Consider the following 138225-nt stretch of genomic DNA (forward strand, 5'->3'; position numbering starts at 1 on the left):
GGGCGTCGGGAAGCATACCAGAAATGATTGCAATGCAAACACGAGCTTGGAAGCTCTATCGTTAAGTGTTCGTGTCTAATTACTAAAAGTATTCCCCTCCAAACAAAGCGTATGGAGATCTCGACCCTCACACCTTTTCAGAGATGAGGACGTTTATAGTATGGACGAAACGAGTTTTTTCTACAATAATGTTTCCAGAGGCTCTCTCTGCGCCGTCACTAAATCAAGACGAATCCCGGCTGACCCTAGCCGTCTGTACTAACGCTACTGGGTCAGACAAGATGCCATTGGTCTTTATTGGCAAGTCGAACAAGCCTCGGTGGCTGGAAGCCCTCTCACGCACTTCTTTATACATCTACAAACAGAGCCTGGATGACATCTAAAATATGAAGAAGCTTAGGGCTACGTACCCTGTTACATCTCGGCCTCAGAGGGAACGCTCTGCGACTTAGAAGAGTAGATGTAAGACTGATGCATTTGTGAGTAAGCTTAGTTTGGGTTTAACAGAGACTAAAGGTCACCTTTAGTGGAGCTATGTAGTTATGCCCTGACTGGCTCCTAGAGTATCTGGTGCTTTGTACCCGGTGTCCACAAGAGTGACGGGTCACTCTTTATGTAGCCTGGGGTTGTACCCGAGCTTAAACGTAAGAAAAACATAATTATTCATGGTATGGCTAATTAGAGTGAGCAGTGTAATCTCCATTTTATCCGATTTAAGAGAAAAATCTTTTCCCAAGAATTTTCCATACGAATTGGCAGAAATTCATCCGTTGTTATTTTACTCATACCCGATGGACCGCATCCAGGATTTAATTATCTTTTATTTAAAAGGCGACAATTGTGCGGAATCCGCAAAAAAGGTGCCAAATAGCCTTAGAGTTTTTTAAATTCGAAACACCTAAGTCCCAGCAGTGAACGGTCTAATCTTGAAAAAGTAAAGGGCCGACTGAACAAGCCAAAAAAAGCAAGTGGGCACACGTCAAGATGGAGAAGATACGTAAGGTTCTCAGTGAAAGCCACAGTGTATTAAGAAGGATGAAACTGGAAGTCTGGGATCTACAAATTACCACTGCTGAATGCAGAAAATAGAGAAGGTGTGTCTAAGAAGCTCTCGTGCACTTTACGGGGTCTTACCGATGGACCCTGGTGCCTTCATCTTCGTGGACTCACTCTGCGAAGCTGGAGGCCATGTACAGTGCCCACGAACGAGACAGACCGTCGTCCATTTTGGCTTTCTGCAGTACACCCAACGCGCGCTGCTTATCCACCATAGCGAAGTTGGCGTACAGCAGTGACAGCCACGCGTTGCCTGTATCCTCACGCGTAACGATCGTCTCCTTGCCCAGCACCTGCTCCCACTCCTCCTTGACGAACTGCTTGGTGCGCACGAACTCGGTCACAGCCGACACGGGGATCATCTGGATACCGTGGATGCAGTACTTCTCTGCGCTGAACCACGTGGCGTAGTCCACTTTGTTGTCGAAGAAGATGCCTGTGACTTTATTGGGACGGAAGTTGGCGGGGTGGATCTGGTTGGCGTCCTCAATGAGGAAGTAGGTCTTGATGGCGTGTGTGTTGACGCGAGTCATGAGCTTCCCGACGGCCTCCATGGCGGCGTTGTTGGTGGCCTTACCGTACATGTACATGCCAAAGGCGAAGTTGACATCCTCCGACGTGCTCTCCTGGTCTTTACCGTCCGCGAATGGAGTGACGCCGTGCGAGTACGAGTGTCCGCGGTACCAGTCGAAGGAGCGGAATCGCGCGAAGAACTTGTCGTCCGGGTCAAAGTTGGCGACGTCACGGACCAGCAGGTTGACCATGGTGTTGAGCTTGGGGAGGTCGCTCCAGCTCGGGTCCAGGCGGTTGATGATGGCTGCCGTGTGGATCCAGTAGCCGTAGTGGAAGTGGTGGTCGTTGTACATAGTGTTGCCGAAGTCAGCGTTGAGGTCTTTGGTCTTGAACCCCTGCGAGCTCACGATACCGCCGTAGATTTGGTCGTACTGGAGCTTGTTGGCCCAGGAATTGGCCACGAACGGAGCCATCACACCACGAAGCTTATTGAGACACGAGTTGAGGAGACTCTTGTCGCCTCCGACGATGGCCGGGTCGTTCGCGATCAGACAGAGCGAGGCGTACTTCTGTGCAGCTTTGCCGTTAAAGTAGTAGCTGCCATCAAGAGGAATGGACCACCCGGCATTGATGTCTTCACGCAGGTGGTCGAGGATACGTTGTTGCTGAGCCATGTTGGACGCGATCTTGCGGGACGGGTAGAAGTCTTCTGGTACTTGTTGAGCTTCCTTGATCTCCCACACGGGGTCGGCTGAGCCTTCAGGCGTCGTGAAAGCCTGATACGCTCCTCGAGTAGTTGAGTACGCCACCATCCCGTCCACCTGACGGACACCACTGCTCGTGTCGATGGTTTCAGTGTGGTGCTTCATGGCGTAGTGCAGCAAACCGCAAGAACAGTCGCCCGTCGTCTTCCACTTGAACGCGTAGGAGCTGTCGTCATGCAGGTCGATGGTTGCAGCCTGAACGATGCAGGATTTGTGTTGGTCCAGCGTAGTCAGCCACGAGTCTTCAAGCACCAGAGCAACCCGCAAAATACCGTCGAACACGCCTGTGCTCTTAAGAGCTGAAGTGCCGTCAGCTGTGAGAGTGATCTCCTTGTCACTGCGACCATCACTCGACAGCGCGTAGACGACCCACTTCTGACCAGAGTTGTAGACGATCTCGAACTTAGAACCGCGGACTTGACCACCCAATGGCTGACCGTTGATGGTGGAGACTACTGCACTCGACACCAGTCGAGGGGTGAGACCCGAGTACTTCATCGACGAGTAGACCATACCAGACACCAAGTCCGACACCATGGTGCCACTGGACGATCCGGCGGTAAACTTGACGGTCACTCCCTGGTCGGCCCAGTCGACGACTTGGAAGTTGGGCTTTTGCCACACGATCTCCTCGGCCGAAAACAGGACTTCACGGACCATGCCGTGTGCGTAGAACTTGACAGCTCCGTTGTTGCCAGAGCTGCCACCGCTGAAGCGACAGCGATACGGATAGCTGACTGACATACCGAAAGGAGCTTTGTCGACGACCATCTGCAGGGAGTATGGGTTGGACCAAATGGGCTGGATGGCAGCGTTGGCGTCGTGCGCGATGATGTTGCCCCACCAATTGTTGGTGGGTATGGCTCGGGTCTTGATCACGGACGAGTCGAGAAAGCGAGGCGGACACAAACCCATCATGGCGTCGGTGTGCTCGACGAGGTAGCCGGGTGGTTTCAGAGCTCGAAATCCAGAGGAGTCTTCATCACCAACGTCGGGGTCTGCAGCTGACGAGTTGGTGAAGTCAACATCTCCAGCTTCTGGGGCGGTGACGTTTACAGGTGCAAACGTGGGTGCAATGACGGGTGAGTCATCGCTGAAGCTGGCAACGACAGGAAGATGCAGGTGCTGGAGAACTGCACCAAGACCAAGGAATGCTGACGCAGAAACCTTCATTCTCGCACAAGTAGTAGCCGGTTGCTGGTGATCTTGGTTGCGGATGAGGTGTCGAAATGACAAGTGAGGTTGGAGGAGGCTTGAATCGATGGCACGCATTGGTAAGGACAACTATCCATGACCAAGAGCTCTAACACTAGCGATCGTAGATCAACTTGCGCCACTGGTTGACGATCGCCCGGAGCCTTGCGACTAGCGTTTCTGATTCTAATTACTAGTTTACTTCGAAGTAGCTGTAAAACAAATTGATTTCATCTCTGAAACAAAAGCCACAAGTGAATTTGATCATGAATGTCTTTTCGGATTTGAGCTATAGTAAAGTGACTGTCACTTTACAATTGGTTTTGGCTGATCGCACCTTGCGCAGCTCTGGGAGATAAGGTGTATTTGAATTTAAACCCAAGCATAATTCTCGTTGCAGAACCTGTGAGGCAGTGCTTTCGATGTACTCTCTTGCGTGTTCCAACGGCGAAACACCATGGCACTCGACAGAGAAAGCTTGCGCTCAGCAACCTCAATCTCGAAGAGACGGCGTACTTCGTCGCGCACCATACGGCGGGTCCCAGATCACGACCTTCTTCAGCTTGAACTTGCGTACTTCTTGCAGCGCAGTGTCCAGCAACACAATTGTTACCGAAATCTGGGAATCGAGCACGACTACGTACAGCGTCGACCTTCAAGCTGTGCCACCAGAGCACGAAAGCGTTGTCGTTAAGCTTTACACCGCAACATGATGGCAGCTCCTGGATTCGAGGCTCGAGCACCTGCCATTGTATTATGTCAATGAACCGCCAAACGTTTCAGTTGCACGTCGGTAGGGTCAAGAGCGTCTCCATAGTCGGCCTCCAGCAGCTCGACCAGCTCACAATCGTAAATCGTGAAACGTCCGCGCTGGTGGAGCTGAGATATGCGGTGGCTTAGAATTTCGTCACCGAAGGAGGATATCACCTGTCCAGCTTTCATTTGTAGATCTCCCCCAACGACAATACAGAACCGCGAGTGGGCAGAATTTCAGAACTCTTTATACAGATCAATTGACGCCATCCACAAGTTGACATTGAACGTGTCGCCATCAATTGCGATGTTGAGAAGGAGGAGGCGTAAGTCGCTTTGCTCGACGGATGCAGCCTTCAATAAACTATGAGGGAACGATAGCTCAGCTGCCTGAAAACTTGGCGAGCTGCTGATATTCTTGCGTAGTCTGGTAAGGGTTGTTGGATGGTATGCATTTTTGACTGCTGGGCCCGAAGAACCACTTGCTGGTCTCGGTGGTTTGCAGGTGTTGTAACTTCGATTTTTTTTAGGAGATCGAAGCACTTTATTATGTCTATTTCCCTACATGATGAAAAGCTAAACTTTTTTTAAATCTAGGAATTAAAGGGAAGTGGATATTTTAATGGTGCTTCGCGTTTTATACATGTATAAAGGCTAAAACTAGAAAATGGCTTAAAAGCTAGCTATAATGTGGAATTAAGTACCCTTTTCGCCTTAGAAATCTTAAATGCACTTGCGATTTTAGTTCCGGCCTTTTTTTTTTAAGTTATGTACCACCAATAAGGAAAATAAGGACTGATAGAATTTAGTACAAGCCTCTATCTTGCTGTAGGCTTACCACACTCACGGGCTCCATCCCGTGTTCATACATGACCTGTTCCCAAAAGCTTCTCAGTACTCTTCTCATCCGAAAGTCTCGTTTACAAATTCCAACACGTCTTTCTCGAAGTCGAGACCTTCATCTTGACTATCAACCTTTGATTTGCCAGAAACGTCTTCTGCAGCTACCGCACCCCGCCAGTGGCTTCTACTAGCAATTCGGTGGTATGCCCAGATGCAGCACAGACGTATATTAGTAACATTGTGGTATGCGTAGAAGCAGCACATGCTTAAACTATTAACCGGCGCGAGATTTTGTCGATACCAGCCATTTGCGGTAGCGCATAAAGCAGCTTCTTGTCCAATGCCTTGGTAAACAAGTCAGCGGGGTTGGCCCACCCGTTACTAGTGCAGCTCAAGTTCTGCACTTGTTCACGCACGTAGTTTTGTGGTATCTACTCAAAATTTCCGTGCGCGGTTCTTCGACTCAACCAGCAAGCAAACGCGCAAACTGCGTAATAGAATAATATATTTGAGGCAGAAGGTCAGAGCTAGCGGCTCACCAACTTGACGGCGGCGACACCATGATGGAGGACGTTGACGGCAGCTTCGTTGCAGCAACATCAGAAAAGGAGAGCACCCCAGAGCCCCGTGTGTCTCCCTCGATACATCAACGACCTGCACGCAGAATGTTGTGCCGCAATATCATTCAGTTTGTATGCAGAGAAATGAAGTAAAATGATAGGTCAATAATGGTGTAGCTCTCTGCTATTGGTTGCGATGGCAGCAACTCGTCCTAGCCATTCAAGAAGAAAGAGGCCGCGTGCCCCATCACTAAGATAGGTGAAGCCGAGGGATGTAATGGAGAGATGGCCGATGCCATCTCACTTCCAAAACTGACGGCCTAGATCAACAACTACCTACAGCTGTATGCAACATTCCAAGTCCTCCGATGTCCACCGATGCTAAGTCTGGCGGTGGACTCGAGAAGTTTAAGGGCAAGTCGTACACAATGTGGAAAGACAAGCTTTTGACGCACGTCAATCAGCTCGACCATCAGTACCAACGCAAGCAGCTGGAAAAGGGCCAGCCTGAAGCGAAGGTGCTCATGGCGGACTTCCTGCGGGGATGTCCGGACAAGCCACCATCACCGACCAATACTATGGATGAGCAAGAGGCGCTCTCTATCAGATGGGACATGATGCACTGGATGAGAGGAAGAGGAGACCTTCAGAACCTCCTCAACCAAGTCCTCCCAGACTTCTTCCTAAACACGTTGCCGGACGTGGTGTCCTCAATGGACCCCAGCGAAGTGATTCGGCTCCTGGAAAAGGATTTCGGTCAGGGTGACGCGGCTGGCCTAATCGACTTGATGAGAGCCTGGGCTAAGTTGACACGCGGCCCATGGCGCGACTTAAGGTCGCTGTTCGCGCAACTGAAGAAGGCTAAGAACGAAATCAATAGAAAGACAAAGAAGCTGTTCGATGAGGAAATGGTGACAGAGTCCTGGGTGTGTGTCGAGGTCCTCTCACAGCTGCCTAGCGAGTTCTGGGCCTCTTCGATCTCGCTGAAGAAGGGCGATTTCAATATCGATCAGGTCGAGAGCGCACTGCGCAAGATATTTGGAGACAAGTCCAAGAAAGAAGTGGGTCTTATGGATAAGTCCCACCCGATCACCATCAACAACGTGCGGGTGAATGGTGGGCAAAAGCGAAAAAATGGGTGGCAATGAGGGTGGCAAGTGCTTCTACTGCCTACAGACGGGACACTTCAAGGCGAATTGCCCGACTATGGCTGCCGACAGGGACCCCAACCGTTCAGGTGGACCCCTCTTCCGCACCGACGTTAACACGGCACCAGGTGCAAAGAAGGCCAAAAAAGGCAGGACGACCGCTATCAACACGATCACAGCGGTTGTGAAGGACGGCAAGACGCACGTCAACAAGGACGGAAAGACGCTGTTGGAGGAGTGCATGGAGGATGAGGCTATGGACGACATTGAGAGTTTAAACCCAGCCCTCCATGAGGATTTTGAGAACATGGGTAACTCAACCCAGACCCCAAATGAGGCTCTCCAAGATATGGACCAACTCGAAGATGAGGTACGTAAACAAAATGCATCGTACTTAAAAACGTTAAAGCGGTTAACCGTAACCGATGATATGTGGGTGGTCGACACTGGTGCAGGCCGAGCTATAACATCAGACAGAAGCTGGTTTACTGGGAAGCTCCGACCTGGCCAGAATACCGTGTTCACTTACGGTAATGGAACTGTTTCACACAGCTCTCTTAAAGGATCAATAAAACTTAGCGTTTTGACTCCAAAAGGAAGATTAAGTGATATATCATTGACAGATATTTCGTTTGACCGACAGTGTGATAGCAACTTACTCAGTTCATATTACCTTGCTCGGCACGGTTATAGACACCTACAGTCTAAATCAGGTGATTTTCTGTTCTTTTTAGGAAAGAACTTTAAATTGCTGTTTGCAGCTGTGGCAATAGGCGAAGTCTACTACTTACCGAGCGCGAAACCAGCTAGAAAGAGTGCTTTTAATGCTCAACTAAGCAAAGTTGGAGACATACTAAAGGAATGGCATCTGAGATTAGGCCATGTGGGCAAAGAACGCCTAATTAGAAGCATGAGCAATCAGAAACTAAAGGGGTTACCTAACCTCTCTTACTCAGAACTCAAGAAAGTTTCATTCTTTTGTAGTACATGCGCCTCAATGAAGGATCGCAGAATGTCCTACAGGAATTTGATAGGAAACAAATCAACAGAGCCATTGCACACTCTGCACATGGACTCTACTGGAAGGTTGAGGGTTAATGGACTGTATGGTTCCTTCGGTTATCGGTATGCCCTTGCAGTGGTAGATGATGCCACTGCCTATAAGTGGTATTTTGCAGTAAAATCCTTGAAAGAGGTTCGAGGCAAAATCCGGACCCTCTTAAAACAGTTGGAAGTACAGTTTCCCTTATTTAAGGTTCGCAGAATTAGGACAGACGGTGGGACTGAGTTCCTAAACAGTGAGGTTTCTAAACTGTGTTCTAAACTCGGTCTAGATTTCCAAAGCTCTAACGTCGAATCCCAAGAAGAAAATGGGAGTGCTGAAAGAGAACATCAAACCATGATGGCTGGTGTGCGCTGTGCACTTCGAGGGGCCAATATGCCAGCAAAGTGGTGGCCCGAAGCTCTACTCTATATTGTCGATATTACAAACCGACTACCTATGGCGAGGCTCGGGATGAAAATCCCGTATGAGCTGTTACATCGGAAACAACCCAGTGGTTTAGCATTTAGGATCTGGGGCTCAAAGTGTTTTGCACATGTTCCTAAAACAAAAAGGAAGGACTCAAAGCTGGGTGATAGGGCAATTGAGTGCAAGCTTTTGGGACTTTCACCAAAATACAAAGGGTACCGTCTTCTTGATGTGAAGGCGAACAAGTATCTTATAGCGAGAGATGTGAAGTTTAGTTTGACTTGCTATGATCAGACGCACGTTTCCCAATGAGGACTCCAGCATTGATCACGAAGAGGTACATGCTATCGGTCAGCTAGGCAAACAACCAAGAGGCACAGTTGCAGGTGAAGTGCCGGCTGACGAAAGCTCAGAACCGGTCACTGACCCACCGACATCCCGACTAGTAGGAGATAAGCGACAGGCTACCAGTGACGTCCGTCGATCAAAACGGCAGCGAACACGCAACGTAAGGCTTAGTGACTACGTGACCCAGCTAAATCTTGTAGCGTCAGATAAGCCGGACAGAATCCCTGTTCCGAAATCGATTAAGGAAGCGCGACTAAGTCCTTACGCTAAACAGTGGGAGTCTGCAATCAAAGCAGAATATGATGCCCTTTTGAGTAATAATACATGGGAACTTGTACCATTACCTAATGGACGCAGAGCCCTTGGGTGCTACTGGCTGTTTGATGTCAAGTACCATGCAGATGGGTCTGTTGACCGCTTTAAGGCTAGGCTGGTTGTTCAGGGTAACACACAGCTATATGGCATCGACTACAAGGAGGTATTCGCTCCCGTGGCCCGCTATGAGTCTTTGCGGGTGCTGTTGGCATTGGCCACAATTCTAGGACTGGAGCTACACCAAATGGATGTATCTACAGCCTTTCTAAATGGTATCCTACATGAAAGTATCTATATGAGGCAGCCATTGGGATTTCGTCATGGCACTGGGCACCTTGTATGTAGGTTGAAGAAAAGCCTGTATGGGTTAAAACAGGCACCCAGAATCTGGTATGCCGTTCTAAATGAGTTTCTTACCAGCTTAGGATTTTTTAGATGCAAGAAAGAACATTGCTTGTATCTAAAACGGTGGGATATCAAAGGGATTGAACACATTCTGATCATATGCGTCTATGTTGACGACCTGACAATTGCGGGCTCACATCTGAGCTCGATCAGCGATCTGAAGGCTAAACTGTCTGCAAAGTTTACAATGAAAGACTTGGGCGAGTTGCATTACCTGCTAAAAATGGAGATCAAAAGAGATTCACAGAAGAAAACACTCAGAATCTCACAGCAGAAGTACATCAACGATCTTCTGGTAAAGTATCAAATGCGAGACTGTAGTACAGAACCCACACCACAAGCGAAAAGTGTTATATTAGAAAAGGAAAAGGATATGAACCCAGAACAGATAGCGGCCCAACCATTCGATTACAGAGGTTTAGTGGGTTCACTGATGTATCTTGTCCGAGGTACTAGACCTGATATTGCTAATGCTGTAAGAGAGCTTAGTAAATATCTATCTTGCTATAATAAGACCCATTGGAGGGCGGCTCAGCGAGTACTAAAGTACTTGAAAGGAACGTCGAAGTATGGCATTGAGTACAATGGAAATAGTACCACTAAGCTAGAGCTATACACAGACGCGAGCTTCGCGAATGCATCTGAAGGAAGGAAGTCAATCACAGGATATGTATCAATACTTGCTGGTGCATGCATCTCTTGGAAAAGTATTAAGCAAGATTGTATTAGTATTCATACAGCAGAATCTGAAATAGTAGCCGCCAGTGAAGGTGTTCGAGAGGCGATGTATTTGAGGCTACTATTGAAAGAATTAGGCTACGGCGAAGTACTACCCACCCAATGCTGGTGTGATAATACTGCCGCAATAAGTATCATTAAGGATCCTTGCAGTCCCTCATCTACCAAGCACATTGATATCAGGCATCTGTATGCCCGTGACAAACATGAGGACAAAAGTATCATTGTGAATTACTGTAGCACCAACGACATGGTGGCTGATGCCCTTACGAAGCCATTAAGCCAAACACAGTTTGAAAAACTCAGATCTATGATGGGGATAAAAGAGTTGGGTTAATCATCAGCCTCAAATTTAGTTTTACGCCTCAAATAAGGTTAGGTCCCTCAAATAAAAGATTGACGGTCATTTGGTGTAAACACAAGTTCTTGTCAATTTAAGGGAATTATTAAGAAGTTTAGGAAAGGGATTACAGTAAAGGAAGGCCTTAAGGAAAGGGTTCTGGTTACAGACTAGTTTTAAAGTTAAAACCTTAAGTTTAATGGTCACCTAGCCCTAAGTTTGGAAATTGAACAGGTCCAGGCTATTAGCCACTTGCTCTTGAGTACATTTTACTCAAACTTTCGGTTAATTTCACTCCTGACTCTCTCAATTCCCGCCGCTGAAAGGGCACAACTGGTCTAAGACTAGACACCCACGAGTAGCCGAATGATCACACTTTCTACTTGCAGAGCTCACATCATGGGCGCTTGGCTGACCGTTTGAGGTGCCAAAAGGCCGGGACCTGAATGGCCGCTGTGGCTTAGGCCGGTCTGCTGTCGCCGAAAAAGGATATAAGCAGCTTGTGGATGCCCCCCCGAAGGGCTTTCGTCGGGACCCGCACCTGTGCAGTTCGGAAGAAAAAGAGAGAGTGAAGAGCTCAGTCCAATATCGGCAACAAACAATACAAAGAGTAAGTCTCTTTAGAATATAAGATAAAGTATTGGATCAGATTTTGGGCTCTGCGACAAGGCAAATCTGGGACCAAGGTGGTAACAAACCATCCCTCGAGAAGGATCTTGAGTGACAATGAGAAGACGTTAAGTGACGAAGAAATGATGGAGAACGTGAGCATCTTTAGTGGGAGTGTTGTGCCGCAATGTCATTCAGTTTGTATGCAGAGAAATGAAGTAAAATGATAGGTCAATAATGGTGTAGCTCTCTGCTATTGGTTGCGATGGCAGCAACTCGTCCTAGCCATTCAAGAAGAAAGAGGCCGCGTGCCCCATCACTAAGATAGGTGAAGCTGAGGGATGTAATGGAGAGATGGCCGATGCCATCTCACTTCCAAAACTGACGGCCTAGATCAACAACTACCTACAGCTGTATGCAACACAGAACACCACCCTCGACCTCATCGTCAACAGCTCGTGTTTCTCAATATCATTTGCGTGAGAGGACCCCGCCGCAACAATTTCCAACTCCAGGAACTTCAAGAAGTGCGCGAGTGCGTGTATCGCTAGATATTTCGCCTGAGAGCACCGACCAGCATCGTCTGCAGCTGGTAGTCCACGGAACTGTCAAAAACACTGTCGGACAGCGCGATTCTTCAGGCAAGCAACTGAACATTTTTGCGATCAATGATTCCTCCTTTAGTGATATCATGCACAACTTGTGGGAGAGGTTTAGCAGCCACGTCAAGGGGCATGCTACAAAGACTGCTGATGCGTGGTCAGTTAAAAGACCTGCAAAATCAGCGTGGAGCGGTGTGATGCAGTTCAAGGCCAACGGCCGGCTGGTCCCAGCTGCCAAGTCTCCTGAACTATGGGACCACTGGACGGGATCTCAACGCGGGAATACGGTGACGTTAATTATTTACGAGTACGGTTTAAGTATTCCGAATTCACGAATCCTGGACGAGTTCATGCAGGCCTGCATTCGCCCACAGCAAACTGACCGTTCAGGTGCTACAGCATAAGTTTTAATTCGTGAAATGGTGACTCGTTTGCTAGACGTCTGGGGCAATACATACCAAGGTAGTTATTCGACATGGAGAACGTGGGCCAACGAAATCCCGCGCAACTTGGATCGTTCCACATGGGATGCTTCTGTCCTAGACCCCCCACCCTTGAGACTGGACCGTTATCTCAGCCCATCAGACGGGCAAGTCCACGAACACCTTGTGCACTTGACTAGGTCCACGCGTGTGGCACTTGATACCGTTAAAGCTGCTCTGGTGGACGACCAAAAGCTCAAGGACGCTTGGGAGGCCTACGGGCGCCGATTAGCATCCCAAAATCGCGTGTTGGAAGCGCACAAGGTGACTCTCGAGGGGTATTTAGCGGATATCCCGCTTCCTGCTGTTGACGATGTGCATGGCCCGATTCAATGATTGGAGAACATTGAAGACATCGAGCACCAAGAGTAATTTTGCAGTAACTGTTTGTTTGCGCTTAGCATTCCGACTCATCTAGTTCCCTCGTCGTAAAATCTAATGGTTCATCTTCCTCGCGCGCACAAACTCTGCTGCTCCCACGATTTTTAGTTTGCCGCGTCACCTTTGGCATTGGCCCAGAGGGGTCAAAATAACCCTGCCGCCTCCAACCAGAATGGTAAAAAACGCTAGACATGTAAAACCCTACATATCGCTCGAACGTTTCAACTACAAAAGGCAAGAGGTCGTTGCCGCTCAACGCATTGTAATACCGCTTGAGCGCCTGCTTGATGTACCCAAACATGAGCTCAATTGGGTTGAAGAATCGGCAGTAAGCCGGCAGAAAAATTTGGGACAATGCCAATGCTCCGAAGAAAATGAATGATCTCGAGACCACGATGAATCGACGCACCGTCCATGATCCAAACAGAATTTGAACCAGGGTACTGGCGTACATGTCCGCGAGCTGAGTACGCAAAATCACGACAGCATGTGAAGAACTGGACACGATCAAAGGTTCCTTCAGTGTTGTAGTAATCGATGATGCCGGTGACCCCATAAATGCCAGCACCGAGACTCGTGGCTTACGCTAGAAATCACCACGGATTGCGATGGACTGCCCTCTGTGAATACCACCGTTTTCGTATCATGCCACGGTTGTCAAATGATACTTCGTCGAGGAGGACAACGCTGCTGTAGAACCAGTTGACGTGACTGAGCTCTTCAGCAAACCGGAACACGTCCAGCTCTTTGATATGCATGGCTTGCCGCTCGAGAACTTTCCTCGTGAGGCCTTCGTCGTGAATAATCTGCCACACAGATGATGTTGAGATGCGGGTTTGATGCGCGTGCACGAATGCATCACGGGCTTCATCCAAGTAAGCCAATGGGTAGTCCGCGTAGTAGTTGCACAGCCACCGCCGATGATCCGCCGTGAATTTCTTTGTAGCGCTAGCGTTTGCCCGCTGGTACTCCCTGTTCGCTCGTACACGTTTACTTAATTCCCGATGGTCCTCAATGTCTTGTGATATATGTGAGCAAGCTTCTCACGCGAATATCCAAGGCAGTAAAATCGGTAGAGGCAGTGGAAAACTGTGTTGGGGTGAGCGTGCTGTCGCGTGACAGCTTCTTCCATCTTCGAGGAGGCCAGTGTTCTACGAGGTATTCCAATTGGTAAATCGGTTGCAAATACACGTAAAACTCTAATAACTAGCGCACCGAAACAACGGGAGGAGAGTACTGCCTTCGTACGAACCTGTCGGAAACCCAGCAAGAAGCGATAAAAAACTTCTTTTGACCAATCCAAGCAGCGTGCGGATTCGATGTGGTATTCAACCTTCCGCCCGAAAAAGGCAAATTTTGGCCGAAAGCACAATACCACTACCGCTCAGTGTGTCGCTGTAATGGTCCCCTCCATTACATAAGTAGGTAGATTTCTTTACATAAGTAGGTGCATCAGCACACGCTAGTCGTGTGCTGAAATGCTGCCATGCCTTTGGCTTATATGTGGGGAGCCAGACCCATTATCAGCCAATTGGACTATGACGTGTATTTGAGTGGCCAGGGCTGTGGCCTTGGCCCTAAAATAAAGTCAGAGTTGATTTTTCCTTAAACCTAAGACTCATTCGTCCTGTTGCGAGCTTCCTTAACACTTTAGTGTAAGCAAGTAACGGAGTAAATACCTGGCCCGTTACATCTGGTAGCACTTTGTACTCCTTCCAACGAACAAGTTCGACATGCCAAGATCTCGACCACGCTGCTTTCCCCCATCTCACTCGGATCGAGTAGGAAGCTCTCCACCGCCCGGCGGCGGTGTCCGGAGAAACCGTCGTCACGTCGCTGCTGCGCTCAGCGACGCCCGACGAGCAGCGCGTTGCGGCAAAAGAATTCATGGAGCGCGAGCTCGACGATGCGAATCGGCGAGTATCAACTCCATCGCGTATCTCCACGAATGAGGTCATGAAGCTGGAGACGTACACCTACTCCGGTGCCGAAGAAGACCGACTTCCGCTGAATTTCTGGTTTCGAGAAATCGACATCGACATCGCCTCGAGATTGATCGAGGAGCCTTCCGGGAAGGTCCACTTCCTCCTCTCGCGGCTGTCTGACAAAGCCAAGGAATGGGCCCTCGGCAAGTTGGTCGTCGACCCCAACGCCTTCTCACTCTGGATACCCTCCAGAGTGACCTTGGGCTCGCGTTCGAGCCGCCGCAAGATGAATCCCGATTTCGGGCTTACTTCTTCGCCCTTCGACAAAGCTCAATGGCTATGCGCGACTACGTCCAGAAGACACGACACCTAGCGTCGTGTATCGTGTCGAAGCCCATCGATATGGCCTCTCAGGTCCATGTGTTCATGTTCGGTATGCGCGAAGGCATGACGCGCTACTGCCTTACAAGATCGGACCCTTTACACTCGAAGAGGCATTTGCCCTCGCATTACGCGAGGACTACGTGGTTGCGGCGTCATACGCTCACGCGCTGCCTGCTTCAGCCCGGGAATCTGCGCCCGAGCCCATGGACATCGACGCTTTCGATGCGACGAGTAATCGTCAGCGTCATGTAGCGCGTTGGAACGGTGCTCGGAACAGTCGTTCTCTCACCTGCTTCCGTTGCCGGAAGGTCGGTCTTCGCGCGGCGGAGTGCCGCGTGCCAGCTCCAGTGCTTGCGAATGTCGATGTCGAATTCGTAAGTTCTAACCAGCCAAAAAACGGTCAGGGTCAGTAGGTGCGGGGCGCCCTATTGACTGAAATGGGGGTCCGGGTCCCCCGGTGGCAACCCAACCTCCTAGCCCTCCTGTGCTGCATGCACACTTTCATGCCATCACCACGCCGAGCGATTCAATTGATCATTGTCAGTCTTCATGTCGCCGGTGCCCGGCGACCACTGCGAGCGCTCCTTGATTCAGGAGTGACCAACAACTTCTTCCGCGCGTCGTGCTTGTCGGTATCCTGTCGGACATCACTGTCCGCAAAGATAGAGGGGGGGTCGCTGGTAAGTTGGCCGATGGGAAATCACGCCGCGTTGCGCGGCGCGAGATTACACTTCCGTACACGTTCGACGGTTTCCGAAGCAACGACGGCTTCTTCGTCATTGAGATGAATTACGCGTTTGACAGCATCCTGGGTATGCCGTGGCTGTCGCACTATCAACCAGAGATTGGCTGGTTGGCCCGGTCGGTCAAATGCCTCACTGATGATGATGTGAGTGAGGTGTTCACGCACCTCCTGGTTGCCCATAAGGATTGGCCTCACGTCACCGTCGTGGACCGGTCATCCACGATGAACGTTGTGCACAGAGTGAGCGATGGCCCTCTCTGCATGGCTTGCACAGTGCTGTTAACTGACGATTCTACGCGGCGACGCGAGGATAAAGACCAACTGGCGGTCGAGCAGGTGTCGCTCTCGCTGAACACTACCGCGGTCGACCAGGGGCTCCCGCTAGAGGGGGGTGACATCTCGTCCAGCGAGAGCGACTCATCATCCTTCAATTCGCACTCGAGGCGGCGAAAGAGGAAGTCGAAGCGGCGCCAGCTGAAACCTCGCCGAGAGCCCGTACCAAGTGACAGCTCACTGACGGAGTCGGTCTGCGTGGTTGAGTATGTGGAAGGTACCTCCGGTCGCCGACGAACACTCGATCTTGCGAAGCCACCTCGAGAGGCGGGGTCGATCACTCGACTTCCAGGTCTCTCCTCGAAGAACTTCCTTCGCGGCCTCAAGGACGATGAAATCGAACACGTCTGCCTGACCACCGACGCCGACTCGGCGTCGCTCGAAGTGAATGCAGTAGTGACGACGACGCTCCCTCGCGCCCAAAGAGCGCTGAACCGAAGTCGGCCCGCGAGGAGCGCTTCGCAGCGCAATCTTGGGAAGCGCTACGCAGATCCGGCAATCCAGTCTACGAGTCATAATAGCCGGATAAGATCCCAGCTGAGCTACCAGCTGACCGAGGAATTCACCACGAGATCGATCTCGTGCCCGGCTCGAAGTATTGTGTGACGCGGCAGTGGCCGCCCCCGCGGGATCAGGTCCAAGCTAACGATGACTTCTTCGAGAGCCGCCGCAAGGCGGGTCATGTGCGTGAGAGCACATCGCCGTACTCCAGTTCGACCTTCTCTGTGAAGAAAGCCACGGGTGGGTGGCGCATCGTTCATGCCTTCAGCAACCTGAACGACGCTACCATCCCTACCCAGACGCCGATTCCTCGGAAGGACATGGTGCTCGACGCAATGTCGGGTAGTGAGGTCTTCAGTGCCATCGACTTGACCGATGGGTTCTACCGAATCCTCATGAGGCCGAGCGACATACCGCTCACAGCGGTAAGCACTCCCAGTGGTATGCTCTGGGAGTGGCTTGTTATGCCACAAGGCTTGAAGAATGCTCCCGCCACGTTCAATCGCATGGTATCCCATGTGCTTCGCCCGCTCCACGATTTTGCACCGAGTTACGTCGACGACATCTTCGTACACAGTCGCACATAGGGAGGCCTCAGCGCGCTTGAAGTCCACTTGAAGCATCTGAGGCAAGTCTTCCTAGTGATGCGCGAAAACAAGCTGTATGCCAACTTGAAGAAGTGCATATTCTGCGCGCCGGAGATTCCGGGGCTTGGCTGCTTTGTGAGCAAGAACGGCGTCCGCACCGATACCGAGAAAGTGGCGTCGATATGTGCGTGGCCTACGCCACAGAATCCCACTGAATTGCGTCAGTGGCTGGGTCTCGCAAATTATCTCCACAAGTACACGAAGCATTACGCCGGATTGATCCAGCCGCTCTCTTCGTTGTGAAAGAAACATGACTTCCGCACATCAAGCCGCCTTCGACTCGGTGAAGAAGAGTCTCGCCGAGTCCCCAATCCTCGCGCTCCCGGATGACTCGAAGCCTTTTCACGTCGTCTGCGACGCGAGCGATTTCGCCATCGGCTGGGCGCTGATGCAATTCGACGACGAAGATCGAGCGCGTGTCGTAAGCAACCAGTTTAGACAGTTGAAGCCGGCGGAGCGCAATTACCCTGTTCACGACAAGGAGCTCCTTGCGATGCGCTACGCTCTGATCAAGTTCAGAGTGTACTTGTTGGGTGAGTATACCTTCGCGGTGTACACCGACCATGCATCGCTGAGGACAGCGATGAAGAGTCCTCATCTCTCCCAGCGGATGGCCCGCTGGCTTTCATTCTTCTCTGAGTACAACTTCGTGGTCCATTACAAGCCCGGCAAGAACAACATTCTCGTCGACGCTTTGTCTCGGCGTCCCGACTACGACCCACGCGGTGCATTGGGTCGACAAGCTTCGTTCGATGAGGACGATGTAGACGAGTGTGCCACGTGCGAGGCGTCAGGAGTCAACCTGACGAGCGTCTCCCCGGTAATGCCACTCCGAGACGAAATCCGAGCTGCTTACGAGCATGACTCGACGTACTCCAGTCTCCTGGAGCATCTCCGCTCTCCCAGCACCGACACACTGGGAGCCCTTTCCCGCTCTGTATCAAAAACAAAATTACCGATATCGTCTCGAGGACGAGCTGCTGACGTACAGCATCGACAACTTCGATGCATCACGTGTCGTTGTCCCTAACGACCCCGATCTGCGCTCACGGATTATCCATGCGTTTCATGATGCCCCGCTGGGCGCTCATCTCGGTCGCGAGAAGACGTTTGCTGATGTGTCACGCGACTTTTATTGACCCCACCTATCTAAATGGGTGCGTTAGTGGGTGCGCACCTGCGAGATCTGCCAGCGCGTGAAACCTGCCTCGTCTTCGCAGGCTCTCCTGCGTCCTCTAATAGTGGTCACCGAGGCCTGGCGCTCGGTGTCGATGAACTTCATCTTCGGACTCTCACCCGATGCTAAAGGACGTCCAGGTGTCTTGGTGTTCGTAGACCGCTTCAGCAAGATGGTCCACCTGATTCCGGTGTCGGATTCGATCACCGCGGCAGATACCGCGGTGCACTTCATCAATGCGGTCTTCCACCATCATGGCTTTCCTGAATCCATCGTCTCCGACCGCGACCCGCGCTTCACGTCGGCCTTCTGGCCAAAGATCTTCGAGCTACTGGGTTTGAAGCTATTGATGTCCACAGCACCCCATCCGGAAACGGACGGCCAGACGGAGCGCGTAAATCGCGTCCTCGAAGACGTCCTTCGAAGCTACGCGACGTCGTTCTCCAGCTGGAGCTCGTTTCTGCCTCTGGTTGAGTTCGCGCTGAACAACGCGGTACACGCGTCGACTGGGCTGACGCCCTTCTTCATTAGCAACGCGAGACACCCGCGTGTCCCTGCCCTCCTCGCCGTGGGCCATCCCACAGCGCCGTGTGTTTCCACTCTGGGTGGGAAAGAAGCTACCGACAAGCCGTCTACTCCAGCTCCGATGTCTCCGGCGGCAACACCGGTACTGGGTCAACCGGTACATTCACCGGTTGCTAATAATATCTCGAGTGTATCCCTAGTTCCCACGTCGGCCAACGCAGTGACACGTTCCGCATCGAGCCCACGTGCGCCGGCTAACTACGCGCCGAAGCATGCGGCGCGACCAATCGACTTAGCAGTCGTCTCCGATTTTGTACTACAGCGCCAAGCGGTCACCTGCTATGTTCGAGACTCACTGCAGGACGCAGTGGCCAAGCAGAAGGAGAACGCTGATAAGACTGGCCGCAAGAACATGGCCACGTTTACGACAGGCGAACGAGTGCTCCTGTCGACTGAATGATTCAGAAACGCTGCGGCTACCAACCTCGGCGCGATCAAATTCGCGCCGCGCTTTAGTGGGCCGCTTACGGTAATCAAGACCATTGGTGACGCTTACACGCTGGGCATTCCTTCGACACTATGGCTATATCCGACGTTCTACGTCGGACGTTTAAGGAAGTACCATCCGTCCGAGATCCCGGACGCTGATTTGTCCTCGAGTGACGCGGCAACGTTCCAGCGAGATGGTCCTCCTCCTTTGATTGATTCTTCGGGCGCTCAGCGTTGGATCGCTGAACGAAACGTCGACCACGACCATCGCCAGTGTCAGGCTACCCGCGACGGTCACACTGAAACGTTTCCATGAGCCCTGCGGGACAAAGAGCAACACTATCGCGTGCGTTGGCTGGGACCCTCCCCAGGTGAAGATACTTGGGAGCCGCGCAGTCGCTTGCTGGAAGACGTTCCCGGCGTCGTGAGCGAATACGAGAAGTCACTCACGATCCGAAGCGTGAGTGAGCCGGGTGTTGATACCCGCGGTGAAGAAGGCGATTAGCCTCCGCGGGTACACGGAGGCGCTCGCCGTGATGATTAAGAAGAGAACTGGAGTCAACACCGGGATCGAGCCGGTGACCAGCTACACGAGAACTTGGCACTGTACCGATGAGCCACGCGGTGAGTAAGCCGAGTGAACAAGTGAGTGAGAGTGAGCGAGTGAGTGAGTGCGTGTGTGAGTGACGCGAGGTTCCACGACGACGAGTGAAACGCAAGCTCGCAGGTCACCTATAATTTGACGCCGCAGTCGCCTGGGTCTACAGGATACTTCTCCGTATGCGGTGCAGTCGTACATTGTCGCTCAGTCAACTGAGTGAAGTCGTTGTCGTCCCCGTATTCGCGGTCTCAAGTACCTCGTGCGCTGTCTTCGTCACCCTCGTGTCTGCTGGACGTCTCACGATGAGTGTAGTCTTCAGTCGGCGCTCAGTCCTTGCGTCTTTGGTGATCATCGTGCCAGCGTTTCCTTGTAAAAACATTGCACGTGCACTTGTCGCGGAGTTTGATCTCCGTGAGAATCGAACTCACGTGTACTGCGCGTGGGCATGCTTCGTTACCCGCTCAAACACGATGTCGCAAAGCCTCAGGACAATTCCAAAGGTCCAAGCTCCACTCCACCAGAGCCTCGCCTGATTCCTCGAAGCCCACATGTGTCGACACAAGCGCCAGCGCCGGTGGCCTCCAACCAGCTGTCTGAGATGGCTTCTCGCTCAGCACACTCGCTGCCGAGCGTGCTATCTCTTGTTTACACGTCAGTGGCTTGATGTCACGAGTGTCGCCGCTGCCGTCTCCGCCGTTCCAGCAGTCTTCTCCATTGTTCTTCATCAGCGCTTATGTTGCGTAAGTGCAACTTTAAGAGGGGTAATGTAATGGGCCCCTCCATTACATAAGTAGGTAGATTTCTTTACATAAGTAGGTACATCAGCACACGACTAGCGTGTGCTGAAATGCTGTCATGCCATTGGCTGATATATGGGGAGCCAGACCCATTATTAGCCAATTGGACTATGACGTGTATTTGAGTGGCCAGGGCTGTGGCCTTGGTCCTAAAATAAAGTCAGAGTTGATTTTTCCTTAAACCTAAGACTCAGTCGTCCTATTGCGAGCTTCCTCAACACTATAGTGTAAGCAAGTAACGGAGTAAATACCTGGCCCGTTACAGTCGCGTTCGTCTGCAGTAGGTAGATTTTGTGTCCATCACGTGAGCAGCCTGATTGTCGATACCATTTCGTGATTTGATAGCATAATTAGGCAGAATCGCTTGGATAATGTTGCCCTCCGATAGAACCTCCCTGCACGTCTCACTGGAAGCAACGCAGTCTACTGCGACAACGCGATTATCAACTGACGTCTCGACATGCAAGCCACAGCGCCACCTGCCAATGTGATATGAAACTAGTTGTGTTTTTTTCTCTGTTCAGGATCGTTGGCCCAGTCGCTATCGCCAAGCCCTTCCAGAGATGTTTATTTAGCTGAACAATGTCGTCTCGAGTGTGTGATCCCGTAGTCCAGTGTACCGACCAAGTAGCGTAACAATCGCTTGATAGCATTAACATGCTTTGCGGAAGGCTTCGCAACAAAGCGACTCAACTGTCCAAATACAAAAGCCAAATCCGATCTTGTATGGGCTGCCAGGTACATCAGCATTCCAGCCACTTCTCGGTAGGGAAAGCTGTTCTCCTGCTTTCACCACCCTCTTCCACTGAAATCAGTCAAACGCTCACTTTCATTGTGTTGTCAGCTGCGTGCGCTTCCTCGCATTCAAACTTCTCCAAAATTACGCGCGCATACTTGCCTTGTCTGATAGCGACGTTATCAGCGGTTTGCTCCACATCTACGTCCGAGTACTTTGTCAAACATCCCAGATCTTTGAACTGCGACGAACCTTAACCTGTCTCGCCCGAATGCGTCTACCGCTCTTATCGAGAATGCATGATCTGTTCATCGTAACGTTCACCACCTAGTCATTACTATAACGAGGTATGCGTCGCTCATTGTACTCTCGCAGCCTAGTGCGAGTTGTCTTCGCGTCTGGTTTTGCCGCTTCTCGCTCACCCCGCCACGCTTCTGACTGTGTCTCGTCACGATGACTTCTCTTTCCAGCTTGCCTGCTTTGAGCTGAGTCAAATAGTGCACTAGCATCAAGTACTTCACAGTGCTTTCTGCCGACCTCCACTTTCTTTTTTCCGTCTCCAAAGAATTTATTACAAATACGATTGCGCACTTCTCAACCGCACCTGAAGCAATGACACAGTAATATTACCGTCATCGACAGCACTGGCGTCGATTTCGTAGTCTGTATCCGCAGCCGGGACCGATTTGCATGTGCTTGCCACTGACTTTATATCGTCGTTCTCTGCGGCGGCCAGCGCATTTACGCTTGTGCCATCATCCTGAAAGTGTTCATACCCGACGTCGCATCGCTCAGTGTCATGTTTGTCAGGTTCGTGGCTGTCATAAATCGCCTACACCACTGGCAGCATCGCCCTTGCTTCTACCAAGGTCATCCACACTGTCATCATGCTCTTCCTCCTCAGCGTCCTCGGCAATGTCGCCGTCGCCACCCTTATCCAGTGTAGCCTCCTCATCGTACTCGAGAACACCCATGTCAGCATCCGTGGTTCATCTTGTACCCAGTACAGCGCTCAAACTATTGTTCTCCCCCACACTCGCCGTCCTCGAGGTCAATAGATTGAATCCAAGTGGCCTCGGCTTCTGTAGTCGCCATCAACGCTGTGTTTGCATTTCTGGTGGGCATGTCCATATCCATACCGTAAAAATTACAACTGTCCGACCGTGGGCTCCAAATGTACCAATACGAACGCTTTTCAGTTTTATGACATACATGTGACACTTGTGACAAACAGTGACACAAGGAAACTGTGGTTCACATCCAACAGACTACATACTCAACAGCACGCGGCGGTGGACTTCGTAAGGCGGCGGACTTGGTGGCTAAACTGGCGGTGGCGGGGGACTCGGTGCCGGCGGTGGCGGCGGATACGGTGCTGGCGGTGGCGGCGGACTCGGTGCGACGAAGACGGCGGACTTGTTAGCAGCGCTGGTGACGGAGACAGGGGACTCGGTGCTGGTGCTGACGTCAGCCGCGGTGGTGCTGTTGGCGACGGAGACGGGGGACTTGGGGATGGCGCTAAAGTTGGTTGTGATGATGGTGTTGGCGGAGGAAGAGGGGTATTGTTGCTGGCGTAGACGGCGGGCTTGGTGGTGGCGTCGACGGCGGCAACGTGGTGCTAGTGGTGGAGGCGGATGTGGCACAGCTATCCGGCGACGGCAGCTAGCCATCATAAGGCGTTGGTTTGACAAAGTGTGGACATGCAATGTGGTGATGTTTCCTGTGGCGGTCCTTCCGGAAGAAGGCAGCAGCTTTTGCTGCTGGCTGGTTCAACTCCAGCATTCGTCTAAGCATTAACTATATCGCGTTGTATTGTTTCCTTTTTCTATGTTTCTTGTAGGCTACTTCGAAGGTCGAAAACGAATGAAGGTAGGAAGAGCGGCTGATGGCGTTGGGTCAATAACGAATCCATTTTCCACGCGCTCGTGGAACGCTGCGATTTGCGTCTCAAGCTTCCCAGCTTTATGAAACTTACGGAAGGCTTTTAGAGCCGTGCCTGCTGCAGCGTTGGACTTCAAGAAGGCAAGTGCGTTCGCTTGGGCCTTCTCGCCCAAGGCTAACACCTCGCTTTTGAATGCTGGGGGAGCAACATCCAGGGCAAATCCAGAAGGTAAGAACAGCATCATGTACCCTGTGGCGTGTCGTAACTCATACAACGTTGTCTTTTTCATAGAGGGCGAAGCATATACGCGTGGCTCCGCCGTGAGCCACTCGTACCAGACGTCTGAAAGCGCCTGAGACCCCTTCTTCTTGGGACGTACGGTTCGAGTTAGCTGTTGTGACGCCCCCATGCCTTCAGGCTGGTCAGCAGCAGGTGCTTGTGCTGGTGCACCAGGTACGGCTTTGGTTACGGAGAAGTGCAAATGTGAATCAACAGCTAACAGACGTTTCTCTAGCTGCCTATTTTGCAGGATGAGAACATTGAACTGCTCTGACTGGTGCTTCACGAGATCCAGGAGCTCCATTAAATTTGAGTCACGGTTAGTGGGCGTGTCCGTCTTAAGCGCCGGAGGGGTGAAGGCACTCCGAATCGTGTTGCTCCACGCAAGCACCTCAGCTTCTCCAATAGACCGTTCAGACATGACCTCCCGCATTCGGGCAATTAATGCATTCTCGTTTGGTAGCAAGAGCATCTCGGGGTTATGCATTACGAGGGTGGCTGTCCAAAATTCTACTACGTCCTCGTCGAGGTTGAGAGCGATGTCCGAAAAAATCAAGGTGTTCGAAAACAGCAGTGCCTGAAACTTCAGAGTACGGGCAAGCATTGGTTGTTCACGTGTGCGCCCCGAAGGCAACCGGGCGCCTTCCTTGGGCTTCCACCCACTCAAAACTCGTGCTACATTCTGGTCCGCCTGGGTCGTACCCAGCATATAGCCAAAAGCTTTATTTACGCGGTCGAGCTGCCAGCCACCTCGCTCAATAATCCAGTTTTCAGCCACGCTCCCGTCGTTGGCGTGCATGGCGGCACCGCGTCGGAATGAGTGCGATGTATGTCCGGTGGTGAGTCTAATTTGTTTCGCATCGCCCAGCTTTTGCACTCTAACCAACAACCTGTTCACGTAAGCTTGTGCACCAGGGACTGTCCGCTTGGATGCTGACTGTGAATCTTCCAAGAGAGCAGGAATGTTGTCAGTTTCTAGGAGCTCTACGAGGCTCAGCTCCTCAACGTCGACTGCGCATGTGGTGCTACGCCTTGTAGAAAGGAACTGAGGGATTATGCGCTTACTTGGGGTAGTTTGCATTGACAGCGCTGACGCCAACGTGAATAGAGGACACGTAAGAAAGTTTGAGGGGTCTTTGAAAAGGGAAATGCCTGATAACAAAGCCGTTTTCACCCTCTTGAAGCGCAAAAAGAGCACACCACATAACCTAACAATATTAACACAACAGCTTTTTCAAAAGTAAAATAAAAACCTACCAGGTAGTATAGAAAGCTGTTGCTTCTCAAGTTGCTCTGCGTCGGAGCTGCGACCGTACATATACCACATCATGACGACCAGTGAGGCATCGAGATAAATACTTTCGGCGGCAGACGTATACAGGAGGCGAACGATATTTTCTAGATCTTGCTTGGAACAAGGGGGTGCTTTCTTTTCAAACGCGCCATCTTCTCGATTGTTGCAGTACTTACCAAGACCAGACAGAATTCTTTGTAGCTGCGGCTTCACTATTCCACCTTGCTGCGGATACTTATCCAGCAGCCAGTTCTCTACATTTCCAAAATATGCCAGACACGTATTTGTAGATCGAGATTTGTCTGTTGATCTCGGTAGGGAATATGCATACTTATCTAAAATGACTCGAAGCACTTAACCAGTTTTGTCGGCGTCAATAAGTTGATGGACAGCATCGAGTGCTATGCTCTCCGACGCAAGGAACGTGGTGAACGAGTTGATGACAGTCGTCCTCGCCTTCTTGCTGTTTGCTGGAACTAACGACGCGATGGACATGGCTTCAGCTCAGCAAACTGCTTAGGCTTGTGAATTCCCAACTAACGTCAGATTGGTAGGAAACTTCTGCATATTTTTAGTACATGCATTACTATGAAAGTTTGTATTGAATACAAAATATTTTGAGAATATTCCAACTGAATATGGTTAAAAAAATGGATATTCTTATAAACTCCCTCATTGGCTATGATTCTGTCGTTGTCTAATTTCATTGGCTTATACAAGCTACAGGAGCTACCGTCAATTGGATTATAGTCGATATTATACCATACCATCGTTCCTTATGTCCGCATCCTCGCCACAATTGTCCGCTCCATCCTTCTGTGTTAAGTGCTACGAGGACCAATCTTCTGAATCAACTTCAATGGTATGTCAATCGGGGTACACCACATCCTCCACCACGCGTAAGTCAGACACAAGCTTTGCCGTGTGTTGATAATAGATAAAAATAATAATAATAGATCGCGCTCCGCATAGCCCAGCACAAAGCGAATCTTGGCATTGTAACGGGCCAGGTATTTACTCCGTTATTTGCTTACACTATAGTGTTGAGGAAGCTCTCAATAGGACGACTGAGTCTTAGGTTTAAGAAAAAATCAACTCTGACTTTATTTTAGGACCAAGGCCACAGCCCTGGCCACTCATATACACATCATAGTCCAATTGGCTAGTAATGGGTCTGGCTCCTCATATATCAGCCCATGGCATGACAGCATTTCAGCACACGCTAGTCGTGTGCCGATGCGCCTACTTATGTAAATAAATCCATCTACTTATGTAATAGAGGGGCCCATTACACCCACCTTCCCCCTTCTTCAACTTGCACTTACGCAACATAAGCAGTGGGCGAAGAACAAAGCAATCTGCGTGAGGATGGCGAACGGGAACTTGGCTAACGGGCGGAGCGAAACAGAGACGGAGACATCTCGTGCGAAGCGCAGGTGCGACACAGCTCAACTTGCGGAGAACTTGACAAGCAACACGATGGATCAGCAGCGGACGGGAACACCGACGACGGCGACGTCGTCGACAGCAGCGGCACGCGCGTGATGGACGACCAGCTCCGGGCATGGGCTCTCTACGATATATCCGGAGCGCGGGCTCCGGACACACTGGACACGATGAAGGATCACTTCCGGCGCTTCCGCTGACTACGGCAGAAGCCTGTCGAGGGTGTCGCATATGGCACATTGCCGGAGTCGTGGTGCACTTTCATTCGGCGCTGGAACCGGACGCAGGAAGAAGGGAAGAGTTTCGTCGGCTGGCTGGTGTACCGCGAGGAGATTGTCAAGGAGCATTCTCTCACGGAACTCCGTGACCGCGTCTGCACCAGCGCATGGGAGGATATGCACCGCATCTGCTACGTGGGGGTCGCTGACGGCGGCAGTACGTGTACTGAGTCGCGTCCGACTGTCGAGGAGTAAAGAAGTCACATCGCCGAGTATCCGCTCAGTGAACAAGAACACGTGTGGATCGATAAGTATCGTCGCTCGTTGGCCGAGAACGTGCGCGCCTCTAGTCGCGCCGGCTCACGCCGACGCTCTGCACGCGAAGATGCTTGGCATCGGACTCGGTCTCGCTCGCGCGGCCGCTCAAGCCGCCGTCTCGATCACGTTCGCGTGATCGCTCGAGTCGTGCTCCTCGTGCGAGCTGCCATGCGGTACATGGTGGCTTGCAGCAAGATTGGACTCATACGCCTGGACCACATTCGGGACGTCACGAAGGAGATTGGCACGAGGCTCCCACGTATCCTCGTCGGGAGGAAACCCGAGCCATCGTACTCGATAGCGACGGTCGGCCTGAACATTGTGGGTGAGCCCACGATGACGCCTGGGAGGGAGAAGTGGATCTTCGTGGGCAACGATGTGCTCAACCATCCACCGGGTATCTCCGGCAGCGTCAACAACAGGAGGCGGGCCGTCGCGTCGATAACACTCGCGCTCTGGCTGCCCAGAACGAGAACGTCTTGTTGAATCGCTACTGGGATGCCCAGCAGGCGTTAAATGAGGCTCTCGATCAGACTGCCCGGGCCACCGAGGAGAGTGTGCAGCTGCGTCAGCCGAACCGAGAGATCCTTGCTCGGTTGCAGATGCTGGCGAGGTCGGCTCACGGGCGTTTGCAAACGTGGACACAGCCTCGAGATCCGACTCCTGGTGCGGATGGATCGCCGCGGCCGTCAAGAAGGTCGCTCGACGCATGCTCCGGCTCAGTAGACTGAGACGACTCTGGAATCGTAGCGGGGTGATATTATTTGGGTCGTCCGACGTAAAACGTCGGATGAAGACGTAGTGACGTAAGATTGTCAAGAGTGTAAGCATCACCAGTGGTATTGATTACCGTAAACGGCCCAATAAAGCGTGGCGTGAGTTTGATCGCGCCGAGATTGGTAACCGCAGCGTTTCTGAATCATTCAGTCGACAGGAGCACTCGTTCGCCTGTCGTAAACGTGGCCATGTTCTTGCGGCCAGTCTTATCAGCGTTCTCCTTCTGCTTGGCCACTGCGTCCTGCAGTGAGTCTCGAACATAGCAGGTGACCGCTTGGCGCTGTAGTACAAAGTCGGAGACGACTGCTAAGTCGATTGGTCGCGCCGCATGCTTCGGCGCGTAGTTAGCCGGCGCACGAGGGCTCGATGCGGAACGTGTCACTGCGTTGGCCGACGTGGGAACTAGGGATACACTCGAGATATTATTAGCAACCGGTGAATGTACCGGTTGACCCAGTACCGGTGTTGCCGCCGGAGACATCGGAGCTGGAGTAGACGGCTTGTCGGCAGCTTCTTTCCCACCCAGAGTGGAAACACACGGCGCTGTGGGATGGCCCACGGCGAGGAGGGCAGGGACACGCGGGTGTCTCGCGTTGCTAATGAAGAAGGGCGTCAGCCCAGTCGACGCGTGTACCGCGTTGTTCAGCGCGAACTCAACCAGAGGCAGAAACGAGCTCCAGCTGGAGAACGACGTCGCGTAGCTTCGAAAAACGTCTTCGAGGACGCGATTTACGCGCTCCGTCTGGCCGTCCGTTTCCGGATGGGGTGCTGTGGACATCAATAGCTTCAAACCCAGTAGCTCGAAGATCTTTGGCCAGAAGGCCGACGTGAAGCGCGGGTCGCGGTCGGAGACGATGGATTCAGGAAAGCCATGATGGTGGAAGACCGCATTGATGAAGTGCACCGCGGTATCTGCCGCGGTGATCGAATCCGACACCGGAATCAGGTGGACCATCTTGCTGAAGCGGTCTACGAACACCAAGACACCTGGACGTCCTTTAGCATCGGGTGAGAGTCCGAAGATGAAGTTCATCGACACCGAGCGCCAGGCCTCGGTGACCACTATTAGAGGACGCAGGAGAGCCTGCGAAGACGAGGCAGGTTTCACGCGCTGGCAGATCTCGCAGGTGCGCACCCACTAACGCACCCATTTAGATAGGTGGGGTCAATAAAAGTCGCGTGACACATCAGCAAACGTCTTCTCGCGACCGAGATGAGCGCCCAGCGGGGCATCATGAAACGCATGGATAATCCGTGAGCGCAGATCGGGGTCGTTAGGGACAACGACACGTGATGCATCGAAGTTGTCGATGCTGTACGTCAGCAGCTCGTCCTCGAGACGATATCGGTAATTTTGTTTTTGATACAGAGCGGGAAAGGGCTCCCAGTGTGTCGGTGCTGGGAGAGCGGAGATGCTCCAGGAGACTGGAGTACGTCGAGTCATGCTCGTAAGCAGCTCGGATTTCGTCTCGGAGTGGCATTACCGGGGAGACGCTCGTCAGGTTGACTCCTGACGCCTCGCACGTGGCACACTCGTCTACATCGTCCTCATCGAACGAAGCTTGTCGACCCAATGCACCGCGTGGGTCGTAGTCGGGACGCCGAGACAAAGCGTCGACGAGAATGTTGTTCTTGCCGGGCTTGTAATGGACCACAAAGTTGTACTCAGAGAAGAATGAAAGCCAGCGGGCCATCCGCTGGGAGAGATGAGGACTCTTCATCGCTGTCCTCAGCGATGCATGGTCGGTGTACACCGCGAAGGTATACTCACCCAACAAGTACACTCTGAGCTTGATCAGAGCGTAGCGCATCGCAAGGAGCTCCTTGTCGTGAACAGGGTAATTGCGCTCCGCCGGCTTCAACTGTCTAAACTGGTTGCTTACGACACGCGCTCGATCTTCGTCGTCGAATTGCATCAGCGCCCAGCCGATGGCGAAATCGCTCGCGTCGCAGACGACGTGAAAAGGCTTCGAGTCATCCGGGAGCGCGAGGATTGGGGACTCGGCGAGACTCTTCTTCACCGAGTCGAAGGCGGCTTGATGTGCGGAAGTCATGTTTCTTTCACAACGAAGAGAGCGGCTGGATCAATCCGGCGTAATGCTTCGTGTACTTGTGGAGATAATTTGCGAGACCCAGCCACTGACGCAATTCAGTGGGATTCTGTGGCGTAGGCCACGCACATATCGACGCCACTTTCTCGGTATCGGTGCGGACGCCGTTCTTGCTCACAAAGCAGCCAAGCCCCGGAATCTCCGGCGCGCAGAATATGCACTTCTTCAAGTTGGCATACAGCTTGTTTTCGCGCATCACTAGGAAGACTTGCCTCAGATGCTTCAAGTGGACTTCAAGCGCGCTGAGGCCTCCCTATGTGCGACTGTGTACGAAGATGTCGTCGACGTAACTCGGTGCAAAATCGTGGAGCGGGCGAAGCACATGGGATACCATGCGATTGAACGTGGCGGGAGCATTCTTCAAGCCTTGTGGCATAACAAGCCACTCCCAGAGCATACCACTGGGAGTGCTTACCGCTGTGAGCGGTATGTCGCTCGGCCTCATGAGGATTCGGTAGAACCCATCGGTCAAGTCGATGGCACTGAAGACCTCACTACCCGACATTGCGTCGAGCACCATGTCCTTCCGAGGAATCGGCGTCTGGGTAGGGATGGTAGCGTCGTTCAGGTTGCTGAAGGCATGAACGATGCGCCACCCACCCGTGGCTTTCTTCACAGAGAAGGTCGAACTGGAGTGCGGCGATGTGCTCTCACGCACATGACCCGCCTTGCGGCGGCTCTCGAAGAAGTCATCGTTAGCTTGGACCTGATCCCGCGGGGGCGGCCACTGCCGCGTCACACAATACTTCGAGCCGGGCACGAGATCGATCTCGTGGTGAATTCCTCGGTCAGCTGGTAGCTCAGCTGGGATCTTATCCGGCTATTATGACTCGTAGACTGGATTGCCGGATCTGCGTAGCGCTTCCCAAGATTGCGCTGCGAAGCGCTCCTCGCGGGCCGACTTCGGTTCAGCGCTCTTTGGGCGCGAGGGAGCGTCGTCGTCACTACTGCATTCACTTCGAGCGACGCCGAGTCGGCGTCGGTGGTCAGGTAGACGTGTTCGATTTCATCGTCCTTGAGGCCGCGAAGGAAGTTCTTCGAGGAGAGACCTGGAAGTCGAGTGATCGACCCCGCCTCTCGAGGTGGCTTCGCAAGATCGAGTGTTCGTCGGCGACCGGAGGTACCTTCCACATACTCAACCACGCAGACCGACTCCGTCAGTGAGCTGTCACTTGGTACGGGCTCTCGGCGAGGTTTCAGCTGGCGCCGCTTCGACTTCCTCTTTCGCCGCCTCGAGTGCGAATTGAAGGATGATGAGTCGCTCTCGCTGGACGAGATGTCACCCCCCTCTAGCGGGAGCCCCTGGTCGACCGCGGTAGTGTTCAGCGAGAGCGACACCTGCTCGACCGCCAGTTGGTCTTTATCCTCGCGTCGCCGCGTAGAATCGTCAGTTAACAGCACTGTGCAAGCCATGCAGAGAGGGCCATCGCTCACTCTGTGCACAACGTTCATCGTGGATGACCGGTCCACGACGGTGACGTGAGGCCAATCCTTATGGGCAACCAGGAGGTGCGTGAACACCTCACTCACATCATCATCAGTGAGGCATTTGACCGACCGGGCCAACCAGCCAATCTCTGGTTGATAGTGCGACAGCCACGGCATACCCAGGATGCTGTCAAACGCGTAATTCATCTCAATGACGAAGAAGCCGTCGTTGCTTCGGAAACCGTCGAACGTGTACGGAAGTGTAATCTCGCGCCGCGCAACGCGGCGTGATTTCCCATCGGCCAACTTACCAGCGACCCCCCCCCCCTCTATCTTTGCGGACAGTGATGTCCGACAGGATACCGACAAGCACGACGCGCGGAAGAAGTTGTTGGTCGCTCCTGAATCAAGGAGCGCTCGCAGTGGTCGCCGGGCACCGGCGACATGAAGACTGACAATGATCAATTGAATCGCTCGGCGTGGTGATGGCATGAAAGTGTGCATGCAGCACAGGAGGGCTAGGAGGTTGGGTTGCCACCGGGGGACCCGGACCCCATTTCAGTCAGTAGGGCGCCCCGCACCTACTGACCCTGACCGTTTTTTGGCTGGTTAGAACTCACGAATTCGGCATCGACATTCGCAAGCACTGGAGCTGGCACGCGGCACTCCGCCGCGCGAGGACCGACCTTCCGGCAACGGAAGCAGGTGAGAGAACGACTGTTCCGAGCACCGTTCCAACGCGCTACATGACGCTGACGATTACTCGTCGCATCGAAAGCGTCGATGTCCATGGGCTCGGGCGCAGATTCCCGGGCTGAAGCAGGCAGCGCGTGAGCGTATGACGCCGCAACCACGTAGTCCTCGCGTAATGCGAGGGCAAATGCCTCTTCGAGTGTAAAGGGTCCGATCTTGTAAGGCAGTAGCGCGTCATGCCTTCGCGCATACCGAACATGAACACATGAACCTGAGAGGCCATATCGATGGGCTTCGACACGATACACGACGCTAGGTGTCGTGTCTTCTGGACGTAGTCGCGCATAGCCATTGAGCTTTGTCGAAGGGCGAAGAAGTAAGCCCGAAATCGGGATTCATCTTGCGGCGGCTCGAACGCGAGCCAAAGGTCACTCTGGAGGGTATCCAGCGTGGAAAGGCGTTGGGGTCAACGACCAACTTGCCGAGGGTCCATTTCTTGGCTTTGCCAGACAGCCGCGAGAGAAGGAAGTGGACCTTCCCGGAAGGCTCCTCGATCAATCTCGAGGCGATGGCGATGTCGATCTCTCGAAACCAGCGATTCAGCGGAAGTCGGTCTTCTCCGGCACCGGAGTAGGTGTACGTCTCCAGCTTCACGGCGTCATTCGTGGAGAACTAGCGAATTTTATGCACATTCAGCTTAACACCGAACAGCATTTCGTAAGGGGTGTCCTGTGCTCCCTTGTTATATACGCGGCTTCGCACGTACACTGCATTCGTCATTTCTTCTGGCAAAAGACTACGAAGGAATCATGCGTGCTATATCGTTGCCTTCGTCATTGGCACAAAGGTTTGATGAGTCCTCTCACAGATATTAAGCTGCAAGCTCTTGGGTCCGGCTTGTATGTGCTCAATGCCCCGCAATGCATACCAAGCTTGAATTGTACTATTGACGTACTCGCCGTCCTTGTCTGTCTACACCTGACGTACTGAGAACTTACTGCTGCCCTGACCTCTGTCAGTTTGCCGCTCGGCCCAGAGCACATACTTTTTTAGGTGCTTGTTTACCACGTCACTAGATTTGCTTGCCAGTATTGATACAGTGACGTAACGGGAGTACCCATCAGTAATTACTCGGATGGCCTCATAACGAGCTCCATTTGACTTATCCGGGATAAGCAGGTCCGCGTACGCTACTTGGTTGGGCTCCGTCGTGGTCTGATCAAGCTTTTCTAGGTGCTTTTTGCGCTTCTTCTTTCTTAAATGCAATGCGTCGCATGTCTTTTGCTGACGATGGGCTAGCATCATTCCAGTCACTAGCTCTCTGTCCACCATGGTCTTCAAATATTGTGGGCAGATATGACACAGTCATTTGCACCACACTTTCAATAAGCCAACACCCTCCGCCACTGTATGATAGCATCAAGGACGGTCTCCTGGTCTAACAGCTCCTCCTTGAGAATGGTGCGATACTTAAAAGCCCCAGGTCGCATCCTGGGGCGTCGCCGCCACCACAGACCTCCCTTCCATAGATATAGTAGTTTCGAGTTTCCTGGTCACAGGCAAACCCCAATCCTTGCTCCAGAGCCAAGCCTAGGGAGAACAACCAGTATGCAGCACCCGGTATGCAGAAGACATCATAAAAATACATTACAGTCTGCTCGTCATCCATCTCCGTGACTAGAGCCACCGTTTTAACGCCAGCTATACGTAAAGCGATCCTCGATGTCACTCCACGGATCCTACGCGTGTCCGTTATGTCTTCGGTGAAAGCCACATTGTACGAGCGATTTTCCGTCACATGGGGGTTTGACGCAGTGTCGAAATACCACAAGCTGCTACTTGGGTGCATATCGACCTGGCCATATACCTGCGGAGACGCATCCGCATCATCCGCGCCATGGTCAGCCGCTACAGCCGCTGTAGTCTCCTGACCCCTAATCTCCAGCGATGTCTCTGCAACCGCTGCATCATAGTCATATAGCGGCAACACGTGCATCTTTGTGCTGCACCGCCATTACACCAGTCTCGTCCTTGTGCTCCGTTTTCAACGGCATACGCTGCTGTTGACGAAGCCTACCGTTTCCCCGTGGCTTGCGCTTTTGAGAAGCTCCCGTTAAATCTTCTTGCTCGGTCGCCTTCTCCGGACAGTTTACTCTGAGGTGCTCTGTACGCTTGCAGATGAAACACACTCGTTGTGTTTTTCTGCGTCCTCAGCCTGGTACATCAAGTCGTTGACAACCGGTTTAGCTCGTTCGGCACATCGATCTTCTTTTCTCGTGCCATTCGACATGATCTGCTGACTGTCACCTTTCTTCTGACTACGACCTCTGGCGCCTCCGTCCTTGCGACTTCCTCGCTTCCTGCTTCGATTGCCATTAAACACCTTCGGTCGGGCAGCTGCTGCGAGTATCAGCTTGCGAGCTCGTTTCGGTGTATACACACTCGGGCTCGCGCCGTATCGGATAGATAGCTTCTTGACTTCGTTTGGCCAGGCAAGCTCTTTGATAGTGTCAGCCATAATCGCGCCCGCAATCGGATGCTGCAAGTCCACCAACTCTGTCTTTAGGCTGAGCATCTTGCACAGGTGTAGATTTGCATCTCCACCAGGTGTCCAATAGCTTGCTCTCCGAGCGATGAACAGCTTAGGTCTTGTTCACTCCATGTTGCATAGGTCTGTCCACATGTCTGATCCGGTCTCCTTGTCGATTGTATGCTAAAGAACATCGGGAGGCACCGACGTACCAATCATGTGCATGCGCATAATCTTATTCTACTTCTTCTCGAACTCCTCCTTGGTCTCGGCACTTGCCGTCTCCAGCATCGCCAATGTCATATCCTAGACGGCGATGTCTTTTTGAGATTGATCTCCTTAAACACATCCATCATGACCCACTTGTACGTTTGTCTGTCCTCGCCTTTCCAGTTCTTCGGCACTCCTTCGTCGGCGGACTTTATCGGCTTTGTCATCTTATCTCCGAGGAATTTTCGCCAGTTAAGCTCAGAGCCCTATTGTAATGTTCCACCAAGAAGTAAAAATGAAGACTGATAGAATTTTAGTGCTAGCCTCTACCTTGCTGAAGCCTGGCCCACACTCACGGGCTTCATCCCGTTCTCATATATGACCTGTATCCAAAAGCTTTTCAGTATTCTTCTCGTCCGCAGGTCTGATTCTAAGAAGGAGGGCATCAGGCATTTTCAAAAGTCGTCTGTCACCAATTTCCGCTTAATAAAAAAGAAAAAAACTTTTTTTTCAATTTTGAAGCTAATTTTTCTTATTTCTAGGTTTTATCAAGTCATTTCCTCGAGATGAAAAATGGTGCACCAGCGCCAGCGACGTTTGTGTGTGATGGGAACTACGTTGGTGATGGTGGTATATTACTACAGCATTTATGGTAGGTGCAAGCACACTGAACGCCGGTAGCACCGATTAGGAGCTAACTCGTGGTGATGACAGGGAGTTTGCAACGTGGAAAATGATCCGAAACTGTCCTGGTCGATACATTATCCAGCACAAGAAGAAGAATCCTTTCTTGATCGACAAAGTGCCAGTGACTTCGATCGAAACGGGAGACTTCGTTTGGAACGCACTTGCAACAGTGGAAGGTGATGTGCCATCTATCGTTGTGCACGACTTGGAGAGTCCACGGTGCGTCGACCGTGTCAAGGTTGTGGTTTTTGGCGCAGAAGGTTGTGGTGGAGGGGTTATCACTTACTGTAAGCAAGACCACGATGGAGCTTTTATCTACGTACACACACTCAACACTGCATCAGGCTTACGCAGGAAGCTAGGTGGCCTACAGATAGACCACGTCCTCAAACTTTAAGATAAAAACCAAATAGTTTCAGAAATTTCTTTCCTCTACGTTCTATTTTGATACCCGTTCTATCGGTTCTCGCGCACTTCTGCTAAGGCTTGCTGGAAAGTCTGCATTGACTGCTGGGCCCGAAGAACCGTCTGCTGGTCGCGGTAGCTTGCTAACTGGGCAATTTTACGAGATCGATCCGTTGTCCACTTTTCATACAGAGCACTTTGAGCCGGTCGATGGTAGTGACTAAGTTGCTGGTTGTCAATTCTAGGGAATGCACTCTGTACGTCTCGAGCGGAATAAAACCCACCATCGTACTGCGTGGACTTTTCTTCTGGGTTTTTCTCTGCTCGAGCGATCAACTCGTTTACTAACGCAGTCGAATCAAAGATCGTCGGTTCTTGGTTAGATGTTTTCTCTTCAGAGCCTACTCGACCACCGTGGAAGGAAGAAGCAGCGACAGGATCGAGTAAATCGTTTAATTTGGATCGAGATTCGCTCATCGCTGTGTCCATTTCGGCCGCCCTTGCTGCTACCTGTTGCTGCAGCTGTCGCAGTTCTTCTTCTTCTTCCTGCAACGTTTTGCCACTTGAGCTGCATATTTCCATTTCTCTCAAAGCAGCCCTGACGGGATAAGAAACATAATTAACAAGAGTAAAAAAATAATTCAACAACAGAGTAATATACCTCGTGGCGGCTAGTTGTTCTTGAATCTCGTGTGTCATTTGCTGCTTCATCGCTTCTAACGCTGCAACGTTTGACGATCGCGATGCGTTCGTAAAAGTGTCAAGCTTAACTTCAGCTTGCAGGCCCGGTTGCTCCTCTACAACCTTGTCAATAGATTGATTTAGTAGCTTGGAGAAGAGCTTTGACGTGTGTGGAAGGTCTTCAGTTGCCCGAGTGCTTGTGACTTTCTTACTGGCTTCTGGGTATAAAGTATTATGGCAGTCTGTGTCGCCCTGTTTAAGCTTCTCCACTCGCATTTGGGCTTCAGTAGCGACTCGGTGCATGCTGTCGTATTCTACTTGGAGTTTCACTAGCGCAACTTCTTTGGCGTGAAGCTTATCTTCGCTGCTGGCAAGTTTTTCTTCCAGTACACTCTTCTGTCTGTACAGCGATAAATATTAGAAGAAAAATAAAAAATATCTGCAGCACGACGTCATTTCTTACCGCTGAATATCCGTTGCATTTGCAACATGACACGCCAATTCACTTCGACATTTCCGGAGATCCGTGCGGAGCTCGGCACACCGTCGCTCGGCCTCCGTACGACCAACACGCAGTGCTGTGATTTCTTCATCCAGCTACAGAAAAGAGTACTTTAGGACTTGTAAGAAGCTCAACACAAAAAGGCAGTAACTCACTTCAGCACGTTCTTTTTCGTATTGAGTCTTGTGCAGCCGAAGTAGCTCCTGACCAGCACGTACTTCGACCTCTAGAATTTTAACTTGAGTCTTAGACTGCGCTTCCAGGAAATCCAGAAACTCTGCGGTTGTTGTCCCCATCGACTTGGCAGAAACGTCACCGTGTCTTAACCCCGCAAATACCAGACACTCAGCCACCATATCGAGAATCTGTTTGTGAAGCTGGAGCACTGCGCGTTCAAATTCGTTCGTCAGCTTCGTCGAGGACAAGGCCGAAGTGGATGTACAAAGAATCTACAAAAAAAAAGAAATTTGGAACACGAGTTTTAGTAAGTCGCAACGTTTTCGGATCAGTGACATCTAAAAAAGTACCTTTTCCATGTCAAGAAGCCTGCTTTGCAACTCCCCAATTGAGACAGCATTTTTTGTTGGAGCTGTCGACAGGTTAAAATCGTCTTGCCCAGAAGTTGGAGTCGCGTTCTTTGCAGCTAGTTCCGATGTAAGCGCTGAGGATTCAACCTGCTCTGCTGCTTCGGGAAGAAACGTTTTGTCCTTTTGTGCCGTTATTTCATCAATTGTTTCCTGCTCGTTTTCGACTGGTAGGGATTCCCGCACCGCGGAATTTTCAACTGACATTCCATGCTTTTCATGTGCCAGCTCGTCGTCAAGCGAAGTTGCTCGTGGAGGCAGTGCCGTGTCATCGCCTAATTCTTTTTGGTGACCTATTTCAGTAGCAGCAACAGCTTCACTTGCGTCCAGCTCCGTTGTGATTCTAACTGGCTCGGCTACTTCTTGTCCCTCGGGCACAATTAGCTGAGTCATTTGCCTGTTGTTTACTAAGTTTTGCTGCAAACTCTCGTCGTTGACAGTTCTTTTCGCCTCTTGCTCCTTGCGTTGGTCATTTATATTCGTGAGTGAGGTATTTTCATTTGGTTGTAGATGACGAGTAGTCTTCGCTTGATCAGGAACGTCGTCGTACTGGTCGTCCTCAATATCTTCAACTACAATCGTCTCATCGATCGGATTATCTTCTGTATCTTGACTCTGTTCAGCAGCGTCCGTCTCCATAATAGGACCTAATTTGCTTTCTGGTTCCGATAGATCCCGAGAGGGTACACTGTCATTTTCTAAAACAATTGTGGAGCTTTCGTCATGCACGCTGAGGTTGCTTAGAGGCTTCGAGTGATCCGAGCTGCGTGGGGAATATTCACGTCGCGTTTCATCTCGCCTCGGTTTGCGACGACGAATGCGGAGAGCAGGCGTTGAAGCCTGTTCAGCTGCTTCAGCTCCGTCAGTATTAGTGTAGGCTATGATCGCTCTGTCCAGACAATAAAATAATTTGCTGTCAGTGTGATATTAACCACTAGGCCTAGATAGTTGTCGTACCTGTTGCCTAGAGCATTTACTCCAAGACTCTCAATCTGGCCAAATTTGCTAAATATTTGCTGAGGGAAATGTAAAAATATATATAATCTTACATTAACCGGGTAAAGATGTGAAGTTCTCACCTCCAGCTGCTCAATAGCAAAAGATGTCTTGTAAGCATCCCAAGTAGCTTGAATAAAGTGCAGTTGCTTCGTCGACGCAGGGTCGGTTGTATCAACCATAGACGCAGTTATCTCTTCAGGGATAGCAGGGATATTCATTTCAGTCGCGCAGTCGTAGGGTAATGACGGAGCTTGTCGGATGAGGAACTCAGCGATGCATTTTCGACGGCGCATCATAAGCTCTGAAACACAGAGTAAGTAAAAAATAATTTAAGTAACCTTTTGAAGAACAATATAACGCTGTTCATACTCGAGTTCACAGTTGTCTTGTCCTCCGGTGGTCGAACCAATGCGATGCCAACATTCAAAGCAAGATTCGCCACACTCAAACGACTTGATCCACTTGCTGCAACCTTAACGCATAGTGAGTGAACGCTGTCATTTTCCACGCGAAATTGTTCATACGAGACGTACAGTATGTAAATGATTCAGAAAGACTTGTAAAAACTCGCGCGTGGAGAAAGGAATTTGTTTAAAAATCTCCGTGACATCATTTTCTGCTTTATCGTCCATTTGGCCAGCAGAAACAGCTTCCAGTAGTTGCTGACTGATATCAGCAGGAATGAGCGGCTCATACCGTTCGCCGAGTATCTGAGGCAAATACTTGTTAGCGTTAGAAAAAGATTTTTTTTAGCCGATTTAACTTTCCCACCTCTTTGACGACAGTAGCGATAGAGTGAGGACTGTACACGGACAAATCCGGCAGTTGATTGCATCTACAGAGACGAAGTACTTCTTGGCGCTCCAGTCCAACTCCAGGTTTACTGTAGAGGTCTTCTTCTTCGAGGTAGCTTTTATCTAGGAACTGCACCACACGAGCCAGTGTCGCCAGCATTGAAAGCGGGATCGGAGGGGCTGGGGATGCAGCTGCATCGGACGCCGTAGGATTGCTCTTAGTCTTTCGGAACGCTGTTCTCGGAGACAGCGCGGCTATCACCTTAATCCACGACCGATGTTTCATTTTTAAGTTTAAAAAGTTAACAGCCGACGCTTTGCAGTGCAGTAGAATAAGTTTTTGCGCCGTTATCTAGCACTAGAAATGCCTAGCATTCTTAAAGCTGTTTGTCGAAAAGCCTTCATAGTTGATATCCGGCCGAACACTCGTCGAACTCGCAGTTGATCTCCGCAGAGCGATAGACCCACGTGCCATCAGCACACATCTTGATGTCCCATTTGCATGCCTGATAACAATCAACAAGAGGTAAGTAAAAAACAATATTATAAATAATCTGATCGTACCTGCGGGTTGTCCTCTGACATCGCCGCTGGAGCAGCAGCAAACAGGAAGTAGCTCACTCCCAAGGCGACAAGAAGTGTGGCACTTGACACCGTCATGTTTTCTTCGCCAGCTCAGTAGAAAAGGCGACAGGAAAAAAAAAAGACTTCATACATATCCACTCTTTGTCTATTTTCCTCTTCAGTTTTCTATCCCACTGCAAGCAGCTCCAGGTCACCGCGTACTTGTCGAACTAGCTGCGCAACTTCCTCTTCGCCGGCGTGTTGCTGCTCCACCGCACGCACCAGTTTCTCAACTTCGCTGTGATGACGTTTGAAAGCTCCTGCCAGACTCGCTGTCCGCACAAGCTCTTGAAGCACACGCAACCTCCTTGTCAACGCAGCCACCTGTTGAGCCACCAGAAGTTCCTCCAAGAACGACGCAAAGATGTTCATCTCGCCAAGAGCCAAGGTCGATCCACAAGCCTCCAGTAACAATCGCTCCTGTTCGCGCGTATCAATCTCCTCTGGCGTCGTCGCCTGCTCCGATGCTGTAGCAGAGAAAGAGGTCATGACCTTGACACACAAACTCGTCAGCTCCTTCTCCATCTGCACGGGGATCTCCGAGCGCTGAGTCGGAGTCGCAGCCGACGACACACACGTGCGGTAAAGCAGCAGCAACGTGTGCAGCTCCGTCGCGTTCATCTCCTCACGAGCTTGAGCCTTGGCCAGCGTCGGCGTCAGAATCTTTGGCAAGGAACTGCCCAAGTTCATCGCAACAAACGTGTGGCACACGTGATCAACAAGTTGAAGCTGCTGACGCTGCTGGACAGCGTTCGATGCCACCGGAGCGAGCGCTGTGCTGACCAGGAAACTCACAATGTGCGCGAGATCCACAGCCTCACGTCGCTGGAACAGAATATCAACCAGGAAGCTCTTCGCTTCACAGTTTATACGCGAACTCTTGCAACAACTCGCCAGCGCACGCAGCAGCGACACAGGATACCGAGGAAGGTGATAGACGAGCGCCACGAAGGCGAGCTGGTCTGCTGCGCCCAACGCATCGAACCGGGTACGAGCCAACATTCTCTGCTTCTCGTCTTCACTCATGGACGCAGACGGCACCGCCGCGAGGTCGAAGAACGCTGACAAGTTCGCTAACACTCCGTCCATCTGGTCGCCAGTTGCGAACTCAGCAGGAAGCTGCTTGAGGATGGAGATCAAGGCCAGTAAGCTGCGTCGGCCGAGCTCCATGTGCTGCGGATCGAGTTGGCCAAGCAGATCTGCAAGACACACCACCCACTGCATCACCATGGGCCACGCCAGTTTGTAGCTCTGTCGTTGCTGGCCACGGAGCGCAATCTCGAGCTGCTCGACGGCGAATGTTGTGCAGCTACGGAAACTGACCGACTTGGGCGTACACAGCACGTAGAACTGCGTCACAGCGTCCAGTAAGAGCGTTCGTTCAGCGGCCGTCTTGTCGATATCTTCACTACGTTGCGAAGCCGACGCCAAGATGAGTGTCACCACTTGTAGAAGAGGCTGGAGCACGTTCTGCATGCTGGCCACAGCACGCAGCTCGGCCGTCTCCTTGTACTTGGCCAGCGTGGTAACGACATAGGAGCACACACGCGCGTCCAACGCCTCCTCCTTGTCGGAGCCACGCGTCAACGCGGGAAGACCAAGATACTCACAGGCCAACTTAGCGAGCGCTGCGTTCATCCCATGCCATCTCGAAAGCCCCTGACCATCAGCAGCAGCGAGCGTTGCACTGGCACTCGGTAGCATGGGGAAACTCTCCGGAGCCAGAAGTTCCTCGCGTAACCTTAACGCGGCCTGGAAGAAGTCGCTCTTCTTCGTGTCGTCCTCGGTACTATTCAGTCTATCGGTATTAGCGCCAACCACAGCAGTTGTGCACTCCACAATGTACTTCATGTGCTCCACATGGACGTCCGAAAGTGCGTCGGTGCTTCCTTCCAGACACTCCAGCCACAGATCCAGTAGAGCTGGTAGCAACGCCCGTACTTTGTCCTGCCATGAAGCACTCGCCTTCTCTCCAGAGCTGGTAGTCACGGACGCGGCCGCAAACATACTGAGCGTAAGAAGCTGCGGGGTGGGGAACAGCAGTAGCGTCTTGGTCGTCGGGACCGGAGCCGACCGGGTCGTGTCCATCTTCCCATTCTGGTGGCCAACGCTTAGAGATAATATCAATTTATGCAGCACCTTGAGCGCCGAGAATCTCAGTGTCAGAGCTCCTGACGGCGTCTTTGGCTTCTTATTTTTCTGCTTGGCCTTGCTGCTTTTCCGGCCATTGGCTCCTTTCTTAATGGCCGCACTCGACGAGTCCGTGCCCAGTAAATAAGTCGTATGTGTTCATCATCCGGATACCTTGTGTCTGTGCGGCACAAATCAAATCCCTGAAGTTCTCTAGTAGTCTGGCCAAGGCCTCACGTCCTGCATCCTCGCGTAGCAGCTCGGGCGCGTCGTCCACCAGCTCGTCAATAGCTTTGAGTGCGTCCTGCCGCACACCTATTTGCAAATGGGTCAGGCCACTGCATAGATAAGTGGCCACGAGGGTGGCGAAGGGGGCTAGCGCACTGCGAAGAACTGGTAGTATGGCCTTCCATGCCTGCACCGCGGCCTCGCGCACCACGGCCTCCTCGTCCAGCAGTGTAGGCAAAAAGCGCTCCAGCAGCACCGAAGCGTTGGCCCGAAGGTTGGCTGCTGTGGCCTGCGCGGCCAGCTCCTTAATACCCTGTAGCGCGCGCTGCCGTACATGCGCGTTGTAGTGGCCCGCCTGTTGCAGCAGTTCTGGTAGTGCCTGACGCCGGTGGGTTAGTTGCGCCGCGCCGGCCTTATCCTGTAGTAGTGACTGTTCCAGCAGGTTAATGCGTCGCGAGGTGATGCCCACGGATGTCACATTCGCTGCTGGCGTAGCCCGCCGGCCGACCTTGCGCTTGGGCCGCTTGAAGTCCGCCGGCTTCTTCTTCGACTTGGTGGCGATTGCAGCACGGACCATCGAGACGATTGGGTAATGTGTTTTTGGCTGGTCACTATCTCCAGAGGGATGAGTGGCTAAAATTGGGTGTAATTGGGAAAGGGGATTGGAGGAAACTCAAAACTCAGCTAGGAAATGTCAAAAAATGTTGGATGAGAAGCGATCAAGTACACGTAAACTGAAACAAGTTAATTGTACATGAGCAAAATATCGCTGGATTACGATGTTATCGATTGTACTTCGCTATCATAGAGCTAAAAGTTCGTTGGCATAGTTGCTGCAGTCTAAGCGCAGACCTCACCATCAGCATTGGCCATGTCCATGACCCAGTAGTGCTTGTACAGCTTGGTCTTGTCGTAGGCGTAACCAGGGCCGATGAACTTTAAGTCGCTGAAGAGGTACGCGCTTGAAGATTTGATCCAAGTGGCCACCACAGCGTCCGCGCTGGCCTGACCGGCAGCGGCGAGCTCTGCAGACTGTTCGGGGTAAATGTCCTGAGCTTTGTACCGCGACGTAGGAGTGGAGCCGTCCGATCCACGAGTGCTGACCTTGTTATTCTTGGCGTTGTCGTCCGCAAGAATCTGCGCCGCCTTGGCAAGCTTTGAGTTGATGCAGACGGGCTTTAGACCCTTCTCCGCCCGCTTAGCGTTCACGACGTTAAGGAGCTTGGTGCTGAAATCGGCCACTTGCAGCTCGCGGGCAACGTGGCTCTCCGTATTGGCATTGGTCGCCCCGACGAGATAAACTAGTGCTAGCGCGAACAGCCCTTTAATGTTCATAGTGTTGCTTGCTTCTTGTCGTCTTGTAGGTTCTTGATTTCCGTTGCAAATTGGAAAGTAAGAAGGGCGCTCGTTTCCTGTGACCAAGTTACCTGCAGTTTGTTGTTCAACAAGAGGGATGCAGATTTCATTTTGGCAAAGCCCGTGATTTCCTGCAATATTTTGTGGCAAGATGGGAAACTCTCTATGGGTGATCCCTATGGCGGCCCAGTACATGTACAGTACTGTTATTATACAAGTTGCGTTATGTCAAGATAGTACAGTAAGTTATGGAGCATAACACACCGAAACCAACGTTGAAGTGAAGACGATGTGCAAAGCGCAAGCTGCGCTTTTAATAGTATTAGTAATTTTAGAGCGGACGAAAAAATACTATGCGCTGTACTCTAAATTAATACTCGCGGATACTAATATAATCCACTAATAGTGGTTCTGAAGGTACGAAGGTTTCGTAAGCCAATCAAATCAAACCTTCATTGTTCAACTGTGAGCAGCGTGTGCAGGGGCTACTGACAGTCACAGCCAGTGACTTCATTGGTAAGTGAGCGCTGAAGGTGAGAATGGGGCGATCTCTACGAGCAGCGCTGCTGCTGCACCTACAGCACTCAGCTCTAAGCTATCTACTTTTGTTGGGAATCGCACTCACTCCAAGACCACACGCTCTCAGCAAACAACAAAGAAAAAGATTGATTGATTTTACACCTTGGCGATTTCTCGCCCTGTCCTTCTGATTCTCGCCGCCTCGCATACAACGGTCTGATACCTGCTCCATTGTTCAACTACAAGAGCCGCAGACTTACACTTCAACATGCCTCCCTCGAAGCATGGCTTTGACAATGCTCCGCATCATTAACACCGGTACCAACACCTGTCAATCTCAGTAGCTGGTGGAGCCGAGTTTTATCTAGCGGCTTGGTGAGCGTATCTGCTGGGTTGTCTGTCCCCTTCACTTTGTAAAACTCAACCGCCTCCTTGTCGATTTGTTCACGCACATAGTGCCACCTCAGTTCAATGTGTCTGGTACGCCGACTGTAGCTAGAATTCACGGCCATGATCAGTGCAGCTTGGCTATCAATACCAATACGTAGCTTAATCATTTGTTTTAAAATGATCTCTTGCAGTATGTTGCTTTCAGCTGCTGCTTCCATTGTGGCCTCATAAGAGGCAACATATTCAGCCTCAGCAGTAGAAAGAGCAACAATGCTCTGTCGTCTCGACATCCACGAAACCGCGCCTCCAGCTAGCGTAAAGATAAATCCAGTAGTGCTCTTCCGGGTTTCAGGGTCGTTAGCCCAGTCACTATCACAGAAGCCCTCGAGCACAACAGAATCGCTTTCATCGTTCTGTCGATTGTACGTGATTCCGTAATTTGTAGTGCCAACCAAGTAGCGTAGAACTCGCTTCATAGCACCCACGTGTTTGCTAGATGGATTGGATACGAACCGACTTAGCTGTCCCAATGCATACGCCAGGTCCGGTCGAGTGCTGGTAGCCAAATACATGAGCATTCCAACTGCCTTGCGATATGGAAAACTTGTATCACTATCGTGATTTTCAGCCAGGGGAGCAAATCTAGCATTTACTTCCATCGGATTTCCCACCGCGTGAGCTCCACCATACCCAAACTCAGCCAAAATCTCATTAGCATACTTGTTCTGACAAATAGTGATATGATCCGAAGTTTGCACTACTTCAACACCCAAGTATTGAGTCATTAAACCTTGGTCTTTAATCCCGTACGCATCATCCAACTCTTTGAACAGTGAACCTTTGCTTGCTTCATCATTTGTGGCAACGAGGATATCATCCACGTAGATGAGTAATAGCATGACAGTCCCTCCTTTAAACCGAAAGTACAGGCATGGTTCTGTCATCGAGCGCTGGTACTCATGGTTCAATAGCCACGTGTTTAGCTCCGAATTCCACTCTCGACCAGACTGTCTTAATCCGTACAGAGCCTTCACAACGGCGTATATGTGTCCACTTATCTGGCATGGATAGCCATCAATAGACTTCAGGTACTGTCGAATACTTAGTGTCGCGTTTAGATATGCTGTGTTGATATCACCCCCATAGACCTGTAGATGCAGCACTGCAGCCAATGCTAGCAGCAGTCGAAACGATGACATCCTAGCCACGGGCGCAAAGTTCTCGCGAAAATCGATCCCAGGTCTCTGATAGTTTCCGAGCGCTACTATCCGAGCCTTAAAACGAATCACGTAGCCCTCATGATCAGATTTCAAAGCATACACCCACTGCGTGCTAATTGGCTTAGCATCTTCCGGGACTTCCTCTTCAGGAATCTCCACAATAACGCCTTTCGCTTTGAGTGCAGCCATTTCTTCCATTTCGGACAATAACCAGAAATCTGCACACTTCGATCGTCTGGCTTCGCGCCGGCTCCTAGGTATTTTCACGTCACTTGCCCTAATAGGCTTGCCGCTCTTGTCTTGCACTCGCGAGATTTTCTGGGTCATGTTTACCACATAATCGTCCAGATACCGTGGACGACGACGCTCATAAACTCACGAATTCCAGTACGCGTACGCTTAGGCTCCGCCTTTTCAGCACCGCGTTCGACCCTCAGTTCCTCCGAAGTCGTCTCATCGCGCTGTGCTCGCTTTCTGTCCCGCATTCGATTGATCAAGCTACTGGCGTCCACCGTTTCTGTCATCATCTCCACGTTTTCGTTTTGCTCACCAGCACTGCTTGTAGTGAAGACACTTGCTATCGTCACTTCATCTTTCCCATCCATCGCATCCAGCACTACCTCACTATCGATCTCTGAGTTCACCTCTTCCACACTAGCTTCCGATTCGCACAGTACAGTGGTAGATTCATTTCCATCACAAACACCAGTATCCTGTGTATCACATACTCCAGTCCGACTTGGGTTTTGCTCATCAAGTCCACTCTTTTTCTCGGTGTAACATTGTTCACAAGTCTTAGCTGTCTTACTTGTCATCTCATCGGCAATAGTTACTCCGACTTCAGTACCGTTTACTGCAGCACTTGGTTCATTGAGTGTTTGTTGACTGCGCTCACGCTCACAAACATCATGACCAGCCGTGGTGTTTTCGCCCTGAGCTTCACTTTCATATTGAGTATATAGACTATTTGCACCAACAGCATCAGCCTCGAGGACATCTTCTGCAACGTATTTGCCTCCCTCGAGATCCAATGTGTCCAACATTATGGTCTCGTCTACTTGTAACTCACTTGCAGAATGTGTATCAGCATCTAGAATCATTGTAGTCATTTCTTCATCACTACCATCCATTTTGCTGGTCTCATCAGCTTGCGAAATCTGCATCCTCAAGATCGACCTCGTGTCGATCACGATACAGTACATCTTCAGCCACTCGCAAGTCCGGGACAAACTTGACTGTCCTTTCTTCCGGAAAGAATACTTTGCATCCGACCACATCCTCTGTGTAGCCTAGAACGAATCCTATTCTTGCGTTGTCGTGAGGCTTACGTCGCCCAGGTGTCACTGGCACGTGGACATACGCCAATGATCCAAATGTGCGAATGTGGTGTAGATCAGGTTTGAGGCTAAACATCTTCTCATAAGGAATTCCCTGCGTACCCATGTTGTACACTCGATTCTTGATGTATACCGCATTGCGCATAGCCTCAGGCCACATATTGCGTGGAAATCCAGCGTGGGTCATCATAGACTTAGTCATTCCGACCAAGGACTGATGAGTTCTCTCGCAAAGATTCAATTGGGAGCATCGTGGACCAACCTTGATATGTTCAATACCATACGCTTTGTACCAGTTCTCGATTTCACCATTTACAAACTCCCCGCCCTTATCAGTCAGTACTTGCTAAACTCTGCACACGCACTGTCCTTCGCCACTAATTTCTCGACCTGCTTGGCGTTCTGCCCATAGAATGTACTCTTTAATGTGCTTGTTCACAACTTGATTCGACTTATTTATCAGCATGTGAGCAGTCACAAAGCGTGAGTATCCATCCATGAGAATTAGGGGAACTTGAAGAACAACATGAACATGATTACGCGGTGGAGACTGCTTCGTAGTTAGTACCATTTCCCTTGCTTGGGATTAGCAAGTCAGCGTAGACAATTTGATTTGGCTTCTTGAGCCCACGTTCAAGCTTCTTGCGATGCGCTTTCTGCTTTTGCTTGCCAATATGACAGGCGTCACAAGTGTCTTGCTGGCGCTGAGTCAGCATCATGCCACGCACAAGACCTTTATCTACCATCGTCTTCAAATACTTGGGGCACGTATGAGCAAGCCGTTCATGCCAGAGTGTCAACGATGCGACTCCCTCAGCTATCGTGAAATTGCAAGACGGTTGGTCTTGTGGTATAACAACTCCACTGTCAGTAGGATGAGTCACGTGGAACCCCCACGTCGCTTCAAATGGAACGGCTACAGCAACAGTCTGACCCTCATCTTGGATCATGAAACTTCTTGTCTCACGATCATAGTCAAACTCTAATCCCTGTTCGGCCGCCAAACCGGGCGAGAGCAATCCATGCTCCGCTCCAGGTAGGTAGAAAACATCATTCAGGAACAACACTCTTTGGACCCCGTTCACTATTGTTATAAGCTGAACTGTGCCCACCCCAGCAAGTCGAGAAACAATCTCCGACGATACCCCATGCACACTCTGGGCCTGAGACGCATCTTCAGTGAAAGAGATGTAGAAGGATCGATTCCCGGTGATATGTGTGTTTGCGGCGGTATCGAAATACCATCACGCACCACCAGTATCCGTCTCCCCATCTTCCTTATCTTCCTTCTGAAGTTCGTCATCTTTATGATTATCAGAAGTATCTTCCACCTCGAAATCATCATGATGTCCCAGTGTTCCGGGTGCCGTAGTGACCATACTGATCTCTTCACCATCGATATCACCATTATACGATCGTGTGGTAGTCCTACGTATCGTCACATTTGTTCTCGGTTTCCTCTTTTGTTCAGTTTCTCCAGGATTTGTACCACTTTGTTTCTTTCCTCACTGTGGGCAATCCACCTTGAGATGCTCAGTACTACCACATATAAAGCACTTCTTGGGATACTTAATACTGTGCTTATATTGCTGCTGCTGATTATCCGTCTTGCCCTTCTCTTCTGTTTTGTTCGCAATGCCTTTATGTCCTCCGCGCTTTCCTCCACCGTTCTTACCATGAAATTCAACCTGTCTCGCCGAGGCTGCTCGAATCATCTTATGGAGTTTTGTAGGTGTGAATGCATCTGGATCTGCGCTGTAGCGAACTGCCGACTTCAAACTATCGAACTCTGCTTGAGAAGGAAGGCTTTCCAGCATCATCTCAACCATATCGATATCACTAACCTCGTACTGTAACATTTCCAGCTCAGTTCGAGTGTTAAACATCTTACACAAATGGAGATTGGCATCACCGCCAGGTGCCAGTTTTGAGTCCCACATTTCATTCATCAACCGGCGAATTCTGTGCACTTTGACTGTCTTATTTGTTTTGTTCTCAAACAAATCCACCAAGGCCTGCCAAATCTCCGTTCCTGACTTCTTGTCCCGTATTTGTTGTAGGATGTCGGATGAAACCGATGTACCTACCATACGCTTAATCTGAAGCTGTTTCCGGTCAAACTCAGCTTCACCTTCTGCCGTGGTGAGAGTTGAGCGCTCCAAACTACCGTCTGCAATGTTGATCATTTCCTTCTCACAGAATACTGTTTCCATTGCCCACTTGTAGGTTCTCCAATCCTTCCCGTCCAAGTTCTTGGGCACACCATCATTGTTGTACTTGAGAGGCTTCGACATCTTGTTTTCCGAGCGAGCGAGGAAGTCAATCGCGTTGGGCTCAGAACCCTGTTGGGAATCGCACTCACTCCAAGACCACACGCTCTCAGCAAACAACAAAGAAAAAGATGGATTGATTTTTAACCTTGGCGATTTCTCGCCCTGTCCTTCTGATTCTCGCCGCCTCGCATACAACGGTCTGATACCTGCTCCATTGCTCAACTACAAGAGCCGCAGACTTACACTTCAACAGCTTTGTGACCAGGGAAGCGAGAACGACGAAAACGAAGACGATATGTTCTACTGCGCGATAGTCTCCCACCGCTACCTGGGTCGTCCAGACGTCGTCAAAACTGGGAAATGGAGCCTGATTCAGGGCTCAGGGCATTTCTGCTTGAATCAACCAATCAAATTAAACCTTCTCCTAGTCGTTTGCACCAATAACACTATACCTTCACTTCTTTGCCAAACCTACCGAGTTTTCCGAGTAGGTTTTAGTTGAAAAAAAACAGGACAGGAAGGTTTGATGTGATTGGCTGTTCAAACCTACCTGCCAGCCGTGAGAACCACTAATATTGAAGTTAAGGGAGCATTACAGTCCATGTACAGAACAGCTTTCAAAATAGCTCAAAACTTTGGGGATCAACAACTGTCAGAAAAAGGGCTAAATCCGATGTCGGAACGAAGTATTCAGGGGTTAATGGTAACTCCAATATCGGTAAAGTTAATATTCTGAAAATATCACCTGTAGACCACTTAATATAAAAAATATTACCTAATATTTTCCTCTGAGACAATATAATATTATTAAATATTAGCTTAATATTAGTTAATACGATATTATGTTTTTTAAAGATTGCGTAATCGGGTTTAGTCCACCAATAATATGTCGTTAACTATCGACTAGCGGAAATATTACTAATCATAGTGAGGGGATCGAGTCCGGAACAATTGTGACGATGAGCTTTCTTCATGGCGTCACAACGATGCAGCGATCACCTTTTCACCCCGTCGTCTCCTCGACACTGCTGGGTTCACCATTTCGAAATTCCCCGAGCTGCAAAGATGAAGGTTACCTTCATCCTGTCCGTGCTACAGTAGTCGTCATCATGGTCATTGCCCTTGCAAGCGCCGAGCTTCCACATAATAACCCTCTCCTCGTAGACGAGAAATGTGACGGTGTCCGACAGCAACAAAGTGAAAACGTCAAGAAAGTTAATGAACTCGCCACCTCCGTGTTGAACAAGCTGACACCCGCGGCGCCTACGGTCGACTCGCCTCTACCCGACTCAGTATCTGATAAAATAGCACTCCGACGTCGTCGCCGATCTACGTAGAGGAATTAGGGTGTTGGGGTTTCAACACACTGCTTCCTCCTCAGGGTGGTTCTTAGCCACTGCCACGTGTGCCATGCCATGGCACTAGAAATTGAGCCATGGCATGGTGTGGAGTGACGGCAAGGCTGGCGTGCAGTGCTGGATGCATCAAGCAAACGTCGCAGCTTGCAGGCTTGTGAGACGCACCACGTGAGCGGGGCTAGTAGAGAATATGAACAAGTATCTTGATTCTACTCTATCCACTTTAAACAACTGCGGTTTTCGCCTGTGTTACAGTGAAATACCACAGATTTGGGTGCATTTTGAGAATTTCGTCACTGAATTTGCTTGTATGCGTTATGGTTGAAGGTATCAGAGGCTTTCTCAGCAAATTTAGACCCAATTAATGCTTCCCAAACGAAAGTGACGGCTGCATAGCGAACATGATATATTTGAAAGTCTTAAAAGCAAAACTGAACGCTTGATTATACCGGTGATGCTAAAATACACTCATATGCTCTCCCCATCTTTTCAATATCGGTGCTGTTGTGTTTCAACAGCAGTTGTTTCTCGGCTCGAGTGCTCTTTGTCTGCGCCCTTAAGTCGTTCATAACTTGAGAGCCTGTGGAAAATACACGTTCCTGAAAAGCTGTTGATGCCACTTTCCCAAGCCGAAGGCGCGCCATCGTTGCAATTACCGGATACTCTACCGCACCTATTTCTCGAAACCACTGGAGTAAGTCGATGTGCTTATGAAGCACGATGAGGCTCCAGCATATTTTTGCTGTCACCCAGCGAGAAGCTCATCCGTTTCAGTAACTCGCGGATTCCAAAGTGATTGATGCTGGCCATTGAAATTTGAACCAATTTCGAGAATATGATATTATTTATGTAAGGTTTTGAAGGACACTCTCGGACATGTGGTCCTTCTAAAATCGTACTTAATTGAGAAAATATCATAAAATATCATCTAGTATCTAGTATTTTTTGAATCGCCGAGTTAATATCAGAATATCATATTAGCTTTTGAAAATTTGAGCTACTATTAATATTTGATATTGAAAATTGTACTACTACTATAAAAAATATCATATCATATTTGGCTACCATTAGCCCCTGGAAGTATTGCATTATCCATCGGTAATCTATCCGTCATTTATTCAGAAAATCGATCTAAAGGACGACCTGTAGTTTTACAGTAAAAAAAGGTCTAAACCATTGTACTACTGCTCCTTTTACAGTATTTAAAAAAAAAAGACGAGATATTGGACAGCTTCTTTGATAGGCGAAAAGATGTTCCTACAGTACCGATATTGGTGTTGCATCCTCAACGCGATCTTACATGATAGCATTTAAGCAATTTATGCACAGGCCTCACCATTGGCGTTAGCGAGGTCGAGCACCCAGTAGTGTTTATATGTCTTGGTCTTGTCGTAGGCGTAGCCAGGGCCGATGAACTTGAGGTCACTGTATAAGTAAGCACTTGAAGACTTGATCCAAGTCGCCACGACCGCGTCTACGCTCGCTTGACCAGCGGCCACAAGCTCGGCCGACTGTGTTGTCTTGATTTTCTGAGCGCTGTAGCGCGACGACGGAGTCGAACCATCAGAGCCCTTGGTGGTGACCTTGTTGTTCTTGGCGTTATCACTCGCCAAGACTTGCGCAGCCTTTGCCAGCTTCGTGTTGATGCAAACCGACTTGAGTCCCTTCGCAGCACGCTTGGCGTTTACCGCATCAAGGAGCTTCTTGCTGAAGTCGGCGAACTGAAGCTCGCGATCTCCGTGCGCAGCAGTCTCAGCGCTAGTCATACCGACGAGTGCCACAAGAGCAAACGCTACAGTTCCTTGATGTTCATGGTGGTAGCTGGGTGTTTATTGTCGGTGGAAAAGGCGGTGTTGCAATTGCTGTGCAAATTGAAAAGTGAGCGATGGTTGGACTCCAACCTGGAAGGAGCCAACATTGCACAGCTTGTGATTTCTGTATAGGCCATCGAGATGAACTCTTTCGTAGAGTCTCTATGTCACTCCGGAATAATGCACCCACGAACAGTTGCAGCTGATCAATCATTCGACCTCGAACAGCACAAAAGATGACGCTCGAAGCTGGTACGTGTCCAGCTGGGTAGGTGATCCATAGAGTGTTGGCCCTCAGCATAAATTCAGGTACCTACAGTATCATGGTGGTCTTGAAGTTTTTTTTTATATTTACACATGTTAGCAACAGATCTCTGTCAATAATTTAAAATGAAATGAGTTGTCGAAGCGAAAGTCGCAAATTCAAATGTGAATTGAAGAATATTATGGATAACTTTGTGAAACTGGGAGCTGTGACCGACGTTGGAGGGAGGGTGAACAAGTATGGCATATTGTGATGTCTCTCAATATAAACTACTGGCATGAAAGGCATACAACTTAGAAAACCCATTAGCCATTCTTGGCTTTACTTGTATAAGGTTTTCAGTTGTGCTTTTCAGTACCCAGTAATGCTTGTACAACTTATTTCTGTCGTACTTGTAGCCCAGTCCGATGTACTTGAGGTCGCTGTACAAGTACGCACCGGCCGACTTGATTCGCGTGGCCACTGCTACGTCCTTGGCCCGCAGACACCATTTTTGGCTGACTTGGTGACCAAGTTGGTCGTCCTGATGATTTGCGTTGTAGCGCACTGTGGGCATCGATCCGTCCGACTTGGACTCCGAGCCGCGCGTGCTGATGGGGCTGTTCGGGGCCACGTCGTTTTCCAGAGCTTGCGACGCTGAGCTTGCTGCTGATGCAGACGACTTTAAATCTCTTCTCGGCACGCTTCGCGTTGACCGCGGTCACCAGTTTCCTGCAGCTTGCGCTCTACAATGTAAGCTTCCTGGACGGCTCCACCGTTGACGACACTAAAGATCAGGACAAGAGCGCGTGAAGAGAACATGTCATGTTTCGTCTATTTCATTTTACTGTAAACAGAACCTACAAGTATATCCGGTTATCCGAACGGCTCCGTACGGTAGGCCGAGGTCATCCGAAAAACACTGCTCTCCTGCTGATGCAACAGGAAAGCAGCTCAGGACAAGCCTAGCGTACGACCGCACCGTTCTGTAAATTACAGAAAAAAATATTCTTTGCTGGTTTTGATGCAGATCATAGAATTTATTTACAGTTTTAGTGCTGTAAATTACTTACAGTTCTGACCGTCCGTTTATACTTTACATTTCTCAGAAGAGAACACAAGGGGATTACTTGGGATGTGAAAGTCGACGATTTTCCCCATAAAGTACGAAATAAGAAGAAGGAGATGAAAGCCACTCGCTCGGCAACACGAATCCATGCCTGCGGTTTAAGATCCGTGTACGAAGCACGCGGGCGTAGACCCAGGAATAAACCTCGCTCGGTCCTACAGCCTATAGGACCGAGCGAGGTATATTATAGGGTTAATACCAGGAAGGTCTGGGTTCGGGTTTAGGAGGGTGATAGAATTCACGCCAAGTCCTCCACTTTTGGAAATTTGCAGGAAGGCGCGTGCGAGAAGACTCCGATGACATCCATAATGGATGTCCTTCCTCAGGAATGGATCCTCCCCTTGTGTCAATAGTCGAGGAATTAACTTTAGCAAGTAAATTGGGTCCAAAATGGAAAAAAAAAGTAAGGTTGACCAACCTACTTGTAAGTAGGTATAATAAGGAATAAGAAGTTGAGGGTTAGATCAGATATTAATACGTATTACAAGACGATGAAGCAACACAACAAAAAGTCATCGATGTAAGTAGGTTTATTAATCTATCTACGATGTCCGAGCGAGTCGCTTGCCCTGTTTGCGGTCGAGTTCTGTCAGCACATAGCCTCAGAAAGCATGTCGGTCGCCAAGTCTGCCTGGAGCAGCATGACCCGACTCTCAAGGCCCGCCGACTTCAGGAAGCTCGAGCAGCCAAGCTTGCTTACGATGGTCGATTTTCAAGAGCTCGTCGTGGGGCTCTCGAGCAGCTTGCGCTGCGGTTGGTCCAGCATCAAGATTCTCCACCCATCCAGGGCTCTACGAGCTCAGTTCCAGAAGCAGTACCATATCCTGTCGCGGAATTAAGAGAGTCGACACCAACAGAGCCCCCCTCTCCACCGCTTGAAGAACCTCCAGCAACAAGAAGATCGCGGCGTGTGCAGCCTGCGGCTCCTGTCATCATCGTAATATCTGATGACGATGATGACATGCCCCGCAGAGACGAGGATACTGCCACCTCCAACAACTGCCCCATTTGCTTGGGTGTCCTTGAGAATCCGGTAACCCCGCCAAATTGCCTACACGCTGCATGCAGAGATTGTATGTCAGCACTTGTCGCCCATGCACTCAGCGAGCAGAACACACCTCTGTGCCCGCAATGCCGTGGGGTTATTCAGATGTAAATTTCCTTGCCTTTTTTTATATAGCAGATCTCAATTTTAATTTTATAAGAAATTATATAAGTACCATTTTGAAATTAAATCTGAAAGCACCAAATATATTAACTGAATAGACATACAATACATAGATTATGAAAATTAATCAATCAGGTTTATATTTTTGGGTTTCTAAAAAAATCTAGGTCGTACGATCTTGCTCAGTTATTAATCGTACGATTTCGACCAAAAGTCTCAGCCGTACGAGTCGCACAGTTTAGCCTTTAGTATCTCTTTGGGTACAGCGCTCGAGACCTACTGTGTCATTGTAACTGTAGGTGTTACTGCGGATCCCGGTCTGTGTGATTTGCGTTTGTGCTTCGACGGAGGCCCCGGTTTTCGTCCTCGCTTGCCCAGTTCCTCTGGTGGCACATTAACCGCTGGAACGAAGAGATGATCGTCTCGTACAATTCTGCTTGAACTCACGCCCGGAACGAATTGGTGAAAATACGTTGAGCGATAGGTCACAGATGTGTGGTTGTCCCAGTCAAACAATTCAGTAATGTGCATGCCATGATACACGGCCGCTTTTAAGGCGTGAATGCATGGGAATTTTGTGTCTTGCCACCGTCTACATGTGCACTCCTTCTCAACCAAGTTTACCGTTCGCCACAAGTGAACGTGATCCAATCTCTGGCTGACGTCCGTAAAGCGCACCATATATTGGCCGCTCAAACAGGGAAGAATCTTAAGACTTTTTGAAACGGCAAGCATCTTTTTCAGGTTGTCCTTGTGGAATGGTGCCAGCTGGTCGTAAGATATTGAAGAGCTAGCATCGGTCTCATCCTCCTTTGCACAAGCCCCATCGGTATTTGAGTGTTGAAGCTCACCGACATTCTTGATTAAACGAGTAGTTTCTTTGCGGCGAGATGCGAAGAGTTCTACGACTTTCACGAAGTATTGCTCGAACGCGTTCATTGGGTATGCAGACCGACAAGCATTTCCAAGCCACTGGTTAGCCGATTCCGATAAATTGGAGGTAACCTCGTCATACGTCGGTTGCTCGTATATTTCGCTGAATGCATACGTGACCCAGTGTTCTTTCATAATCTTCCTCAGATACTCGGCTGCTTGAGGGCGTGTATCAGCCAGCTTTGAGCTGTAGAAGTCGTAATCTTTCTCGCATTCACTGCGTGCCATCTGAAAAATCAAGGCTCTCTCGCCAGGCGCCAGCGAGGAGGTTTTCTTTTCCACGTTCGTAATGACATGACGAACGCATACGCGATGACCACAACCAGGATACAATTCGGAAACTGCGGACAACAGACCCTTCTGTCGGTCCGATAGAAATGCAGGTTTCCAGGGCTCTCCACCAGATCCACCGATGGCTTCTTTCATGTGCTGTACAAACCAGCGCCAGTTCAGACCATCCTCTTGGTCGACCAATCCCAGCCCGAAAACAATTAAGTGGCCATTTAAGTCTTTAGCCGTAGCTAGGAGAAACACACCTCGCTTGTTCATTTCCTTTTTAAGGTGAGTTCCATCCAGACCAATGATACGACGACATGTCTGCAATGCCTTCAAACAGGAACTCGAAAAAAAACACGCTCGTTTGAAAACGCCGTTTGAATGTTTTTCAAAGCCATAGTGTGAACCAGGATTCTCTGTCGCCACAACAGACAGATATGACTCCAATTTCTGATAACTTTCTTCCATGTTTCCTTGTAATACATCCGTCAGCTGACGCTTGATCCGGGAAGCGGTCTGACGATTCGATTCAATGTTTTTGCTGAGAAGGAATTCGAGAATAGCTTTACCCTTCACGGATGCCCAGTCGTCGCTGTAGGCCGGAAGCATTTCGCGCTCAGCAATTCCGCGGATTGTCGCGAAAGACATATCACGGTTGTGCTGACGCAGACCTGATGTTGCTAGATCACCTTCCACGAATGAATCCCCTTGAAAACCAACGTGGCGGTAGTGGTCGTGAGCTATACACATCTTGGTAACTTTCCATTCGTCTCGAATTCCATACACCGTGATGAAAAATGGACAAGAGGGAGTTGTGCCAGGCGTCAGTTGCTGCTGACCGTTTAACACTTTGCACTCATATCTGGCATTACCCTCTTTCTTCATCTTGCGAAAGCTATTTGTCGCGACACGAATGAATAACCCAGCTCTACTAGCAAACTCTCGACATCGTTGTAGCAGTTCCGCTTTCGTTCCAAATGACTCTGGTGCAAGGTTATTCCCTCGATCGACAACGGATCCATACGTCTCAAGGTCGTTTCGTTCCAGACCCACGTTCAAGTCACTTCGTAGTAACCCCAGGTTTCGGAGAATTGAAACATCCTCCAGCTCAACACAACTAACGCGCAGCGATTCGTGACGATCAGGTGTTCTGCTCTTCGACTTTGATGCATTCGATTTCTCGGAAGTAGTGGTGCTAGGTACAGCCACATTCAACGGTGCAGGTGTATCGTCTCGACTCCTTGTGTTACATGACGTTAGCTGGTCTCTTGCAGATAATGGTGACACGTTTGCAGTCTCCGACATTTTGGCTTGGCTAACAGTGCACGTAATCAGTCTTTGCGAGAGCTCAAAAAATGATTAATGAAGGGTCGTGAGCACCTCGTCCTGGCAAGGCGATGGGGTTTAAAAACTGATTGGCCAGGAGAAGTTGCGAAACGGACTGGCTGTAGAACGGTCATGTCTTCTTTTAGCTCGATCAAGTGGACAATGTTTCCTGGGTGTGAGCTCCACTGGAAATACTAGGTAGTACCAACAGTAGCAATAATAAGTATGATCGTACGATTGGGCCTGTGTGGCCTTGTGCGAATCGTACGATATTACTTTTAAGACTTTGATATATGTTCTTAAATTTTAAACGGTCATTCTAAATTTGATTATTTGGTTTTAGCAATGATGCATTATATTTTTGGTGTCAATCTACTTATTTTTGAAAAACGCACCTACTTATTTTTCCATTTTGGACCCAATCTACTTGCTAAAGTTAATTCCTCGTCAATAGTCTCTGCCTTTCTCAGAAAAGGAATTGATAGCTCAGTAGAAGTAGAAGTTTCGAATGTTTAATAATAAAATCTGGTTCTCGTGTACAATACAGTACAGTACCATTAAACTTTCGCTGAGGCGTGGGTTCAGGCTGCAATACCGGTACTTTCCCAAAAGTTCCAAAAAATGGGTATCCTCGATAATACACTGTACCGTTTTCGCTTATGCTGCTTTGATACTGTTGGAGGGATATTTGCGCAGAGTTGTTAGGGCAGTACAGTACGGAGTGAGGACAAAAGTAGAGTGGTTTAGGCGGCCATAGTGGAGAGGAAGTCTTGAGTGTAGAAGGAGAAGACGCTTGTGGTGGACTTGGTAAAAGAAGAAGTGATGAATTATAGAGTCTGGTGTTCTGGTGGGGGAGTTACTCTCCACCAACCAGTCCAGTTATGTACGATTTCTCTATATGAAATAGTACAGTTATATTCCACTAGATAGTCATCATCACATCGGAGATGCTTACTTCGACAGATACCGGTTCATGTACAATACCGAAAATAGTTTTTAAACGACAGAACATGCCAAACACATGTATTTACTGTTTCAGCACACAGCAAATCATTTGACTTGACTTCTGTATAATTTTGACCTTCTGAGTGTCGCAATAAGACATAATCGACGATTAGAGGTCACAGCAGAAAAGGGACCAGCCGCGCTTCGCTTGGCTGGGCGCCCCCCGCGGTTCGCTGCGCTCGCAATATGGAGATAGAATGTTCTGGAAAGTGTAGTGCTCGGCTCGCTGGTGAGCTCAGCGCTGGGCCCGCCTCCGCAAATACCGCGCGGCCCTGCTTCGCGGGCTCTCCGCGCGGGTTTGCTGCGGCTACGCGCCTCGCACCCGCTCACCTTAGTTGGCGCCGCGGCTATGGCACCCACGTCGCCCAGCCCCGTGTGTGTTATCCCAGCGATGGACGTGTGTTTCTCCTATTTTCTCTTTTTAAACTTGCTGCTGCACTGAGTTTTTTTTTCGCCGAGGAATCAACGTTGCTTGAAGTTTTATTGGGATTTGCCGTTGACGTGGAGCTTCCACTCAGAAACTCTCAATGTACAGCATGATGATGTGATGAAAGGATTTATTGAGGGTTTTTTTTAGCTTCATGTCGGCAAGTCATGTGCACTAGGGGCAACCGTGAAAAATGATGCATTCACCAAATGGCCGCACTACATGTACATGTACCAACCTGTAAGCAGGAATCGTGGGCCAGGATATTAGTACAGTACAAGTACATGTATGCTTCCCATCAGTATTACGGCGCAGGTCCAATTTTGCACAAAAAATCATGAAATCATGGGCTTTGCAGGCCTGCGCAGTATCCACGACAGACCCGTGCCCCAGTGGGGGGAAGGGCTCTCTCGCCACGCTATGGATCCACTCATTTTTAATTTTGCGCTGCGCTTCACATCTCTCCTTCAAGAACAAGAATCCAAGAGCCTCTCACACGATGAACATCAAGGGGGTTTTCACGCTTGCGGTTGTCGCGCTTGTCGGTATGGCGAACGCCGAGACCGAGGACCATGTTGTTCGTGAGCTCCAGGTTGCTGACTTTAGTACCAAGCTCCTTAACGCTGTGAACGCCAAGCGCGCGGAGAAGGGCCTTGCTGCCGTGTGTATTAACACGAAGTTGGCTAAGGCGGCGCAAACTCTTGCGGACGACAACGCCAAAAACAACAAGGTCAGCACCAAGGGCTCGGACGGTTCTACTCCGACGACGCGTTACGACGCCCAGGGTATTGAAACAGCTCAATCGGCTGAGCTTGTTGCTGCCGGTCAGGCTAGCGCCGACGCTGTTGTCGCCACCTGGACCAAGTCGTCTGGCGCGTATGTGTACAGCGACTTCAAGTTCATCGGCCCTGGCTACGCCTACGACAAGACCAAGACGTACAAGCACTACTGGGTGCTCGACTTCGCCAACGCTGAGGGTGAGTCTTGCCAGTAAATCGGTACCCGAGCGATGCCTACCGAAACTATTCAGTCTGTAGAAAAGAAACTCAACGCGTGATGAAGGAGGCTGCTTTTGTTACTTTACAATAAGAAAAGATTTTGCACATGTACTTATCCGAGCCCCCCCCCCCCCTACCACGAAAAACGAAGCCTTGTTTGTCACTTCGGTGATTCCTGATTCAGGAAATTCTGATGATTGCAATCTGCTCGTAATCTTTTGATGTCTCCTCAATAAGCGTAGGAGTCGTCTGATAAATTTGTATAGGTAATCTGATGTTTTGTCTTTTATTTCTCCCATCCCTGTGATTCCGATATCAATATCAAGGGGTATATGAAGTCCAAGTAACGCTCATAGGGGGACACTGTACAGTACATGTATCTACAGTCGTGTTCTCGAACGGCCACCGATTGTTACACACGCTTCAACAACGGCAACTTCAGATTTGCCTCGTCACTGGGGCACTTGACAATGGATAGGCTTGCTACGTTGGTCTAATGTACTTCGACGCTGGCAGCGTAGCACAACCGACCACATCAATGTAGCATTTTGACTGCACCAAGGCCTCCTTCGGATGCTTGCATGAACGCAATGCCGGGGTACTTAAAGCACTGTCGTAACGCCGGAATCCTACGCCATTGCGTCTCTATCCATCTTCATCCAAGAAACGCATGCTTAGCTTTTTCAGAAGCGTACTTCCCCATCTGAAATTCGTTCTAGTGATCCTGAGCTTTGCATGTTGTGGAGTGCGTTTCTTTTCAGTGCAGCTATAATGTATAAGTCCTCACGGTTCCGCTCCTTGCATGCCGCTCTGAAAGCCCCTCCGACTTCTCTATTCATTCTCCAAATTGCAGCACAATACCAACTCTCCTCCACCACTCCAAGACAAGTACAAGAATCGTCATGAAGGCTTTCCTCGCACTCGCTCTCGTGGCTCTCGTCAGCTCGGCCGATGCTCAAGTCGCTGACTACAGCTCCAAGATGCTGAGCGCCGTCAACGCCAAGCGCGCCGAGAAGGGCCTTGCCGCTGTGTGCATCAACACCAAGTTGGCTGCTGCCGCTCAGGTCCACGCCGAGGACATGGCCACGAACAATTTCATCGGTACGTCCAGCACGGACGGATCCGGCCAGCTGGAGCGCCTTGAGGCGCAGAATTTGACTGTGACCGCCGCTGCCGAGCTCGTTGGTGCCGGCTACACGTCTGTGAATAGCGTGGTGGCTGCTTGGCTCAAGGCCTCGAGCGACTACATCTACGCCGACTACCCGTTCATCGGGCCCGGCTACAAGTACGACAAGACCAAACAGTATAAGCACTACTATGTGCTCGGTCTCTCGGACGGTGAGGGCGAGTCCTGCGCCTAGATCGTTTAGTAGGGCAAGCTATAGCCCCGAAATAACGCACTGACAAATAGATTTGACCAACATTATGGCTAACGTCGTTCATAGTTGATGAACCGCAACGCCAGTAGACCCAGAAGTCGCAGAACCACGATGATAAGCACGACAACGCCCATGTTACGCGCCAACTGGTCGTTCCTAGCACCGAACGTATACTCCACGTACTCTTTGACGTTTGAGAACGTGAGGGTGACAGGTGCGTTTGTCAAATCTTGGCAACCGATGTCCGAGTCGCCTGTAACCGGACAATCTGCGAACACAAGAGCAGCAAGAGCACTGAAGGAATATCGTAGAGGTACGATCTGATAGAGCCACTTGTATCCGGCTGGAATGGAGTTCACCGGAGGGTTGAAGCCCATGAACAAGAAACTGGCAGTGTTAACCACCACCCCGACAACCATCGCAAGTTCTGCAGTTGGCAGTGCGTAGGCCAGTAGCTGACCCATGTACACTTGTAGTACGACAAGGAGTGCCGTATTGAGCCAGAAAAGCAGCCACGACACGAAGCCACCCGTAAAGCCAACCATGGGGTAGAAGATCGCGGAGAATAGCAGTGTACTGGCCAGCACGTACGGAATCTCAACAACCGACCCGGCAATGAAGTACCAAAACGCGCTGTAAGTTTGACTGGCACGTTCTCGATAGAAAGAAGCGCGATCGCTCACTGCAACAGGGAGGACACCGAAGAAGGACACAATTCCATTGAACCCCGTTGCAATGAAGAGCATACCAACACCCGCATTGGCTCCAGCGTAGGACCCGTAGTCGGCTCCAAGGAACGCAACTCCAAAGATCAGTGCGAGTATAACCGAGATACCGGCACGTGTGACGTTGTAGGACGCCGTTCGCCAGTACGACCGGAAACTGCGCTGCAGTAAGAAGTGAAGCTGGACGAGAGCCCCTGCAGCTCGCTTGCTTGTAAACGTCGGCTCTGAGTGATCGTCCGAAGGAGATGCCACACCAGGCTCCTTCATCGTTGCATCCAGTTGCTCTTGAAGTTTGCTCGTCTCGAAAAGATCCGCAAAATCGACTGACGTGTTTACAGAAGATTTATCGCCAGTGTTGACCCCCGCACCAATACATTCCAACATCCAGGTAGCTGGATTAGCTTCGGGCCGGAGAATAGCGACACCGGGAAGCTGTTCAAAGTACTGTACCAGATCACGACATTGCGGTCCGACATCACCGAAGAACACGGTTCGACCACCACGTTGTAGCAGTAGTACACTGTCGAAGAGTCCAAAGACTTCAGCGGACGGCTGGTGGATTGTGGTGAGCACTGTTCGTCCGGATCGTGCCACCTTCTGTACGCCCTCCATAATGGCTTTAGCAGCAGCGGCGTCTAGTCCACTGGTGGGTTCGTCAAGGAATAAGACGCTGGGTTGGGCAGCGAGCTCCACACCGACAGTGAGACGTTTGAGCTGCTCCATCGACGCTCCGCGGACGATACGATCGGCAATGGGGTGCAGGTCCAGCAATTCTAGACACTCGCGGACTGTGTCTCGCTTGACGCTGTCGGGAACGTCTGCAGGCTGACGAAGGAAGGCACTAAACGTTAGGGCCTCGCGGAATGTAGCCCCTTCGCAATGCACGTCTGTTTGCTCGCAGTAACCCGTGCAACGACGCATTGCCAAGTCACTAGCTTCGTGGCCGTTAAGTAGAATGCGTCCACGTACTGAACCTCCCGGTTTGCGGTGTGCTATGACATCCATCAAGGTGGTTTTACCGGCGCCAGAAGATCCCATGAGCGCGGTCATGAATCCAGGGCGTGCAAACCCAGACACACCCTTAAGAATTTGTAGCATATCATCTTGCGTTTTTTCTTGACCCATAACTTCTTCATCTCCTTGGACAATATCCTCCTTATCAGGAGCTGCTTTCTTGAGGTGATGAGGCATAGGCACAGAGTACCAGATATCCTCGAACGCCAATGTTACTGGAACAAAGTTGCGTTTGTAGTCACCAGTGGCAAGTTGCACCGTGATATCCACCGCTTCTGTCCCTCGAGGAGTTTTCACCAGTCCGTACGAACTCTCATTGACTTGTTTTACGATTTGGGGCTCCGAGCTTTGGTCTCCATTGTCAATTTCACGATCAGATAATCCCACACCTCCATCCTCAGGTCCTTTGAAGCGACGATGCTCCAGAGCCCATACCGCAAGACCCAAGAAGAGGAGATAACAACCAACAACGAAGACCATACTGAGATCTACGTACTTCTTGTCTGCTGGGACGTCAAACAATGACAGATAGTACTCCCCCATGGTTCCTCCCGAAAGAGTACAGTAGTCAACCCCCTCGTAGACACAGACATCGAAGCGTGGAGCTCGAAACTGATTCACAGCCAGTCCACGAATCCCCCACGCGACGGGGCTAACCCAGTAAAGCCAAATGAGATAATCCGGAATCTGGTCCTTCGGAATGGCAAAACCCGAGAACATGACGAAGAAGAGCACAGATAACATCGCCATTGGCATCGCCACGTTCATATTGGGAGTCAATGCAACCAGTAGGAAATACCAAGCACCGAATGCCAAACTGGAGAGAAACACGATCGCTTCGTACCGTACAAAGAGCTCGACGTCGGGAACAAACCCGCACAGCCAGTAAATGAGTGACCCGAAGACTAGTGTCTCGAATAACGCCACTGGGATGTGACTCAGTGTGCTAGCAAGCACGAAAGAGGACGATCGATAGAAATTGGCGCGACGTTGACGGTAGAAAATGTCGCGTGCCTCAAAGAGCGTTGGGATCTGCGCTGCCTGACCCAGCGACACGAAGAAGATCACCGAAAAGATCACGCCCATGATCACTTGCACATCGGTAGCCTCGAAGTCGTAGAACGTGCTGGCATACAGAAGTCCCATGACCACAGTCATCACAGCTCGACCGACTACAAACGCAGCATTGCGACTCAGAACCAGCATCTCGCGACGCACAAGGGTGCACGTACTAGCCATAAAACCTTGCTGGAATTCAGGAATCGAGTCCATGTACTTGTGTGTACTTTCAGCCATACTAGGATCCACTGGAGTCTCCAATTGTTGCAGCTCCTGTTGGTAGATTGACGAAGACGTAAACACTGCAGCGTATTGCTCCGCCGTACGCGGAGGGGTTTGAGCTGAACCGGTTTGGTACCGAAGCTGTTCATCTGTGCCCAGATCCATCAAGAAGTCTGCAAAGTCACGTCCGGGTGGACAGTAGAAGCCAAGGCTTTCAAAGTATCCTCGAACTTCTTGCACGGGGCCATGGTAGGCTACCCGTCCGCGCATCAGTAGCAGAACATCGTCAAACAATTCGAAGATCTCGGGGGCAGGCTGCAACAGAGCAGCTACAACCGTTTGACCAAAGGAGCGAGCTCGACCTCGTAGCGTTGAAATGATGTCGAAGGCTGCAGCGCTGTCGAGACCCGTGGTAATATTATCCAAGAACAAGGCAAGCTTGAACCCGACCAGCATTTCTCCGGTAGTGACGCGCTTCTTCTCGCCTCCAGAAACCCCACGCTGCAGATGCCCACCAATGTTCGTGTCAGCGCAGTGTTGCAAGCCAAGAAGCTCCAGTGTGATCTGTGGCAGACAACGCAGTAAAGAGCGTGCCGTAGCTTGGGCTTCGGCGTTGTCTTCCTTACGTGCACCCCCACTCAAGAGCTCCTCGACGTGATTCTCAAAGTACGCGGTGTTGCAAGTATGAGCGAGCTCGTGTGTCTCTCGAACCGTAAGAGTCGACAAGTGTAGATCTTGCTGAGGAACGTAAGCAGCGAACTGCGGTAAGCGAGTGGCCAGAGACCCACGAGACTCATCGTTGTACATGACGTCGCCCTCCACAGTGATATCTCCGCTCTCAAGGGGAAACCGGCCACTTAGCAACTGCAGAAGTGATGATTTCCCCGATCCTGGTTGCCCAAGAACGAGTGTCGTGGTTCCTGGCTTAAAGACACCCGAAATATCTCGAAGAATAAAGCGATTGTCTTGCTCTTGGTTCTTCACGCACCATCCACCGAGAGTCTTGGCCACAGCTCGACGTAATACTGTAGGCAACGTCGGGAGCCCCGATGTCGTGTCATACACAGCGCGGGTCTGCACTGCCAGCGAGAGGTTCTTTACTCGAATCTCAAGTCGAGGCAGCGGTCCCGCAGCAACACTCAACTTGTTCGCCACATAGCGGTGAAAGGCGTCGGGACCCGCAGCCATGAACTCACTTGCTGAGGTGTTCGACACGAATTCCGGTTGCTTGTCGCTTTCTTCAACCTCCATTGGCTATCGTAGAAATTCTTGAAAAATGCGTTGGAGTCTGTCGAGGTGAAGGCGAATTCGGAAGTGATCGACGTGTAGGAGTATCGAGACGACTGCAAGGTGCAGTAAAGTACCCCAGATTTTCACGCCAGAGTCTCCGATAAACATCGGATCCAATGTTTTGTCAGCGTTCATTTGGCATAATACAGTAAAGAAAGGGGCGTTTGAAACAGGAATCAGCAAAAAAAAAAATGTAGAAAAGTCAATTCATTGGAAATGACTGGCGGCTTCTGGGTTGAAAAAACTCTACGGGGCCTTTTCGCTCGCCTTGTCCTTTGTGCTCTTGTCCGATGTCGCTTCTTTCTTCTCCTCCTTCTTGTCCGTAAAGCTTACTTCCTCCGACTCTTTGTACTTAATCTTGTTGTTCACGAGGTTGTGCAACGCGATCGTGCAGCGAATCAGCGATGACAAGTAGATGACCTGTAACAGCAAGTAAAAAAAACACGTTAATAAAACCCGCTTATTTTCGCGTCGAAACGGGGTTTTATACGTACGAAATGCATGTCGTTTGTCTTCATGAACATGGAGCGCACGAGCTCGTCGATGTTGAGATTGGGCAGCAGATTGAAGATGGTCTGCATGTTGTAGATGATCTGGTGGTTCGGTGGCAAGCGGCCCGCCACTACGTTCTCCAAGTACGTTTTCATCTCCTCTAGTCGCTCCTTCAGTCCGTTAAGTGCCGTCATTTTGTGCTTCACCTGTCCGGCCAATGAACTCACCGACGGGTCGTTAATATCGCGCAATAAGTGCTCGACACCGACCTCCTCGGCCTCGTAAGCGCCGACAGTGGACTTAATGTGCTTAAAGACGCGCTTGATGGCCTTGCCGTCCTCCTCCACTTCCTCAATGGAGCCATAGGCTGTGGTGGGCAGACCTTCCACATTGGTACGCACGTCACAGATAACCAGCACCGGGTTTGGACAATAGCGACGGAACAAATCGTCAATGTCCAGATCGGCTTTGCGGATCTTTGGGCCCGAGCTGTAAAAGCCCACAATGCGCTCCTTCGCGTTAATCTTCTTGAACATTTGGTACATGCTCTCCAGGAAATCGTGGTCCAGGTACCAGATCCCTGGGTTCCGCAGGTCCTCGTCGAAAGGCACAGCGAACGAGTTGGTGATGTCGCACTTGCCATGGAACGTCGATCCCAACAACACGCCGACTACGCGCTTGCTCGTGTCACGTGCCACACGGTTGTAGTGATCCACGATGCTGAGCAGCACCAGAGGGTGCGTCACCACCTCCTCGGGCAGTCCCCGCGTCGTCGTCGTCTCCGCCATTACGCTGTATATGACGAGAAGCTACAGATCTATTCAAAAGCTATAAAATCTTCCCCCTGGAAGTAACGTTATGTTGTTGCTTTAGTGTGGCAGACATACATTTAAGTATTTTTTCGTGTAGAGACATCAGCATTGATGATGCCTTCGGCGGCGACAGTGCGCGCTATCTACCGATGTCTGCTGCGTGACGCACGTGGGCTGCAGCGCACGCCGCACTTCAATATTCGTCGTGAGCTGAAGCTGGAGCAGTGGGGAGTTGGGGGCTTCGTGGAGCCGCTACCAGTGCAGGAGGAGACACGGGGCACGAACGATCCGAGGGTTCTCACGTCGCTCGAGGAGTTCCGGAGGCTGCGGGACGATGCATTTCGCATGGGTTCGCCCGGTGTCGACGTCGTTAAGAGCATACAGACGGCATTTCGGCAGAATATGCATATAAATGACCAAAAGGTAGCAAAGTGCAGGTGTTGACCGACTTATTGACGGTCAAGCTGATATTTTTTCGTGTGGCAGGATGCGAGTGCGAAGCTGGACGAAGCAATTGAGTACGCGGCAATGTGTTCAATGCTTCGGCTCGACTGTAGATAACTTAGCAGGGATATATTGAATGTTGCAGGACATTGAGCGAATTGTCTGACCAACTTTTGTTGGCACAATGCTCCAGTGGTACGTTTTGGTCAGGATTGGTGATGAAATGGTGGTGGTCCTCACGTTGCCGTTGCATATTTGCAGTGACTGTGACCGACGGCGTCCGTATCGAGGCATCCAGCAAGTATGTGCAGAGCCACAGCAACCCAGCCTCGAACACCTACCGCTTCACGTACCGGGTTACCATCACCAACCAAAGTAAGAACGCTTTGGATCGTCGTGTCTTTTGCCGCACCGTGCGACTGCATAAGCTTACGTATCGTTTGTGTGTTCCAGACGAGGAGTGCTCGATTCAGATTCTGGGACGCCAATACACGTTCGAAAGCGAGAAGGGGCAACGGGTTGCACTGCCCCGCAACTCACCTGGAATCGTAGGCGCTACACCTTTGCTGGCACCAGGTCAGACATTCGAATACGGCAGTGGAGTAGACATCGACGCCCCACGCGGATCCGTGACCGGCTGTCTCCATGCAGTGAGGAAGACAGAGGACGACGACGACGGAGAGCTCTTCGACGTGCTAGTATCGAAGTTTGCCCTGGTAGCCCCACACACACCTGGCAATAGGTGAACTAGAGGTGCATTGGAGTTGCTGGTTGGTGCCGCATGACAACGCAGTATGACTAACAACGAAGCACAAAAACACGATTAGATGCCACTTGTCGACAAGGAGTTCATCATCCCAGCACTGTGATGAAGATCTGGAGTCTGCATCTTTGCTGAGGCGTTACCTGCAGCATTAGAGCGGAGAATAATTCAACGGCTTTCGCGCAGCTCCTACTGTAATGGAGCGGGGCCCTAGTGACCCATTGGGAAGATGTTTGTACATGTACTTCTGTAACTTCTCTCCTGGCTTCAGAGAGCATGCATACGTGGACGTCGAGCTGTTGCATTCAAGCACTACGAAAAACTCGCATCTCCATCCACCAAGCATGCGCATCGCCAACTCTTTCTAGGTCGCTTACTCGACCAGCGCGTGGTACGTCGGGTAGTACATCTTCGAAGCGACAAAGTCCTCCAGGGTTCCGCCGCGACGGATCGTCGGCCGGAAACCGGCCACGTCTTCCTCGATAGCAGTCTCACAGACCGCAGTAGCCACCTTGAGCGACACATCACGAATGTTCTCCACAGACGGGAACACCTGGCCGTTCGCAATCTCCTCCGGAGTCATACACTGCGACAGCGCCTTAGCAGCAGCGTAGAGCATGCCGTCCGTCACGCGGTTAGCCTGGATCACCGACGCTGCAAGACCCACACCCGGGAAGATGAACATGTTGTTGCACTGGCTGATGTTGTACTGCGCGCCGTTGTAAACGACAGGGTCGAACGGACTGCCACTAGCGAACACGCACTTGCCCTTAGTCCATTCGTAGGCCTGTTCGGCCGTACACTCGGCCACAGACGTGGGGTTCGATAGCGGGAATACAATCGGGTGTTCCGTGTGCTTAGCCATCTCTTCCACAGCTTCCTTTGTAAAGGCACCAGCGGCAGCACTTAGACCCATGAGCATCGTGGGCTTGACCTGCTTGATTACGTCCACAAGACTCGTCTTGTCCGCTATATATTTGCGAGAGAAGAACTGCTGGCCGGCGTTCAAAGACTCGCGAGTTTCGCCCAGTAGACCATGCTGGTCGAGGATGTAGAAGCGCTCACGAGCCTCCTCGGTCGTCATACCCTCACGTAGCATACCCTGGAGCAACGTGGTGGCCACACCCAGACCAGCACTACCAGCACCAAGAATCACAATGCGCTGGTCCTTGAGCGGGATCTTGACACGCTTGCAAGCACTCAGGGCGCCAGCCAGCACTGTAGCACCCGTGCCTTGGATGTCATCGTTAAAGCAGAGTTGCTTCAGACGGTACGCGTTCAAAACGTCTGCTGCGTGTTCGCTAGAAAAATCCTCGAACTGTACGAGCACCTTGGGCCAGCGATGACGCACAGCGCGCATGAACTCGTCCACCATGGACCAGAACGCTTCACCGGTGAGGCGTGGCTGCTGCACACCGAGGTAGTACGGGTCCTCGAGGAGCTTCTTGTTGTTGGTTCCCGTGTCCAGCATCACCGGGAGGACCTTACGCGGGTCAATACCTCCAGCAGCAGTGTAAAGTGCCAGCTTTCCGATAGGGATACCCATGCCGTTGGCGCCAAGGTCGCCGAGACCAAGGATACGGCTACCGTCTGTGACCACGATCACTTCCACGTCGTCGCACGGCCAGTTGTGCACCATGGCGCCGAACTGACTACGGTCGCGTGTGCTGAAGAACATACCACGCGGACGACGGAAGAGGTGACCAAACTTCTGACACACAACGCCGACAGTGGGCGTGTACACGATGGGAGCTGAAGTTTAAGTCAGAGATGCACTAGTGTTAATTGGATGGACAGTAACCGTGGGTTGTTACAAGTACGCACCCATTTCCTTCATGTGCTTGATCAGAAGACGGAAGAACAACGTCTCGTTACGGTCGTGCAAGTCTGTGAGGAAGCGGCTCTTGCCAAGCGGGTCCTTCTCCTGACAAAAAGTGTCGTACAGCTTGGTAAGCTGCGCTTCCACCTTCAGGCGACGCGGTGGCACCAGGCCACGCAGACCTGTAGCGTAGAAGCAGTTGCAGAGAAAGAAAATGTTAGGCGTGGCTGCAACATTGCAGCAGATCGACCACTAGCCTTATCCTACCGAGGCGGTCGCGCTCGACGTGAGGGAAGCCTGTGCCCTTGTTGTAAAGAGGGTCGTGGATGATGTTGAGGCCCTTGAGACCCGTCTTGATGGGCGGGTTGTACTTCTTGAGCGTCGTCAAATACGTGTCGAGCGTGTCGTTCTCAGAGCCCGTAGGCTCGCCGCTACTCATTGCCTCCTCGTCGTCCTCATGGTCCTCGGTGGAGACCGGAGCCGACAGGAAGCGCGTATGAAGCATCGAAGACGCGCGTGGCACGGCGGCCGCCGCATGCTGCAGCGAGCGCTTCTGGGAGCGTACTTGGCGCGCCAGCATTGTGAGGCGAAGACGAAAGCTTTGCTGTTGGGAGCAGATTGTCGAATGACCAAGCACCACTTGCATCCTTTTTTATGTGGGGCACACGAATTGTTTCCCTTGAAGTGAAGTGTTCGGTGGAGGCAGTCACGCTAGACTTAAGAATTGTAAGGCGTCCATTTTCGCAATTGCTTGTGCAATTGCTCAAACCCAAGTCGCACAAATCATGTCCCCGTCGGAAAAGGCTAAGAGGATTGGTTAAATAAATTATCAAAACATCATTGGTTAAAATAAATGACTTGATAAACAGCCGGGATGGGTACTGTACATGTTATCATTTTTGACTGCATGAGTCGTTGGGCTGTTGTTGCGCGCAACAACACGTTTGCAGAACACAGATCCCTGTGCTTGATTCTAGCGTGTAGCCCTGTCTCAATCGGCGGAGGAGAGCTTCACCTCTGACAGCTTGATCGCCAAGTTTGGCGCTGGGGCAGTATACCGAATTGAACCAGGACTGATGAGCGGCACGCGCACCGATTGGTTCTTTTTCAATAGGAACATACGAAGGTACACGCGGTGTAAACAGCAAGCAAAGCACCGGTGGCACTTAAAAGATACCGATGCTTAAAAAGTACAGTACGAGGCAATTCTTAAATATCAACCTCGAATACGTTTTGCTAACAGTTTAACAGGTCGTTTTATTATATTTTTGAATTTCGTTTGTAAAGTTTTTGGTAGGTGCCAAGCCGGATATTTCATTAGGTGCCCAGCCGGATATTTCATTTTGATGGGGGGGGGCTGTCTGTAAAAACAAGTGCTGGCTTAAACGAATATTGTACATGTATTATATTTAGAAAAAATAACTATTTTGAGTAGTAAAAGATGTCAATGTCAACATTCAGCTTACATTTTACCGAAAAGGTGATGTGGCCACATCGAGGGCCTCCGAAAAATAGCAATGGTCAATAACATTATTCACATAAATATTTGTAAATTATTTATTTCGACAGCAAAAACCTTAAATGTACTAATTTATTTTCCGGCAAAGATTAATGCAGTACTTATTTTAGTTACTTTCCTAATTATTTTTCTCCCCAGCCATTTCTAAAGCTGCTCATGCGTGATGTATTACTAAAAAGTGCTAAATTCGGAGACCCTGGTCTTGGTGCCGAGGGTAGTGATGAGGAACTGATCCTGCTAGACCACGCTCTCGGCTCATTTATGGTGTCAACTCTGACAATTGGCATCTGCATGCGCTGCCTCCTGCGCCCAGCCAACAGTCGCGGTAGCCAATACGATCCAAACGCTCCTTTGGATTATTCGGTTGAGGTAAACATCGGGTAGCTCCATGATGTCCGCGGTGACTCTTTCCATCGTTGTTTTCTCGTGGAATGACAAGTCAAGCCTCTTCAGCTGAGCTGGGTTTGGCAGGAACAGCTTGAACGAAAGTTCTCGCGTCGCATAAACCAAGTTATGCAGCGAAGAGACGATCTGCGCCTGGGATCTTCGCCAGCTACTACAATAAACATTTCGCAAACCGTGACATTGCTTCTATTGCTGGTGGCAGTTTCATGGATGCCGTCCGTGCTGCTCTCTTTCACCTCGGTGAACGTGATCTCGCGCCGACGACTACGGATCTCTGAAAGGTCTCTGGGCTCGATAATTCTAGTCCCGCGGATGGTGTTTATCGTGCTGGAGCTACGAAATTAAGCCGCCTCCTTCAGCACCACGATTCTTCCTCGGACTTCGATGTTCTCTTCCAGAGTCGCCTCGAAAATTTTTACACGGATGTGGAGCAGTTCCAGACGTTCGTTTAAACACTCCGTGAATGAGTGTACCTTACGAGTGTTGGTGGCGACCTCGTCGGACATTGTTTTATCGTCCTCGGGTAGAGGCCAGGCGTCGATGTGTTGATACTAGACGAATTTTAACCGCCGGTGACTCCAGAGCCGTCGTCCAACGTGGGGTATCTCGGTAAAACCAAGAATGAGCATGATGAGGCTGGGCCGCATGCCTCGACAGACCAATCGAAGGAAAGCGCGTCGTGAGAAGAAGAAACAACAGAAATGGTAGGGGATAAGTACAAGAACCTAACACATATAGGTTCTTGTCCCTCCTCTTTTATAAGGTTTTGCTGTTCACCGTCTCCGTCGCTACTTCCTTCTGCATGCCTCAAAGTATGCAATGAGATTCGGTACCTGTGAGAGAACAAATTAATTGGCTCTCACATGCGCTCCACCTTACCCACCCACTCCACAAGAAGATGCGTTCGTCGTTTGTGAGTGCGCTTGCTGAGTATCCGCTAAACGAGCTGACGGTTCCGTCGTCCAGAATAACATCATGGGGCCGCGACAACCGAGAGATCTCATTCCATGAATTTAAAAATTATATGCTGAAGATTGGATGGAGTTAATTCCCTGCTTGAATGCAGGGCTCGTACGCGTGGTTGTATATCATCTTCACGACCGTGCATGGCCGCATCCACTACGGGCCAAGATTGGTCGAATTCGACTTCCGGTATGTTTGGGACCCAAGAGTTTTGTAATCAAGTACACGTGGCGCCAACTTTAAAGACTTGCTCATCTCGGTTTTGGTCGTACACGTCGCGCATTCTCTCCTGCAAGTGTTTTCTAAAACCGCCGAAGAAGAGCTGCTTGGCGCTCGTAATACGCAGCCCCATGTCGACTAGTTGGGACCTTATGTAACGGGCCAGGTATATACTCCGTTACTTGCTTACACTATAGTGTTGAGGAAGCTCGCAGCAGGACGACTGAGTCTTAGGTTTAAGGAAAAATCAGCTCTGACTTTATTTTAGGACCAAGGCCACAGCCCTGGCCACTCAAATACACGCCATAATCCAATTGGCTAATAATGGGTCTGCATATATCGGTCAATGGCATGACAGCATTTCAGCACACGCTAGTCGTGTGCTGATGCACCTACTTATGTAAAAATCTACCTACCTATGTAATGGAGGGGCCCATTACACCTTACTACAATTCCCAGCTGCAAGCTGAAGTGGGTTAAGTGGAATGTATTCAAGATCAACTTCGAAATGCGCCATTTTGTTACTGCTATGGACGGTATAGCCCACAGCAAACTCAGCATTAGCGAGGTATATATCCCAGCAGGTTCGGCATAGTACCGCCGAGTCCGCTTCCAAAGTTCGATTCACCCGCTACGTCTGACTATCGCTACGTGCTACTGTCACGTTGAGCGTTGTCCCGATGGATTTGAAGACGTGCTGCCAGAGCTTGAAAACGAACTTTCTGTCGCGGTCGGACACAATGCTAGTTGGTATACCGTGAAGCTTCAAGATATGATCGATGAAGAGACGGGCAATGCCTTCGGCGTCTGCCTTCTTCGTAGTCGATGCGAAATGACAGCGCTGCGACAATCAGTCAACAACGATTCACTCGCTTTGTTTTGGAAATAGGTAATGTAGTCCATCAAGATCGACCTCCATCGCTCGTCCGGGACTCGCAGAGGTTCTACCAGTCCCGGGGGCTTTAGCAGCCGCAGTTGCTGCGTCTACATGTCTCCCATTCTGCTATGTAGCTTTGAATTGATTTCAGCATCTTGGCTTAGAACCAGCGCTACGCAAGCGTCAGGTACGTGCTTTCCGCGCCAGAACGACCTCCGTATTTGGCGTCTAGACACTCGCTGACAAATGGCTCGCGCAACTTGACATCGTTATGTACTACGACTCGTAGCATTTCGTCTAATATAGCATGGTACCATAGCAAACCGTTGGCTTCCGAGCAGGATACAATTTTCGCTGACTGCTCTTGGCTTTCGACTGCTTGGTGCCCGTACGTCGCTTGATTTCTGTGAAGATTGCTCGAGCTTGTCTATCGTTCGAATAGGTCACCTCACTGACCGACAAGCTGAAGACCGTACGCGTCCGTCTCACATATTTACGGCGTAGATGCTCAAAAGTTACTTAATGTGACCCAAAACTACGGCTTCCATTGGTCAGTTTGTCCGAATATGAAATTCCAATCAATGAGATGCTATGTGAGCTGCAATAATGTGCTCAGCCGTGCCAATCATATAACGCGTTAGGAGCAAAATTGTTCTCTTTTCACAATTTTACTGAAAGCAACAGATCTTGGCGAGCACGCTCATATTTGTTTTACTCAAGGCGACAAATAAGACACGAATTCCGGAGGAGAATGAAAACTCTCCTGGTAAGTGACCATGAAAATGCCGCCGCATTATTTTGAAAAAAGCGCCAATATCTTAAAATGAGCACGAAGCACGCCTCAGGAGCTTTATCATGCTGCCTTTAGCCCCGGGATCTGACCTTGCGTACCCAAGTATTGCATGTAAATATTTCCCCCGGTAAATATGTTGAGCGGATAAGTATCGTCCAAGCTGGTCACAGTTGCGTTTGGTGGGAAGTGCCGCCCCCGCAGCTCAGACGGATAGAAGCTTCTTGAAGTTTCCACAACTGCCCCACATATGTATATATATATATATATTCATTACTAAACTATACTAATTTGTAGTAATACTAGCCGCGCCTTTCTATAGGCCAATAATATCGACCAACCCGGTACAGATTTTATCGCGCAGCGAGCCATTTATGCCTGTGAGGCAAACGTGAGGCTATCGCAGCACGCGCCCCTTCTTCTGCGCGGGCACAGTGCGCGAGAAGGACAACAAAACGGATAGATTAGCTGAGATTACGAGAGCTGTATCGCTCTAAAACTACTAATTCATTTCACAATTTAGCTTTATACTATTTCAACAGCTTAAGTACGCCTGATACTCGGTTCTTGCTAAACATCGAGGCTGTCGCAAAAATGCAAGCTTTTATAACAATTCGTGTCTTGGTGATGGAATATTGGTACGATAAAGGCTGCGCGTTGCAACGAAATAGCCCCCCCCCATTCACCTCCTCACAATTAATCATACACGATTGACAGTTGTGAACATCCTGCATAAACATGATAGATAGGTCACAGAGGAAAAGTGCATTATAGCACAATACAAACACATTTTACTCTTGTTCTTCAATTAAATACATTAGTCGGACCCCAGGGTCCTCCATAAAAACCGATGGTGAAGACAACTTTTACTAAAAACTATTTCTACTAGGTGCGTTATTTAGCAGGGCAGTGAGACAGGTAGGTCAAAAAACTATTGATGACGACGCGGCATGAATCAACCGACCCCATGGATCTATTTGAGGGGGATATTAAGTTGAAGAAGGGCAAGCGCCGGGAAACTTTGGGGGGGGGCAATGAGGCGAACTTCAGAAGAATGGTGCCGATTGAAGGCAAATGGAAGTCCAAAATGCTGATCATAAATGGCCAGAGTGCCGAAGTGTAGGACGAAGTGATGCAAGTGGGCAATTGCGGGACTGGCGTACGGCCAAACGAAGACAGACGACGTTTAAATTGTGTGAGTCCAGCTCGGAGTTGGCGCTGTCGAGCCCGACCAGTTCAAAGATTGCGTGTTTGAGCACGAGCAGCACCAGCAGTACTATAGGTCGTATTTCATCGTGCGACTCTAGCGCAAGGAGTAGGCTAAGGCCGACAGGATCGAGCGAGTAATGGGATTTGTGGCTTTTACTGAGTGATGTCCCACAACCATCGAAAACCGAGTTTGCCCGAGTTCTCTTGTTGATCATCGGCCTATGTCCCGTGGCTGCGCCCCGCCCACCCCCATAATCATCAAATCACGCAAAAGGTGCAAAAAATTATTACTCACAATGTACTATTACAAAGCAACTGACTGTCCAAGCCAACATCAACAGTACTCTTGCAGACGCAGTTTGAACGAGTTGTTACTGCGTGCGAACAGTCTAAAGGTAAAGCAATAACTGCCAGCTGATCAGTACTATATTATCGGACATTGTAGCTAACGCTTGTTGATATAGGCACGATCAGAACACTAACGACACCGCCAATCCATCCACGTTGTGATGATCGGCTATTTAGTCGCATGAACAGCTATATATGACGAAGTATACTGTGACAAGTGTAGAGCTCGCAATCCAGTGCAATCAAGCTGTAAAAAACGAACATCTGCCTGTCAGTGATAGTATCGGTGCCAGACTGTGTTTGCTGATGATATACTATGTACTTCCTGCTCAGGGCAACCCTTTCGGATCGTTTATAATCTACTTAGTAGTGTTGGCGCCCTCGATTCTGTAATAGTTCCCGAATGAAAGGATCCTGTCTCTTATTTCTTTGATCCAAGACACAAGTAATAGCTACATACGCCAATAATGTACGTTCAAATTGCTTACTGCACGCCTTATTGTCGATGTATGATTGGTTAAACTATGAACTTGTCTCGTGTAAGGATATCGCGCGGTGCCTACACAGCCTAAAACACGGCGCCTTATGTCGGTTGTCCGGCCTTATCAGACTCCACAGCAGCAGTGTCTCTCCTGATTACTACCACATTCGATTGGCTCAACCATTGGATGCTGTAGCGTCACTTACGTTTTGAGCTAGATGGAGTGTGTAGTGGTCTGCATGAAAGATTGATGAATGCGCTAATCGTACTGAAACATCTACGGGTTGATTATTCAGTAAATAGTGTAAGCGTCTCAAACAAATAACATGGCTTCACCGGATCCTTCTGCCATTTCTGCAGCGTTAAGATTCACCGTTGCCAGCGTTTTCGGTGGTGGATTGCTTCGGACAGGCTGCTCTCTCCTTCGGTTACTGGGAAAAAACACATTGGATGTAGCTTCGGTCACTGTGGCAAATTTGCTAAATCGCAGTGCGGTGATTGGAATTTCATGATTGGTAATACTGGTACGACAAGAAGGAGGCAGCTTAAACTTAATTTTCATGCTGGCATCGTGGTCTGCCGCTATCTTCACTGCTTTATCTTGCTAGCAGTACCTTTTCGGACTTTGCGAATATCCCTCCGCAAAATGAGCTGGCGAATTTGTACACTACCCTATTGGGGACCCAGGGAGATTCACAGTTTACGCACACCTCCATAATTTAAAGCACACAGTAATTGAAAAATAGAAAGTGATGTAAAGTGAGTATGAATTTTTATTAAAGTAGAAGCTCCTGCTGAAGTGTCCATGGCTAAAATGAGATAATTAGCCTGATACGAATTTTAAGTCGCGTGTTTGATCACGTTCACGTTTTTTTACAGCATGCGCATGATGAGTACACACCCGCAGGTATTATTACCAATTTTACTGTAGCGTCTTTCCGTTTCAATCTTTACATATTGTAGGAAATATTTAGTACTATCCACCAATGGAGTGCTGCCGAGCTCGGCAGTGCTCGAAGTACTGTAAGTAGTTTTCACAATATGATAAGAAGTTTGTTCATGGTGGCTGGGTCAACCGAGAATACTCGGTTCTTACTTCGCAGATGGGTTCCTTCATAACTAAAGGTTCAAACGAGATATTTAGCCTCCACCGGGTAGTTTGACGGAACGGCCAAGTTCACTCGGCAAATTTAAAAGATCGATATCCAAATACTCCACCGACATCGTAATTTCTTCCAGTAAGCGCGGTAGCAAGCGTGCACTCAGGGAACTCTGACAAGCATATCTTTAGCCACTTTACTTCGCTGGTGTTGCCTAAAGAGCTACTGGAATAAGAGACTGGTTGCTACGCGCTTCAACGACAGATCGAGCTGTGTGATCGATGACAGGCTTCTCACGATTTTGCGATATCTGATTTAGAATCATCTCCGGCGCTTTCAATACCATAGGCATCGCTAAGCTCAAGCACGTATGCAAATCGTGAATCTTCTGAATAAAGGTTAGACGAAATCGATTGCTTCGTTGCATTGCGGCGAATGTGCATGTTGAGAGAATGCTCTACGATAATATTTAAAGCCTTCTGCGGTGAATATGCATGTTGCACGAATGTTGTAAGATAACATCCGAAAACCTTCAGCTCTTCGAACTGCGGATACTGCCGGTTAATACTGGTAAGCCTTTTGGTCGCTCGAAGCGCGTGGAAAAGTTCGAGTTGTTTTGCTTGTTCGTGGTTTGTTGCGTCTCCGTTGGTGACGATGCTGCTTCCGAACAAAACGCCCTTGAAGAATACGCGTTTAACACTAGGTAATGAAGCTGACTGAGCTTCTGGGCTGGCTATTGCTGGTAGAGCTGCTATGCGCTGCATTATGGTAGTGTGGTCTCGTCTTCGAAGGCTTAGGTGCTGGTTTTAATTGGAAGCCGCCACGATGTTGAACATTATAATTGTGACTAAAGGTGATGTGAAGCAGCTTCGCTTAGTATTTGCCATAGTAACTCAAACTCCTCAGTCGAAAAACCAGCATTTGCCTCGAAGCTACCTTTGAATATGCTCAGCGACCGTAAAAACACTATAAGACTGGCACTTGCTCATTGGATCGAGTGCAAGAGTAGCTGCTCTTTGATGCGATAATGATGCTGTCGTGCTTAATTCTGCCGGGCTTCTAGCACGTTGGGATATACTCGTACGCTATCAAATAAGGCCTCCCACCTCGTAAATAGTAAATTCGAAACTTATACCGAGGCGTAAGCAGCGGTCTCGAAAGCGGATCGGGGACAAACTCGTCCAGTGTTGCGTCTAAAAGGATATTCCGACTCCCTAAAGCTATCGAAGTTATGCCAGCGTATAAAAATGACGGATTTCGACCAACCTTTGTTCCTACATGCAGACAGGGATGCCGAATATTGCATTTTTATCTATTGCACGTCATAGCGGACAATAGATTATTAGTGACGGCTGAATGTGAGCCCTGAATAGATAATTGAACTAGCCAGACGCGAAATATAGATTATTGATGCAATAATGTGTCAATATATTGCGTGCTTAGCCTCATACTATCACTCCGCACTCTCCACTGTACGGGCATCCCAATAACTTGCATTGTTGACGCAAGAACAGAAGCATTTCCAGCGTACACGGCTGAAGTCTGTGGCGTTGCTGCCCATACGTAGTTCTAGCGATACTAAAAAAGCGCTCGACGATGTTCGACGTGGCAGGGATAGAGGCAACAAGATCGTACGAGGGCTGTCGCTCTTCCAGCCGGCGGCGTTTCTGGACCCTCTCGACGATGGAAGCGTTCGCGTCTGCCTCCTCTTCACTAACCGCTCTATCTTGAGCACTTGCAACCACCGTAAATCTCTCGAGCGCAGCCTTTTACGCCCTGGTCAGACGCTTGGCTTGGCCCTTCACCACTCGGACACATCCAGATTCAAAATCTGGACTGTGGACAATATCAGCCCTCGGCGCTGCATTAATATAAAGTTAGTACAAATATTAGTGTAAACTACGAATATACCAGAAAAAAAACGTTCTTACCTAGGTAGCGCGCAAACGATGGCATTTCCGCTATAAGGCTGTCAAACCATACTCGAACGTCAAGGAGGTCGACGTTGGAGCCCTGGAGCGCCTTCGCCACTGACTCCACGTCCTTGAGCTCGCCCAGTAGATCGCGCAAACGCCGTCTGGACGCCGCGTGCGGCAGCAGCTCCGCCAGCTCGTCGTCCTCTGAATCTATGAATGGGAGGGGCTCAAAGTACCTGTTGACCATGGCAAACGAGGACCCTTAGCGAGTGTGCTGACGTATGATTGGGCGAAGGTCCGTGCTAAACCTGTAATCATTCATTTATCAAAAATTACTGTTAGTACACAGAAATTTTAAACATATTTACATAAATAGTCAAAATTCCTACCGGAGCTTAGCAGAGTGATGGAGCGTACGCGGCTTGATCATGACCGCTTGAACACTGTCAAGGTCTTCCGCGCACTCGCTTAAACGCTGGAAAACGGCTCTGTTAAGCCTATGGCTCGCACACCCAACCCGTGGAACTCCTACTAGGTCTGCGAGGCGGCGATTAACGGAGCAGTTGTCTCCTACTAAAAAGAGACACTGCTCCAGACTTTTACCATAATCCCGCGTCGGCATAGTCTCTAAGAACGCACGATGAGTGGCCGCAGACAGATCGTCGGTCTCGTCGTTGACGAGTGGAGCCATGCATAGAAGGGGACAATGAAGTGCCCCATCCACCTCGTACCACGCGAACACCGCGATAAAATGCTCTGAGTCATGGCTCCATCCGTCAAAGACGAGCCCAAATCGCTCGGGCAGCTCCGCGGCGATCGAGCGCTCTACTGCTCGAGTCACAGCCTCCATGACTCGCCGGAGTGTCTCTACTGAGACAGGCTGTAGGTTGCTGTATCTGACGTTGCATTTCAACATTTAAAGAAATGCGTTAGTTTTGTAAAAAAAAACTGTAAAAATATTGACTAGCGTACCGTCGTGCGAGCTTGCTCTCACAGAACGAAAGCGGTAGGTTGCACCTGACCAGTAATTCTAACCACCCGAATGTGATTTTAGCGGTCTGGCTCACGTAGTGAACGACAGACCCAGTCAGGCCAGGCTTAGCCGCTAGCATCTCCTCAGCAAAGGAGGAATGCTTCCGTCTTATATGCTGCATGAGGTTTGTGAAACCAGTTCCAGCGACTCGCTTCCGGACCGTGCCGCATCTGCAGCGTTAATACTCGAGGAGTACCTCGTCGTACTGGTCACGGCACGGCCGGAAGTAAAAGTTGGCGACTTGACCATTGGTGAAGGTGGCTGGGGCGGCAGGGCGGGGAGCGGCGAACATCTTGGGGGCTGGCGGTGGTGTTAAGCTTATTGTGTTTTTGGAAGTGAGGAAATTATGTTTGCTGGCGTCGATGTGGGGCTACATTTTGTGGTGACTGCTGTCCTTGCTTAACCAGGAGATGGTTGGTGGTAGTTTGGTCCAATAGATTATTGAAGTGATTTGGTTGGCTCAATAGATAGCTGCTACCTATCGGTTAAATGCCAAAAATAGATTATTGCTACACATCTATTGCAATAATTGCAGCATCAATTTATTTTTCGGCATGCAGATTGTGATTAAGGCTGAATATGTCAAGTATTCGCAGACCCGCTTCAACATCAACTGCCCGAAACAAAAAAATGAGCGCTAACTTGAAGTCCGCCTTTTTAGGCGTGTTCTCCTTTGAGTGTAGGCAACCTGGTCGAGGTTGTTATTCAAACCCACTGCTCAATTCTTCTATGAACAGGAAATTTCGTATTTGAGCTAGCACCTCCGACTGCTTCTCGTAAATGGACTTCCACATCTTTAAGATCACGAAGACGTCCATCGACAGTGTACGTTACATCTTGTAGCTGCTTTAAACTAATTTTACGCTTCTCCTTTAGCTTATCAAAAAACCGCTGCATAACTTACAAGGGGTCCTGTTTCGTCACCACGTTGTCTTCGAATGTACGGACTGTAGTAGCATTATTGTGATAATGCATGTTGGCTTCTCTCCCAAGCAGTGACACCACCCTTCCCATTAACTAATAGTTCTCGCTTCCAATCTTTTTATCGTCTTAGTTGCCTCACCACTATCTGTCCGACTTCGTTCTGTATTAGAATAAAACATTTTAGCGTCCTTCACACTCTCGTGTTTTCTCTCTTCTCCTTTCCACAAATTCGGTCAATGCGTTCGGATTGGCCGTTTGTCTTTGGATGTTTTGCCCCGAAGGTGAAAGTAAGACGAGATCCCTGTCAGCCACAATTAAATTAGTCCATGGTGCCGGCTAACAGCATCGGAGAGAAGAACAGGAAACTGAGATGCAGTGATTGTCAAAGCAACAAGGACAAGATGCACTATCTGGATGAGGCGACGAGGATACCAGTGCGATCTTAAGCATCTCGGGGGAGTCCGAGCACAAAATCCGAGTTGCAACCGGCAGGGAAATCGAGGCGGCGTCTACTTTGACGTAGATAATTTCACGCACCGGAAAGCTTCGCATGGGCGCCCCCACTTGCGAAAGAGTAGCCAGTAGAAATACCTCGCGATTGTGACGTAGGTCTTTTGCGTCCGAGATCTCCGGAACTCAGACTATCGTATAGCTCGTGAGTAATCGGAGCGCGAAGATCACCGCTCAGCGGGACGACGCGTGGGGTGTCTGTGCGGTCGACGCCGTACGTCAACACGTCGTCATCCATGACATACCGGTCAGCACGAGGACGGCTCCACCGGGACAGCAGACGGCGTACTATTTCTCGGTAATATAACACTTCAGATCACGCTGCATCGTGCTTATACCGTGTCATTGATATCATCGAGCGTACTTGATCTACAAAGGGGTCGTGGTTATAAAGCAAGCTTAAGTATGACTTGTATTGAGATTGCAGATAACAAAAGTGATTACAAGGGCAAGCAGCCAGGGCGCTTTATAATATATATACGAATGATGAATTCAACCTAGCGGTATGTAGCGACAATATCATCTCCAAGTGGTATGGTCGCTGCGATCTCCACCGCATTGAATCCTTCTGCAGGACATACGGCGCGCTCGTCGTCATCCTTGTCGTCGCCAATAAGCTTGCGACCCAATTGCGCGCGGTGTCGTATTCTGAGTAATTCGAGCGCGGTGTCGTATTCTAAGCAATTCGAGCGCGATGGCGAGGATGTTGGTCATGTCTGGCTTGTCGTGCACGACAAAACTGTACATGACAAGTAGCTACAGTTAGCGTAATGTGCGCTGGGGCAGGCATGGGCACTTCGTATTGGTCTTCAACGATGCATGATCTATCGACTTTGCCATCGACAACGCATCGATGCAGATCGACGGGGATAGCGCGAGAATGTGGTGAGCTATCAGTTGCGCAATCCTAGATCGGTGGAGCGACACTAGCTCATCTACGACAAGAGACATATTACTATGCGCTACGCGCGCATTTTTAAACTCCTCGTGTACCTCCTGGAAAGTCAAGCCTTCGCTGCTTACATTGTCGTCGCACACTACGTAAATTAACCTCTAGTGATCAGGCATGGAGCGGTGGGTAAGCTGGACTTTACCGCGCCGGAAGTAGCCTGGTGCTCCGGGCGCCAAAACAACGTGGTGGCTGCCTTGGGTAGCTGCGCCTAAGGATGCACAGTGGACGCGAAGATCTTCGAGTAGCTGTAGAGATACGCTGCGATCCCCAACCATTGTCGAAGTTGTTAATGGTCCTGATACGTGGGCCAGGCACAGATATTTTCGATCTCCTAGGATCAGTACAGACACCGTTCGAGTTGACATAGCTGCAAAGTGCCGAGCTCTCGGATACGCAGTAGATGCTCTTTTTCAGGTTAGCGTACAGCTCGTTTGCCATGTCACTTAGAGAACCTGCCGCAGGTGCTGACGATGAGCATCGATATCGACAATGCCGCCTTTGGCTCAAATGTAGCCGAGGTGACTCAGCGCGAAGCTTCGGAAGCGACGGAAAATATTGAACCCCATCCCGTTGGAGTGTATCAGGGGGCGCTCCTCATCCCCGGGGGCATCACAAACCATCTTCATAGGATACCGCTGAGTGCACAGACAGCAGTCAGCGGCACGTCACCTTTGTTCTTCAAGATCTGATAGAGTCCGTCTATCAAGGATATAGTACTATGCTGGATACTGTCAGACGTAGTGGTCCCCACCATATTCTTGAGCGGTGTTAGTATCTACGCTGAAATCGTGGCGCCGCTGACCTTGTTGAGATCGTGCACGATGCACCGTCCGCCGTGGCATTTTTGTCTACGAAGAACGTTGGTCTAGCGTACGGAGACACACTCTTGAGGGTGTGCTCTACCCCGTGGCAGCTTCCGAAAAAAGCATCGCTAGCTATCGCTTGAACGGGTGGAAGTGGCAATCACCGAGTTTTAAAGCACATGGCACCAGATTTGAGGTCAGTTCCATGCCGATGCGTGTGTGTGGGGGGGGGCATAGTAAGAACCTTCTCACGGGAGCTATTAGTGGGCATACGGACGAGTGAAGCAACACCGTTGCCGTACACCGCAAGCGCTTGGAACGGCAGGACGGTGAGCCAAACTTTCCGAGCTGTCCTCGACTCGGCTAGCTTTTAGCGTGTCCGTGTGACTGACACTGTAGCTACAGCTTCTGACTCAACCGTCGCCGCTGAGTTAGCGGTTTCCATATGATCACACCGACTTGCCCGACGCATTACTAGTCACGGATAAAGTGTTTCCACGAGAGACTGAAAAGCGGCGTGGTTGGAGCGGCACCGTTTGATAAATGTAGAAGCTCAACTTCGCGCTCGCAATCGGCGATGTCGCTGCTATCATCTACTAGGACTGGGATAACTTCAGTCTCAGACGATGATGAGCACTCGGACGGTGTGCGAGGTCGGCGTGGCTTGCCTCGGCGTAGGGAAATGAACGCGGATCGACCACTACATCAGACGATGAGATAAAGTTCTTGTTCATGTCTGCCAATTCGCGGCAACGACTGGCTGAACCGTCGTACGGATGAGAGATACTCGGCTTAGCCGCATCGGCGTCTTCCAGGAGCCCCCGACTTAGTCACAAGCGGTATTCCACTTGTGCGTGGCCGCGTTCTACCACGTCATTGCTTGAGAGCCACTGATCATCGGGGAGTGGGAACCTATGCTCGACCAGACCAAGATGTCTTGAAAAAAATTCCTACTCAGATCCGGCACAGGTTGCATATCCCCGACTGCACACGATGGACCATCACTCGCTCCGAAAACACCAGTGTTCATTGAGTCAGGGTCCAGGACTGTCGTTGGTTAAGAGATCAGCTCAGAAGCGCCACACATCAACTGCATAGGTGTCAAACGGACGGACAGTACCGGACACCCGGCCGAAATAAGACTGATGACGAGCGCTTTACGAAAAACCGAAGCGTTGGTATCCAGAGTCATTGCCGAGATGAAGACAAGGATCTATGTCGCCATGTCAACTGAGTGTGTCGCAATGGACGATAAGAGGTGGCGGATGCGCCGGATGAATCTGAACATGGACATGCTTCCCTGCTCTAGGCCGAATGTGGTATCTGCTCCTCATGGATCGGCTCAGATGCGAGACGGACACCCGGATTCATTGCCACCATGGTCGGGAATCAGGAAGCGTTGTCAACGCGTTTGCCAATTCGCTTTTCTTGTCAGTTTGTAAAACAACATACGCTGTCCAGCTCCTGCTTAGGTGAGCGATTTCATAGTGCAAACACCGAAATGTGTAAAATAAATACTTGTGACTGGTGGCCCGCCTCCGCTTGATATGGATACGCGGCTTTGCGCACAACGTGGAGTTGTTGGAGCATGAAGCACGCACTATGCACCTTACACTAAGATTCAGTTGAGACGAGGCGTTGTCAGTGGACTTGTCGGCAGAAGAATCCATGACGACTCGATTCTTACAATGCTGTTCGCTGCAGCAAAATGAAATGCTACTGGACACCGGTATGCACGGCGCAGCCTTACAGGGACTCGAGGACGGCTTGGTGAGCTCGAGGTAAGTTCGAGAGTAAGCTGTCAAGCCCAGTGCGCTCTGTTTGAGTGCCTTCGTCACTTCTCTCAGCCCGTGCGAGTATTGCTAGGTCGTTATCTAACTGTGCTACAGCTATGCTAACGGACGAACAGCGACATCGTCTCGGCAACGGCAGCGTCCGTTGCAGAACCAACTCACACAGCAACGGTAGCATGCTTTCACTGCAGCACTGCTGCAGGATGAGATGACGTGGCGGCTTGTCCAGGCTTCACCGGCAGCGGTACTGGCAGCAGGACGCGGTGTCCCATCCGGGCTCCGCTGGCCACGTCACCGGCATGGGGCACACAGGAGCCTGCAGTGACGACGGCGCAGGACTCTATGCCTTGGTTGTATCCAGGCGAGAGCACGGTGCAGCGCACCTTCTTCTTCTCGTACGCAGTACGGTACGACGACGGCGCGTCGGATCTCGGGCCTTAAGCGCCAGCAGGCAGGACGCAGGAGCGATGTGGAGCGTAGCTCGCTTCTTGCTCCAAATACGGTACGGTCACCGAGAGCATAGTGCTGCGCACTTGCAGCTCACGTACGGCAGTACATCACATCAGTGGTCCTAAGATGCTGTTGCCCAATTGGTACACATTGCACCGAGGCACTGTGCCACCAGCAGTCTTCGACCCGACATCTCTTCACGATAGTCAACTCCTAGTGTGCTTGTTTGATGCTAGCATTGTGTGGCGTACCTATACCACACATCTAAAAATTGGCCCACTCACCCACAATTATGCGAAATGTGTCGTAAATCACAAATGCTACATAGTGAATACAAGCTATTCACCCACCGCGTCATCCAACGTTTTCGGAAAAATCCGCTGAAGCTCATTTGGCAACAAGCCTTGAAGGAGAGAGAATCTTTCATTACAAGCAACAACAACATGGCGGACAGCGCGTTCAGTGAGGCGGGCAAGAAGGCTGGGCTTGAGGCCTGGCGCATTGAGGATCTAAAGCCTGTGGCCGTGCCAGCCGCCGAGCAGCACAAGCTGTACAGCGGCGACAGCTATATCTTCCTCAAGACGAGCGAGGCGACAACGTACGAACGCACGACCTTTGTCATTAACCCCCCGCCGGATTTTAACCTATCTCTCTGTATTCCTCTCTTTCTACTATGCTAGTGGCTTGACGTGGGACATCCACTTCTGGCTGGGCAAAGAAACGTCCACCGACGAAAGTGGCGTTGCCGCGTACAAGACCGTGGAGCTAGACGACGCACTGGGCGGCGTACCGGTGCAGCACCGCGAGTGCCAGGGCCACGAATCGGTGCGTTTCTATTAGGCGTTGATATTTCCTTGTGGCGTTTGCAACTGAACTATATCTTTGTGTACCTGTATGCAGCCGTTGTTCCTGTCGTACTTTAAGTCCACAGGTCTGCAATACCTCGAGGGAGGTGTGGCCAGTGGCTTCAACGAGGTCAAGCGCGACGAGTACGTGACGCGTCTGTACCGTATCAAGGGTAAGCACACGGTTCGCGTCGAGCAGGTGCCGCTGAAGAGCTCGTCGTTGAGCGTGGACGACGCCTACGTACTCGACGCCGGTCTTGAGCTCTATCTGTACGCCGGCAAGGACGCTAACCGTCTGGAGAAGTCCAAGGCTCTTGAGTTCATCACCAAGACCAGAGAAGCTCGTGGTGGTCGTGCTGACGTCACGTTCATCGACGAAGACCCGGAGAACGTTGCGTTCTGGGCAGCTCTGGGCGGTTTTGAGACTGTGACGCGCTCGGGCGAGACGGACGAGCATCACGAGAATGCAGCCAAGAAGAACACAACGGTACTTCGTGTAAGCGGCGCCACTGACGACAATCTGCAGGTTGCTGACGTCACTCCGTCATCGGGAGTACTCACTAAAGACATCTTGAAGACCGAAGACGTTTTTATCGTTGACGTGGGCAACGAGGTGTTTGTATGGGTGGGCAAGACCGCGTCTGAGAGCGAACGCAAGAACGCGTTGACTGTTGCTGTGCACTACTTGAAGAAGGAAGGTCGGCCGTCTCATACGCCTATTACTCGTGTGGTTGAAGAGGGAGAGACTCCGTTGTTCACTGCCGTGTTCAAGGCATGGACGGAGCCTAAGGTGCTTAAGTTTGGCTATCAACCGAGCAAGGGAGTTGCCAAGATGCAGGATGATAAGCCGGTTGACGTTAAGGCGTTGGTGAAGGCTGCGTCGCAGGATGAGGAGGATATTGGCGTGGATCCGAACGGAGATGGCAACCACCAAGTCACGGTGTGGCGTATCGAGGACCTTGACAAGGTGGAAGTGCCTAAAGAGCAGTATGGACAGTTCTATGATGGCGATAGCTACATTATCCTGCATGTGGTGACACCCTCGAGTGGCAAGCCTAGTCAGGTGATTTACTTCTGGCAGGGACGCTCGTCCACGACGGATGAGAAGGCTGCGTCGGCTCTGTTGGCCACGTTCTTGGACGACAGCATGCACGGTACTCCTGTTCAGGTCCGTGTGACGCAGGGCAAGGAGCCGGCACATTTCCGCGCGTTGTTTAATGGAACGATGATCGTGCACGCCGGCGGCAAGGCCAGTGCATTCACCAACCGTGACGATGAAGATTCGCACGACACAGATGGAGTTTCACTGTACCAGGTGAAGGGGACCAACGAGAAGAACACACTGGCCGTTCAGGTGGACGAGGAGACCTCGAGCCTTACTTCTGGCGACTGCTTTGTGTTGGTGACACCTAGTAAGGTATACGAGTGGCAGGGTAGCGGCAGTAGCTCTGTCGAGCGCGAGATCGCGTCCAGAATTGCCGCAATCCTCAAGAAAAACCGCGATGCCGACGTTGTAGAGGAAGGCAGTGAGTCTGACGAGTTCTGGGAGTTCCTGGGTGGCAAGGGCGAGTACGCTAAGACCAAGTCGTCGTTCGAAGCCCCGCACGAGCCTCGGTTGTTCCAGTGCTCGAACAAGTATGGATACTTCGACGCGCATGAGATCGTCAACTTCGGTCAGGACGATCTCAACACGGACGATGTGTTCATCTTGGACACGTACACGACTCTGTACGTGTGGATTGGAGCTGGTGCTAACGAGCCCGAGAGACGCGAGGCCATGGCTCTCGCTAACAAGTACTTGGCTGTGGTCAAGAGTGATGGTCGTGGCGAGGGCACGCCGATTGTGGCCGTGCACTGCAACAACGAGCCACTTATGTTTACAAGCAACTTCTTGGCTTGGGACGACGAATTTTTCACCAAGAACGAGTTCCTGGACCCGTACAAGGCTCGTTTGCACAAGTTGAAGGAGGAGAAGGAGAAGAACGCCCCTAAGGACCTCCCTGGTACGATCACGAACGAAGATATCCGTGAAAAGGAGACTCCGCAGTCTCCGAAGGCTCCGGCATCGCTTAACGTGGCGGCAAAGGCAGTCCCTGTTCTACCGACGGAGGTTCCTGTCCCGAAGGCCACCCCATCGTCGCCCAAGGTGACGCCGGTGTCACCGAAGGCTGCCGCTCCTCCCGCCCCCGCTTCTGCGAAGGCCACGGGTACCGCAGGCGAGACTTTCACATACGATGAACTGAGGGCTGGCGTTGAGGGGATCGACATTGCTAGAAAGGAGGTAAGCGTACTTCTTTGAGGCTGTTTTTTTTTATCTCATAGTTCTCAGCGCTGACACAAATGATTGTTGACTCTACAGGACTACCTCACGGACGCCGAATTCCACACGGTTATGGAAATGAGCAAGGACGAGTTTGAGAAACTCCCCAAGTGGAAGCAGCAGGCGAAGAAGAAGGAAGTCGACCTCTTCTAAGCTGCAAGACTGTGACTGGGGAGCCTTAATTTTCTCTCGGTCGTGTCGTACATGCTGTGATGTGAAAAAGTTTTCATAGCTTACGTGAAATATAGTAACGAAATACAACATGCAACATTGCAACTGTACATTCGGACTGTTGTTGCTTGGTGCTTAAATGCAACATGGCAACACGACCTTCACTCTGTTGTTGCCGTTTTTGCTTCAAGCTCGACACGACGAACTTTGCCGGATATTCGAACTGCATTGTTACCGAAATTTTTTTTGATACTGAATTCAAATGACGCACTTCGTATCAGACCCAAGATGGCGACAGTGACGCTTGGTACCAAGCTCGCGCCGTTCACGCCGAGCGGTGACGGAGTGCTGGACCATGCGCTCGATCTACTGGCACTCTCGACTGACGACGTGCTGTTCGATCTGGGCTGTGGTGACGCACGGATACTGGTGCACGCTGCAGAGAAGACTGGCGCTAGGTAACGAGGATTGTTAGATGGGAGAATGCGTTGGTGAAATATTTCAACTAAAAGTGACAGGTGTGTTGCGTATGACTGGTGTGTTGCAGGTGCATCGGAGTGGAATACGATGAGGACCTGGTGAAGCGAGCACGGACGCGCGTCAAGGTAGTGACACGCTCGTGTCTCTTGGGTCAGTGTCGAGAACGCAATTTGTACTGATGGATCTCTGCGTTGCAATTAATGCAGGAGCATGGAATGGAGATGTTGGTGGAAATTCAGCATGAAGATGCATTGGCTGTGGATCTCACGCTGGCAACAGCGTTATTCCTGTATCTTGTTCCGCAAGTGAGTGGATCCTATCATGTTGAAGTGGATGCTCAAGGGCTAACGAGTTGCTTGCAGGGGATTAAAATGCTCCTGCCGAAGTATGTCATATTAGCCTATGCGATTGCGTTCTGACGGGTCGTCTAATGTGCTGACGCGGTGTTTCCCAGGCTAGAAGAAGCTCGAAGACTGCATGTGCGCATTGTGACGTACGTGTTTTCAATCCCAGGCTGGAAACCGGACGACCAGCGCACCTACAAGGGCACCAAAGTATGCTTCGCTTGACAAGAGATGAATCTCTTGCTGGAGCTCACGTTTCATCTTTTCCTGTCAGATTTATCTGTACAATTCACCTGCAACCGCCCTCCAACAGTGATTCATTCTGTATCTACACCACAAACACTCCAAGTTATCCTACAACCAAGATCTATCAGACAGTTTCCAAGCCATAGTGTACACCATCGACCGATTCCTTCATTTTGTTTCTGTGTTTTGTGTCTGCCTGTTGCTCAAAAGTATTATCATCTTTTTTTCTGCATCCCTCTTACAGCAACTAGGTTGCAGCTGTAGCTTAGAACTGACGCGTCTTCATCTCCTCCTGGATGGCAATAGCCGACGAGTACGAGTTGGCAGCGTACGTGGCGAAGTTCTGATCCTTGGAGTGCGTGGTCACAATGTACTGACGTGGCACCTCCGGGAATCCCTCAGGACTCGTGTACTGGTGGTGACGGTGGAAGCCAACCTTCTTCTGGGCCGGTAGGTCATCATCCAGCCGCCACTTGGCTCCTTCGGCCACCTTGGACAGGTGAGTCTGCGTTACCGTGAAGTATAAAGGTTAGACCGCCGCGCTGAGAAGAGTTAAAGCAACACAACGCACTAGAGTCTCCTCTTCACCCTGGCTCTTGGGCGCCATGAGCTTCGTGATGAACTCGCCGACCGGGTTGCTCGCCATTATTGTCCTGTGTCTAAGAGCTCTGCACCGCTCGTTGCCGAAATGACCTCTTTAACTGAATAGTATGCGTAATTGAAGGTTATGTGAGACTTACGAAATCTATTTGGTGTGCAGTACACAAATGCAAGTTGAAGCTCGTCGAGTGTAATAATAATAATAAGTGTGAGGTGTATTGTGTTACCCGCCCATACGTGTATGTGCCTGAACTCTAATACCCATTCCCAGCTTGCATGAAATGCCCGGTCAGGTTGTACCTACTCAGCCTGTACCTGCTGAAGCCTCCTTTCGCATTCTTATCGTATTGTTTATGCCTCTCCCTCCGTGTTCCGTCCTCTTTGCCATTTCTGAACGTCTCCCGTTGCCCAGTGCTCCACCTTTAGCCTCAGCTCGTGACCTTGCTCTTCTTCGCTAGCCCCATAAATCACACTCTTGCCTGTGCCCATAGCGTAGTTCGCTAGCCAGTCCGCTGCTTTATTGTACTTCCGATAGTGGTGCTTCCATACTGTCACCTGCCCTTGGTCTGCTAGCCTCCTGGCGATCCTGTACCAAGACTTCAGCCGCTTCGCTTTTGGCTCCTTGCGCCTCTGCATGAGCCCAAGGATCATTGCGCTGTCCCCCACCACCTGCATTCCTCTCCAATTGCGCGCCACGGCTTCCGCCAACAATCTATGCAGTCCCGTGAATTCCGCCACATTGTTCGTCATGCTTCTCTTGCTTAGACATGTAGCTGCGGCCCACGCCACTCTGGGGCGTTCGTCTCTTATCGTCCATTCAACGATCACACTCCCGCTTCCTCCTGGCCCTGGATTTCCTCGTGACCCTCCATCGAAGAAGCCCAGTCGGACTGTTTCGTCTTGTCCGCATCCCCCGCTGTTGCCCCTGTGTGCGCCTGCCCATTTGCTTCTGATCCTCTCCGTCACCATGAGCTTCGCGTACGATGTCGCTGTTAACGGGAAAAGACCGGCCTTATATCGCAGTATCGTGTCTTGCATGACTGTCGTCATGCGTCTTACTTCGCTCTCTACCGTCCGTCTTGCAGTCTGGTCTGAATAGACCTCTGACACCTTCCATCTCCACAATGCTGTGATAGTTGCCGCACATCCCATGGTCTAGAGTGTCGTTGCTACCTCGTGGATGGCGTCCCATCGATCTTCGTTTTCCTTGTTGCCCCAGTCGAGTAGCCATTGAGGAACTTTGCTCATGCTTAAAGAGAAGATATCTTGGGCCACCTGCTCGTTGGCTGCACCATCCGCCTTCGTCGCGGCCATCCCCCATACTTCCAACCATTTGTCCCATAGTGCCCTGGCGTCAGGACACTCCCACGTCGAGTGTAAAGTTGATCTGCGTTAAGTTCACGGGCTTGGACTCAGTGCTTTCACTCTTCTTGGCCTTCTTGAACTACTTCACAGTCACCACACCGCTAGCAATCTCCTTGGACTGCCGCTTGTCTTTCTTCGCGTCATTCTTAGATGTCTGATCAACCTTCATGGGTGTCGACTCGCTGGCTTCCACTTGCTGCATCGCTGACGTCGTCAGTAGGTGCTGCCTTCTGATACTCCTCTTTGGTTTTCGCTTTCTTCTTCTTATCCTCGTCACGTTTGCGTTTTCCCGTGATAGGCTTCTTCTGCTTATTGTCTGAGACCTTCGCTTTCTTCTCCTCCTTAGGTGAAGCAACGTAGCCATGCACACGCTTGTCCAGCACACGAGCGGCATCACGCACAACCAAGTTCGGGAACAGCCGCTTCATCTGGAAGTTGTATTGCTTGTGCTTGGCGTCGAGTTTCTTCGCCTCCTTAATCTGCTTCTTCTCGTCCTCAGAAATGTCGGTCTTCTTGCTTTTCGACTTGCGTTTCTACGTCTTATCGTCATCACTATCACTGTCGTCACTGCCCTCTTCATCGTTCTCACTGCCACTGCTTTCCTCCTCCTCACCAGACATCGGAGCGACCTCCAGCTTCTTTCCGCAGATGGGGTTGCCGATCAAATTCAATTGTCGTAAGATCTCAAGCGAGCTCAAAGCCTCCAGTCCAGACCAATCGTCAATCTAGTTGTGACTCAAATCCAACACTTTGAGATTCTCTGCAACCCATCGCCACAAAGTTAGATCTCTACGAAAAAAAATCATACTGAGCCAACGTTCAGTCTACTTTTTTTTAAAGTTTTCTTATCGATTTTATTGGGGCTCTCCCTACAGTCACCAAGTTTTTCGTTAACCCCCCAACGCCCAACGGTTGTACGTACAGCAGGAATCATGTTGTACGTACAACATGTTAAAAGTTGGGCTATTTTGTTGCAAAATATGGGCAAACTTGAGAATGCACAGGGCTGGGGTTGTTGAGATCAGTCTCTTTGGCAATAAACAATACAGATTTCTCCCCTGGGTTGGTGGCTGAGAGCTCATTTCGAGAAAAGACCTGAAGGAGAGACACGTGTGCACGATGGCCCCGCCTCGAGAAACACGCCGCGAACGCCAGCAGTTCCTGCAACGTCTGGATGGCCGAACTGCGCACGACCGAGAGCGCATCAGGAAGGAGCATGCGGCGTACCTGGCTGGCGAACGAGAGGAGGATGCTGACTTCGGAGAAGATCCAGCACCTACACGCAGCGCGACAGCTCGTCCTCTGCTTCCGGTTCCGATCGGCAAAGATGCCTGTTACGTGCGTGCGCAGCGACGTTTGATCTCGCAACAGCAACGTGCTGTCGCCGCAAAGACGTTGGCAGGCTCCGGCAAGAAACGGTTGGCTGCTAGTAGGGACTTGAGCGACGATGATGAGGACTATGATCCCGATCGGTTCGACGAGGAAGCGGATGCTGATGCAGAAGATGAGCGACTGGATGCAGCAGACTCCCCAGTCAAGACACGGCCGCCAAAGAAGAAGAAGAAGAAGACGGCCGCGGCGACCCCGACCAAGAAGACGACCCCGACCAAGAAGGCGACCCCGACCAAGAAGGCGACCCCGACCAATAAGCCACGAAAACCCACCGCGTCGCAAGTTGCTAAGGCAGCGGCAAAAGCAGCGAGGACAGCAGCTGCCGAATCGCGCTGTGAAGATTCGGCAAATGCCGAGGAACAAGGAAGCATCGCTTTGGCCGAGGCCAGGAAGAGATTAAAGGCGATTGGTGAAGCGAACAAGAAGAGGAGCCGCCAACCAAGTGAGACACCAGAGAGGTACACCATGTTTTATGCTGTCAGATACTACATGTTCTCACGAAGTGTTGTTGTACGCTGTGCAGGTACATACAACATTTGGGACATACAACATGGATACAGCGTCGCTATGCTTTCCCTACAACGTCGTTATCGACAACATGTAAACAACATGAACAGCAGCTAACATATATTGTCTATCGACAGGGGTTCCACCGATCCTCAAGATACGTCAGAAGCACCGTCGCCTCGAACGTTGTCTGCAGCGCCTGCGCCACCCCCGCCTCCTGAATGTCCAGCTCCTGAATGTCCAGCTCCTGAATGTCCAGTTGCAGCACCAGAAGACGATTGGTACGTGGCAAAGTCTTTGATGCTGATTATGTATACTAACGTTGTGCGTATCATAGTGAAAGCTCAGCATCCATTTCCCAGACTCCTGTCCCCGACGCGGCAACCTCTACCCCTGTTTCGCCGACTTCTGCTCCAGCCTCGCTGTGTTCCGCTCCAATTTCACCTGAAAGAACGTCGGTCTCAGCCTCTCCTATCGCTGCCCCCGCTTTCGCTGACGAGTTTGATGCGTTGAACTCTGATTGCGAGGAAACAGAGACCGAGATTACGTTTTACGATGATGATGACGAGTGGAGTCGAGCGAGAAGTGAAGGTGAGGGCTTTGCGTCGGGTGAAGACTACAGTGATGAGGACGATAGTGAGGCTGGATCAGATACTATGAGTGCTGATGGAGAAGCAGCTGGTTCGACACAGCAGTGGAGCGTCTTAGAGAAGCCGGAAATGGTTGATTTTGTGATGGACGATGCCAACATGGCTGCCATGCGAGCTAACGGGTGGAACTTAGGTTCGTGACAATGAGGGGTGTAGCCTCCAACATATTCTAACATGATATGTGATGTATATACAACATGTAGACCCAGACAATTTCCCGCCTGACCAACATTACCCAGGATTATATTCTGGGGAGTATGGACCAACCGACGAGGTACTGGCCCTGACACACTCACCGCTCAAGCTATTCTTCTTTTTCATGCCGAAGAGTTTGTGGAGACAAGTTGCAAAGGAAACCAATCGCTACTTTGTGCAGAACCTCACTTCACGAGTGGAGCGTATGTTCAGCTCGCAGAAGACACCTGCCAAGAAGTCCAAAGAGTGGTTTTTGCATCGCGAGGCCAAGAAGCGGGACGTCAAGCCGCACGAGATACTGCAAGCGCTTGGATTACTGATGGCAAGAATGCTGAACCCTCACCGCCGCAGGTTACGTGATCATTGGGGCACTAATGCAGTGGGAGCTATCCCACGGGGGACGTTCAACGATTTTTTGCCGCAAAACCGCTTTGAACACATCATGGGAAATCTTCACTTCACCAACAACGCAGACACGAGAGCAGCAACTGACCGCGCCTGGAAAGTCAGGTCTATCGTTGAAACGCTGCAAGAAACGTTTCCGTTGGGTTACAAAACGCCGCCGACCATATCATTTGATGAGGGCGTTCTACCTCTGAAGAACCGGAACAATCCTACGCGTCAATATCTCAAGGCGAAGCCTCACAAGTGGGGCACAAAGCTTTTTCTGACGTGTTGTGCAGATACTTCCTACTGTATGAGGTGAGATGACTGCGAGTCCTTGCGGACTCGCGGTTTTTTTTTTGACCAAGTCTATCATGTAGTATCTAATGTTGTATGCTTGTATGCTGTATCCTACAACAAGAAGACTTGAGGTGTATTGTGGCAAAGCGCAGCAGGTCCATGAAGTAGGCAACGTTCCAGACAGTCAGCGATCTGCAGATCCAAACACCGGGCCGTCAGCAGTTATCCGAAACTTGGAAGCTGTCCTGCCACCACCCGAAGATGACGTCTATCACATTGTAGTGACGGATCGATTTTATACGTCAGTTCAACTGGCGTTTCAACTACTACATAGGAATGTCTACAGTATCGGCACGATAATGGGTGACAAAGTGGGCTATCCTCAGCAAATTGTTGAAAAAAATCGAGACCGACCCAAAAGCATACCGCACGGTACAACAAGAATGGCAGTGGCAAAAGCTTGCCCCCTAATGACGGCTTTAGTGTGGTGGGATAGAAAACCCGTGCAATTCTTGGGGACTGGATCGAGCCGTGCGATGGAGGAGTGTCGTACGTATATGCAAGAGGAGTGCTGTTTCCTATTCATCTAATCAATGTTGTGCTTGTTATCAGAGAGGCGTACACGTGGAACACACGGCAGACGGACTGATGTCCCTTGTCCTGCTATGATTCGAGACTATCACAAATGGATGGGGGGCGTGGATGTCCATGACCAGCTGCGCCTCCAGCGTTACTCGTTGCAGTTGCAGACTTGGTGCAAGAAATACTACAAGTCCATTTTCTTGGGGCTTGTGGATGTGGCGATTGTGAATGCGTATATCATCTTTCGTGAGGCACATAAGCGAAATGGTGGGTCTCCAATGTCGCACGCAGAATTCCTAGTGGAGCTTCATGCCCAGCTGCTTGCTCTGACCAAGTACGACTTCGATGAAAGTGTAAGTCCTGATGTTGTATCTGTATCATGTTGGATAATGCTGACATATTGTATGACCCACATGCTGTATGTTGACAGCCAAGACCACAAGAGACCGCAGCTGGCGACGAGCTTCCACCCTTGCCACCTGGCCACGAACCTCGGGAATGTCCTGAGTACCAGATCGTGAAAGGCGTGCGCAAGCGCCGGCAGCGCCAATGCAAAGTGTGCGCAATTCTGAAGCGCCGGGTGGGAGAGCGTCGAGCCACCAAATACTATTGCGATGCCTGCAGCACTTCTGATAAAGCTCGGTACATACAAATTCGATATGGCTGAAACGACTACTAACTGTTGCTCGTTATGTACAGCATGTATCTGTGTACTCGTATTTGGCCGCACCACTATCCTGGCAACGCTCTGAGCTGCCACCAGATCTGGCATCACAAGTGGGCAAATGAAGCCAAATGCCCCAGGGCGCGATGTGGACGAGGATTCCAGAATCGCGAGGCTGGAGGAAAGGGTAAGCGCCGCCGCCGAAGTAGTGATGGAGAGGAGGAGGAAGGTATTAGCGAGGGGAGCGACAGCGACAGCGTAGCGCACGACGACGACAGGGAAGGTAGCGAGACTGAGTGAGCCGATAACTGGTGGTGGATGAACGTAGTGCTGCAATATGTGCTTTTTCTTACTGTATTCAATTGATGTGTGTTTGGTTTCGCTTTTCGTTGTCTTCAAACCTCCCGGCTTTGCACCGGATTGATAGGCTTCGTACAGTCTCTTGATAAAAGATACATCGACACCTTTTTTTGAAACCTCCATCATGCTGGATGTACGCCATATTCAAGCAGTCTGCCGGTGTATATACAACTTTGATCTGGTGTACATACAACATGGTGACGGGATTTGCAGAAATTGTCTTGTTGTGCATGTACAAGAAAGGTGCTCGGAATTATACGAGACTATAGTAAAGTCAAGTGTTGCACGGTTTTACATGTTGGATGAGTACTATGTTGGATGATTTGAAATAACGTCAAAAAACGGCTTGGGCGTTGGGGGGTTAAAGAATGGGCGATAATGAGGATCATATGGCGAAGACCGCTACCGGTACCAGTGCGGTATTTAGAGAAAAATGTTTAAATTTGCGTGGCACACTCGTTGCGGATCTCTTGCTAGAGTAGTGTGCACCAGCACTAGATCCACTCATGCTCCTTATACAAAACATATATTCATGCATTATTGATCAATGTCTGCATCTGCCACTACGCGATCAAATACGTATGAAAGGTGCTTGAAACGTATGTACGTCAGGTACTTGGGGTGCAGTTTGTTGCCGCGAGGAAAGGGGATACTCTGGTCGGGCGGAGTAGCTCGAGCGATAGACATGTACTGTTCAAACCTGAGAGCAACCAATACTCCACAGCTATAACCGTCATCTTGTAGCCAGCCTGGGAAGTTTTTAACTTCCATCGCAGTAGCCATAATCGGTCGAAATCGGCTCTCGAAAATATCCTCCACCCTTCTTAGGAAATCCTCTTTATAAAAAAGGGTCATATGTCCATACTGTTTGACGCTCCATGTCAAAGATAATACTACATCAGTGTGGAAACGTCACGTTGATATAAATCGGGCAGCATACAATTCGATTCGCCTGTATTTGGCTGAAGATGCGATCGCTAGTGTCGATAAATCCACTTCTTCTTTCCACGTCTGCCATTTGTAAGTAGATGGGGTCGACAACACTCACTATCTTGGGCTGACACCAGGATAACTTTGTTGCTTCCTCCGCATCACGTTGCGATGCCAGATACACGCATGTATCACTTAACCAGCTTTCATCTCCAAATCTAGCGAGCTCCGTAAAATGGATGTCGTGCCCACCAGTATGATAGACTGTGTCAACACCCATGTGCGGTATCGTCTTCAGAATCTCTTGCTGTTTCTTGGATTCAGCACCGCGTTCTTTCGATAATTTTTTCACAAACTTGATAAGCTTTCGGGCCTAGAGAAGCTTTCTCGATACCTCATGCCACAACTTCATACGCTCGATATCCAGAATAGAGAAGGTCCCCACATCTAAAATCGACACTCCAAGCTCTTTTGCTGTAGGGTTCTTGTCACTGAGCAGTTGCTGACGAATTATCACGTTCTTAGCAGAATCTAAGCACTTGAGTATCAAAGCTTCTGCATCAAACAAAGACGGCGGCAATGTTAGTGCTTTTTTGAAGTAGAGACGCAAATTGTTGGTGACTTTCCCACAATTTCATTAAGACTTCACCAAAACCTTGGTGAACAATTTACCAAGCCATAAAAAGAGCCTTCATCAGGTTACCTGGTAAAACAAAGCGGACACCTGTCTCTACAACTTGCGTGGGCTTCTCGGCGATCAAGAAAGCTTTGGGTCGCTTAAAACCTGCCGACTCGAACATAGGTCGGATGGCACGCGTCGTATCCCCAATACCAGCAACCGAGAGTTCTTTGGTCTTGACCGCCTCTTCGAAAGACTCCAAGGTAATATCCCCATAAGAGACAAGGTTATTCACAAATAGCATTGTTTCCTCAATTTCTTTCGCCTTCTTTGCCTTCTTGAATTTTGCTTTCTGCTTGGGTCTGCCCGAAGCTCGACTAGCTGGATTCAGACGCACAAGAGTTGCCCTTTTCCCTCCTTTGACCTTTGCTGCTTTTGGTTCCTTTTCGTCTTGGATCGAGCCCTCCATGTCCAACCTCCGTTTGGCTGAGGCTGTTGAATCCACTTTCTTTTTCTTGATGTCATTGACCAGCACTTGTTCAAACAAGCATTCCCAAATCTCCACTATTAATGGAAGCCGGAGACGCATTACTTTCTGGGGTAGCTTCGACAGGTCGTTTGGTGTCGATCTCACAAACCCTCTTGGTGGATTCTGCACCAGCTAAGACAGCTTCACCAATTTCACCAATCCTTTCGCTATTTTCACCAATATCGCCTTTGTTACCTTGAGAAACTTCACTGTCGGACTTGTTCAGCGTGGGAGGTTGGTTGTTTTCTCTAGCCATACGTTCCAGATCTGTTAAGTGCTCGCTCCACGTGCGAAAGTCCCTTTTCCCTTTATCTGCGACGCACTCAGCGATTCGCTGGCAAATCGAGAGGATCGCCCGATATTTCTCGTTATGACTCAATGCCCGCTTGTGATGGCCAACGTCAGCATCAACACTTCTCACACCATCTGTCGAAAAACTTCCAGGATCATCGCTTCCACTACAGTCTTCACTTTTTGCCCATCGCTCTGGAATGGCGTCAAATGGAATGGTATGCCGAAAAGAGTCGTCTTCACGACGCAAGTACATGATGTGTCTGCATGGAAGAAGAAGTGTTTGGTAGAACATGCAACTGCAGGTGCTATTCTTCAAACTCACCTAAGCAAAACAGCAATATACAGTGTCACATCAGTATAAATATTAAGGAGGGCAAATATTCACTTACCGCATATTGACTGGAAGACGTCTTACTTGTTAATGTGACAAGAGCAGGTGATGCCTTTCTGAATCAACTTCGTAATCAGCTTTCATGCTGGCCCTGTACTGCTTCTCAATTAGGTTGCAGGCGTGGTGCGTAGCAATCCTTGCTAAAGTCTGTAAATCCTCATCGTAGTGCTTGGTAAAGCGGAATCCAACGCGTTTGGACTTGTACCGGTACGTGTCTTCAGCAGTTTGTTGTAGGAAGAGAAGGTGGTCTATGCATTCATCCATGGCCATGTGACGTGTAAGGATGTCCTTGGCTGCACCCCAACTGGCTTCCAGCCGGTTGTTTGTGCTGTTATCCAAGTGCGGGATTCTCCCGCGTAGAAATGAACACCACAAAGACTTGCAGCTCAACCAATTCGACGTCAGGTAGTCGTAGAACGCAGGTTTATCTTTGCAAAGCGCTTGAATTCCTTGCAAGTAGTGGTCGAATTCTCGTTTGTCATGCGTCCGTACCATAAGTGTAATACAAAAACGCATGTTTTTTCACATGCGTTTTTTCAAACGACGTGAATCCGTAGACCCTCTTGCTGGTCTCCCGATGCAAGTAGTCGATGACGTGGAAGTGACAAAGAATCACAGTAGCATCCGGCAACTCCTCCGCTAGCACGTCGATTTCTGTGAAATCTTTGTCCACAACTACCACTTTGACATCTCTCCATGCCGTGTTGTTCTGCTTAAATGCTTGGCGCGCACACTTCATATTCAACTTGGTCTCTCCGTCGATCAAAGCGTGCTGCACGAACGACCCACTCCCAAGTTTATCGGTAATCATAAAACTGAAGAGACGGTATCTGTCAGCATAGTAAAAAAAGGTATTCATTGTTTGGTGATAATTTCACCAAGCATTGGTAATCTTAACATCAAAATTGAACTATAGATAGATGCCATCGATCTTGCACCTGTTAATGTTAGTTCCATGGGTGGCGTCAATACATAGAGCCTCTGGAAACTTCCTGGCCATCCTCCTCATGTGCGCTGTCTGGAAGGTGATACAGCTTGTGAGAGTTGCAGGATCCCGAAAAATTCTTACTGCGTTCCCCGGTCCCTCTCCAAAGTCCTGCAATAGCTCGAACACTCGAACGTTGTCATCAGATGACGTGTACGTCTCGCGACGCATCTCGGCAATCATGTTCTCGACATCCTTCGGTTGAAGCGGCTTGCCAGACACTTCTTTGAGGTATCGCAAGATTTTTTTGCGCTTCGAACCACCTACCAAACTTTAACAGTTAGAACATACCTCAGCAAAATGATTATTAGTAGCAGATAGTTTTACCTTGCCACATTGTCTTCAAAACACGCTTGATTCCTGGTGATTCGATTTTGTGTGTCTCCGCATAGCAGGTGTACTCATCAGGGCCCACGCTGTGATTATGACTCGACTGGTGCTTCGAGATTCGAACAATGTAGACGCCTTCGTCGCGGTTCAGCACGGCATTCAATCGCGCTTTGCAACCAATTCCACGGACAGTGTGGTTTGTACGATCACCTCTGCCCCGCGGCTTGAAGTTCCACCCATGTGTACAGATAAACGTTCTTGCGTAATACTTGTGGGTATCGTCGAACAAATTCGTTTTTTTGCCAAGTCTAGCAGCACGCTTTTTAGTTTCACGATTCCGGTCACGCACCGAATTACTCGTCCTCAATTTATACCTGAAAGGTCTCTTTTTGGTATCTACAGAGCATATTTTGATTAGAAAGTATGGTAAAATGACAAGAAGCTAATATCTTACCGGTCACACGCCTCTCCAAAATCTTCCCAGGATTCAAACTCGCCCTCGAAGGTAGGTAATGCGATCTCGAGAGTCGTTCTACCCCCAGGAACTGCGTTGCCGGTCGTTTGGGCCAAGGCGAAGACTGGGACGACATGGCAGCTGGAAGCCACGTGTATGGACTGGGGTACTGTAGCGTGTAGCTAGTAAACGAGTAGCACGATATATCGGTGGTGGGGGGGGGTCGGAGCGCGTAGTGTAGCCCGTGTAGACAGCGGGGAGAAGTTAACTACTGTGCGGGACCTGCTTTGCGGGGGTGCTAGACGAATGAGCGGCGCTGGACGCTCGGCTTATAAAAAATATGATTTTTGAAATACCGACATATTGACAATACCGCGGTTAGGTAAGTGATCGGTATTTGGAAGTTTTATGGACAAAAACTTGGTGATCCTAGCCACTTCCTTTTATTGGAGCCTAGACAACCACATTCCGGTATTATGAAACATTTGTAAATGTAAGGTGCGTCCCTTTGTTTTTTAATATCAAGTAGAGACATACAGTATTGGTTTGAAGGGGCTTCTAATAGAAGCCCCTTCGTTTTGGGTTTCTCAAGTCTCGAACTTTCTGGCAAAATGATGGCGGAGGTGGAGCTGAATTGCGCGGTGTATGGCGAAGGAAATGTGTTTTCCGTGAAGATCGCAGGCGATGCGAAAGTGAGCGCGCTACAGGAGGCTATTGCTGAGTCAGCAATGCTGACATCATGAGCACCGAGCATCACGCTGTGCCGCCGCGACTCGTGACGCTGTATGGCGAAGAAGAAAAATGGACAGTGGCTCGAGAGCGACCCCTTACTCAAGCCTCTTTTGAAACAAGGACGACAAGAAAATAGTAAATATGCGGTGGAGTGATTCCCAACTGGAAGCTCGACGACGATGATTACTTCAAAAAAGAGTTCCAGCCTGGAGACAAAGAGATTCACGTGCTGGTGGAACTCCCAACGCAAGTTGCTGCTCCAATCGTCGTGATACCCTCTTTACCACCAAGAACCATACACCGTCACCCCGAACGTCTCAAACGATGGGCTGCAATCAATGCAATGATGCGCCAGAAGAATCAAAAGGCGAACCAGAAGACGACGACTGAAGACGCCAAGAACAAAAACAAAAAGCGGAAAAATCACGAGAGCGACAAGTCTGTGGGCTATTTGAGTCTTTGTTGGGAAGACATTTAAACCTATCTACGAACTCGACGATTCTTACGACCTCCAACCAAGCGATATACCTGATGCCGACATTGAGCTGTTCCTCGCTCGTATTCGTGACTTGCGGGAACTCTTTGGACGATTGTCCGATGGGAAAGAAGCCAAGAGATTGTTTTTTTATCGCCCCGATTCTTGAGACAGTCAGTCGTCTGCTCGGGGACGTCCGCATACCTGTCGAAGAAGACGTTGTTGGAAGGAACGTGCTCCTGAAAGGTCGATTCGAGCTCGTGCTCAAGCGTGGCACCAAGAGAATTTCAAGTGTCGAAGCAAATGTGAAGATATGCAGCAGGGGGTGGTTGAGAATTTGACGGGGCTGGAAGCGCTGGCTGATGCCGAAGATCTTACTGTGGCGTATATCATCGTGACCAATTTTTTCGAGTGGACTCATGCTTTCGGACCTTCACGTCTTCACTGTGCTCTTGCTCAGTGAAGACGTGAAGGTCCGAAAGCATGAGAAATTTCTCCGTACCGTCGATACCATACCATCCCTTGAAGGATTGAAAGAAATCGTGGGGAAGATTTACGAGATGCTCGTGAATGAGCCATAAGTATTTCCCAGGTGATCGTCCAAGCGTTGCAATTGTTAAGAACAGGCATTTTTTTATTAATATGATTTTCCCTCTTCCGTCCGCTCATCGCCCCCTCATCGTCCGCGCTTCCTTCGCATACTATGCTATAAGAGCATCGTCAGTACCCCACTAAATGGCAAGCGGTCAATTAGTGAGCGCCTACTAAAGTATTACAGTATAGGCGACGCCAATTTGATGGGCACGCGCGCTAGAGAGAAGAGCCTTAGTGTCAATTTGCATGTTCGCTACAGTACTCGCTCACATTCAATTCAATGTAACATCATCCACGGCCGGCAGAAAAAAATCTATTTGGTGTGCAATTCACAAATGCAAGTTGAAGCTAATCCCACGCGGAGGAGCCTCCGAAGCCAACGTCAGGTGTAAAGTTGATCTGCGTTAAGTCCACGGGCTTGGTCTCAGTGCTTTTACTTTTCTTGGCCTTCTTGAACTGCTTCACAGCCACCACACCGCTTGCAATCTCCTTGGGCTGCCGCTTGTTTTTCTTCTTGTCCTGCTTCTCCTTTCGTTTCTTCTCCTTCGTAGCTTTCTTCTCCACCTTCGCGTCATTCTTAGATGCAGACGCAGCCTGATCAACCTCCAGGGGTGTCGACTCGCTGGGTTCCACTTGCTTCTTATGACGTTTTGCCTTCTTTTTCTCAGGTTCAGAGGTGGCAGAAACCTCCGTATCGAGCTGCTCGCTCTTGTGCTTCTTGGAAGCTTTCTTTTCTTTCTTAGGTGCCTTGTCTGCATCGCTGTTAGTAGGTGCAGCCTTCTGAGACTCCTCTTTGGTTTTCGCTTTCTTCTTCTTATCCTCGTCACGTTTACGTTTTCCCGTGATAGGCTTCTTCTGCTTATTGTCTGAGACCTTCGCTTTCTTCTCCTCCTTAGGTGGAGCAACGTAGCCATGCACACGCTTGTCCAGCACACGAGCGGCATCACGCACAACCAAGTTCGGGAACAGCCGCTTCATCTTGAAGTTGTACTGCTTGTGCTTGGCGTCGAGTTTCTTCGCCTCCTTAATCTGCTTCTTCTCGTCCTCAGAAATGTCGGTCTTCTTGCTTTTCGACTTGCGTTTCTTCTTCTTATCGTCATCACTATCAATGTCGTCACTGCCCTCTTCATCGTTCTCACTGCCACTGCTTTCCTCCTCCTCGCCAGACGTCGGAGCGACCTCCAGCTTCTTTCCGCATATGGGGTTGCCGATCAAATTCAATTGTCGTAAATTCTCAAGCGAGCTCAGAGCCTCCAGTCCAGACCAATCGTCAATCTGGTTGTGACTCAACTCCAACACTTTGAGATTCTCTGCAACCCATCACCACAAAGTTAGATCTCTACAATAATAATGCATATTTAGAAGTTCACTTTTCCTTACTCAGCTGTGCCAAATGCGTCGGGATCTTTTTTAACTTGTTGTGCGAAAGACGCAGCTCCGTGATCTCCGATAATTGGCTCAAATTCGGGATCTCCTCCAATAGGTTATGAGAGCTGTATCCGCCATCAGGCACACACGTAAGTCCACGATTCAGCAGCCTCAACACGTCAATACAAACTCGTACATGGAGATCTTCTTGAGGCTCGGGAGTCCGTCCACCACGCGTTGTGGGATCTGCGCGATGCGGTTGTTGCTCACAATGAACGAGTTGAGTTCCGGCAACTTAGGCATCCAGTCCAATGCTGAAATGGAGTTGTTGTTGAGTACCAGCGCCTTAAGCGTGCGAACATTGCGCAACACTTCGAACGGAATGCGCGTCACATGGTTCTCAGCGGCGTTGAGGATTACGAGCTTCTTAAGGTGCTGGATCTCAGCCAGACCATCACCGTTCAGTTTGTTGTCTGTGAGTTTGAGCATCGTCACACGTGGCACGGATCTGAGCTGTGAGAGTTTTGAGAGCTTGTTGTGGCTCAGATCCAGCTTGGTGGCGGTCTGTAGTCCCTCGAAGCTCACGATGCTCTCAATGCCGCGGCCCGTGAGGTCTACTTGCTGCCCATTACGCTTTACGATCTCGTCACGGAATTGCTGCAGCTTCTCGGTCGTGAGCTTCTTGATACGGCGCTTGCTGTCGGTCGCAGCGTCCGCCATGGCACTCTTGAGTTATGACTGGTGTCAAGCGAGGATATGTCATTGGAATGCGGTAATATAGTGACATGACACTTCAGCGACTGCAACTCTCGTGGAGTCATGGACCTATGCATCGACGTAGGACGTTCCAATGCGCGTGCCATGACAATGGCAGCACGTGACATGAGTCTTGTGCAAGGCGACTCGACGACTTCAAGAATGACAACTTGTTCCGGTATCCACTGCCGCAGCAACGCAGGTCACCGTACGATTGTTGATGCACGACTGTAAACGTAGAGCAAGTCTTGGTCGACTGATTAGGGGCTTCAGTATTGTGTGCGAGCGATCGGTCTGGTGATCATTTCAACTCTTGCAGCTCTGGCGTCGAATGATTCATGGAAGCAGCGAGGGCATGAACATGCTTTTAATAGCAAACACCAACCCGCATGCAACCGTAAAGATGGGTTATTAATAGAAAGCTCCGCAAGAAGCGCAAAGGCATCGCGTCTTCTTCATCTCTAGGATAGACGAACGCAGCTGCAAAACTCTATGGGGTTCTTGGTGACGCAGGCCACAGAGCGTATTAACAGGCTCCAAGAGGCCAAGCGGTCTTTAGCCCACTTCAACATCGTTACATATACCAGCGCCCCAAGTGTCTGTTGCTTTGACCTGAACTATCCACTGAGGTCACGCTACGAGTTGTTTGCGATGTGGGCTTTGGTGGTGTTGGCCTAGCGACGCCTGCGAACAATAATCGCCGAGCCCTAGGATAGCAAGACCTACGTCGTTACATCCACGGTGGATTACTTAACTACTGTATTACAGTAATAACTGATGGTATCCGCTCGGTGTTTGCTCAGCGCTATCATCTCCCAGTGGGAGATGATACTCCCAAAGCTCGCCGATCCCACTGCCGTCGACTACGTTAAACCCGCTTAAACTAACATGTAACCAAAGGACGCAGCGTCGTTCCAACGCAGCCGATGGCACCTTGCTTGTCAGTATGGAGGCAGTACCAAAGTGTGGCAAAGCGTGGCTCCGGAAGCTCCAGGAGGGTAGCAAACGGCGACTACCGTGACGGGCCGTCACTGACGGCTAAAAGACCGTTTTGCGGCACTTCCCGAGCAAACCGTACTTCTACATAGAGAGCCTTTGAGGCACTGTGCCTCTCCACTCCGACGACGAGCTCGCCAACCAAGGTGTTCATGGATCAAAAACGTATCAGCGCCTGTAAGCGGCTCGAAATGATACCAACGGTATCACATCCCATTGCCACCGTTCCGCATGCATTCGTCTCACCAGGCTGTCTACCGTCGGACCAGCAGACTGGTTCACGTTCATGTATATTTACGTGAACATGATGTACACTATGTATTGCCGGGTGGACAAATTCAGCGAGCAGGGTACCAATTGACACCGAGGCTCTTGTCTCTACCGCGCGTGCCCATCAGATTGGCATGCAAACGGTTTAGCCAGGTGGCGTCGCCAAGCAGGTGGTCACTTGAGCTCCACACACATTTCATACTGCGGCCGAAGTGTCCGCCCAGCGGCTGAAATGGCGACCGGATGGGCTGTAGGGGAGAGAGATGCGAGGGAACGACGACAGGCGAGAGACGTGGCCTTCAGCAACCATGTCCGGAGCGCCAGCAACGTTGGCACGACTCACTTGAGCACTTGACGACCCGCACGCAGGAGCATCTTGGTGGAAGCCGCTACGACAGACGCGGCCGACCGTTATTTCACCGCTCCGCGTACCTCCGGCCTCATAACAGCAGCAGCGTCTTACCCGACGGATCTCGTTGGGTCTCACTTACAAACTCTCGGTCGTTAAACCACTGATCAGAGTACATTCGCAAACAACCGCCTCACCAAAATGATGGTCGAGCCGCACTACACGTCCGTCATGCGCAGTACGCGCAGCGGCAACTACTACAATGTTCCGATCTCCGCCGACGCCATGGCCCGGCGCAAGCATGAGATGTCTGTGTTTATCAGCCACGACGGCTTCGAGCATGAGACCGTAGCCGCTGCTTGGGGCACCACCACCATGCGTCGCCTGCCCGCTGTAGCCAAGCGTCGTGACCTCAACGCCGCACTGGATGGTGTCGCGCCTTTTAAGGACCCGCATACCTTCCAACCAGCTTTTGCCTTCGATCTCAACAGACTCGTGGCTTCGCTCACAAAGGGCTCAGCTAGCTCCAGTAACAGCTCGTCAATCACATCTACGCGCAGTCAGGGTGAGCCCACGCCGGAGCCTATGCCTGAAAACTCGCGGAGACCTGTGCTACCCGAAGCCACAGCGCCTCGACAACGTAGGCGACGTGGAGCTCTTTCGGGAAAGGAGGAGCTCACGCGCTCATACGCGCCTACCTCTACAACACCAGAGAACAGCATCATCACGTACAGCCTCAACAAGCGCAAACAAAAGCGGCTGGCAGCAAAAGCGCTTGCAGCCGCGTCCGTAAACGGCCCCACTTTCGAGGTAGCCGTGGCCAACGCCGGCAACGAACACCAGCCGCAGTACGTTCCGCGCTACGTACCCGAGTACCAGTCCGACGTGGCGATGTCACGCAACCGCGAGCCCTCGCTAGATCAGCAGAGCTACGCGCTATAAGGCGGCCGGGGGAATACGCAGCCTCCGACCTCCAGCTAGTCAGTCCCTACCTAATTATTAATCCGTCTACGAGTCACGTTAATCGTAATGAACGCAACCAGCGGTAGTTGCGGGTATCCTCTATCCTTGCTTCCATGAACCATGCTTTCTACTTTTTTCATTCGGCGTCGTCGTCTTCGCGAAGACGAAGCGCGTAGGATCGATCGCTGGTTCGCCTGCTTCCACCAGATGGGACGGCGGCAGCTCACAACGTGCCAGACTGTTGGCCCTGTCGACGACAGCACCGTGCTTGAAGTAATGATGGAACTGCACACCGAGCTGCCTCATCTTGTGTCTGATCTGCGTCAGTCCGCTCCATCTTTCGGACGAACCCATTCTTGAAGTGCAGGAGAAACCGCCGCGTCCCTGTCCAGCATTTTGGGCTTAAGCGGTAGAGAGAATAAGAGGCCTTGATCGCGCAGTCAAGACACTAGCCATCTACAAGCCATGGGCCAAGGACAGAGCTCCATCCCGACGACGGAGGTGACGGCGCTCGTGGATCTCTACGACGCGCTGAACGGCGACCGATGGCGGCGACGCGACGGCTGGAAGCAGCCCACGCGTGACCCGGAGCATTGGTACGGCGTCAAGGTGGTCATGGGCCACGTCGTGGCGCTGGAGCTGCCGGCAAACGAGCTGAGCGGGTGTCTGCCGGCTGCTAGTCTCGCGCAGCTACCGCAGCTCCGCGTGCTCGACTTGTCCAAGAATCAGCTGCGCGGGGAAATCCCGGCCGAGCTTGGAACGTTGTCGAGCCTAAAGCGCGTGGATCTAAGCTGCAACGACCTCACAGGCGCCATTCCGCGCCAGATTGGCGACTGCGGCCAACTGCAGGAGCTCAATTTGTACCAGAATTCTCTGTCCGGCTCAATGCCCAAGGAGCTGGGCAAGCTGCAGAGTCTGAAGACTTTGCAGCTGCAGCACAACAACCTGTGTGGAGCTTTACCCGACGCTCTGTGTGAGCTTTCACAGCTCACCAAGTTCAGCGTGCGGGGCAACTGCCTCACGGGCCGCGTCCCGGTAGAGATCGGCCGCTTGCAGTCGTTGGTTTTCCTGTCCCTGCGCAACAATGAGCTGACAGGTGTCATCCCGCCGTCCATCGGCTGCTGCAAGGCGCTCGAGTTCCTCAATCTGTCTAGCAACCAACTCAGCGGACCTATTCCCGAGACATTGGGAGACCTGGAAGACCTCGAGTATCTCTACCTGTTCGACAACGCCCTTGAAGGCCGCGTGCCGGGCAGCATCGCGCGGCTTAAATTCCTTAAAGAGTCCGACTTCCGCGACAACCGACTGCGTGGCGAGCTGCCCAACTTCCTGGACGGTTGCTCTAGTCTCGAGGCCCCAGGCACTTACCGTGCACAAGCAATCAACGATAACGTTGATGAGGGATGCGACGTTAGGTACGGGTACTAACTTGATCCAGTTCTTATAGCACAGACGCTTGAGGACCCGCCGTCCAATTCGTCAGCCACGTTCTTGAGTCCGAGCTTTGATCACAAGGGAAGAAGCGATGAACCGGGCGACGGAGCTCCAGAAGATGACCCCGCCAACAACTCTCACCTCGTCTCACGGAAGCGCGCCTTCCACCTTTCGGCAGTGCAGACAAAAGTATGAGAGACGTCTCCAGTTTTTCGTAGTTACTATAAGCGAATGAAACGTGCGCTTAACCTTCCGTCAATTACTACAACTACAGTAGAGGTGAAGCAAGGTAAATCGGCCGCAGCTGACAAAGGCACTCGTGCCCCTGATGCTGTCGACGAAAGCAAGGTTGAATTGCTTTCGGAACAGTGACGAAGCGAAAGCGATACGTTCATTCGGAGATGAGCCAAGAAAAGATAATCGAGCTACTGGGATATGACGTGGGGTAGTCTTGTTAATCGACCCCGAGGCCTGTCGAACGACACTGATCGACGATATATCCCGTACATTGAGGAAAAAAACGGCAGGACTCTGACAATTGGAGGGGGGGGGGGCAATATGTTGAGGATATGCCTACACGTAGACCAATTTGACGAACTCTTAGCAGCTCTTTGGGTCTCCAAGAACAGTGACCCTAACACAGCTAAGCCAAACATTTGAGATCATTAGATCGCAGCTATCGCAGTCGACTGTCGACATGACAACTGCAAACACATACACGTAGATCACCGTCTACTGTCTACAATCCCCCGTAAAGTGCCGCAAGCCGAATCGAATACTGCCTGCTGTCAATGAGAGCAGCAGTGCTGCTCGTTACTTGGACGCTACCACGAGAAGTGCCATCACCCCGAGTCATCAGTCGACGCGTGTAGGCAAACGCACAGCCTACATTGCATCTCCAGATGCAACGAGGCTATCTGGAATCCAGACGACAACCACAACCATGGCGAGAACTGCAACCCCTGACGCCGGACGCTCGGAGCCAACCAATGCCAGCACTAGAAGCAAGCAGGGTGTTAGGTAGTTGTAGCTAGCTCGTATCAATCTCACAATTGCATTTACCTCGCAAGCAGCAAGCATTCAGCGGAACTTACCACAAAGTTAACTTTAGTCCTATCCGTCACAGACATATTTCGGGCAGGAATTCAAGTATATTGAAGTTTGTATGCATTCGATAGGGCTTCTGACACATTTCAGGCAGCACGACTTAACTATGGAGCACCGTGACCTCCTGAATAAGTACGATCACACAACCATTCCCCACTTGTTCGCACGTTTAGCAGAAAGCTGCTTGCGGGAGGCGGCATCTTGCGCAGTTTCGACGCACCTGGATCCTTCTTGTTAGTTCGGTGAGCAGCTTTTTGCGCCTTCGCGTGGCGTTTTTCCTCCCGTTGCAGTACCAGCTGTGTTCTTGCGGTCTGATATTGTTTTTTGTCGTGCAGGTTCATTGCCGCTTGCTCTCTCTTTTCGAGTGGAGCAGACTTTTTGTTGACCTCTTTCAGCGCTTTGGCGTCCTCTTTAGCTTGAACAGCAGCTTTCATCTCCTCATAGCTCAACAAGTCGCCACCAGAATAGTTTTCGTCTACCACTTCCCATGTTTTCGCTTCGGCGGTATTAGAGCTGTGGCTGAAGTACGCAGAAGATTGACCAAGTTAAGTCCTTCCACATCCAAATCCATTTCGCGGAGGACTCGCTTTTGGCGCTTAGTGACGGTTAACCGTCCTGAAGGAGGGGTAATCTGGCCTAGAATTATTGATAGATGTGGCATCGAATCACGGGTCACCACAGGTGCGTTACCGACAATCCCTTTCATCATTTTATCCATCGACAATGGATATATACCTGCCTTCTCAAACCCTCGTTTTGCATTTTCAGGTCGGGACGCCAACATCAACGGATCGCGGGAAATTTCAGCAATTTTGTCTTTGGTTGGCAGCATGTAGTTGTGTGTTGATGGGAATTGCTTTAAAGCTGACTGGTATCGACGCTTGAACGAGCCAAACACAGACACGTCTAGAGGTTGGAGGAAGTTCGAGGTATGTGCAGGCAGCACGAAAATATGCACGTCATGTTCTTGGCCATACTTCACAGCTTCAAATTGAATGTGCGATGACCATCTAATATCAACAGTTGCGGCCGCGCAGGCGGCAATTGCTCGACAACCCACTTGAACCAATTCAAAAACAGCTTACCATTAATATTCGAGCTGTGGCTCATTGCACACACCGCTCCTGGCTCCGATCCTTCTATCCAGTTTAGCTTGCGGTACGTGCCTTTATAAATATACATGGGTGACATTCGAGCTCCGGATGCACTAATGCAGGCCATTATACTGGTATTTTCGCGGTCACTAGAGGCCTGGACGTTGGCCCGAAGCCCTTTTGGGCAGATTACGCGTTCATTGCCAAGTCCCTGAGGGCAGATTCCAGTTTCATCACAGTTCCAGATGCACTCCGGCCTGTCCAGGAGATCAAACTTTGTTAACACGGCTTTCAAATTGTTGAAGTACCTCATCACAACGTAAGGAGAGGAGCTTTCAGCTCGTTTCACGTCCAACAACTGAGAGCGACGGACGGATATCTCCCGGTGATTTTGGATCCATCGCGTTATGTACTTGTCATTGGGAAGTTCATCAGTCAATGGACGGGTACCAGTCTCCTCCGCTGCCCGGCGCAGCATGCACCGCAGCTCGTCAAAACTAACGCACATACCATGAAGCGCTCGATAAACGATAATTTCTACCAGCCCTCTGTCACAACCCTCCGAAATGAAAACAAGTTGAGGTCCAGGACGCGCCACAATTGGCACTAGGCCTAGATGGCGCTGGCGAAGTGGTTCGCGCGATACACCGTATGTCTTTGCCGCTAAGCTCAGTGACATTCCGTCGTTTACCGCTGCAAGCGCTGCTGTCCAGGTGTGGATTGAGACTGTTTGTCGCTTGACCTTCTTCTTCTGCTTCTTCACAGGCTTCTTCATGATGAGGGTTTTGAGGAAGTTTTCTCTTGGTCGGTGTGTTGGCTAGTGAGATCGAAGAAGCGCGCGCGATGGCTCGTTCGAAAGAAGATTTTCGCGCCTTTTTAGCCAACGGTACGCGTGCTATACAAGGTGAGCAGTTTTTAATAAAAGAGAGGATTGAAATTGAGCCTCCTTTCTCCTTATTGACTAGACTTTGTATGTGAGGACCCCTTGCCCGAAATATGTCCTCGCCCGAAATATGTCTGTGACGGATAGAAGGACCGCGAAAATATGCAAGGAAGTGAAGCTTGATACGACGTGGACGGTGATGCAGTGATGCATAACGTCCCGCAACCAGTGTTCGAGTTCGTTCAAGCTCCCAAGTTGACCGACTGGAGCCAGGACGCTGTTGTCAGTTGGAAGAAGAGATGGGAGCAGTACGTTGGTATTGCTCACCAACGTTGTACTGAGAGTGGTGAGAGACTGGAGGTTGCACTTCGTCCGGTGAAGACTTGTGTTGACCCGGAGCTGCTTGAAGTACTTTGTCTCTATGAACTCCGTAAGGCCGTCGATGATGTAACCAACACGGAATTGGTTGCTCTGATTGACGCAAAGCTTGGGTCCGTGAAAGACGCCCAGGTGCCCGATCTTGATGATTTCTTCTCGCAGCAGTTGAAGGTCGACCTCCGTGAGGACGACATTGACGCTAGAATTCTCAAGTATTATCGGGACTTCGCAACGCTCATCAAGGAGAACGGACTTAGCAAGATCCTTGGAGTGGGTGACCCAGCCGACAGTGGATACAATGACCGCATGAAATTGCGGTGCACGGTACTCATCGACAACTTGGAGCCAAAAATGCTCCGGGACGACGTTCGTCGGCACGTAAAGTACGAATGTCGAGAAGCTAAGCGAAATGACTTTATGCTGTTCGGGATTATCAAAGAGAAAGCACGTGCACAACATAAATACCACGTGATAGCACAAGAGCAAAATGTCAAATCGAGTTTTCTAAGAAAGAGAAGACGACCGATCGCACCAGCAAAGCAGTGCCAAGGCTGAAGCACACAGGGATGCAAGGCAGTTCCGTCGGCTCGAATAGCAAGACTGGTGGCCCGGGTAGCGGTACTAAACAGCACCCGCCGAAGAGGGAGGCACCTCCACCAAAGACCGGTTGCTGGCACTGTCAGGGACCTCATTGGCTGCGCGACTGCCCCGTGGCCAGCGAGGATGACAAGACTCGGGCCATAGAGAAAATGAAAGTGGTTCGGGAACTGTCACGTGGACGTGTGAAGAAAATTGAAGTGATACCTGCGCCGGGTGAAGTCTTGGTGAATAACCTACTGACTATCCCGTACTTGGCTGATACGGGTTCGGATGAGACGTATTTGCCTCGCCAATACCTGGAAGAGCTGGTTGACCTTGGGGCAGACCTGGATGTGGTGGAACTGGCCGGTGTGAAGAAGAAGAGTGCTGCAGGGGGAAATATCGTGAAATGTCGTGAAGCTGTGACCTTGGACTTGCTTCTGCAAACTGTTGCTGGGCAGGTACATTTGTCTGAAGTTTACTGTAAGGTGATGGAAGGTCTTGAAACAGACTTCATTCTTGGTAACGACACTTTGAAAACCCTGGGCATTGATATCAACGACCAATTATCGCAGCTTGCGGCTGGACCTCCCGTTGCAGATGAAGACCCGTTCGATCTGGAGATTCCAAAGGTGCTGCCCCCCAGTGAGGTACACACAAAGTTGGAGAAAATGGTGGTGGCTGCCGGTGATAACGGTTTTGACAAGGAATACTTAAAGTTTCTTCGGGACACTGTACTGGAACACGAAGATGTGTTTCGTGTAGACTTACTTGACGATCCACCGGCAGATGTGGAGCCACTACGCATCACATTAAGAGCCGACGCTCAGCCTTTCCGAGCGCGGCCACGCAGATACTCTACTGCTCAGAGTACGTTCCTTCGACAACACGTTCAAATGTTAGAGAAAATGGGATTTATTTACCGCAACAACATGAGTCTGTGGGCTTGTGCGGCGGTACCAGTCCCGAAGGTTGGACGGCCGAACGAATTCCGTTTGACGGTGGATTACCGACCTGTTAACGCAATGACGGTGCCAATCGCGGGCACAGGTGCAGACCTGACGTCCTCCTCTAAGAATGTTGCGGGTGCTTACGGATTCGCTGGTTTTGATATGCCAAGTGGTTTCTCACAGCTACCTCTTGATGAAGACAGTAGAGACCCCATAAGTTTTATCACCGACGAAGGTGTGTGGACGCCGTGTCGTGTTCCACAAGGGGCGATGGATTCTCCTTTACATTTTCAGAACCAGATGAACTTCAAGTTTGAGGACATGCTTCGCACGCACCTATTGATCTGGATAGACGACATTTTGTTGTATGCGCGCTCACCTAAGGAATTCATCGAAGCACTTCGCCGCTTCTTGGCTCGGGTACGCAGGTTGGGATTGAAACTAAGCGTGATGAAGAGTTTTCTTTTTCGAAATGAAGCCAGGTGATGTGGCCGTGTGTTCAATGGTGTCGGCGTGTATCATGACCCTGAATGACTCAGTAGCCTTTGCCAGCTACCCTTTCCGCCTACTGCTGCCGACTTACAACAATTTCTCTGTGCAACCGGCTGGATGCGTGACTCGCTCATGGACTTCAGCCGTGTGATACAGCCTCTGCACGACAAATTAGAAGCAGTGTTGAAGGTGGTTGGGCGAACTAAACGACTCGCTGCCGGAGCGGACATTACGTGGAGTGTCGAGGATACGACGGCCTTTGAGGATGCTCGTCGGCTGCTCACTACATCTCAAACCCTACACTATCCGTCGCCGGACGCGTCGATCGTGCTGATGTCGGACGCATCGGAGCATGGGTGGGGGCTGGTCGTCACACAGGTCCGGGAGTGGCTTGATGGGGTGAAGGTGACCGACCAACAGCATGAACTGCTGGTGTGCAAGAGCGGAAAGTTTGATGATACTGCGAAACGTTGGAGCATCATTGAAAAAGAGGCCTTCCCCATAATGTGGGCGTCTCGTAACCTTACATACCTGCTCGTTCGTGGCAATGGGTTCCGACTCTACTGTGATCACAAGAATCTGGTGTATGTGTTCGCTCCAGATCAGGAGGTAAAGAGCCACATGCGTGGGAAACTCCAACGCTGGGCGCTCTCCATGACGGGACTGCAGTACCAAATCAAGCACGTTGATGGCACAGCCAATCTGTGGGCAGACTTGCTGTTTCGGTGGGGTCTCCCTTCGGCGGAGGAGGGAGTTGTAACGAGGTGCAAGGCCATCACACGTAGCAGAATCCGTGAGGTCACGGCAGTGAGCGCCCAACTACAACGCGTGCACCTGCGTGCTAGCGAATTTGAATTTCCTACATTGGATGAGATCCAAGCTGCTCAACGACAGCATAAGGGTGACGCTCCAGTGACTGTGAGACATGACGACAACGACACTCTGGTAGCTAGTGGACGACTATGGGTGCCTGAAGTTGAAGTGGCATTGATACAACGGATTCTGATCGTTGCTCACTGTGGAGCCCAAGGACACAGCGGAATTGAGCCGATGATGACAGCAGTGAAGCAACTGTTCGAGATCGAAAACCTGGCCCAAGTCTGCCGTCGGTTCCTCAGCAGATGCCTACTATGCAAGCACGTAAAGGGAGGAAACATCATCCCTCGTCCGTGGGGGCCTACCTACGACGCCAAAGAGCGGAACGAGCTCTTCCATGTCGACTTTCTCTACCTCGGCGATAGTATAGGTGCATGCAAGTATGTACTGGTATTGAAGGACGGACTCACGCATTTCTGTGAGTTGGTGGCATGCGATTCGCCTACCAGTGTGGTAGCAGCTACAGCCCTAGTGGACTGGTGGAAACGATTTGGCGCCCCGTCGGTCTTGATATCAGACCAAGGTAGCCATTTCAAGAGTGAGTTGATCACTCAGGTCTGTAAAAAACTGGACATCGATAGGAGCTTGGTGGTGGCCTATTCGCCATGGATCAACGGAACGGTGGAACGTCTAAAGCGTGATGTACTACAAGTACTAAGAGTCCTACTGATGGAATATACACTGGACACTCATGAATGGGTCAACTTACTGCCGCTCGTGCAAGGCAATCTCAACCATACCCCAGTGAGGTCGTTGGGCGACAAGTCCCCGAGCGAGCTTTTTACTGGACTACCACGACCAACCCCGTTTGAGCCTATTTTACTAGAGCGCGGTATGGGCACTGAAGTGCTGGACACGTCGCCGCCGCCGGCTGAGAAACTAGAGCAACTGCGTGCAAGCCTGGCTGGCTTGCACATGGAGGTGGTAGACCAGCGCGAAAAGCGACGTCTGCAGAATATGGTTCGGTCAAAGGGAACCGAGTGCAATTTTAGCGTGGGTGATTTCGTACTATGGTCGCGTATCGACTCCCGACTTGCCGTTAACATACTTTTGGCTCGATGGGTAGGACCATTTGAAGTCGTCGACACGGCACCCCACTCGTTCAGGATCCGTCACCTAGTGACGAGCAAGCGCTACGTAGTGCACGGTTCGCGGCTTAAATTCTACGCGGACTCTAGTCTAGAAGTCGGCGAGGAGTTACTGGCTCATGTTGGCAACCAGGGCATGGTCCTCGGAGTCGAGAAATTCACCAGTCACCGTAAGGAAGGCAACGCATGGCAGCTTTGGGTGTCGTGGGAAGGATTGCAGGATGAAGAAGACTCGTGGGAACTGCTGGTAGCGCTCCTTAAGGACGTACCTTCACGTGTGGAGCAATATGTGCACTCCAGCGGCGACACCATGCTTGTACGTGCCTACAATGCTCTGGTGCAATCTAGCTCCAAATAATTCGACCGCTAGTAGGTATTACGGACCAACTTCAACGTGTTGAAGTGCAACTTGACCGGTATCACCGCCCCGTCTCATAGATGACCTGTCTACCCGCGATGGTGACAAATTTCTATCAAGGCTGAGGGATTTCTATAGGTGGATCGTTTCTATTGGTTTATTATCGGCGTCAAGTTTTATTTCTACATATTCATCATGGATGTCGTCTTGGGAGGCAGTGTAGGCAAACGCACAGCCTACATTGCATCTCCAGATGCAACGAGGCTATCTGGAATCCAGACGACAACCACAACCATGGCGAGAACTGCAACCCCTGACGCCGGACGCTCGAAGCCAACCAATGCCAGCACTAGAAGCAAGCAGGGTGTTAGGTAGTTGTAGCTAGCTCGTATCAATCTCACAATTGCATTTACCTCGCAAGCAGCAAGCATTCAGCGGAACTTACCACAACGCAGTTGCTTCAGGTAACATATCAATTCACTCGAAAGCTGACCAAAGAACTTCGTAAGATGATGTCGGTGAGTATCGCTGGTTCCTACATTGAATTGGCCCAAGCTACAGCAAACCAGATCGCGAGAAACATCCCCGCATAACGTCCCCTCAGTTTGCCTTATTGAGACTGCACTGCACTACTGCCAAACGTTTCTTGCTTAGAGTTAACCCTTTGCGTTTGCGTTGCTGCCTTTGAATTACGTGTCGAGTTTCTTGAGTTGTTCAACGTGACTTAGTGAAGATGCAGTGAGATGAAAGAAACTGAGATCCAATGTAGCAGCATCTTTTAGAGGGCCGTGGTAAGTGCCGCCGCCCAGTACACACAGTTTGCCAGTATCGATGAAGACGCTGGAATGCCATGCGCGAGGAGTCAAAGAGTGATCGCTGGGGATTGGTACCTTGACCCATTTGGCAGCTTCAGTGTCCAGCATGTACACACTGTCGTCCTCGGATTCGGCAGTTCGTCCGCCAATAACGAAAAGAAACTCGCCAATTGTGTGAGCTGTGTGGTATGAGCGTGGAAGTGGGATATCCCCAGAGCACTGCAGAAGTGTCCAAAGCTGCTTCTCCACATTGAATAACCACACGTCATTCATCCGATCATCGTTAAGCTGGCCATTGCCACCGAAGACAACGAGTCGAGGCGCTTGGTCTGCCACGCTTGGTATTAAACACATCGAATGGCCGTCCCGAGCAGAAGGCCAGGCAGATCCAGCTCTGTTAGGGTCAATCTCCTCCCAAGTAATCGTTGTATCCACCGGGTCTGCGTTACTATCCGCTCTGGCTGCTGACAAACGTAAGACCAGTAATTGATCGCTCACGCCTCGTTTCGTTCGTCCGCCAAACATGAAAACGATTCGGTCGCCATCATCGTCCACGACAGACACCGCTGCGTGGCCTGATCGGGGCGCTGGAATCTCCTGTGCGACCTGTGAACAATATGGCTGTACCCATCGAAAGCCACGAGGTGAAGCTGGTACGAGCAAATGTACGCTGGGGTCCTCACCTCGTGACGAGACGCCGCCGTAAACGCAATAGAACTCGCTCCCTTCTTTGCCGATAGCTGAAGTTGTATGCCAAGACCGTGATGAAGGGACACATGCACCTTGAGTCGGTACTATGTCCCAGCTTGAGTTGTCGCTCTCGCCTAGCATGAATAAATCCGGCTTTTGCTCACGTACTGATCGTCCACCAAAGAGAAAGATGCGGCCGTTGTCTCCTCTGAAAAGCGTGTGTCCATTCACAGCAGCAGGCCCTGGGTTGCCCCGCACAGCGCTCATTGACCAGCCATCACGGACAGAGCATATCAATGCAGCACGAATGCCTGCTCTGCGTAGTTCCGCGTCTGCTTCGTTCCCACGCTGGAGAAAGGTTGTAGCGGCATCCACGATGGCTTGGAGCTTTGCATAGCACTCTTTGTTACGCGGTTCAAACTCCAGTGCTACTATTAGATCGGCAACTGTTTGTTCGTATTGCTCAAGCGCAAAATGCGCCGTCGCTCGACGCATAAATGGCTGCAATCATGCGTCAGCAAAGTCATCGTTATGGAAACCTAATCGATTATTTGTTTGCACCTTAATTGTCGGCGCCACCTCAATTGCCATGGAACAGTCTGCTATTGCAAGCTTAAACTCTTTCAGCTGTAGTGGGAAATGTTACCAGTCAGAATAAAGCTCTCACTGCAGCAAAAGCGTACTTATAGACCTTCAGGTAGGCTGCAGCTCGATTCGAGAGGCAAACCGCGTTGCTTGGGTCCATTTCGATGCATCTATAGAAATCATAATCGATGGCAATGGTCAGTATTACTGTAGCTAAATTCATTAGACGCAAAGCGAATTTGAAGAGACCGGGAGTAGGAGGAGATGGCGTCATGCAGGCGGCCCTGGCGGAAGAAAGCGTTGCCCTCGTTCTTCGTTTCCGACACGAGCTGCTCATGCACCGCAGGCTTATCATGTGCCAGCAGTTGACCGTGTCCACTGGCGTTCAGCAGCTCCCGTAGCTGCTCGGGCGAGAGCTGCTGCAGCTCACGACAAAGCGTGTCCTCCATCGTGAGGTGAACCTGCTCAAACGGATTGGGGCACGCAAAGTACGGGATGTTAGATGAAAAAAGGATCCTAGGAACGAGCACTGAAATAGGAGCAACGCGGTGTTGCCCCTGCGAGATTTCGGTAGTGGGATCACAAAGTCCATCGAGACGATCTGGAAAGGTCATTCGGCTAGTACGTTGCCAGGTGAGTATCCACGAAGCTGCGGACGGCTTTTACTCGAGCTACGGTACTGCGTCTCTAGAGCATTGAAGCGCCACAATCAGAACCAGACCCAACCACTCGACTACCAAGAAAGAACTCGTCATGAACGTCGTGTGGGGGCATTTCCAGACCGCGTACCCGCGCAAGGGCTGCACCGTGATGGATGACGATGTGGGGAAGCTATGGCAGCCACTTATGGCCAGCGGCAGCGAGGACGAGAGCGACGGAAGCCTGGAGGGCGAAGAATTAGGCGGTCTGTTGCCGCATCGGGACATGCGGCCGCAGTTCGACGAGGGAGCGGCAATTCGTCGAAAACGCCGACGACGCAAGGACGAGGAGGATCTGGGGGAGGTGGCTAGAGGCGTTACAGTCAGTGTCGAGCCGCTCAAGCTGCTGCGATCCGTTGGCAGCTGGATGGTGTCGCTCTCGGCTGCGGGCAATCTCCTGGTGCCGCGCAGTTCCAGCACCCTGCCCACCTCACTGTCGACGCAGATGCTGACGCACCGACGCAAGCAAGAGAACATGGACGAGGTAGTGGACCGCGCCCTAGCAGTGGTGGCCCTCATCGCGGTGGGCTTTTGCTTCCTGTTGCTGCTTGTGGTGTACTCTCAGGCGGCGTAGGAAAAAAGGAAACCATCATTGTATCACTACTATAATAACTGAAGTGATGTCACTGCTCTGGACGGCGCAGCTTCACGCAATAATAAAATGCTCGTATTTTTAAAACTTGGTTCACGTGCTGGACTTCTTGTCTGTAACTTGGTGCTTCTTGTTCGTTTGCGAGGTCCTCTTCTTGCTGTTTGACGCGACTACCTTGAAGGCGCTGGGGCATTTTGTAGCTAATGGACACTTGGAGCAGGACGGATGTTTCGCTGTGCACACGGTCTGGCCAAAGCCCACGACTACGAGGGAGAGCTTGCCCCAGTGTTCTTTTGGGATCCAATCTTCCAGCTCCTTTCTCGTATCTTCAGGAGTTGTCGTCGATGACCAGCCTAGTCGTTGAGCGAGACGATGCACGTGTGTGTCCACCACGATGCCGTCCACTTGACCCCATGCAAGCAACGTGATGACTCGACCGATCTTGGGTCCAATACCTGGTAACTGAAGCAGCTCATCAAGTGAGCGAGGAATGTCTCCGTGGAATCGAGTGCGCAGGATGGCAGCCACACGCTTGAGCTGGTGCGCCTTGCGGTGGTAAAATCCCACGGGTTTCAGTGCTTCGCTCAGCTTCTCCTCGCTTACGGATTGCACCACCTCAATAGTGAGTCCTTCTTCGCTCTCTCCGAGTTGATGCAGGCGTTGCATCGCAGCGTAAGTGATTGGATCTTGCGTCTGAGAGCTCAAAAGCGCCGCCACTAACAGCTGGAAACGCTCGACCTTGGCGTAGGTCACGCCAGGAGCTACGCAGACTTGCGTCCCGAACTTGTCGATCGACGTCTCCATGATCTTTCGAGCTTCATAGAGCTCCAGCAACAGATCCAGTCGCCTATCGGACTGGGAGGTGCCAGTGCGTTGCCTGGTTTCCACTTGTATCTCGGACTCAGGCTCTGTCTTCATGTATTTCGTCGGACGGACGGGAGAAGTCTCCTCATTTCTAGCACGCTTGGCAGTAGAGCTCCTACAAGAAGGCGTTGTTACCTCCACCTTTACGTCCGCATGGCTGCTGCTGCTCTGTGTACGGGCCGAAGCGAACGCGAAGCGTGTGAACGGATTTCCGCCAGTCGTCTCAGACGTCCCCATCCGATTATCGCAGTGCAACTTTAAATACAATCGCATTGCAAACGTGATCCCATGTTAATGAGTGTGTGTGTGGGTTAGACGGATCTCTGCGTGCGCACCAAACCACCCCCTTAAAAACTCGTGGAGGTGGGTGGGGTGTCAGCTCAAGTTCTAAATCAACGACCATCAATGGCAGCCATCGTTGCCTACGCTACTTGTATCTACGCCCAATTGTCACTCACAGTATCATCCTCGGTTCGACACACGGTTCACATACGCGTGGTAGATCTGGTCGAAGAACTGAGTGTCGTCCAGAAGGCCGATCAGCGTCTGCTTAAGTTGCTCCTTGTTCACAGGCGAAGCTGGCTGCTTGTGCTGCTGTTGAGGTCGGTTCTGCGAGATCATGCCCATGATGGCCTCACCCGCCGCAATACCGTCTGCCTTGGAGATTGGAAGCATACCACTCGCCTGGGCATTCTCCTGCTTAGCCGAGCCATTCGCACTACCGCCACTGCTGCTGCTGTTGCTACGCTTGTCCTTGGGAGATCGCTGCAAGATCGCTATGGGTTGATTGGCGTTCGCTCCGCGGCGCTTTGAGTCTTCACGCTTATTGCGAGAACGTCCCCGATTACGCGACTGTGACGGCGGGCGCTCCTGCTGCTGTTCCTGCTGCTGCGTTGGCTGTGACGTCTGTTGCTTCGCATTCTGCATCTGGACGGGCGACTGTGCTATCGTATGCGAAGCATCCGGAATGGTAGCGCTCTGTGGGGCCTTCAGCGACTGAATCAGGCTGCAGCATCGACATTTCACAGTCAGCAGGCGACTTCAACACGATGTCCTAGTCAAAAAGTATCTTACCGTTGGAGCAACTGTAGGATCCTGCCGCGGTCTTCGTCCGGGAAGAACCACACGCCGTAGATCGCGTAACCCGACGAATATGCCTAGTACAAGAAGCAGTGCACTACTATTAGGTTCGACTGCTAGATATACCAAAAAGAAGCAGTCGGCCTACCGTGTCAGGGCTGCGCAAGATGAGGAAACTATCAACGTTGTCCACCTGAAGACGATCGTCTAGCGGCAGCGTCATGTTGGTTGTGCTCAAGCGGTTGTTGACGAAGATCTGGAAGCGCGGCGCGGACGATCTGCAACAACAGCAACATAAATGTCAACTTCACAATCTATCGCGTTCCAGCGCTCTCTTTTACGCACCTTTTGACCACAAACAAGCAGCCTTCGACATCCTTACGCTTCTGCAATATTAGCGGCACAGATACAGACGCTAGAACGTTAGCACTGCAGTATTCTCCCTCCTCCGATCCATAGTGACGCACCCAACTCTGCGCGTCCTGATCGAACTCGTACATGACCACGTGGCTGGCCGTGTCCACAATGTCCACCACGTCAGCATCTTGTCGCTTCAGCACCTGCAAGTTCATTGCATTCGACTGCGTACGGTCCACGTGGAGAGCGTCGGTCGCCATGCTTAAATACCGTTACAGGTCGATCGCGCAATATTCCCAAGTGACTGGCGTTGAAAGCGTAGCTGATTCGTCCTTGCGTTGCTTTACGATGTTCTGCACATCATCTAGCAACATAATCACGGCAACTCTAAATAGTCAGGTCATTTCAGTTGTATTACTATGGGCGCCTGGGCGCATGTCTGGCATGGCAGCGTGGCGCTGCTCGCGTCAATTTTCAAGCTTATCCGGACGCCGCATACCAGCAGCTTACCGAGCGCCGTGTCCATCCCGTCCGCACGCAGCAGTGTCTGGAGTTTCCTCACAGCCGGTCCACGACGCGCACGACGTCAATCTCACGCAGCGCTTGAGTTGCTTGAAAAATTCCGTCATGGCCCGGAGACGCACAGCGAATGGAACCTATTCTTATGGCGCGCAACGTTTCCTCTTGTGTCACTCGTGCTGCTTACGTTGCTCTGCGTCGCAGGTCAGTTCGGTCACGGCGCGTACTCACTTCTCGTGAACCCAATGTGGTACATGTGCAACTTAGCGCTAGTGACGACGCCGTTTCTATTGGTATTCCGGTTCTCAGGCCTCGAAGCAGCAGATGGAGAGCCACATACAAGGATCTGGTACAGTTTAGCAGCAATCAGCTTCGCGATCAGCCTTGTAGAGTGGTATATGAGTCTTCCAGCCAGCAGATACTCGTGGATTGTGGGCAATACTCTGTTCGGTATTGTGGCGCTGGGAGCCGTACCATTGTTCTTCAGTATGCAGCCCAGAACAGCACGGTCCCAGTACGATGACCTTATCATGGAGCAGGAACAGGACAGGATGCGAGGCGTACCCGAGGAGAGCGAAGATGTGGACGATGGAGACATTCGAATTTTGGCGAGACAGAGATCATCCGACAGACTGAGAGAGCTGGAGATGCAACGACAGGGAGAACCCACAATGACTAGGCTGTTGTATGGCTGCGGCTTCTGTGCGCTGGTGCTGTGGCTCATCATGTTCTCGTCGTACAGTTCAGCACGAGGAGAAGCGGGGACAAGATCGTGGTTTGTACTGTACTTACTGTCGCCAGTACTGTGCATTGTGCTGTTTTGTTCCCGAGTGGCACGAATTCGCTTCAGTTTTGAGCATGCAGTGGCGTATAGTACTCTGGTTGTGCACGTCCCGTTGTTTCTTGGCCACTTGTGTGTGCGACTATTTTCCTACGCTGAGGACCCAGCTGCGTCGTCTCCGACAAGCACCGAGTCGTGGCTTAAACTGGCCATCTCTGTGTTGTACTTGCTATTGATGCAAGGCTATTTCTTTGTAATCACGACGACGGTGAACAGCATGTCGGAGCCCTTTGCACACCCGTCGCTGCTGTATATTGGTCAGCTCTACTACTACACGTTCTGGTACTGTCTTGTGGGCTCGGACACGCCCATTGACGCGCTGTACTGGGGTATGCTGCTGCTGAACAACATCCATATAGCCTTTCTTAATACAGGCGTGTACACGGACTTCAAGCGCACATCTTCAGCGTGGTTGGCCGTCCCGTTACACTCCAATATCACCTCGTCGGTGGCTTTTTGTGTGCGCTCCACGACCTCAGCTCTGGATGTTTCAAGGTGTCTTCCACATCGACGTTCATGGGGACGACGAGGGGTGTTGGGGCCTAGCTGCCGTGTGGCTGGCGTTGCAGCGATGGACACAGAGTCCGATCTGCTGGAAGGTGGCGACGATGACTACGAGTTCGACAATGGATACGGCTCGGACGGCTTCATCGTGACCAGGAATATTGACGAAAAGGAGCCTGTCGTTGGCGAGCTGCCGTCCTGGCAAGAAACTCGAAGCCGGAATCGTGAACGCGACCGCAGTGTGAGCGGAGTGCGGAGAGATACCCACCCATCGACTGATTTTTCTTCGCCGTCTCGCAATATGGGCGTGAGGAAGGCGTCATCTCTTCGTGACAAGTGCTCTCGTGCACAGATGAACTGTCGAAAGTGTGGTGACGGTACAAGCTCTCGATCTGATACCGAGAATGTGGCTTCGACACCGTCAGCAACAAATGCTGAGTCAAAAGTAGCCACTAGTGACGCTTTGAGACCGCTGTACTTCCTAATGAAGGTTGCAGAGCAAGACAACATGGCCGATACGACAGCACTTATCCTTGTGCCCTCACTTCTGACGCTGCTGGCGGTGTTTGAGAAGCCGGGGAGCACTCTTACTGTACTACAAGACCAGACGAATTTGTGGCTACGGTGTGTCTGTATGTTCATTGGACGACTTGGTGGTTCGTTCCTAGCTCGAGAAATATTCACATTCAAGCTGCGCTCACGATTACGCTCGTCTCCTGAGGACATTGGTGATCAACCTGATCCTATCAGCGGATCCATTGACGGCATGTCGGCTCGACTTTGGATACAACAGCTTATGTTGCAAGACTTCCATGCGCAGTTCTGGTACCTCACAGCTGTGACAGTTGTGGTTACTTTCGGCTGCTTTGCTCGGATCGACCTACCACTACGCTTTGCACTGCTTTGATGAGGCAGTTCTTTTAACAACAAAATATCTTCATGAATGCGAGTAAGTGGCCATAGATTATATGCTGAACTAATATGCAAGTTGTGCAGCCTATTGAGAAGGAGGAGAGTTGGGAGGCGTACGAGGAAGTGAAGACTCCGGATCCGGTGCGGCCAAGGCAATGTTGGCGCGCTCTATCGCCTCGGCAAGCAGCTTCTCCTTCCGTACCCAGCGACGACGACGTACACTGCGTCCGACAAGTTTGTTAAGCTTCTTCTTGATGCGTCGTCGCTCCTGCAGATCCGGATCAAGTCCACTCGCATGAGCTTGGAGCTCTGGTGGTACGCCTTCAATTGTTTCCTGCTGTAACTTCTCCTGGGCACGCAAGAAGTCTTTGAATCTAGTGGCGTATTGCCATTGATCGGAGCCACCGAAGCGTGGATCGACAACCCAGTGGTCGAGATCGAAGGTACCAGCACCGTCCGTCATGAGAGCATTGGTGAACTTGGGTGGGTCAGTAATTAGAAGATGGCCTGGTCGCAGTGATCCCCATCCGGTGAACACTTGGTAACGCTGGATCTCATACACTGCCTGTTCCTCGATGGGTAATGCCAAGATCTTGTCTTCGAACGACTTTGGTTCATCAGCAGCTTCACGACGCGTCGGGCTGTCGGGATTATGGCGGGTAATGGGGCTCCCACCGGGCGACAATACTCTACCGATAGCGTTTGCGACTTGACTGACGGGTAGAACCATCTCACGTAATGGATTTAGGAAGCGATCTTCGAGAAGTTGAGTCGAGAAGGCGAAACCGGTGTATACCTTCTGATCCGCATGAGACGGTCGTTGGTTGGGTAAAGCTTGCTGTTCAGGCAGGTCGAAACGTGGCTTCTCCTCGGTCAGATCAGCTTGGAAGCGCTCGTAGCGCAGCTCAGGTGGCGTCCATCGAGCCTTGTCGGGGTTTTGACTGCCGCGTCGGTGGAATTCCTGGAGAATGTGATAGTACTCGGGGTTCATCTCGCGTTTGTAAGCTGTCCAGAGAAAGTCACGTCCGAGACACAACAGCAGAGACAAGAAGATTGCTAAGTAGAACTCGGGTAGAACGAAAATGTGTGGGAACGCAGTGTCGGCTACTGACGTCGGGAATGATGCGGCGATGACGTAGCCTGAAATGTACCAGAAGATGATCGATGCGATGAACGCGAACGCCGTGATGGCGTTCCATGTGACCATGTTCAACGCCAGTTTGACCCAGCCAACACTGATCAAACAGCAGTAAGAAATGGCGCCACACAAGTCACGGGAGAAGCCATTGCCAGTGGAATCTACGGGCCCGCCGATGATAAGTGCCGGTACCAGCCCGCAGACTACGCACTCGTAGAGTGCCTCAGCTACCCACTGCGCGAAGATACGAAGACTGAAGAGCTCGCCTTGAGCTCCGACGTGGTACAGGCCGGGGAACTGCTCTGCGATACGTGCCGGCACCTCTTGCTCTGTGATCGCCACGATACCGATGGGCATTGAGGACCAAAAGACGTTGTAGCCGTTGATCCACATGTTGTTGAAGTAAAGCGTGCCGGAGGATCCGCATTGAGGCAACACAGCCAGCACGAACTCGGTTCCGAACAGTAAGATGTTCTTGTACACCACGTACAGTGCCAGCTTGGCCATGCGACGATAATTCCAGTGACCATGGACAAGAAGCAGACGCTTGAGGAACCGGAACTGGGCGATAGCGAAGTCACTTGCGTTCACGGCCTGCATGCCTTCGTGACCGGAGATTCCGACGCCGATATGCGCTTCTTGGATCATTGCGACGTCGTTAGCTCCGTCGCCGATGGACAGCGAGCGACAGCCGTGCAAGTTCGTCTTAAAGAGCCGAACCACTTGAGCTTTTTGCTTGGGCGAAACGCGACAACAAATGACAGACACGCACTGCTGGGACACCTCGAGGAACAGCTCGGACAGCACATTGTTACTGAACACCAAGGTCAGACAACGACCGTCGATCACGATGGCTTGTTGTTGCGTGTCGTCTTTGGCTCCCCTCGCCTTCAGCTCTGCACGCTTTCGAGCTTCCATACAACGAATCAGCAACATGTCGTACAGGTCAGAGGCAGAGGGCGTCGTCTCCGCGTTAATCATGATCCGTTCCATGTCGTTGTTCAGCAGTTGACAAGCAAAGCCGATGTTCACTGCCGTCTCCTCCTTATCACCAGTGAGCACCCAGATCTTAATACCAGCTCGAGATAAATCTCCCAGTGTAGACGTGACCTGGTCCTGTAATCGATCCTCGATGGCGGTAGCGCCAATAAGCTGCAACCCCTGCTCTAGTAGCTCTTCAAGCTCTTCGATGCGATTCGGTTCGCCACGCTTCTGCATTGCCATTTGCTCCAGATCTCCCAACGCTGCATCGTACTCGCATGACCACTCGGCATACGCGTCTGGAGAGAGCTCCTTCTGTGCGATCACAAGAGTTCGCAGTCCTTCCGTAGCGTATCGTTCCAACTGCGCGAGTGTAGTATCCACGATCGTCGGATCTGATGACGGTGCTAGTCGAGGGAAGATAACCGAGTCGGCACCTTTGGTTAACAACATCACGCGCTTGTCAGGAGTGCGCACGACGACCGACATCCTCTTACGAGTACTGGTGAAGTCGACCATCTCCAAGAGTTCGTAGACGACCTCTTCTCGCGTGCCAGGGACCGAAATTGCCACTTCTCCGTTCCGACGAGCCAGGAACGAGTAGCCAAAGTAATTGGCACCCGACACAAGTGCAAGCTCGTCAGGTGACGAGGCTGAGAAGCCTGTGCCCGTGTCGTTCTCGGACAACGTTTCTCGCACAACGGAGTGGCAGACAGCCAAGTGAACGAAAAAGTCGTGGATACGAGCAGCTTGTTCCGGGTGCAAGCGTGCGTCGCTGTCGCGCTCCAAGTCTCCGGCTGGATCTATGAAGTTCACGTTGTCCGTCTTGACTAATATCGGCGTGTTGTCTGCTAGTACATCGCTTGCGGAGATATCCTTGCCAAGACGTCGTGTGGCCTCACGACCGATTTCAGTGGTGCCGCGTCCATACGACACGCCGTGGATGCTCATCTTACGGAAATCCATCTCGTTTGCTGTTAGCGTACCAGTCTTATCGCTGAAGATGTGAGTGACCTGCCCCAGCTCATCATTGAGATCGGAGTTACGAACAAGTGCCGGCGTGTCTGTCACTTCGTCATACATGCCAAGATCGCGATTGAGGAAGAACGTTTGGTACGTTTTCACAATGGCGATGGTCACGTACAACGTAATGGGGACGAAGGACGCGATGAGGATCCAGAAGTAGCCCAGGTATATCAGGATACCTACAACGTCATTACGGAAAGGAGCGACGCCGCTGAGATTCTCGAGATGCAAGTAGGTGGCACCTTCGCGGTGTTCAGCGACCCAAAACACACACAATACTGCGCCTAAGATGCACAAGACAGCAAGAATAGCCATCAGCAACGCGTTGCCTCGGTTTACGATGGCAAGGATCTTGCTGATCTTGGTGGGAGGCGTGTGCGATCCAGCTTGCATAATCTTAGTGTCAGCTCCAGTATTCAACACGAGACCGTAGATGAACGGGGTGTTGCGGATGACGCAGCCGCGCAACGCCACGTTCTTCAAGTCGATCGGAATTGCGTGGCCACTCTGCGGTTCAAAGCGTCCGGAGAAGGTGTTGACGTCGTGGTTTGGCAGCTCGCAGATGAGCCGACCGGGAAGTTGAGCAAGAGCTCGCGGGTCGCTCAGCTGCGAAAACGTACAGCTGAGCGCTTGACGCACCTTGAGATTCGTCTCGCCATCTAGCGACTTGGTCTCCACAAAGCAAATTCCGGTCGGAGCATTCGGGTCCGGCTCGGATACGGCGAGCAACAGCACATCTGCTGGGATGGCTTCGTAGTTTTCCACCTTGATAATGTCCCCCACGGCAACAGCTCGCCACGTATCGTCACGAAAACAATCCGGTTCTTCCAGATCGAAGATGTGCGAGACGCGAGCGTTCATCTTGGCGTCTGCAATGTGCCGTCCGCGGTCTTCAATAGCTGCAAACACAGCGTCGACCGACAGCACGAGCGTGAGCACAATCCACTGGTACGGAATCGTCTGCGTGGACGAAATCTCGGGGATAATCTGACCGGCACCAACCAGCAAAAAGTAAAAGTTTGCCACTTGCGAGAGTCGACCGTAGAAGAACCGAGGGAGGAAGTTGAGCTTCGTGTATTTAGCAGTAACCACCTTGTTGTTACAGAACTTCTGTGCCGCGTTTTGGACGGAATTGTTGACGTAGATGCAGCGAGCGCCGCTTTCTGGTAGCCCCAGAGCTCCAGTGTTGTCTCCTGGGACGACGTCACTAACGGCCGACAAGATGGACATGGTCGATGAACCCAGACCTGCCGCTGCCTCTGCGAGCATCTTGGGGGTCCATCCGGTCGATGCAGCGACAGGAGACCCACCCACCTGCACTGTCCTGTACGTCGACTCGGCATCCACCGACACGTCGGTCACACGTGCAGCACCCGAGCCGATCACGGACTCTAACACAGTCATATTCAATCAGATGCTTCCACAATCGCTGTGGTCGGCGGTTGAGCTCTTGAACAATGGACCGGTCACGAGAAACCAAACCATTCTTGAAATACACAACTCGTCATGAGAGAAAATAACGACCGGGTTGCAACTAGTTGCCTAAATAGCATCCAAGGGTAATAATTTGTTGCCAACTAACGGAAAGAGTCCACCCTAAACTGGGTGGATACTATGACTGCATGTAGTCTAGAGCTTGGTCTGGATCTTGGTCTGCATGGCCTCGCCGTCCTCCTTGTTGATCATGCTCGGGCCGTTCGGTAGCGTGATGAGGCCGTCCTTGTCGAAGCGCGGGATCACGTGGATGTGCGCGTGGAAGACGGCCTGACCCGACGCCGCACCATTGTTTTGGATGATGTTGAGACCATCAGCACCCGTGGCCGCCTGTACGGCCTTGGCCAGACGCGGCAGCTCCTTGAACAGGTTGGCTGCCACCTCAGGAGTCATGTCCGTGACCGTGGCGAAACCCAGAGCCTTAGGAATAAGCAGCGCATGGCCTGGGGCTACCGGGAAGGCGTCAAGAATGGCCAACACGTGCTCGGTCTCGAACAATTTGTAGCATGGGATGTCGCCCTTAATGATCTTGGCGAAGATATTCTCCGGGTCGTACGCAATTGGAGCCATGATGGTCGATTTCGAAATGATATTATAGTGAGGGTTGCGCTTCACGAGCCTTTACGTGTATTTGATTTGGCCAATCAGCGTCGATATCCTCTCAGAATTTGTGTTTTGAGAAGTTCACCATACATTTTTTCTTCTGGCCTCAGCATCTGAGGCCAAAAGAAAAAATATCTGACCATTTTTGTCGGACACATCGTCACTTTGTCTTTCGTCGCCGGAGCCGCAAGTCAACGTCAAGGAGCACCATGAACCGCGCTCTGAAGAGTGTTTTCTCGGACTTTTCCCGCCATGCTACGGCCCGCAGCTACTATTCCTATCCGGAGGTGAGTCAATGCGATCGTAAGAATCCAAAGTGTGTCAAATACTTACGTCTCTATTGCTCGACAGGGCTCTCGCAAGTCGAATTTCGTGTTCCGTGTCACCTACGAAGGCCAGGAGCCGATTGAAGACGGTCGTGTGGTCCTCTTCTTCGCCCCCAGTCCGGAACCGGAGCCGCGCTTCGAAGCCTTCGATCTGGAATCCCCTCGTCCGATTTTCGCCAAGGACGTCGTACGTCGTGAAGTTTGGTGAAGTAGTACTTTAGCGCTAGCAGGTAATTTAATTTTTTTCTCGTTTTCTGCAGAGAAATCTGCAGCCGGGCGACATGATTGAGTTTGAGAGTACCGAGTACTCGACACCGGAGGCGCTGGGCTTCGTACCGCAGAACCTCGATGTGTTCGCCAATGAACTCTTCGTTCAAGCTTTAATTCATCACGGTACGGTCTACGTAGCATAGTACTCTGGAGACTTGCAGTCGCTCTGATGACGTTATCGCTAGATATGAATGACCCGGACGCGAACTCGCGAGTTGGCAACACATACAGCAAACCCGTGGAAGTTCGCTTTGATGACGATGAAGGTGACAACGTTGTTAAGATTGTGGCGGACCAAGCTGTGGAGGAAACGATGGATTTAACTGCCACCGAGTGGGTGGAGCATATCTCGATGAAGAGCGAGCTGCTGAGCGCCTACCACAACCAAGACGTCTATATGATGGCGTCGGTCGTGCTACCGAAAGACTACGAGACTTTGAAGGACACACAGCATCTCCCGACGGTGTACTATATCGAGGGATTCACTGGTACCGAGTCGTATGCGAAGCGTGCCAAGGGCTTTTTGTCGTCTGAGATGGGACAGGATTGGCGGGCTGGTCGATGGCCGACGCCAATGCTGCGAGTTACACTCGGATCGCGCTTCAAATTTGGTCACACCTCGTTCGCTGATACGGATGCTAATGGGCCATGGGGTACAGCGCTAGTGACCGAATTCATCCCGTACCTCGAGAGCCTGTATGCGGCGATTCCTTCTGCTGGAGGTCGGTTCCTACACGGCCACTCTTCTGGTGCATGGGCGACGCTATGGCTACAGTTGCAATTCCCTGACTTCTTTGGCGGCACATGGAGCTCTGCACCTGATCCGGTTGACTTCTCGCGCTTCCAAGTTGTAAATATTTACGAGGCCGAGAACGCGTACTGGGATGCCAATGGCCACCCGTACCCGACAAGTCGCAGCAACGGACTCACTACGTGCAGCAACCGGGATGAGAATTTGGTGGAACGAGTGTATGGTCGTGGCAATGGAGGACAGTGGGATGCCTTCGTAAGTTCTATTGCGTCTGAGTGCATTGGGTCATTAATTTCTAATGTATTTGCTGCAGTCTGCTTTGTTCAGTCCGCGGGGAGCTGACGGAATGCCGATTCCGCTGTTTGACAAGGTGTCTGGTGACATTAATCGTGATGTTGCCAAGTACTGGGAACGCTATGATATCTGCAAGTTCCTTCAGAAGCGACCTGACTTGTTGACTACAAAACTACAGGGCAAGGTTCATGTTATCTGCGGTGTTGAGGACACGTACTACCTCGACTTCGCGTGTCGGTCGCTGCAGAAACTGGTTGGAAGCAGCAAAGATAACGCTCAAGATGGCTCTGCAGTGCCCAACTACGTGGCCATGGTACCTGGCGATCACACTAGTATTCGGTCGCGTGCGCACTATGTCCAAGTGTACGCTGAGATTACTGCTGCATACAAGCGGAATATTAACGCATGAAGGTGGGATTGCAGAAGTGCATGTACTGTCTTTAGTAGACCATTAAATCCATCATAAAATGATTCTCTTTCTCGTTCCTACTTGAAAACTGACGGTTGGCTGCCAGATGCGCCGTGGCCCACGTCCCGAGGCAACTTGCCACTGGCAAGATACGAAGCGATTGATGCCACGAACTAACTCGCAGCACCGCTCTAAACATTGACGTCAACACTGTAGCATGCACTTGATCAATCGATTCACATTAGAAACTTGCCCCAAAAAAAACGCGTACAAAGGAAAAATAACATAGCGAACGCGATTTAAAACACACACGAGAAAGCCTCGAATCCAAAAGGGCAGTTTCACACTGTGAAAAACCGAGGCGCAAATCTGCAAGAGAAATAAACACGGTAGTGGCGTGAGGATTATTACCACAATGTGTAGAATACTCGTGTCCCGAATACATGTACACAGATCCAGTCGATATAGCCGCTCAATAGAATTGCAATTATACTGAAGTACTTCGTATTCGCTATGCCTTTGAACCACATTGTACATAATCTAAAAATTCTAAATTCTAAAGATTGCTTAGCGACACTCATTTATCAAAGTGGGAAAACGCGTCGACTGCACGTTACTGGAAAATGTCATCTTATAAGAAATGACTTTTAAGCACGTCGGTCGGATCAAATGCTGTGTACTTGGTAGTGTAAGCATTAGTGCTAATATCGATACAATCAAAGCCAACACTCACAAGCTGTCTATTTGTAGATTGGTATGCAAGCAAGCCGCCAGCGCGCAAGAAAAAAAAAACTCCGCGACCAAACCTGAGCGGTTTGCAGCCAGTAGCCAACATGCGCTCATTTTCGCTGCGTGGGCAGCCATCTGTGGTCTTTGCTGGCATTTTTCTTGCGCTTCTTGGCCATAAATTTGGACAGTCTTCCCGTCTCCTGTAGGTCCTGGAATTTGGCTTGTAGCTCGAGCTTCTTCTTGTCCTTCCGCTGCAATAGTTTTCCACCAGTAGAACACAAAATCAGATGCCATTCCTCTATAGCAGCATCTCCAGTAGCACAAACCTTGAGGTAGAAGGCCCCCTTGCCGCTCGCGACAGCCTCGCGCTCCTCCCGCTTCCGCTTGGTCAGCGCACTCTTAATCGTCTCCTGCTTCTTCTTCTCTGTCATGGTCTGCTGTCGCAGCGCGATCTCGTGCTGCATCAATACCATGATATAATTTACAATATATACGTCAGCATGGCTCCTCTCATGTCTTCCTTTTAGATACTGACCTTGAGCTCCTCCTTCTTTGCTGCGCTCTTGCTCTTCTTCAGCTGCTGCTTCAGCTCCTGCATCTCGCGCTGCTTGTAATCGTCCAAAAAGGCGTAGCTCTTGTTAAATAGCTCCTCGTTCAGACGGCCGCTCTGCGCCTCGAAGCGCGGGTCCAGCACACGCCGCTTCTTGACCTCCACAACATGTCGGAAGCGACCCACGGCGCGCTTAGAAGTGAGCTCTAGCGGCTGGTTCTTATTTGAACGACGAGCGGGTCCACTGTCCTCTGTTTGTGCTTCTCTTTGTACGGCAAAGCCCTGCTTCTTCTGGCGCAGACGCCCCTCTAAAGGCACGTCGCGTGCGTCGCTCGATTCCACCTTCATCTTCACCATTTTGTGCAAGTTGAGACCAGTTAAAATTGACTTCGGATTTGTATCGGTGAAATTTGTGACAAACGTTGATCTCCTACAAAATATAAGCTATCAAGCGACTGGCTAATCCTGACCAAATTGGGTTCTTTCCTCAGAATTACCCCAAAATCCTGAACGTTCTGCGCTTTTTCCAATCAGCGCGAAAGAAAGTGCGATCATTGGACTCTTTGCTTACAAAACTCAAGTGAGATCTGATCTTATTTAAACCAAGTGAAATCAGTTGAACCGAAACGCCGACTTAGTCCGGCCTCCCGACAGCCCTCATTTCCAGGTAGACGCCCTTTACCATGGCTGCGTTCCAGTCCGGCGGCACGTGGAAGAACGGCGGGTCCCAGTCGGGCGTCGTCACCAGCCGCACCATCCCGACCATGCAGCGCTCTCGTAGCAGCGGCCAAGAAAACGCCGCACTCGTGGCCAACGGCAGCAATGACATCACTGACAGCCGTGCCGCCGCACGCCGCCTCCGTCGTCAGTACCCGCAGCAGCCAATCGCGCAGCTCGAGCATCATTATCACCGGCAGCACCAGCGGCCTACACCCTCACAACAGGTGCACCATAACTCGCGCGGGTTCTTCGATGGCCCGCCGCGACTGGTGTCGTCGCATGCCTCGTTATCTTCGACCTCGTCTGCTTCGCTGCGCTCATCGACATCGCGACTGCCATCCAAGATGGAGCTTCGACGTAGCGAAGGGGGCAGTAGCCGGGCCGCACTTAGTCGTAGTCACGGAGCACTTAGCATTCCGGTGTTTCGCAGTAGCCGGACAGCTAAAGTGAGTGCGAACGCAAACGTCGACGGCTTCTCGCCTGGCTCTAGTGGCCACAGCATCCATAGTGAAAGCAACAACAGTAGTGGAGGAGTGCAGAGCACGCCGTACGAGCAGTGGAGGCGACTGAGGAGAGCACGCACTGCCAGTGGGAACAGTTGTGCCAGTACCAGCAGCACCAGCAGCTTCGCTTCATACGTGGTGAACCCCAAGACCGGGCGACATGATTTCGGTTTGGGCAGTGACGACGAATTAGATGAAGAGGAGGACGAGGATTTGGACACTGTCATGGACGTAGAAGAGGAAGAAGACAGGCAGGAAGGACTGACGTCCGTTCTACAGCATATCATAGCGCCGGCACTACCCCCGCCGCCATACCCCGTCGACTCGTATCACTTTTATAGCAAGTCGAAGCGGACAAACACAGGAGCGGGAACTGCAGCTGCAGAGGTGACGTCGACGCTTGCAGCGCTGTTTGCAGACTGCGGGATTGAAGCCATCTTCCACCCACTCAAGTGCAAGTTCAAGTGCCTCAAGTATGTGCACTACAGCCACGTCGAGTTTGTGGTGAGAGTGTATGCTCACCAGCGCGCTCTTCTTGTGGAATTCCAGCGACGCAGCGGAAGTGTGTTGCTGTGGGACGGACTGTACCGTATTCTCCATCAGAAACTGTCGCCTATTATCGACGCCACAGCGTTGCCGTGCTCGCAAAGTAGCGGTCAGAAACGTGTTGCAAGAGATACCGCTTCTTCAGCTTCCAACCAGTTTGCTCATTCTTCAGAACGCGATGGTCTTGGATCGCAAATATGGCGGACGTTGTCCCTCAAGAAGCCAACGCCGAGTTCAGGCGTCGAGGCGATGAAGATCATGCTCACGTCGCGGTATCTTGACGCAATGCGTGAAGGCTGTGCCGGGCTTGCAGAACTCACGGAAGACGTACAGAACTCGTGTCTGGTTGCCCACGCTGACCTGGTTACGCCGTTAATTCAAGCCGCGGAAGCTACAGACCTCAGTATGTCACGAAGTGCCGTCGGAGCACTAGCGAACATCGCTCGCGCCGTCCCGCGATTCCCTGAGAGTGAGTTGTCTTTGGCTCGTCGGACAGCGCAGCAGCTGCGTATCCAAGCCACGCCCGTGATTTTGGCGCAGCTTAAGGATGTAAACGAACGCTCACTCTTTTCGATCGAACTGCTTCGGGAATGCGCCAGAGCACTCGGCGCGTTCTCCCGACTGGTGACAGAGGTGGACCCGCGCTCAGTCGCGGCCTCCAGTGTGAACGATGAACGATGCATACGCGTCCTTCGTCTGCATGCGAAACACCGTGACGCCCAGCTTGCATCTCACTGCCGTGCTGCATTGGAACAGCTATGTCTAAAAGTGTAGTAACTGAGTTCGATCCGTGTAGCATAGCTAACGAGTAACAGCGTTGTCTTATATCCATCAGGCTGTTTGAAGTCGGTTTTACTGTATCATGCCCGTTCGGGGTTACATTGGCCGACAGAGCGCAGTTGTACCTTAGAGTCTAGTCGACTACACCGGAGCAACAGAGTTAAAGTGCTCGCCTAGCGTGTAGTAGTGCAGGTGATAGGTCAGTTGTAGCTTGGGTGCACTCTCATCGTCCTCGCTAACGAACTCGCCGCCCATCACCAGCACGTCGCCCTCGGCCGAGAAAACCTCGATGGGCGTATGTAGCGCACAGGCCAAAGCACGGAGCTCCAGTTGTCCACCCCAGTCAGCAGTATTCGCCAGTCGATCGCAGTAAGTCTCGAATGCGTCTTCCGGGCTCGCGGACGATTCATCCAGCGCCATAAACGGCAGGAAATCATCCGGGTGCGCGAGCATGTACTCGCTCGTAAGTTTCCGTAGATACTGGAACCCCGCCATCTCGATTGCGCTAGGCAAGTTCTTCTGCTTCATCTGGTCCGCCACAGCGTGATACATACAGTGACCATCAGACGGGATGTCCTTGATCTTGAGGCCGTGTCTGGACAGTTGTGCCAGGATCATGTCAGCCTCAATCTGCCGCTCGCTTACAGTGTTCTTGTTGGCCTCTTCAATGCGTTCGTGACGCTCAC

At 50.9% G+C, this 138225-nt stretch overlaps 32 protein-coding genes and 1 pseudogene across 32 annotated transcripts in view; 14 read left to right on the forward strand and 19 right to left on the reverse strand.

Moving 5' to 3' along the window:
• Nucleotides 1–1166: 1166 nt before the first annotated feature.
• On the reverse strand, nt 1167–3251 carry PITG_11052 (endo-1,3(4)-beta-glucanase, putative; the record flags this gene model as incomplete). The annotated part of the gene is made up of 1 exon (XM_002901790.1): nt 1167–3251. One exon carries the CDS (start codon nt 3249–3251, stop codon nt 1167–1169), a length of 2085 nt encoding a protein of 694 aa, XP_002901836.1.
• Nucleotides 3252–12827: 9576 nt separating this feature from the next.
• Nucleotides 12828–13280, reverse strand: PITG_11053 (uncharacterized protein; the record flags this gene model as incomplete). The annotated part of the gene is made up of 2 exons (XM_002901791.1): nt 12828–13095; nt 13153–13280. 2 exons carry the CDS (start codon nt 13278–13280, stop codon nt 12828–12830), a joined length of 396 nt encoding a protein of 131 aa, XP_002901837.1.
• Nucleotides 13281–35301: 22021 nt separating this feature from the next.
• PITG_11054 (uncharacterized protein) lies at nt 35302–35652 on the forward strand (the record flags this gene model as incomplete). The annotated part of the gene is made up of 1 exon (XM_002901792.1): nt 35302–35652. The coding sequence occupies one exon, from the start codon at nt 35302–35304 to the stop codon at nt 35650–35652; it is 351 nt and encodes a 116-aa protein (XP_002901838.1).
• Nucleotides 35653–35711: 59 nt separating this feature from the next.
• PITG_11055 (uncharacterized protein) lies at nt 35712–36371 on the reverse strand (the record flags this gene model as incomplete). The annotated part of the gene is made up of 3 exons (XM_002901793.1): nt 35712–35856; nt 35962–36258; nt 36322–36371. 3 exons carry the CDS (start codon nt 36369–36371, stop codon nt 35712–35714), a joined length of 492 nt encoding a protein of 163 aa, XP_002901839.1.
• A 429-nt stretch (nt 36372–36800) lies between these two features.
• Nucleotides 36801–37379, reverse strand: PITG_11056 (uncharacterized protein; the record flags this gene model as incomplete). The annotated part of the gene is made up of 3 exons (XM_002901794.1): nt 36801–36938; nt 36999–37292; nt 37371–37379. 3 exons carry the CDS (start codon nt 37377–37379, stop codon nt 36801–36803), a joined length of 441 nt encoding a protein of 146 aa, XP_002901840.1.
• Nucleotides 37380–39970: 2591 nt separating this feature from the next.
• On the reverse strand, nt 39971–42779 carry PITG_11057 (uncharacterized protein; the record flags this gene model as incomplete). Its single annotated transcript, XM_002901795.1, has 4 exons — nt 39971–41611; nt 41663–41893; nt 41954–42043; nt 42102–42779. 4 exons carry the CDS (start codon nt 42777–42779, stop codon nt 39971–39973), a joined length of 2640 nt encoding a protein of 879 aa, XP_002901841.1.
• Nucleotides 42780–43042: 263 nt separating this feature from the next.
• On the reverse strand, nt 43043–43537 carry PITG_11058 (uncharacterized protein; the record flags this gene model as incomplete). Its single annotated transcript, XM_002901796.1, has 2 exons — nt 43043–43450; nt 43505–43537. 2 exons carry the CDS (start codon nt 43535–43537, stop codon nt 43043–43045), a joined length of 441 nt encoding a protein of 146 aa, XP_002901842.1.
• An 8437-nt stretch (nt 43538–51974) lies between these two features.
• Nucleotides 51975–52468, reverse strand: PITG_11059 (uncharacterized protein; the record flags this gene model as incomplete). The annotated part of the gene is made up of 2 exons (XM_002901797.1): nt 51975–52362; nt 52452–52468. The coding sequence occupies 2 exons, from the start codon at nt 52466–52468 to the stop codon at nt 51975–51977; spliced, it is 405 nt and encodes a 134-aa protein (XP_002901843.1).
• A 6955-nt stretch (nt 52469–59423) lies between these two features.
• PITG_11060 (uncharacterized protein) lies at nt 59424–60083 on the forward strand (the record flags this gene model as incomplete). Its single annotated transcript, XM_002901798.1, has 1 exon — nt 59424–60083. One exon carries the CDS (start codon nt 59474–59476, stop codon nt 59966–59968), a length of 495 nt encoding a protein of 164 aa, XP_002901844.1.
• Nucleotides 60084–60874: 791 nt separating this feature from the next.
• PITG_11061 (uncharacterized protein) lies at nt 60875–61333 on the forward strand (the record flags this gene model as incomplete). Its single annotated transcript, XM_002901799.1, has 1 exon — nt 60875–61333. One exon carries the CDS (start codon nt 60875–60877, stop codon nt 61331–61333), a length of 459 nt encoding a protein of 152 aa, XP_002901845.1.
• A 68-nt stretch (nt 61334–61401) lies between these two features.
• PITG_11062 (ATP-binding Cassette (ABC) Superfamily) lies at nt 61402–65432 on the reverse strand (the record flags this gene model as incomplete). Its single annotated transcript, XM_002901800.1, has 4 exons — nt 61402–63156; nt 63274–63410; nt 63462–65340; nt 65391–65432. 4 exons carry the CDS (start codon nt 65430–65432, stop codon nt 61402–61404), a joined length of 3813 nt encoding a protein of 1270 aa, XP_002901846.1.
• A 475-nt stretch (nt 65433–65907) lies between these two features.
• PITG_11063 (26S proteasome non-ATPase regulatory subunit 7) lies at nt 65908–66971 on the reverse strand (the record flags this gene model as incomplete). Its single annotated transcript, XM_002901801.1, has 2 exons — nt 65908–66081; nt 66156–66971. 2 exons carry the CDS (start codon nt 66939–66941, stop codon nt 65908–65910), a joined length of 960 nt encoding a protein of 319 aa, XP_002901847.1.
• Nucleotides 66972–67079: 108 nt separating this feature from the next.
• Nucleotides 67080–68155, forward strand: PITG_11064 (uncharacterized protein; the record flags this gene model as incomplete). The annotated part of the gene is made up of 5 exons (XM_002901802.1): nt 67080–67388; nt 67452–67483; nt 67555–67604; nt 67671–67784; nt 67863–68155. 5 exons carry the CDS (start codon nt 67080–67082, stop codon nt 68153–68155), a joined length of 798 nt encoding a protein of 265 aa, XP_002901848.1.
• A 390-nt stretch (nt 68156–68545) lies between these two features.
• Nucleotides 68546–70571, reverse strand: PITG_11065 (NAD-dependent malic enzyme, putative; the record flags this gene model as incomplete). Its single annotated transcript, XM_002901803.1, has 3 exons — nt 68546–69924; nt 69997–70173; nt 70259–70571. 3 exons carry the CDS (start codon nt 70569–70571, stop codon nt 68546–68548), a joined length of 1869 nt encoding a protein of 622 aa, XP_002901849.1.
• Nucleotides 70572–85753: 15182 nt separating this feature from the next.
• PITG_11068 (uncharacterized protein) lies at nt 85754–86274 on the forward strand (the record flags this gene model as incomplete). The annotated part of the gene is made up of 3 exons (XM_002901804.1): nt 85754–85821; nt 85930–86004; nt 86076–86274. The coding sequence occupies 3 exons, from the start codon at nt 85754–85756 to the stop codon at nt 86272–86274; spliced, it is 342 nt and encodes a 113-aa protein (XP_002901850.1).
• A 410-nt stretch (nt 86275–86684) lies between these two features.
• Nucleotides 86685–89729, forward strand: PITG_11069 (villin-like protein; the record flags this gene model as incomplete). The annotated part of the gene is made up of 4 exons (XM_002901805.1): nt 86685–86881; nt 86964–87108; nt 87184–89409; nt 89488–89729. 4 exons carry the CDS (start codon nt 86727–86729, stop codon nt 89599–89601), a joined length of 2640 nt encoding a protein of 879 aa, XP_002901851.1.
• Nucleotides 89730–89907: 178 nt separating this feature from the next.
• Nucleotides 89908–90865, forward strand: PITG_11070 (uncharacterized protein; the record flags this gene model as incomplete). The annotated part of the gene is made up of 5 exons (XM_002901806.1): nt 89908–90077; nt 90167–90218; nt 90309–90404; nt 90462–90484; nt 90554–90865. 5 exons carry the CDS (start codon nt 89908–89910, stop codon nt 90666–90668), a joined length of 456 nt encoding a protein of 151 aa, XP_002901852.1.
• On the reverse strand, nt 90833–91366 carry PITG_11071 (uncharacterized protein; the record flags this gene model as incomplete). The annotated part of the gene is made up of 2 exons (XM_002901807.1): nt 90833–91194; nt 91261–91366. 2 exons carry the CDS (start codon nt 91333–91335, stop codon nt 90955–90957), a joined length of 315 nt encoding a protein of 104 aa, XP_002901853.1.
• Nucleotides 91367–102891: 11525 nt separating this feature from the next.
• PITG_11074 lies at nt 102892–103993 on the forward strand (annotated as a pseudogene; the record flags this gene model as incomplete).
• A 325-nt stretch (nt 103994–104318) lies between these two features.
• Nucleotides 104319–106109, reverse strand: PITG_11075 (uncharacterized protein; the record flags this gene model as incomplete). The annotated part of the gene is made up of 3 exons (XM_002901808.1): nt 104319–105331; nt 105402–105514; nt 105580–106109. 3 exons carry the CDS (start codon nt 106107–106109, stop codon nt 104370–104372), a joined length of 1605 nt encoding a protein of 534 aa, XP_002901854.1.
• A 1852-nt stretch (nt 106110–107961) lies between these two features.
• On the forward strand, nt 107962–108702 carry PITG_11076 (uncharacterized protein; the record flags this gene model as incomplete). Its single annotated transcript, XM_002901809.1, has 1 exon — nt 107962–108702. The coding sequence occupies one exon, from the start codon at nt 107962–107964 to the stop codon at nt 108700–108702; it is 741 nt and encodes a 246-aa protein (XP_002901855.1).
• A 435-nt stretch (nt 108703–109137) lies between these two features.
• PITG_11077 (uncharacterized protein) lies at nt 109138–110183 on the forward strand (the record flags this gene model as incomplete). The annotated part of the gene is made up of 2 exons (XM_002901810.1): nt 109138–110138; nt 110171–110183. The coding sequence occupies 2 exons, from the start codon at nt 109189–109191 to the stop codon at nt 110181–110183; spliced, it is 963 nt and encodes a 320-aa protein (XP_002901856.1).
• An 8468-nt stretch (nt 110184–118651) lies between these two features.
• On the reverse strand, nt 118652–120501 carry PITG_11080 (uncharacterized protein; the record flags this gene model as incomplete). Its single annotated transcript, XM_002901811.1, has 5 exons — nt 118652–119171; nt 119247–119968; nt 120029–120094; nt 120159–120222; nt 120302–120501. The coding sequence occupies 5 exons, from the start codon at nt 120499–120501 to the stop codon at nt 118652–118654; spliced, it is 1572 nt and encodes a 523-aa protein (XP_002901857.1).
• Nucleotides 120502–120805: 304 nt separating this feature from the next.
• PITG_11081 (uncharacterized protein) lies at nt 120806–121324 on the forward strand (the record flags this gene model as incomplete). The annotated part of the gene is made up of 2 exons (XM_002901812.1): nt 120806–121150; nt 121196–121324. The coding sequence occupies 2 exons, from the start codon at nt 120806–120808 to the stop codon at nt 121322–121324; spliced, it is 474 nt and encodes a 157-aa protein (XP_002901858.1).
• Nucleotides 121325–121435: 111 nt separating this feature from the next.
• PITG_11082 (endonuclease III, HhH-GPD superfamily base excision DNA repair, putative) lies at nt 121436–122443 on the reverse strand (the record flags this gene model as incomplete). Its single annotated transcript, XM_002901813.1, has 2 exons — nt 121436–122197; nt 122342–122443. The coding sequence occupies 2 exons, from the start codon at nt 122441–122443 to the stop codon at nt 121436–121438; spliced, it is 864 nt and encodes a 287-aa protein (XP_002901859.1).
• A 37-nt stretch (nt 122444–122480) lies between these two features.
• PITG_11083 (uncharacterized protein) lies at nt 122481–124344 on the reverse strand (the record flags this gene model as incomplete). The annotated part of the gene is made up of 5 exons (XM_002901815.1): nt 122481–123212; nt 123281–123363; nt 123435–123564; nt 123632–123672; nt 123754–124344. 5 exons carry the CDS (start codon nt 123901–123903, stop codon nt 122669–122671), a joined length of 948 nt encoding a protein of 315 aa, XP_002901861.1.
• Nucleotides 124063–126414, forward strand: PITG_11084 (uncharacterized protein; the record flags this gene model as incomplete). The annotated part of the gene is made up of 3 exons (XM_002901814.1): nt 124063–124743; nt 124822–125851; nt 125954–126414. 3 exons carry the CDS (start codon nt 124063–124065, stop codon nt 126412–126414), a joined length of 2172 nt encoding a protein of 723 aa, XP_002901860.1.
• Nucleotides 126415–126504: 90 nt separating this feature from the next.
• PITG_11085 (phospholipid-transporting ATPase, putative) lies at nt 126505–130968 on the reverse strand (the record flags this gene model as incomplete). The annotated part of the gene is made up of 1 exon (XM_002901816.1): nt 126505–130968. The coding sequence occupies one exon, from the start codon at nt 130966–130968 to the stop codon at nt 126505–126507; it is 4464 nt and encodes a 1487-aa protein (XP_002901862.1).
• A 77-nt stretch (nt 130969–131045) lies between these two features.
• Nucleotides 131046–131637, reverse strand: PITG_11086 (HIT domain-containing protein, putative; the record flags this gene model as incomplete). The annotated part of the gene is made up of 1 exon (XM_002901817.1): nt 131046–131637. The coding sequence occupies one exon, from the start codon at nt 131626–131628 to the stop codon at nt 131194–131196; it is 435 nt and encodes a 144-aa protein (XP_002901863.1).
• A 143-nt stretch (nt 131638–131780) lies between these two features.
• On the forward strand, nt 131781–133791 carry PITG_11087 (uncharacterized protein; the record flags this gene model as incomplete). The annotated part of the gene is made up of 5 exons (XM_002901818.1): nt 131781–131948; nt 132013–132174; nt 132248–132380; nt 132443–133263; nt 133322–133791. The coding sequence occupies 5 exons, from the start codon at nt 131871–131873 to the stop codon at nt 133709–133711; spliced, it is 1584 nt and encodes a 527-aa protein (XP_002901864.1).
• A 759-nt stretch (nt 133792–134550) lies between these two features.
• Nucleotides 134551–135347, reverse strand: PITG_11088 (uncharacterized protein; the record flags this gene model as incomplete). The annotated part of the gene is made up of 3 exons (XM_002901819.1): nt 134551–134691; nt 134767–134898; nt 134976–135347. The coding sequence occupies 3 exons, from the start codon at nt 135345–135347 to the stop codon at nt 134551–134553; spliced, it is 645 nt and encodes a 214-aa protein (XP_002901865.1).
• A 326-nt stretch (nt 135348–135673) lies between these two features.
• PITG_11089 (uncharacterized protein) lies at nt 135674–137387 on the forward strand (the record flags this gene model as incomplete). The annotated part of the gene is made up of 2 exons (XM_002901820.1): nt 135674–137228; nt 137359–137387. The coding sequence occupies 2 exons, from the start codon at nt 135674–135676 to the stop codon at nt 137385–137387; spliced, it is 1584 nt and encodes a 527-aa protein (XP_002901866.1).
• Nucleotides 137388–137680: 293 nt separating this feature from the next.
• The window catches only part of PITG_11090 (uncharacterized protein), a gene marked incomplete at both ends in the record, with an annotated part of 1029 nt that continues 484 nt past the window's right edge, over nt 137681–138225 (reverse strand). Inside the window, one exon of the mRNA XM_002901821.1 lies at nt 137681–138225. This exon is cut by the window's right edge and continues 271 nt beyond it. Coding sequence (XP_002901867.1) covers nt 137681–138225 — 545 coding nt within the window.

This window comes from Phytophthora infestans, genomic scaffold (assembly GCF_000142945.1).
Source record: "Phytophthora infestans T30-4 supercont1.19 genomic scaffold, whole genome shotgun sequence".
In the NCBI taxonomy this organism is placed as follows: Eukaryota; Oomycota; class Peronosporomycetes; order Peronosporales; family Peronosporaceae; genus Phytophthora; species Phytophthora infestans.